Raw genomic sequence first — 144,179 nt, 5'->3', positions numbered from 1 at the left:
GAACAGAACCAAAAGGAAGAGCTATTGTTAGAGATGCTGGGTGTACCATTCCCGTACCAGCCTGGCAGTGCTCTGAGCCAACTTGGATCTGTAGCAATTTGATTGGAGGCAGATAGGGACAGAGAGAAAGAACATGAACATCCCAGACTTCTCTTAAAGACACGACAAGCCAGGATGCTTCTTTTCTAGCCAAGGGGCAATCTTAGAACAGGATCCAGAAAAGAAACCAGGCTTTGTCTTCACAAAGGTAATAAACTCAGATCTGATCTGTACCACTTCAGGTGGCAGCTAGGATCTCACAGGATGGAAGGTTCCTTTATATAAAAAGATTCTCTGCATACTAAGCATTAGGGGTCCTAGTCATGGTAGTTCCCCATAACTCACAGGCATTTGGGCGACTCTCACTGCATGTAGTTTTGCAATCAAAAGTCATTACCCATGCTATTGTTATGGAATGGGAAAAGACAGGCAAAGAAAAGATACTTGTCTTTTCCCCCTTTCCAGGGTTAGTAGAGCCAGTTTGGTATAGTGGTTAAGAGCGCAGGACTCTAATCTGGAGAGCTGGGTTTGATTCCCCACTCCTCCACTTGAAGCCAGCTGGGTGACCTTGGGTCAGTCACAGCTTCTAGGAGCTCTCTCAACCCCACCCACCTTACAGGGTGTTTTATTGTGGGGATAATGATAACATACTTTGTAAACCGCTCTGAGTGGGCATTAAGTTGTCCCAAAGGGCGGTATATAAATTGAATGTTGTTGTTGTTGTTGTTGTTGTTGTTGTTAGTAGTAGTAGTAGTAGTAGTAGTAGTAGTAGTAGTAGTAGTAGTAGTAGTAGTAACAAACTGGGGAGGTCCATCTGATTCATGTGTTAAATCCCTCCCCTCCTGAACCAAACTTCTATTATACTTTCCCTTCCCAAAAAACTACTGCAGCAGTCTGTCCACCAGTCTCCCTTTGGCTTCTCTCATTTGTGACTAGAGATGGGCACGGACAGCAATACGAACTAAAAAAAGCCAAGAACAGCCCAATCAGCTGTTCGCGAACAAGCTGTTCCTGAGGCCTCATGCTAAAGGAACTCTAAACAAACTCCTTCCTTGCTGTTTGTCAAGCCAGACAGTCTGGCACCTGCAATCAATTCCCTTGGCAATTGGAGGCAGGGACTGCCTGAACTCTGTCTGAACCCCTGCTGTTGCCCTGGAAACCCCAATCTAAGCCCAGTTTAGCTTGATAAGCAGGTCTTCCTTTCAAGTGTGGAGCTCCAAATTTGTTACAAGGAAGCAAAGAGCAGGGGTGGGGGGAGCTTCGAGCTCTGGTTTTGCTGACAGTGGAGAGGGAGAGACATTTGTTGTTGGCATTTTGAGAGAGAGACAGGGAGAGTGGATTGGAGCTTGAATTTTCTTTGTGTGTGGTGGAATAGGGATCTACCTCTTTAAGTTCCAGGGCTGCTGCCAGGCTCTGGGCCAAGCTATTATTTATTACCGGTACCTTTCCTGCTGCCTGCTCAGGAAGGGTTTCTGGGAGTGCTGCAGTAGGGATCTACCCCTTCAGGTTCCAGGGCTGCTGCCAGGCTGTGGGGCCAAGCTATTATTTATTATTAGTACATTTCCTGCTGCCTGCTCAGGTAGGGTTTCTGGGAGTGGTGTGGTAGGGATTTTGATGACTGGAGGAGAGCCTGCTGGCCCCCACGAACAACAAACAATGAACATGTTCATGAACAGGTCATGTTCATCAATGTTTGTTGTTCATGGATGGCATCAAACAACGAACACCATGGTTGTTCTTTTTTCTGTTCATGTCCATGTCTATTTGTGACTAGAAAGTAGAAAATGACAAGATGAATGAGACACATGGAGATCAAGTATAGACACAGACCCTCTGAAATTAGCTACAAATGCTCTGTTCCTAAGGATATGATCAGGAAGAAACATTTTCTGTTTCTGTTCACATGTACCATGCTTGTTGGAGTCAGAATGCCCAGCCCCTTTCTGGCTCTGGCTCTCTACGTCATGCATCCCTTCCTATTGTTTGCATCCAGTGGTGCCTTGCTGTGTGGGTGAAGGCAGTTCCTTCTTTCTGCATGCAAGACCTCAGCTGTCCAATGTGCTTATCTGCTTTTCCCATGGAAAAAAAATCTGTTTATCTTCGTTGGGTTACAAAAGAATAAATGCTAACGGAGAAGACTGACTTCTGGTTGTTCCATTTTTGTATGAGTCTGTGAGTGCCACTTGTACTGTAAACACAGGCTTTTAAAACTTATTCATGACCAAGAATAGCTTGTTTCATTCTTTTGCAAAGGCTGGCACCTCAGGAAACAAATTCCAGCATACACGACAATTTCAGTTCAGCGTGTTACTAATGAGACACATAAATGAAGGGGAGATGTTTGTTAGGCAGTTGTCTCAAAAATCAATAGTTACTGTCGGGATGTGGTAGCCTTTGAAAATCACATACTCGAAAGCTGGAATTCACTTGCTCAGAAGTAGCTACTCTTGAGTCCAGCACCCTGTACTTACAAATTGCTCATTGGTTTGCCATTTAAAATGAGTCGAGTTTCAAGAATATTTGTGTAAGGTGGCAATTCTCATCATCAATCAGACAGCTGGTTGATAGCTATCATTGGTGCATGTTCAAAACTTACTGGTTTGATAGGTATTGTAGTTTTCTTGGCCTTCCAATTCAGTTTAGAAGGCCACAAGAATACAGTTTCCATCAATCTCAGCAGGAATTCATTTTGGGCAAAAGTACAAAGATTAATTTAGAGGAAAGGTAGACTGTGGTTGGAGCCTGTTTAATCCCCTTAACTGGTTAGTTTTCTCCCAGAAAGATAAGGTTTGGGGTGTCAGAAAGGAGATTGATGGGAGATAGGCACCATCCTATGTGTGTGTACACACACATTTGCAAACATCACAAACATTAACAAATGCAGGTCAAGCATTTTTATTTGTGTTCATCAAGGATGCTTTCAAGAATGTGAATTTGTTTGGGTTGAGCACAGAGGTGTTTGCTCATTGTTAATACATGGTTGCAAATTAGCGGGTAGATAATGCGGAGGGCATCACATAGAGGGGTATTTATTATGTAGCTATCCAAATATTTCTTTCTCTTGTTCATAATGACTGCTGCAGCCCTAAACAATAGCATCCAGAGGAAGCCCAATTTGATATGAGTGTATTTATCTGCAAGATACTTTTTCCAACCGGTGGAAGCTGAGACTGTGGACTGGATTGACACTATATCCACCCTAGAGACTTGAAGAGTCTTAATGGTTATCCTATCTTCCCACGGAATCTTGAGAATTGTTATTCTGTCCAGTGGGGAAGGATTTGGAATCTCCAAGATGTGGTCTCTGTATGGGGTGGGGAGGGGAGAGAGACAGAATTTTAAAAATCTCTCTGGGCTGAATTTGTGTGCCAAAAATGTTGTTTTTCAAGTTGGCATGCCCTTCCCCAATACTTCAATAATCTTTCTGACTTTTAAAAAATATATTGTATGTATGATTGTTTCGTTATTCATAGCCTGCCTTTCTCTGAGCTTTCTCTGAGCTTTCTTCTGAGTTTCAAGGCAGGTTGATTGTGGAGAGTGCCGTCAAGTCATAGCCGACTTATGGCAACCCATAATGGGGGTTCCAAAGCAAGAGACTAACAGAGGTGGTTTCAAGTAGGAATGGGCATGAACCGAAATACGAACCAAAATTCAAGACGAACCAGGCCGGTTCATGGTTCGTGAACCAGCGGTTCATCAGATCCCATTTCTGATGAACCACCATGAACTTTAGGCTGGTTCATTTGGTTCGTTTTTCAGTTCATCACTGCGGACAGCCTGGCGCCAATCAATTAGTTTCCTAGGCAACAGAGGGTGGACTTCCTGCAGACCTTCTACTGACCCGGAAGTGACCTTCTGCTGCCCCAGAAGTGACATTTTCACGAACCAAAACGAACTGATTTGTGAACTGGGGCAGGTTTGTGAAAGTTCATGGTTTGTGAAATGTGACAAACCACGAACTGCATTCATGGCATTATATAGGGTAAAAGTGCTATATATATATATATACAAGCATGAACAATCATATAATCATATATGATTGTTCATGCTTGTATATATATAGCACTTTTGGCACTTTGAATATACAGAAATAGTATTTATTGACTGTGTGGTTAGATCCGTAACTGGGAGCTTTGTCAATTTCAGTGTGTAAGAGTACTCCCTAGTTTTTACCCTTTGTTTGAGTTATTATATAGGGTAAAACAACACAATCAAATAGCATGAGACATCCAATAAACAATAGTTTTCAAGAATGTGATGGCCTCTGGCTAATAAACATTGTTGTTGTTGCTGTTGTTGTAGTTTTCACTGGATAGCTGTGTTGGTCTGTAGGCAAAGAGCAAGATCTGGGTCCAATGGCATCTTAAAGACCAACTAGATTTCCAAGGTGTGAACTTTTGAGAGTCAAAGCCCTCTTCATCAGATACCATCTGATGAATCTGACAAAGGGAGCATTGACTCTTGAAAGCTCATACCCAGGAAAACTAGTTGGTCTTTAAAGTGTCATTGGACTCAGATCTTGCTCAGTAAACAATGCAGTCAGACGAGGATTACAAAAATAAGAAAAAATGCAAAGAAGTATGATATATCATAAACAATGTACAGACAATGGCAACTCAAAAGTTGAAGAATATGTTACCTGAAAAACTGTTCTGGGGAGGGAGGGGAGGAGCCAAGCCAGCAAGAAACGTTGACAAAGATGTTCAGCCAATCACTTCGCACTGGAGCACTTTTTGCTTCATCGGGGCAGAATTTGAATTGGGTGGATCCCAAGTGTGATGTGCTTTTGCTCACACAAGACCAGTGCCTTTTTCAATTAGCCAAAAAGCAGTCTCAGAAGAACTTCACTGCTGCAGAGGACCACCCCATAGCCGAAGGCTCACCTCCCCTTCTGCTGGTCACTGTTCCCTTCTGCCTGAATCTCAGGCAGCACGAGTGACTCCTCAGTGGTGGGCACTTCAAGGCAGTGGCGGGGGCCTCTGGCTGTAGGAGCTTCCACTGTGAGCCTTTCAATGTGGGTCCTGGGGCAGCAGCCCTGTGGCTAAGATCAATCCCGGTTGCTGTAGTTTGCAACCATTGATTTTAATGGTCTCAGACTGGAGTTTCGGGATGCTTTCAATCCCTTGGATGTGTTATTCTGCCCAAACTCCACTTCCCATTAAGCCCTTCTGGGTGCTGCTGACTATTGGATATCAGTTTCCAGGTTTTTAGCTTTTTATGCTCTTTCAGTGGGAGAAGCCATGACAATGCTACTATCAGTCTACATCAGGACAGGTAATTAGCATCAAGTTTCCTACATCTGAATTCAAATCCCATCACTCACTGTGGCCCATGGATGACTCCTTTGCTTTCAGCCTGCCTTTTGCTACCTGTAAAATGGGGATAACAGATTCTGAGTTCCTGGCCAATGCACATCTTTGCCAGACATTGCCCAACAGGTCATGTAAGCCAAAGTTACTACCGAAAGTACCTTGAGGAAAATAATCAGAGGATAGGGTTGCCAACTCTTGCTTGGAAAACTCTTGGAGATTTGGGGGGCGGTGCCTGAGGAGGGTAGAGTTTGGGGAGGAGAGGAGACTCAGTGGAGATGCGATGTCACTTTAGGACTCCCATTTCTCCTAGGCTCTATGGTATGCCATACAGCTGCCATTTCCTCCAGGGGAATGGATCTCTGTAGTTTAGAGATGAGTTGTAATTCTAGGAGAACATAGGCTTGCCAGCTCCACGTAAGGAATTTCCTGGAGACTGGGAGGGGGCTCAGGAGTTTGGGGAGGGGGGACCTCAGTGGGGTCCATCATAGAGTCCATCAGTTATAATCCCAGGAGAACTCCAGACCCCACCTTGGAGCTGGTAATCCTGTCAGTGGTTGATGAGCCTTTCTCTGCCTGCCTGCAATTTACCAAATTCCTGCCTTTTAGCAAAGCAGTTGCCAGGCTTCAGGAACTGTGTTTGCATTAACTCTGGAAAACTCTCAGCAGCAAGTTCAGAGATAAATCAACAGGAAGAAGCCTTGTTGAAATGATTTCTTTCCTTTTACGTCTGAAGCAGAGGAGCTGAATTGTATATAGCTTCAAAGATAGGGGGGAGGAGGTTGGAGAATGGGGGCAGATGGCGGATCAAGCAGGGTTGTCAACAGGCCTAGAGAAGAAGGCCCTGTCCTTTTAACAGAGTTTTTATGAGATGTTGGGGGTTTCTGCTCAGGGAAGGGTTTGTGTGGTTTCTAGGACGCTGGTGCAGCTGCTGATAAACTGCAGCAGCAATGGGGCCTCCACATGGCAAGTTTCATTGCAGTTTCCCTGCGCCAGTCCCCTTACAGCAACACCGCCCCCCCCCCAACGTTGATCATCAGGGGCTTTTGCTTTTTTAAAAAATTGGGTGCTAGGATATTGTTATACTGTTGTAACAACATGTGCAGCAGTTTCTCTGAATTCCCAGCTTTTACTTTTTAAAAAAAAGTAAGTCTTAGCCTAGGGCTCCCAGGTCCCTATACCCTCCCGGCAGGAAGTGAGAGACTGAGGACTTACCAGTGTTAGTCCTGCATGTACTCCTAGAGAGGTGTGATGACATCACTTCCGGGAAGTGATGCCATCACGCTGGCCACAGGTGTGCTCCCGTGCTTTGCGAGGGGCTAATTCTGGCCTGTTTGGAGTCAAAATTCACCTCAATGAAGCACAGACAGTGCATTGTCATCACTTCAGGAAGTGATGTTGTCATGCCCTGCCGGTGCAAGCTTTCTTGGGTTGCCTGCTGGTGGTTGGGGGGGGGGGGTTGCCACCTCCCACCAATCGCCAGTGAGTGGCAGACAGCCAGGCAAACCACAAGGAGATCGCCTGCCAACGGTGAGCAACTGGTAAGCCTATCTTAGCCCCTTCTGTTGCTGTGATGTGCCTTTGCCCTTCTATTCTTCAATGGAAAAGACATAACTTTTTTTTAAAAAAATGGAAGTCATTAGGGCTGCCAACAGGCGTGGGGCAAAAACATCTAGTTCTTTTAATAGCAGCTTAATGTACTGTTACTGACCACGTGATGTTATTTAGCTTTCTGCCATAAAAAGCTTCAGCTGCCCATTTCTGTACATGAAGCCCCTGTTAGAGGGACAGGACATTTTTCTCCAGGCTGTATGCACAGCCATCCTGACTGTCATGGTCCATCCCATCCCCCAAGTATGTGCTGCCTTTATTATATGAGCATCGGGAACTGCCTAGAGACAAACAAGAATGCCGAAGACTCCAGATTTTGAAGGGTTCAACTGCAGGTGAGGCTGGTAGTTGGGCTCAGGTACTTCCTCAGGTCTCTAAGGGGCCTTAGTGTTGCCAGTTCTCAAGGTATGACTTGAAGTTTCAAGGTTACAGCATCCTCAGTATATTCAGGGAAGGAGTAAAATCCCTCAGTCCTGTTTATTCAGGGTCAGATTAATTTATTTAACATGGTTGTTGTAAGGATAAAATTAGGGGCATGGATGTTCGTACACCACCCTCATCTTCTTGGAGGAAAAGTAAAACAAAAAATTGATAAATAGAATCAATGTGGCACACTAAGAGGTTACACCCAGCTCCCCTCTGTCTTTATCTTCAATAACAACAACAACATTCAATTTTTATACTTCCCTTCAGGACAACTTAACAGTCACTCAGAGCGGTTTACTAAGTATATTATTATTATCCCCACAACAAACACCCTGTGAGGTGGTGGGGCTGAGAGCTCCTAGAAGCTGTGACTGACCCAAGGTCACCCAGCTGGCTTCAAGTGGAGGAGTGGGGAATCAAACCTGGCTCTCCAGTTTAGAGTCCTGCCGCTCTTAACCACTACACCAAACTGGGTCTCAAAGTGTTAGGTGCCACTTCTTGGTTTTCAGGCTCCATTCCTGGATCTCAGAATCTAGGCCTCAGACAACCCTTACTCTGTAGTCTCCTTCTTCCCTTGAGCTTTGATGCAGCGACCAGCCTTCTGTTGCCCAACTCATTTCCTTCCCACTGAAAGGCTTCCGGCTGTTTTTCTTCCCCTCCCTTGATGTTTCCCATGGGGCAAATGCCATCGCTCTAAAGGGACTGCTTTGCGTGCCAAGGTGCCCCCATCCCTTTCAGGGTGGGAAAGTTTTTACAGCCCATCAGGCGAGAAGGGCAAAGAGTGGACAGTGACTGGTGGCGAGGGGAAGTTCCTGCCTTCTAATGCGTTATCACCAGCAGTACTTCCACCAATATGAAGTGGCCTGCTAATTAAAAGACAGTTTGCCCGAGAGAGGAAGAAAATAAAATGAGGAGAGGATAAACTTCCTTTGTTCTGTAAACAACCAGCTACAAAGCGGTAGAGATAGTGACCGGGAGGGAAAGGGGAGAGCAGGAATTATTCTTTCCTTAGTGTGATGCAATTGGAATGTCATTCCCTTTGTAGCTAAATAGAGAGAATCTCTTGGGGTACTGAGCTGCCCAACTCCAGGAGCATATATGATTTCCTGTTTTCTTGTTTTCCAGGAAGAATCTCAATTTTGGGGTACCTTTCCCTGATAAATGTAAAACTATATGTGATACAGGGGGTACACTAATTTAGCTGTGCCTGTGGGGCCCTCAATATGAATCACTGATGCCAATGGGGCTGATTTGGAGGATGTTAACTCTTTGCTTGTGCACCATTTTGCCTGTTGGAAATAGTTCCCTCAGGCTGCTTTTTAGCTTCAATATTGAAAAAGACAGGTACCCACATTGGGCCTGTCTTTTTCATTACTGGGGCTAAAAGCAGTGCGGGACAAATGGTGAGGAGTGTGGAAACAGTTACATGGTCCTTCTCCACCTCCATGGTTCTGACCAATATTCCCCCCTCCCCATGATTGTTTTTGCTGTTAAAACATATGTTGGTGGAGCTGATCACAGATACGTAGTTTGTTTTGACTAGGGGCATCACTGTATCTAATAATAAAGTGGCTGGACTCCATGCCAATTATGAAAGTATGAAATCCAAATTATTCAAAGACTATGCAAGAGTCTCTACATACTTCAGAAGTTCTTCCTTTAAACAGAAAAAAATATGACTCAGTAAAAGAATCCAAAGAAAAAGAAACAAACCTCAGAAAACAGCTTGATGTGTACCAAACATGCTCTAGGAAGCAAGGAACGTTGACAGCAGATGAGAGTGGGTTAAAGGAGAAAAGGGGGGAGATACCCTGATAATTTATAGAATCCCGGAGAAGGAGATTTGATGGGTGGGGATTTCCAAATTTTTCACTTTGGCAAATACTTAGAGCTTGACTCAGTGAGACCATGATGTGGGAGGAGGAAGGGCTGTTGCCTCCCCACAGCACCATTTTCATGAGTTGAAATGGGCCCCAGAGTGCAGGGATGGGAAGCGGCAGGAGGTCCCATGCCACAGCGCTGATCTGAACTGGGCTTGCAGCTGCAGTATGGCTTTGAACGCCCATAGCAAACTCGTGAACAATTTAATGTGCAGTTCTGCCCTAACACACATGTGAAATATGTTCACATGGGGAGGTGAATCGGGGGGGGGGGGGAGGAAGAGGGTTAAACCCCCTTTAGTGAGAGGGGTTTTTTTTAACCTCAATGTATTTTTGCAAACCTGAGGCATTTTTCAGGTATGTGGGAAGATATGTCTTGTCTGTTTATGGCTCCAGTCTCTGAATTTAAGTATCCTCAGATCAAGGCAGTTAGAATATAAGATCAATTAAGTCAGTACCCAACTTGTGGTTGAACTGCTGATGACCTTGTTTTTGGACAATTACGCTTTTCGAATACATCTTTAACTAAAAGAAGAAAACCCTCTTGGGTGGAAGACAGGAGATAGGAGAATAAATGAATACCATGTGAAGAAGCTAGACTCAAACCTTCAGCAGGAAGGGCAGGGCAGTCGTCTTCAATGTGAGAAGTAACGATACTGCAAAATTCATGGTGAATATGTTCAATGGGGACACACAATTGGGCAGCTACGATTGCCTGTGAGCCAGTCCTGTGATTTGTTTGCCTGTCTGGCATTCACCTTGAATGCGGTGGTGGAGGAATTTCAGTTCTTTGTTCTGCAAGGGGTTTTGCACTTTCATAGTTTTTACCCAGGGTCATAGATGATTGAGTCAGGGAATTAAATGATTGGGGAACTACAACACCCATAAGGCCGTGCAAAAATATTTGAGCATGAAATTATGATCACCAAATGGGAATACTTTTTTTTTTAAAAAAAAACAATGTTAATAATCACTGGCTGATGTTAATTTGCTCACTGGGGCATACTGCAGCAACAGGCCTGTGGTGGGGAGGAAAGGGAAAAGGGACACCCATAGGGTTGGACAAGAATTTGCACAAAACACTGTGGATTGCAGTACACTGTTTGAGCACATGAAAAGTAACCTGACTAGCAGGTTCAAACTGTTCACGAACAGCTGAATGGATTAATGAGAAATTATTCCCTCTTCAAAACCAGCAAACAGACTGTTAATCAAACCAACCAATATTCCAGCATGTCTGATGAGAACAGAAGGGTTGCAAGTGTGTTTCTGTTTTCTTGGGGGGGGGGCAGGATATGGCATGCTTACAACAGGCTGGGTGGTGTTACTCTAAATGGGGGGTCTCCTTGTGCGTAAGAACAATTAGTGTACAAGAAGTAAGAGGGGGTAACTAGCAGGATCTTCACCAATGTATACCGGGATTGTTCTCTTAGAGAGCTCTCTTTGAAAGAACAAGGTGGGTGTTCAACAGGAATGGTTTTTATTGAGGGGAAACAATAAGGCAAACACACAAAGAACGCACACAGCATACATAGCGAGCTAGCTAGAAAGGCAGTGAATAAAAGGGAAAGCAGCTTTGGAGAAGGGCAATATTTACCAGTCTAGGAGATAGAGGATGTCAGTAGGTTATAGCAGCTGAGTGGCGAACACTTTGTGGCAAGAAAAGGAAGGCTCAGACATGCTTTTGAGAGTGTGCAGGCGGATCCAAGGAACAAGCACACAGCTATGGAGACGGGCAGCCCAATTATAGGGTGGAACATACCCTAGAGCAGGATTGTGTATTATGCACAAAAACAATAGCTTGATGGCTTGTCTCAGGAGGTGAGACAATAAATTAGGAAAGGCTTGAAAAAACCTTCCTGGGTGTTACTAACAGTAAGAAGAGAGATTGATGATCCGGTGATTGTTGAATAGGAAGGGCTATCAGATTTCTTAGCCTTAATTAGGAAGGTGGATGAGGGAAGATCAGAAGGGTGTGGAGAAGATAAACTCAGTAACTCCTGGAAGGTCCCTGGAAGACCTCTTTTGTCTTAAGTTTTTGCACATCTCCGGGGTGTGGGGTAGCTAGCCAGCCTTGCCTATGACTCACATTCTAGTGATTTTCTCTTTCAGCTGGATCGGGAACTGTTTTGCCTAGCCAAGCAACGAGCCATGTGCTTGAAGCACATGAAGAGAGGGAGTTATGCTATACCCGCATTCATGAATGTCCTTGTTAGTGTAAGGGTATGGCTTGACTGCTCTTTTTTCTTTCCAAGGGGGAATTTTAGCAGATATGGCACATCAAGTCACAGTGGCATACAGGAGAAAGAACCTGCATTGGCTGCTACTTCCTCTTCTGCCCCTGAAAAACAGAGGCACCCTGTCCTTTCCTTGCATCCCTTCTCCCCACAAGTGCACTTTCCCCCATCGAAGAACTGCTGATGACAAGACGATGCCAGAAGTCTGGAAGTGTGAGGAATCCCTGTCCCGGCACTCAAGGGACTCCTCAGCTGACAGCCAGGCTCCTGTGATAGCTTTCATCTCCTGTGACATCAGTCCGACAAGGCATTCCCGATCAGTGCCAAGTTTACATTCCTCTTGATTTGCCAGCCACGATAACATCCAGTTTGCCTGCCTGCCAACTCCCTGCAGAAAGAGTCAGTGCCCCAGTAAACAACCCTTTCCTGCCCTTGGGAAACTCCCACCCACTCGCCCGTCTCCACCTGAGTTCCAAGAGGACGTAAGAAGCAAAACATCCTTATGGTAGACAAGACTTGCCGGCAGATGTCACTCAGTCCCAGCCTTAGCAATGCCTGATCTGCTCCAGAGACAAATTTCAGCCACCGTTGCTACTGTTTGCTTCCTGAGAGATGCTACATAAAAGGGAGAAATTTGACAAGTGAGGTATACCTACCACTGAATTTCCATGCAGTAAAAACACGACACTGGTTGGTACATGGTTAGGCTCTGTCTACACATTACAAGGTCCTCCTCACGTTTGTTGAGAAACAACATGAAGACTTTGCATAGGACACGTGATGGTGCTATGTGCATCCCAGACACATGCTGGCTCTTTTCTGTTTGTGACCACAGCTGGCAGGGAAAAATGGCCCTCCCCATGTGCTATTTTTTGTGTGTCTGCAAACTGTCCCACGGAGCTGCTATTGTCTCCATTATAAAAAGCATGTTACCTATGTGGCACATTTTTGCAGGCTGTGGTCACAAACAGAAAAGAGCCAGCGTGCATCTGGGAGGCACAAAATTGCCATTATATATGTGATACAAAGCCCCCATGTTGTTCCTCAATGGACTAGCAAGGGACTATACATCATTTGGTTATAACACCATAGAATCCATCTTCCAAAGCAGCCATTTTCTTAGACCTCTGTAGACTAGAGATCAGTTATAGTTCCAGGAGATCTCCAGGCCCCGCCCTGACCTGTATAGCCCAGGAGAGCCTGATCTCAGAAGCTAAGCAAGGTCAGCCCTGGTTAGTAATTGGATGGGAGACCTCCAACGAAGGTCAGGGTTGCTGCGGCAGGCAATGGCAAACCACCTCTGTTAGTCTCTTGCCTTGAAAACCCCAGCAGGGGTTGCCATAAGTCAGCTATGACTTGAGGGCATTCTCCACTCCAGGCCTCACCTGGAGTTGGGCAACCCTACCTGGTTTGGATTGAGACTGGTGCAGAAGGAGGGGGGGCTTAAGCTTCACCCCCACATTTATCCAACCTGAAATGGTCCCCATTTGCCCCATTGGGGGAAACTTACATGGGTTGATGGACTACACAAAAGTTTCACCAACAGGACAAATATTGGTTCCACTGTGCCATTCAGGAAAATGGCAGTGGGGGAAGGCTTAAGCCTTCTCTCCTTGCATACCAGTCTTAACCAAAATCGAGCCCCTGTGCATCTGAGAATTAATAGCACAGAATTCTCAGAACGTGAGTAGCAGCAGGACAGGTGGAGCCCATGAGGACTTTAGAACATGTGAATTGGCCCTCAGTGAGATGGGAAAACAGAAGGGGAAGGACTAGGGATGCCAAGTCTCTCTATCCTCCCACCGGGAGGGTTGGGACTTGGCACCTACCTTTTTGTCAGGCCAGCTGTGGGAGTTCTCCTGCACTCGGCACGGAGCCGATTCAGCCCGTTTGGGGCCCAATTTGCCCCCCCCCAAACAAAGTGCAGGGACACTCCTGTGACATTGCTGTGCTGGGTGGGAGCACGCACATGGCATGCGCTCCTGAGGTGCCTGCTGATGGAGCGAACGGCGGATGAGGGGGCAAATCCCTGGGAGTTTTCCTGCCACCAGGGGGCACCTGGGAACCCTAGGAAGGACTCTTGCATCCTCTGTCACCAGCCGTTGAACAAAGGGCCTCAGGATAGTCACAGCACCTTCAGCCAAGCAAGAACAACACTGATTGAAGATCAGCCTGACCCAAGTGGCTATAAATCCTGTCAGACCCTTTAGCCTCCATGCTCTGTCTTCTGAGCATAGGCCTGTTTTTGTTGATGGATGTAAGCTGCTTTGGAGATCATTGTATGAAAAATGGGACAAACATTTTTATTAAATGTTTATCCCATTTTTCATACGAGTGTATGAAATGGAAACTTTTTGTTTATTGTTTCCATGTAAAAAATGGACAGCTTATTTTTAGAACAGGAATATTTCTGGTTAAAAAGAAAATGCTCAGTGGGTGATGCCACCTGAAAACACTAGAAGGTTCTGTCAGTTTTGAGGACATCACTGGTGTTCCATTTGTTTCTTTGAAGTCTCTCTTAAAGGCAGTTTCACCTTCAAGGAAAATGGGCTACAATCAGCCAATTTGAAGGCATTAATGTTTGGTTTAGATCTTGCCACTCAGACTGCTGAAAAGAGGTGGCTGTCTCCATACGCACACAAATAGAGAATTGTACATCACCGTATCAGCTCTTGGGGTCATTTGTTCTGCAGAAGAACAACAAAATAGTGAAATTGGCTGAAGAGATTAAAAATAGACTCCTGGCATGAGAGGTCAATTGCCAGCGGACAGGGAGTTCTAGGAACGCCGGCCAACCAGGAAGAGATATCTTGGATGTATTTTGTTCATTTCATAAACAATCCTTTGAACCCAAAGTAAACACTTGGAGCCTGGCTGTCCTCTCTTTCCTCACACGGAGGCTTTAACGACAACTTCCCCTCCTGCAAATTCTATAGCGTGGAAGCAATTACTATCCTCTGACAGCACCCGGTATCTTCCATGATAAAGGGATGTGACCAGTTGGAACAATTACTCTGGTCCCTTTTCTGCTTGACTCTGGCATGAATGTCTAGGCATTCTCAGAGAAAAATAATGTCAGGTTCAGGGGAAGTTTTACTGGGGTTGCACAATAGGTTTGAGCAGGGCTTTTTTTCTGGGAAAAGAGGTGGTGGAACTCAGGACTGCACAATGGCATCATTTTGGGTCATCTGGAACAAGGGGGGAGTTTTTAAAAGTTTAAATCGCCCGTGACGAAAATGGTCACGTGGCTGGTGGCCCCACCTCCTGATCTCCGGACAGAGGGGAGTTTAGATTGCCCTCCGCACCGCTGGAGTAGCGTGGAGGGCAATCTAAACTCCCCTCTGTCTGGAGATCAGGGGGCGGAGCCACCGGCCATGTGACCATTTTCAAGAGGAGCTGGAACTCCGTTCCACCGCGTTCCAGCTGAAAAAAAAGTCCCTGGGTTTGAGTAGGGTTGCCAACTTCCAGGTGGAACCTGGCGTTCTCCCAGAATTACAAATGATCTCCAGACAGCACAGATAAGTTCCTCTGGAGGAAATGGCAGTTTTGGAGGGTGGACTGTATGGCACTTCATCGTGGCAGAACTCCCTCTTTGAATTCTGCCCCCTTCAAGCATCACCCCCTTGTAGTAATTTGCCAAGCTGGAGTTGGAAACTCTAGGTCTGAGCCATCCTGATACTAATGGTCTGAAGGTCCGCTACATTTAGAAAAAGTTTATTCTAATGTTTCTAAGAACAATGGCAGGATAGCCAAGGCAGGGCCCATGTGTTGTTGTCAATTGCATTACTGTAATAATCATTATTTTCTTCAATTTTCTGATCCAGATGCAATTGATGACAAGGAGACAGAAATAGGACATTTTGGCAACAACTTTTTCTCTAATCTGCAACTACAGGGCAAGTGGAAGCTAATTTTTTCTCTGTAAAAGCCCTCCTGTTGAAGATGTAAGCCAAACATGACATCTGGGGGTCCATGATTGGATTCTCAGGTGTGTATTTTAGTTGCAGAAGACAACTGTGAGAAGGGAAGGAAATGGGCTTAATTCTTTGTTCTAAAACCATTTATCTAATTGGAACCTTCTCCTGAGTTCCATTAAGACCCATATGAAAAAAAGACCAGTATCCATATGGTGCCTGTTTTTTCCCTCAGAATGGGTGCTTAAATCACCTTAGTGGGAGGAGCTGCGATTCAAGAAAAAGCTGTTGAGGCAAAGAGTTAATCCCCACCTCCCCAACACCATGGCCTCAACCCTTCTCCAAAAGAAAGCTGCCTTTTGCAGATGAAATACATATCTGGGAATCTAATCACTGATTCCCAAGTATCAAAGTGTCAAAACCGTCTTTGTTCACCGTATCTGGCAAGACTGGCAGGTGCACCCAGTACAGCAGGAAATCTTCCAGGGGTTCCAACCATCAGAAGTCCTCTGATACAATGTCATCTTGCTTGCATGGGAACCCGGTCACACAGATCTGTTGATGAACTCTAGGGTAAGAGAAAGAAGCCTTGCTTGGCTTCAGCTGAAGGCACCAAGCCTGCCATACTTTCTGGGTAAAGATGTGCTGTTTTTACAGTGAAGAAAGCAGTCAGCCCTGAGGTCACTCAATGAACTGATAGCAGACCATGAACTCCAAGAACTGTATTTCTGGCTCTCAGCTCTGTGTTCGTACCAACAAACTCTGCAGTATGTGCCATGCTCCCCATTCATCATTTACTGAATAAATCACAACATTCATTTTGTTACCCTGATTGCTGATAGCTCACAGTCATTCTCAGTTTACAGATGAAGAAACTGAGGCGAAAAGACAGTGACATGTTCAGGAATTCATGAGTGGTCCTTTACAAAGGTGTGGTTCTTAGGCTGAGGTTTTTCACATGACATACTACTTGATCCCTTTTACTAGAGGTGCCAGAGATTGAGCCTGAGACCTTCAGCAGACAAACAAGGATTTCTTCCATTGAGTGTGGCCCTCTCATGTGGAAAACTCTCTTCCTGAAAGTTTGTCCAGAACCAACTAATAATTATTTTAGTTGCTAACTAGTAATAACTTTAGTTGCCTGGGCGCTTAGATTAGCTTTTTTGTGTGTGTGGCTATTTTTACCATCAGCTTTTACCACCTTGAATTTTATCTGTAGTTGTTTTATTTAGCCAGCTCCATTGTATGGGTTTTATGCTGATTTTGCTTGTCTTTTGGATCTGATTTGGTTCTTCTTTGGCTGTTAGTTCCTTATTTTTGCAATGTTTTGGACAAGGGACCAAGAAATAACCTAAACAAAGAAAAAGAAGTAAATCTGAAACCTAGCTACCATGGGCTTCTCTGAGCCTGGGTATGGGAAAAATAAATGCACAATATGGATTATTGTTATTTTTCCCACCTGGAGCTTCAAGTAGCCTAAGTGGGGCATTTTTGAAATCAGCAGAGGAAGATAGAATTAAACACCCAATCATGGATTCCTAATGTCATGTAAATTTCGGCTCTTAAACACTATATATAGCAATATTCAATAAAACCAGATCCTATTCAATACAGATCTCAAGGTCCTGATTTTTTGTCCAGGACTCAGAGTGTAATTCTCCTGCACGATGGAAAGATGAGGAAAACTCAAGTTCAGATCCCTACTCCATTCACTGGGCACTCTTGAGCTATTTTGGGCTCAGCTACATGATATCCATGACATGAGTTGGGTCGGCGCTCTGTTCCAACTTGTTATGTTATATAAGGAAACTGACATTCCCAAGTACTGTGGGGCCAGATTTGGCTTACAGTGTGGAAGGAGAAGGGACTTCATCTTTCCCTCTTGCATCTTTTCCCCGAGTCAAAATAGCCCCAGGGCCTCTGGGAACTTTAGTTCCCTGATGTTCCAGGTGGCACAAGTTGGGTCAGGCAATCCATGACCTGACGTGCACTCATATTGTTTTGTTGAACTCGTACTCTAGCTAACCTTCACAGTATTTTCATGAGAATAAATAGGAGGAAGGAAACCATGTACACCGCTCTAAGCAGTTATCAGATTTTTAAATCATCTAATTAATAAATCTGATCATGAGCTAAAATGCCAGTTGCTGAATGAAGTGCAGAAGGAATAGGCACTGCCCCCTCCCTCAGGGAACTAACCTACTCCAAAAAAGTATTTAGTCATATAATTCATCTACCCTTTGGAGACACTGGCTCTGAAATTCTGCAGCTGTGTCCAGGAATGTAATTCGGTGCTATTACTTATAGTCATATTCAAAGAAGCCTTTGGGATTTCCATTTCCTTGCATATAAACCAGTGTGGGAACAACCTATTAAACAGAGTTAATAGCTCAGGCTCTGACCCTCAGCCAATGGTAGACTGAGCATGTGCCCCACTGGTATCCGCAATGCAACGTACCCTATTTCATGATTACAGATTCTTTCTTCTCATGAAATTCTCTGGAAAACAGGAAATCTGCATGAAATATCAAATGCCAGAGTCTCATAGGCATTTATAAGTCATTATAGGTGGAGAATGGCTTTAGGGACTGAAAGAGGCTGCTAATGGCAGGAATTAAACCCCACACAAAGGAATATGCGAGAACTTCTGTTTTGGCTCTAGCTTGTGAAACACCAGAGGGACCGCTGGCTTTTTTATCCATAGGACTCAAGATGCCATATGACTCTTCTTTGGTTTTTGCTGTGATGTATTAGGCCACTGCACTCTGACCATGTAAGCAGAAGCAGCCCAAAAATACAGCTAGTATGTGAGTACGCATAGAAACGGCTGCACTGGAATTTGTATCCCATGTTGAGATGATGAGATTTGCGCTCAGTAGGAACTGGGAGTGAAAGCAGTTATTCCCTCTTCCAGGATGATGGACAATATTTTTTTTTTAACTTTGCCAGTTCCTCAAGAATTGGATATGGTCCAGAAGAACCAATCTGTTTATCATTTGCTCTTGGGACAGGATCTTGTTTTTGTCTCTATTCTACAATGTAATTTAACATAATAATAACATAATAATAACATTCACATTATATACTGCCCTTCAGAACAACTTAATGCCACACTCAGAGCAGTTTACAAAATGTGTTATTATTATCCTTTTGACAATCACCCTCTGAGGTGGGTGGGTAAGAGAGCTCTGAGAGAGCTGTGACTGACCAAGGGTCAGCCAGCTGGCTTCAAATGGAGGAGTGGGGAATCAAACCTGGTTCTCCAGATTGGAGTCCTGCCACTCTTAACCATTATACCATACTGGCTCTCCAAACATACTATGAGAACAATCAATACGCAGGTTTACTCATAAGTAAGTCCCATTTTATTCAATGAGCCTTGCTCCCAGGGAAGTATTCTGAGGATTGCAGCCTATGTTTTGAAATGCTGGGTGCTCGGATCTTCCTTTGCAACAACACCCTGACCCCTGTCCCACCTGGGCTTCTTCTCTTCCTACCCTCACGTATGCACACCTTGGTCAACTGGACGTAGCACTTCATGCATTGGACTCAATGGACTTTGGCTCAGAAAAGCTTCTGGCACAATAAAGTCATTAGTCTTTATGGTGCCGCAAGACTCTTCATTGTTTTGGCTGCAGCACATTAATACATCTCTCCCTCCGGAATATGTAAATACAGTAAGCATATTATTTACAATTGGGCTTTTTAAAAAGAACAGAATTTGATGTAAAATGCCATTGCTGTTCCAAATAAATCAAGTATTTCTTTTTTAAATCCCCAGACCAGTAAACTCTCTATAAATAGGGAAAAAATGAGTTTGGCTTCTAATAATTCTTAATCCCCCCCAGCATTTTCCTCACCAATGGGGTATGATGATGGTTAAACACATGCTTAGAATAATGCAGGGGGAAAGCAGCATTGCGTAGGATTAGCAGCAAAGAAATGGCAGGTGGGGAAAGGGTAAAACACGCACACATAAGCACACACCTCAGTGTGCCGTCTACCAGTGTCTGGCTTGGCTTTAGCTGTAGCCCAAAGCCAACAAACCTTGCTGGAAGCTTGTGCTATTGATCATGGACTGGATATGGTAATCATTGATTTTCCTATCATTTTAAATCACATAGTGCTTCTTTTATTTTATTTAGCAAGGCTGCTATTTTTACATATAAAGCAATGGGGTGGGTCCAACCATCTTCCAAGTCACCTTCCTCAAGCCTTTCTCCAGGGGAAAATCCACTTAAGTTGGAGGAAGGGTCCAATTTATAGTGGAGGAAGGCTTCAGCCTTGAGCCACAAGGGAAAAGTGCGGTATAGGGGTGTGCACCCAAAAAAGATTCAATTCGGAATAACCCAAAACCCGAAGTGGTTTGCCTGGGTATAAGCCATTTCAGTATGCTCTGTAAAGATTCAGGAATCTTTATGGAGCACACTGAAGCTCAAAGCAACACTTTTCTTGCGGCTTGCAAGCGGCAAGAAAAGTGTTGCTTTCAACTGGATTCCCGTCTCGCTACTTTTTTCACTCAATGGGATGGGGGAGGAGGTAGTTCCCTCCTTTCCCCTCCCTTCAGGTAAAAAAGGCGACAGAGCGGAAAACTCAAAGCAGCACTTTTCTTGCCATTTGCAAACAGCAAGAAAAGTATTGTGGCGGCTGCCTGAAGCTTTCCAAAATGCTCCAAAGCTCTCGGGGAGCTTTGCTTCGGTATTTCCAAATTGGCTCAGCAATGCTGGAGCCAGTTTGGAAATACTGAATCTACCTGAATCGGGCCCAATTCGGGTTAAAAATCCAAATCAGAAACCCAAAGTGCATATCCCTAGTGGGGTATAAATATTTTAATAAAGAAATAAACTTTGCACAGTGGAGTGATAGGATATGCAGGAAGGATCCACCCCACTATTTACCTAATTCTGTTTAGCTAATGCAAAATAAACCACTCACGATTGCTACTTTGATTAAAACCTACCTACCTGAAGTTAGAGTTGCCATCAGGCCTAGATTAAAATGTCCTGTCTCTTTAACAGAGGGTTGATCTGTGGAAATGGAAAAGTTTGAGATTGTTGTAGGGTAGAGGTAAATAACACCACCTGCTGTATGCTGCAGAGCCAACTGATATTAAAGAGACATCTGGAGGGACCAGTTTAAATATTGGCAACCCTTCCTGAAGCTGCTAGGCTTTATTTAAAAAGCTGAGGTTAGGGCTCCAAAATGCATTTGTTCATTAAGGTGTATCCTGTCCCTGAGCACTCAGGATAATCTTCAAATTCTTGCAAGGGAGTGACTGACACTGAGAAGTAACGTCTAAAGAGATCTTGCTAAACATATTCCTAAATGATATGGGCATTAAAGGAGTTCTGTTAGTTTATTAATAGTATCATTTATGAACCATTCTACAATAAGCCAGCTTGGTGCAATGGCTAAAGTTTTAGACTAGGATCTGGGAGACCCAAGTTCAAATCCCCACCACGACACTTGCTGAATGAACTTGGACCAGTCATTCTCTCTCATTCTAACCTACTTCACGGGGTTGTTGGAATGGAGGAGGGAAGCCCAATATGTGCCAACCTGAGCTCCTCTGAGAAAAGGTAGGATAAAAATGTACTAAATATATAAATAGCTGATGACATGTAACAGCTGTGTTCTATTACAAGCAATCACAATTGTTGCTAAAATGCTGCTTGTTGTGTGCTTGCAAAATGCAGTGGCTTGTTTAAAGAAGCAAGGCTGTGAGAAAAGATATCTGAGACCTGTGTAACAAATAATTTTCTGGTGCCTCTGTTGCATCTATGTGCTTGTTTAGAATTTATATGCCACTTTCCCAACCTGTGTTCAAAGCAGTTTACAAAACCAAGAAAGAAACAATATAATAGCAACCATAAAAATCATACACACACACCCTAAACCCAGGGATTAACATAATACCACAGTTTAAAGAATACACTGGATGCTCCAAAAAAGTTTGTTTCTGGTGCAATCCTAGTTTTTTTCAAATTCTATTTTGAGGAGTATGGGTTATGTAGTGATGCATAGAAATAATGCCATACCTTAAAAAATAACCTTTCTTAAAAAATCTCCACATTTTTGCAGGCAGCTCTAATGAAGCTCTCCTTCCTCTCTAAAATGCAAGCTCAACTGTGGATGATTCTGTTCTGTTTTTTAAAACCAAGCATCAGTAATGATGACCATTTAACCATTTAAACAATTGCCCGTTCGCAAAAGTGTCAGACAAGGATGTATAATCTCCCTGTCTGTTCAACCTATATGCAGAACATATAAGGAAAGCAGGATTAGGTTGGTGTGAAAATTGGTGGAAGGAACATTAACAATTCGAGATATGCAGATGACACCATATTAGTGGCAGAAAATAGTGTGAGTGCTTGAAATGGCTACTGATGAAAGTTGAAGGAGAAAGCACTAAAGTAGGATTACAGCTAACATTAAGAAGACAAAAGTAATGACTACTGAGGAATTACACAATTTTAAGACTGACAATAAAGAAATTGAGATTGTTAAAGATTTTCTATTTTTTGGCTCAATCATCAACCTAAAGGGAGGCTGCAACCAAGAAATCAGATGGAAGTTCAGAATTGAAAGGGCAACCATGAAAGGAACTAGAAAAGATCCTTAAGGATAAGGAAGTGTCACCCGAGACCAAGTTCGAAACAATCCATAATTTTGCCTGTGCATAACTGGAGGATGACATTGTGTGGAAACATTTTTTAAAACATTTTAAACATTTTAAAAACACTGGAAATTCTTGGCCACTTAAAGTACTTGTGGTTTGTCTCTCTTGCCACTTAAAATATTTGTGGTGTGCCTCTGTGAAAACTGAAAAGGTAGTGTTAAATGTTCTTGTATCTTGTTTCTGAATCAGTTGATGGCTTCGCAGGAAGGGGGATCTTCAATTACCTTTCAACCTTCCTGTGCTTTGTTATCAAGATACAATTTTAGAATATCATTTTCCTTTTCTTTCCCCATAGAATGATATGCATTTGTTAATGCCCTCTTCAATATTTTTTTTACCTCTCCCTCAAAAGGGGAAACATTTCTTTGTGAACCCACTTTTAAAGTAACCAAAGATTTTTTTTTTTTTAAAGATGGATTTAAAGGGACATGGAAGAATAATATTATAAACTAGGGAGTGCTCAAAAGTACATGCACGTAAGGGGAAACCTACAAGTGGTACAGGAGTTCAAGTGAAGTAGGGAGAGATTCCTAAATTATTATTAATGTATGTTATAAGCACAAGTTATTTTGGCTTCCTTCTACTATGCTCAGCTAGTGTACTAGCTACTTTTAATCAGTTTCGAATTGCAATAGCCTCATGGCCAGGGCTTTTTTTCAGCTGGAACGCAGTGGAACAGAGTTCCGGAACCTCTTGAAAATGGTCACATGGCTGGTGGCCCCGCCCCCTGATCTCCAGACAGAGGGGAGCTTAGATTGCCCTCTGCACCGTGCGGAGGGCAATCTAAACTCCCCTCTGTCTGGAGATCAGGGGGCGGGGCCACCAGCCATGTGACCATTTTCTCCTAAGGCAACCCACTGAGTTCCACCACCTCTTTTCCCAGAAAAAAACCCTTCCGTGGCTATCTTCTTGCCAGATTTGTCCGGCTCAGTTAACTTGATAGGGAAATCGACATCCTGCAAGCAGCTCAAGTTTGTTTCAGCCCAGCACAGTTGTAAGCAGCATTACACCATTCTAAACCCATTCATGCACTTAGACAAGAGTAACTCTGAATACAGGATTGCTATGTAAATCTAGAGCACTGCTGATTCTGTGGGAAAAGCCTAAACAATTGCCCCACAAATGTTTACATCATGTAAACATTCTCCCAGACACATGCATAGATGGATCCCAGAATATCTAAAGGGCACCTGTGTCAGAAAAATTCTGAAGCAGGTTATCCCCAAAATTTCTTAGGACATCTGGTACCCAAGGGGTTAACACTACACACAGTGTGTTTTATGTGCTGATGAGGAAATATGATGACAGATCACTCCAAACAACTTCAAAGAGAGTCCAACATGGAAAATATTCTCAGGGCATGGCACACAAAATGAGGCTAATTAGTGCCAAAAACATTAAAGTGGAAGCTTAAGCCAGAGCCAAAAGCCTAGCATTTTCATTGGCTCAGAGCCCATCTGTATCAAACCACATGGCTCAGCTATCCTCTCCCATCCCTATTTACTTAGCAAACAGCCAGGGTTGATTGGAGCAAAATTTTTAAATTAACATGTTTTAAAATAACATCAAATTACTTCCAAACACTGGATCCAGCAGACCTCAAAAAGGGGACCCCGATACATTCTCCCTTCCCCACTGACAGACCTCCTGAGGACACCTGGTTTTTGGCCACTGTGTGGCACAGAGTGTTGGACTGGATGGGGCCATTGGCCTGATCCAACATGGCTTCTCTTATGTTCTTATGTTCTCATCCATAATGACTCTTGGCTACTTCAGAGATCAGTTCCTCTGGAGAAAATGGCAACTTCAAAGAGCAACTCTATGGTATACCATAGAGTGTAAGAGACTCGAAGAAACTGAAGTCTCTTCCCAGGCACCACTCCCAGGTGTTTCATTCCAGGTGTTTTCTGGAATACATGATTTCATCAGTAGGCTCAATAACATTACCTGGGACAGTTTCAGGCTGGTAAAATGGCACGGAGGAAGACTGAAGCCACACCTTTCTCCATATGCACCACAGTCCTGAACCTAACCATAGGCAGGGGATTTAAGAACAAGCCACAACTCACATGTGATTGTGTTATGTCTGTCACAGGACCCCAGGCCCAAACTGTGTATACCATATGGTGTGAAGAGCATGTGTGCATGTGCACGCACACAAAATTTGCAGGGAATTTAGAAGAATTTTTCTCTGGGAATGGGGTTTTGTAATGCATAGTTAAGTCCTGGAACGAGCTGCCAAGCTTTCTGATATGCTCCGTCACTTGTCACTCACCACATGATATGTCCCCCTTCCTTTCCCAGTGGAAATGTTTTCCACTGCTTGTTCTGGCTTGCCAGCAGCTGCGAACAGATCCTCTTCAGTCCAGCCGTGAAGAAAGTCCTTTTCATAACCAATCACTCAGAGCATCAGTGAAACTGCCTTCCTGTTTGGCGTGTGGGAGTTTCAGTGACCTCATATGAGGCTTAGAGACTCCAAGAAGGCTAGTGTGATAAACTGGACAAAATGTTCATCTGGGTGCTTCTGAACCCAGTGATAATGCCGGAGTGATATATAGTGGATGGAGTGGAGGACTGGATGCTGGACTTTTTCCTGTGGCACTGGCACCATTCACACACTCATTTATTGCCCGGACTTCATTTCTCCCAAACACTTACATTGCCCTTCCTCACTGATGTCATGACATTTTTTACTAAATGTGTTTAATTTGTACTGATTTTTAAATTTCCACCACAACTGTGGCACAATCACTCCAGGCATAGCTTTAGAGGGGGAGGGATATAACCCACTCCTTGTGGGCAGGCCTGATGTTGTCCTATGCACCAGATAGTGTGGAATTTGGTAAGATCTGGTAGCTGGCCCAAGATGCTGGAAATCTCAGACTTATTTCATACATCCATGCTCTGTTGTAGCCCTGTTCAGAAGTGAATGCACACACATCCTGCCTATACGTGAGTACATCTGTTTGTAAAGCCCTATTTACAAGTTACAGTAAATGCACAAATAATGCATGTGTATACTTGATTGTTCTTTGTATGTGTGTTGAGTAATTCTCATGTTGTAGTCAATGCATGTACAGCTGAATGTGTCATACAAACCCCACGTCTATCCAGAAACTGGTCCTCAGTTTGATTCATAAAGTGAACACAGGTCAGCTCCTTCTTACAAACATTTGTACACACAGGCAGGATGTAGGGGCATTCACATTGTAACATGAACAGAGCTTAAGAACCAAATATGAATTCACTCAACATTGACTTAAATTAATGTGGGATTTAAGTCACATGATGAGCTGTGCATATGTTGAATGTAACATAAGAAATACTCAATGGGTATATAAAGAAAAATCAAGAACATATTGTACATGAATTGTAAATGAATTCACTGTAACTTGTGAACAGGCTTGTAGGTTGTACATCTGCTAGGGATTGGAAGTGAACATTGGGTTGGCAGCCTTCCCCCACTGCGCAAATAACACCCCTCTCTATGCATATATAAGTACCTATTCTTGTAAAAGATAAAGAAATAAACTTATGATATGAATACTCAGGTTAAGGATTGTGTGTTTTGTGCAGGAGTCTAGGGCTTTTATCAAGAACAGCACCTCAGCAGGTGCAAGAAGTTCCACCTGTAGAGTGCATGACTTGAGGTAGTGTTTTTGTCTCATATGGTCTAGCGGTGTTGTCATGTGATTGGTGTAATGTTGCCTCTTACCTTCACCTGGTTGTTTAAGTCCACATTTCCCTATCACCCATCCAGTCCTCCAGTACTGTCTTTCTCAACTGAACACATAAAGATGCCTTTGAATAGCCAGACCACTGGTCTATCAAGGTCAGTCTTAGCTGGTCTGACAGACAGTGGCTTTCCAGACTCTTAGATCTTTCATATCACCTCCCACCTGATTCTTTCAAGTGAAGATGCTGGAAATTGGACATGGGACTTTGGCCTTTTTTGTATGGGTGATTTTTGCCACTTTTGGCCCCATACCTCTTTGGGTTTTCTTCTGAATTCACAATGCTTAACTCCCCCTGCAGATGTCAATGCAGCAATCCAAGGGTTCTCTTCCAAATGTTCTGCCTGCAGCAGAGAATCCTTGAAATGCTGCACTGAAATCTGAAGGGGGTGTTAAGCATATAGAATTAGGAAGAAAACCTGAAGAGGCATGGGGCTAAAATCAGCAAAAATCACCCATGCAAAAAAGGCCTTTCTACATGCAAAGAAGACACTCTATACTGAGCCATTACCCTGGTACATCCAAGTTAGACGTATTTAATAGTACTATGAAGAAATTATGAGAATGGAGTAGGGTTAATACCTTACACCATAGACATTCTGCTGTATGTGCATCTCAGTACCAGACACTTGTTGCCATTGTCAGAACACAAATGCTAATCTTGTACTATCCAGTGATTAGAGATTTTTTGACCAAAGAACTGGAATTAATGAAGTATCTAAACATGATATGAGCTTCCCATGGAGTGGACCATAAGGTGATTCTGCTTTAAAGGACAGAGTGAAAGAAATAGCAGAAGAGAGAGTTTTAAGTCTGATTACAGCAGCCTAAATTTCTACTGCCTCCCACTGGAAGGAAGTTACTCTGCTTCTTACAACAGAGCAGTTTATAATAATTGCAGATATTGCATTGCTATCGAAATTGTAGAATAATGGTTATTCAATCTGATAAATGTACTGAGAATTGTGTACATTTCGTTATGCACTGGGATACTAAATTTCAAGAATAATGTATAATGTGTCTTTTTAAAATGATATAGACAATTAACTAGGTTACTATGATGCTTTCTAGCTATTTGTCTCCCGGGTTGTGGGGGGGGGGCTCCATTACAATATCATTTTAAAAACAAGAATAATGAGATGATGTCCTCAAAAAGATGAGCCACATATCCCCCCCCACCACCACCCTGTGCTGCTCAGCTTTTTCTTTTCCTTTAAAAAAATTAAAACATGTATCATTTATTGCCTGTCTCAGTCCAGTGCTGATATTTACATGCTGCTTTCATAGAGGAATGTTTGCTTGAAACTTTTTTCTGATAAACATTGCCTCGTGTTAGTTTAGATTGCATGATCAGTCTGCAAGTCCCGTTCAACTTGTATAGTTGAATATAAACATATTATTGCACAGTCGCTGTGTTTTCATTCCTTTGAAGGAAATACACTTCAGACAAACTACTTGAAATGTCCCACTGCTTGGGGAAGAGGAAGTGTGCAACATTACATTCCCCATCTATTTGGAAATTACCGTCCTGAACCTTGCAGGAAAGGGTGGGTTAAAAATCTAATAGACCAGATCGGAAAAAACTCATTTTTTAACTGGCAAGGAATTCCCAAAGGGTTCCAACTATGGGAAGCTGAAAGTGTTACTTCCAGCATTCTAATCCCTCCAGTCCAAATTAGGATGTCAACCTTTCTTCTGGAGGAGCTCTTCTGTCTCTTATAGCTATGTAAGAAATTCAGCAGGTGAGGCTTTTTGTTGGGCATCAGCTCAGTGATGGCCAAAGAGTTCTTCTGCTGAACTTTGTACATGACGCAAGAACCCAAAGAGGAAATGCTAGCAATTTGTGTTGCCAACAACCTGGAAAAAACATGCCGTGCCTCTTTAAGAGAGGCTTAATTGGATGCGATGCTGTGGAGTCTGCCCGCTGGCTCCAAAGCTGCCCTTTCCTCCAGGGAGACTGTAGTCTGACTCTGGACATCAGTTGTGATTCTGGGGGCCCACCTGGTGAGCAGCGGTTTTATCCCATCATAACCTATATGAAGACTTTGTGAGGATAGAGCTGAGGAAGGGAGAATCAGGAAGAGTGCCCTGAGGCTGAGCTCAGGTGAGAGGAACGCTAATTATTAATATTTTTATTCTACCCATCTTCCAAGGCAGAGTCAGGACAGCATGCCTTGAAAAGGCAGGAAGGCAGGTGGAAATGTTTTTGGGTCCACAGATAAACGGTATTATCCTAATCTATCCAAATGCTATCCTAAATTACACCATTCAGAATCCACTGACGTTAGTGTGCGTAGAAGGGTATACCTACAGTTACACTGAAACAGGGCCCCTGTATGTAGGGTTGCCAGGTTGCAGCCTGTAACCATCAGGAGCATTTGGGGGTGGGGGGACTGGTATGCCAGCATCACTCTAGTGAACTGATGGCACTTCCAGTGAAAACTGGAAGTGTGATTGGTGTGTAAAACCACAGAGTTTTTGCAAATCCTAGAACGCCCCCTTCACATCATGATATTACTTTTTTCTGGCACCCCCGCCCCTGCCTCCTCACTTCTCCCAGTTTTCCTCCCAACAGCCTTTCAGGCATCAGCAGGCAATGGAGAGCCAGTATGGTATCATGATTAAAGTGTCAGACTAGAATCTGGGAGACCCAGGTTCAAATCCCCACTCTGCCATGGAAGCTTGCTGGGTGACCTTAGGCCAGTCACACACACTCAGCCTAACCTAGCTTGCAAGGTTATTGTGAGGATAAAATGGAGGAGAGGAGAATCCCACCTTGGGTTCTCATTGGGGAGAACAGTGGGGTAAAAATGAGGTAAATAAAATGAGGTAAATTAAAAAAGGGGTTTGCCAGAAGTTCTCCTGTTACCTGGCAACCCCGTGGAGTACATTTTATTCTGAACCCAAGATCCAGAGGGACACAGCAGCTGCTGAGGCTGCAATCCCCATTACCACGAGGGGAAAAAAGAATAAATTGTAGATCATGCCTGAGGGTGACACAAACTTATCTCCTTGTATCTATGTATCTATTGTCCAGATCTCTTGTGAGACCTGCTGCAGCCCATCCGAAGCAGTGTTAATGAAATACGACCAGAATGAAGAATTGCCTAAAACAACTTTGATATTAAGAGCAATGAAGGCTGCAACTCTTTTTGGAGTAAACCCCATTGGATAAAGTGGGGCTTATTTCTGAGTATACTTGCATATAATTGGTCCTTAAAACATCATGTGCACCTGTCTGCAAGCCTTGTGCAAGAGTCTTTGGGCAAGTCCAGCACCCTCACACAGTTAAATATAAGGGGATGTCTCTAAATCAAGGATCCCGAATATTTTTGAGCCCATGGGCACTTTTGAAATTCTGATGCAGGGTGGTGGGCACAACCACCAGATGGCTGCCACAGAGGTAGAGCCAACCACGAAATGTTACAGAATGCAGTTGTGCAGAACGCCAATCATCACATTTTAAGCAGAAGCTCGTTTAACAGCTTTTAATGTTTAAAAATGAACATTATTTTACATGGGTTCGTTGTTGTTGTTGTGTGCACCTTCTGTTGTTGCAGGCTTACCTTCAGTCACACATTGAAGATCCTTGTGTTACGGTGGTAGCTGCAGCTAAAGCAACTTTTTCTAAAATCTGTGCAGCCAATCAGATCTCCAGTAGCTAATCAGAAGCTCTGCTGGACAAAAGGTCCATCTGGCTGCCATTGTGCCTACTTTCTAAAAATACTCAGCAGGCACCAGGAAAGGTTTTGGTGCATGCCATGGTGCCCATGGGTATCATCTTGGGGACCCCTGCTCTAAATTATACATTCTATCACCATAAAATAGACAGAAGATGCGTGCCTTTTGCCCAGCATCCTACACAGGCATAAAGCCAAAAAACAGTCAGTTTATTGTGGTTCTATCACCTAACCAGCATGTTAAAATAAGTATGTGAACCATTCTGGAGGCTGCAGAATAAGAATGCCAAAAAAACATTCCAAGTTGGAGGTGGAGATTTATCAATATCTTATGATAGCCCTGCTCCCATCACTGAGACATTCTGAGCAGTATCCATCTTCTTACTCTTTAATCTAATGGAAACAATGGCCAAGTTGTAGACAGTGAAGTGTGGGCAGCCAAGATGAAATCACCACCAGCAGTCTTTCCAATCTGATAGGCTTCAGGCAGCCTATATTCCGGTTACTAAAAATATGAATAGGTCATGTCCTCCGGGGCAGACTGGCTGAGCCAGCCTGGGTCCATAGACAAACAGTGCTACCCTAAGCACAGCTGGGACAGCCCGAGGAGGCTCTCTTGAGATTTTTAAACCAGTCTGTTATTACATCGCAGGAACTCTGCTTCTGTTCTTGTGTGCCGCTGTTGTGGTGTGGTTCCTGGAGGGATACTTTGCGAAGCAGTGAGTAAAAGAGATTAGACAGCTGTGTGTTACTGCATTTTTCAGCACCATGCTTTATGGCAGAACGTTTCCTCTGTCAACATTACTGACTTAAACCGTTTTTGTAGTGCTGTGATTCAGCACACATGACTTTTGAACAGTAGCCTGTTGCCATTTTTATTGAAAGAGCGAAGGAGGAGGTATATGTAAAAGACAAATTGGAATAAAGTAAAATTAAACGACACCTGTATTGCCTGGATCTTTCACGTAAGGTAGCCGGCAAGTCTCCACATAGGATGTCTTGTTTACTAAATAAATATTTCTTAATTAAACACAGAAATGTATCTGGTTGTGTCTGCTGCTCCTACAGCACAACAGAAACAAATATTTTCATCTAGGCTTTGACAGATTACCTTTGGGCCAATGCAGTGTCTAAAAGAACATTTTGCTATTCACATTCAGTATGGAAATTGACCCCCTAGCTGGACTCAGGTAATATCCTAACCTAGGCTACATTAATCTTGAGGCTAGAAAAGTGTACTGTGTTAAATGTGAAACTTCCTTTGAAGATGATCTGAAAACTTTAGCTAGTGGAAAATGTTTTAGCTCATTTACTTTCTATAGTTAGCCATTATATCACAGTTAAAGTCATTGCATTGGCTGCCTATTTTTTTCTGGGTCCAATTCATGTATATCTCACCTTTCTTCTTAAAAGGGATCTAAAGCAACTTACATTGTCCTCAGGCTTCTCAATGCAGCCAACTTATTCCCGATTTTTTTTAATGGTCAACAGTTTTTAATGGTCAATCCCCAAGCATTGGAATCAATTTGAATATGGTCTGCCCTCACTTTGTATTTTAACAGTTGTGGAGTTGGTTTATTTTGTTCTGCATGTGCCTTAAATAATCAGGATTTTCAAGGGAGGGTGCTGTTGTCATTGGTGGCATCCTCTGTAGTGTCACAGCATCACTCCCTTTTTAATTCTTTGTGCATGCTTGTAGCACTATATTGATATAAGGGCTGAATTTTTTAAAAAGAGAGATCAAAAATGACCACATGGGGAAGTGTAAAAGGGGAGCAGCTCCACCACCAATACCTAGGTCCCTCCCCTTCGGTCTAAACCAGAGAAGCTGATACAGAGCCAGGAGGCTGAGGCTCCTCAGTCTCTAACCCTTTCTCTTGTGGAGATATAAGGGGAAAGGCATATATCCACAATGGAAGGAGCTAGAGACTTACTTTTTTAAAAAAATGAGGATTCAAAGTATCAGCTGCATTTAGTAGTACAATAGTAGATTGGCGTATCAACATGATTTTAAAACAATCAAAAAGAAAACCATGAGGCGGGAAAGGAAGGTGATAGGGAGGAGTTGTTTGATAATTAATTGCCAGTATTGAAAAGTGGGTTGGAGGTGGATGGGAGTGGGTGAGATAAACAAAATCAAAAATAACATTATGCATGAGGGGAAAAAAATGACTCAAAATCAGCTACTAGAAAAAGATTGGGGGAAAAGCAATCTCAAAAGAACTGGGAAGATAAATGTGGGGGGAAATGAAAACCAAAGGTAAAAAAATTATATGGAAATAGGGGATACATTGAAGCAGTATGGAGCCTGGGAGCCTGGCACCTACCTCGCTGCTGCCTGGGGACCTTGCTTCACGTGCACGTGCTCCCAGCTTGCGTGATGACATCACTTCCAGGAAGTAACATAAGGATCACTTCCAGGAAGTAACATGTGGATCAAAGGGTGGCCTAGGAGTGCTCCCGTGTTCTCCAAGGCTCACTACAGGGAACGATTCAGCATGAAACAGGCCCACTGTGGGTCGCATTTCAGCCCGAATTGGGCTATTGTGGGCTCAGGAGTGTGCTGTGCTGCCCAGAGGCATGCCACGTTGCCTGGGGAGTGCCCCAGGGAGCACGCCCCCTCACCGGCCAAGTAAGTGGGCATGGGGGGAGGGGGAGCAGGGGATCCCCCGCCTCGGGTGGGGAAATGGCACCCCTAGGCCAGAGCCGATGGAAAAAACCCATGTAGAAAAGTCTGTTCACTCCTCCATTTTGTCCTCTCAAGAAATCTGTGAGGTAGGTTATATCGATGGTGTGTGATTGGTCCAAGGTTACTCAACAAACTTCCACAGCATAGTGTGAACATGAAACCTAATAGAGCGGCAGTTTTAAAAAACATTAAAAGCAGGGCCAAAGCTAACGAGAAGCAAATAAAGAAGCAAGAAAACAAGGCCAGTTATAAAAAATAATTGATAAAGCAGCAAAACATTAGGAGGATTAAGTTACAAAGGAAAAGCAAAACAAAGAAATAACAAGTGAATAGAAAACAACAGCTTGAACAAACAAATCCATTACTATCTGGTACCAGAAATCCATATAGTAAATGACAGGCAAGTGACTAGGGCAAGGTCCCCAACATGGGGCCTGTGGGTGGCATGCACCTGCTGACACCTTTTGTGGTGCCCAGGTGTCTTTAGAAATTCAATGGAGCCAGGTGAGGGACTTGCTCAGCAGGGCTTCTGATTGGCCACTGGAGATCTGAATGGCCGGACAGAGGAAAACAATGTTGTTTTCAGTGGCAGCTGCCATCACAGTGTTGGTTTTATTCTCTCATTTCTCTTTTCCAATGTATTTTTAAAATGATCTCCCTTCTCCCCTGTACTTGAGCTTCCTTTGTGTGTATGGCTTCGCTTCCTATGAGTATGAGCGGAACTACAAGTGACAAAAGGCACGGGTTGGACACTTGTCAGCTTCCCTCAAGTTTTGATGGGAAATGTAGGCAGCTTGGCGGAATGTTGGACAAGTGACAGTTGAAAAGTCCATTGGACAGCAGTCAGAGAGCCAAGCTGCAAGACTAGGATGCCTACATTTCCCATCAGAACTTGAGGGAAGCTGACAAGTGTCCAATCTGTGCCTTTTGTCACTTGTAGTTCTGCTCTATAGCTTCTCCTCCTGTAGCAGCCATTTTGTGTTGCGCACACCACAATGTGTCAGAAGAATTCCAAAGGTGCTCACATGCTTGAAACGGTTGGGGACCCCTGGGCTTGGAGGACCACATTTCACATTTCAGATGCCACAACTGAAAAAGCCCTGCTTCTTGTACCAGCCCACCAACCATCACTTATTGCTGAAGGATAAAATAGATCCTGAGATGACAACCTCTATTGATGGGCTTGTTTTGCACTAATAAATATTTTTTTAAAAATTAAAAACCTCTACTGATGGGCAAGAATGTATGGGTCCTTCAAGTATGCAGATCTCAGACTGTTTAACACTTCCATGTTCAAAACTAGACCCTTGATTTGGAGCTGGAAGCAAATTGTAACCCAATGCACCTGTCTTGACTGGTACAATGTGTTCTCAATAGGAAACACCAGTTAACAATTGAGCTGCTGCATTTTTCATCAACTGCTTTAGCTGATGCCTGATTCCAGTTAAGACCTCCCTGGAGGAAACGGAGCTCCATGGTGGAAAGTGAAATATGACTGACAGGTTCATTAGAAGAGGCAGTTTCATCTTCTAAACACATTCAACATGCCTGGCTTACACTTCTGAGATTATTGATGCCTCTCTTCTCATCTGGCTATGGAGGTTTCCGTAACTGAAATGCCAACAGCGATACCTCAGTGACATGAAATACATCACTGTGTGATGGTGCTTGTTACATACACCCACGCTGTTGTTTGGACAAAGGGCTGTTCTTTGAAGGTCAGGCTTCAGGAAGCATTTTGCTCATAACCATTTTGTAGAATTTATCCATGCCGGACAGTTCTTTATCATCCCTGCAGGTTGTTACTTGAACAACTGTTTTGGAAAAATGCTTTCATATAGAGGAACAGTGGTTCAGGCACACATGTGAGTGATTTACACATTTATTTCTATTTTATTTTACTTCATTTACATCCTTACTTTCTTCCCAGCATGGACCCAAAGTGCCTTGCACCCTTCTTCTCTCCTCCGTTTTCACCCTCACAACAAAGCCTGTGAGGTAGGCTAGGCTAAGAATTTGTGACTGGTCCAAGGCCACCTAATGAGCTTCCATGGCAGAGTGGGGATTCCAGTCTGGTTCTTCCAGATCCTTGTCCATCACTCTAGACACAACATGACAGTTGCTCTCTATATTTGCAGTCTGTTTCTTTTGTAATACGTGCAAGTCTTGTGGCTAATGGTTTTTTTCAGAGGTGTGCTTTATGACAGCTTTACAGCAGTTTTGCATCGTTGGAAGGAACCAAGATGCACCTTTGTTTTCAGGATCAGCCAGTTGCTGATATGGAACACATACTAGAGATGGGCACGAACTGGGAAAAAAACGAACCATGTGGTTCGTCAAATTTCACAAACCATGAACTTTCACGAACCTGCCCCGATTTGCGAACTGGTTCATTTGGTTCGTGAAAACAACACATCTGGGTCAGAAAAGTAATCACTTCTGGGTCAGCAGAAAGTCACTTCCGGGCCTGAAGAAGGTCACTTCCGGGTCAGCAGAAGGTCTGCAGGAAGTCCATCCCCTGTTGCCTAGGAAATTGATTGATTGGCACCAGGCTGTCTACAGTCACAAACCAAAAAACGAACCAAACAAACCAGCCTAAAGTTCGTGGTGGTTCATCAGAAATGGGATGTGATGAACCACGGTTCTCGAACCACGAAACGGCCTGGTTCATGCTTAATTTTGGTTCGTATTTCAGTTCGTGCCCATCTCTAACACATACTCAATCAGACCAAGGTCAGTATTGTCTGCACAGACTGGGAGCAACACTCCATGGTCTCAGAAGGAGGTCTTTCACATCACTTGCTACCTGGTCCTTTTTTAAAAACTTTGAGATACTGGTGGTTGAACCTAGACATTCTACCCGCCAAGGAGATGCTCTACCATGGAATCATGTTGACTGAGCCATCTTATTAAAAGGACAGAGGAAGAGAGAGTCCCCAAAAGCAAGTTGGAACATAATAAGGATTTTTTGTAGATTGCTTCCAATCCAAATTTTCCCTAGCTCTTTTAAATAGTTTCTTGTAAAGTATCTCAGATAATGTCTGCTGTTTGCATAGTGTAAAAACACTGAAGTCAAATATCTTCTGAAACATCTCACAAAGGAATGTATATGCACTCCAATTTGGATGTTACCATGGAAGCACAGGGGAAAGAAGGGAGCTCTATTGTCATTCTCCTTTTCCTGTTTGTTTGTGACACTTGAGCAGGAACTCAGAGAGGGAGAGACTTGCCTGACACCATCCAGTGAGTCATAGCTGAGGATAAATTTAAACTCAGTTTTCCTTACCAAAGTCTACGGACAGTTTGAGTCTTGGCGTAGCCACTGTTGACAGATGTTTAGGTATCATTGGTAGCAATATGCTAACACACATCTGCACCAATTCCCCAATGTTTTCAATGCAGCGCAGAAGCATTCAAAAAATGCTTCAAATCTGCATCGATAGACAGTGAATGGTGGCTACAGGAATAGGATGTGAGGGAGATCTGGCATCAACATCTGTCTGCCCGTTGATTGCCAGGGCTGATTTGGCTAGCTGGGTGGGTGTCTCCTTCCTTCCTCACCTCTCCATATGCATCCTTTCCAAAGCTGTGTGTTTGGTGGAAGAGGATGCCATTTGATGGAAGGAGTGTACCCATTCTTCAGTCAAGGGTATATGACATCTGCACTCCCTGTATGATTATCCAAACAAGCTCAAGGTCCATTTGTGGGTACAGGACTACAGGAATACTCCTCAATAAAGCAAGAGCCCTTAGTAGTATGACCGATTCAGCTGGGGGGGGGTCACTTTCCCTAGTCAAAAGGCATTTACATGACCTGTCCGCACCTACTCAGGTAGCCGTAGGGATGACAGCTCTGGTTTGGGAAATTCCTGGAGGTTTGGAGGCAGAGCTCAGCAGGGATGAGAGGCCATAGGGTCACTCTGTGAAACTTCTTTTTTCTCCAGGGGAACTGATCTCAAGACTGGAGATTAGTTGTAATTCTGGGAGAACTCCAGGCCCCACCTGGAGAATTGTAACCCTAGGTAAAATCTGGAGAACAAGGCCCTTTATTTGGGACTTCTTGCCCACCCAGTTCCAGATTCTGTAAACAAACATGTGAAACACGAGTACACCTGCAAAGTACCTGCCTGTTATTTTCAGCAACATGTTTTTTAGTATAACAAATTGCATCCCTCAGTTCCAGTGGGCTGCACTGACATTTCAAATGTACTCAGTCAAATAATTCTAAGGCATTCAATAGCTAAGAGAGAAAGGCTAAGAGATTTTCTGGTTCCAAGCAGTAAAATAAATGGTTCCTTTAGAGACAAAAAGTGGCAGTTCTGTAGCTGGATGTTCAATGGCATTGTGAGTCATTCCATTCTACCAAGCAGATTGGGAAAATGGCAGGCTGTTGTCCCAGTCATTGACTTCTTTGTTTGCCAGGAATAGATCCAAGTCCTGGTGAGTCCTCCAGAGCAAGAGAGTCTCCAAACCCTGCCCCACCCGAGCATGTTCTCAATATGCAAAGCTGCCATATTGTAAGAACATGGGCCACATATATTTTGCATAAATGTACTTCCTCAGCACACTAGAATGAAAACCCTGAAAAATCCAGTGGTCAGTTCACATGTGCCAGAACTGTGTACACACATGCAAACTAAGTGCATGCCCTGTTCTCCCTAAGCATGGTACAGTCCTGGCAGATATGCCTGAATTTTTTTCAAAAGGTAATGCAGTGCATTACCATCATTTGAAGGAGAGGGTTTGATGTGCTTGTTAAACTGTGGAATTGAAATACTTTGAATAGGACCAGCATCAGTACCTGCTTTTGCCATGTCTTTCCATCTTTGAGAAAGAATTGAAACGGCTTCTTGCATAGGAACCGGTACATCCGTCAGATGGCTTTTTGTTGATTGGACCGCTCCTCCTCGCTGCTACACCACGTAGACCCGCCAACGGATTACTCATGGACGTACATGCTCTTGTGTAAGAGCTCCATGATGATATGAACAGTTTTCTTGCTTAAGCACCTAGCACTTTCAGTGTATGTTTGTTGTACATGTTGTACCAGCTATCAATGATTTTTGAATTGTATGGTCATAGGCTTAAGCACTTTATATGAGTTTTCACAGTCCATGTTAATGAATTGTAATGGTTTTACATTGCCAGGGTCTCCTTTCGTGCATGCTTGTTTATACAGTGAATTACATAGTGAGTATTCTTATAAATTGCTCTTTATTATTACTGTTTAATTGTAGTATATCATTGTGCTAACTCTTGGTTCTAGTTAGTTTTCACGAGGCTTCCTATTATGGCAGAAGACCTCCCAGCAAACCTGGTTGTTGCCCACCAGTGCCTGAAATGCCAGTGAGAGGAAAATGGAGGGAAATGGGGGCATGTATTGGTATCCTGATACAGGGGGCACTCTAGGATTTTGCAGATTCCAGAGCATCCCCCAGCCATCATGATTAGGGTTGCCAGGTCCAGGCTGGGAAATTCCTGGACATTTTGGGGGTGGAGCCTGGAGATGGCGGGGTTTGGGGAGGGAAAGGACCTCAGCATGGTATAACTCCATACAGTCCACCCCCAAAAGTAGCCATTTTCTCCAGGGGAACTGATCTCTGTGGCCTGGAGATCAGTTGTAATTCTGGGAGATCTCCAGCCACCACCTGGAGGCTGGCAGCAACAACAAAAGGGAAGCTCCCGGAACAACACGAGAAAAACACAAACCGGAGAGCAATGAAAATCGTAATATATATTGAATTATTTAATTAAAGTGCAAAAGTGCAAAATTGTGCAAGATTCTACACAGGATTCACTCAGTTATGCAAGGTAATTCACAGGACCAAAGAATTCTGTCACAGAAAACAATCACCAAATTCATATAAATACACAATCAAAAATGGAGAGTGCACAATCAGGGGAAAGGCAGTCCATGTGTCCAGAAATGGAATTAATAAGACAAAGCTAGCCGACGGGCATCAGCTGTTGTTCTCAATTCCCGTTTCGGTTCTTCTTCTTCCAGGGCTAGTATTCATGGGCTAATAAGTAAAATTACAGTAATAAATATTAACTACATATCCCATGTAATAATTAAGAACGATATTCAAAGGATTTGTACTCACTCCACGAATGCCATCTCTCCTCACTCCCCACGATAATTTCAAGCGCAATTTAGTCGACAGATGGTCTAATGTACAACCCGCCCCGTTATTTAAAATAGCCACCCTTGGTCACATGGTATATATATAAACCAACTCCGCAAATACTTATACATTACAGAAATACATTAAAGAGTTAGAAATCTTTACACCCGCCTAACAGCAATTCCTAGAGACCAACAAAGCTGGAGGAATACCAAAAGGGTATACTAACCCAAAAAACAGGAATAATCTATTGATTGATTTAATCCAGAAGGGCTTAAGCTATGCAGCTCAAAGATCCATTTGCTCTCAGACTGCAAAAGTTTGGTGTTGCATTCCGTATCCAACACCTCCAAAACTGAGACCACCAAGTCCCTCGGGTCATCATGATTGGACAGAAAATGTTCCACCAAAGGGGCCTCTCTAACATGATTCTTAATTCTAGACAAATGTTCCTGAATCCGAATGCGTAGTTGGCGTGCGGTACTGCCCACATAATTAAGACCGCAGCCACACTGAATGATGTAAACCACATGGGAGGACTTGCAAGTCGAAAAACTCAACGGGGGTCCTCTTCGGAGGGTTACAATACTCCCTAAATCCACCATCAAATTGCACACCGAGCAACCCCCGCATGGAAAATGTCCTTTCGGGAGGGAGCCACCGGTAGTGGGTCTGGGGTATTCAGACCTAACCAGAATATCCTTAAGATTTCTAGTTCTCCTAATGCCCGCTAACGGATACTGTTCACACCCAACAATCCCACTTACTAGATGCCAATGCTTTTTAATGATTTTATCTATGGCCCCAGTCATGGAAGTATATTCCAAGGACCATTTAATTCTTGTGTCCTCCTGCCGGCTCTTGGGTTGCAGTAATGTTTCACGTGAGGTGGACTCAGCCCGTCTCAGAGCTGATCTCCTCACTTGCCCAGGGTAGCCTCTAGCGGCAAAGCAAAGGTTCATATCCCGACTATGCTGAAGGAAATCTAGCTGATTAGTCGAGTTCCTTTTAATCCTAAAGGCCAATCCTATAGGCCAATTTTTTAGGATTTTTTTAATCCATGCGGGGGTTGCTCGGTGTGCAATTTGATGGTGGATTTAGGGAGTATTGTAACCCTCCGAAGAGGACCCCCGTTGAGTTTTTCGACTTGCAAGTCCTCCCATGTGGTTTACATCATTCAGTGTGGCTGCGGTCTTAATTATGTGGGCAGTACCGCATGCCAACTACGCATTCGGATTCAGGAACATTTGTCTAGAATTAAGAATCATGTTAGAGAGGCCCCTTTGGTGGAACATTTTCTGTCCAATCATGATGACCCGAGGGACTTGGTGGTCTCAGTTTTGGAGGTGTTGGATACGGAATGCAACACCAAACTCCTGTGAATTACCTTGCATAACTGAGTGAATCCTGTGTAGAATCTTGCACAATTTTGCACTTTTGCACTTTAATTAAATAATTCAATATATATTACGATTTTCATTGCTTTACCACCTGGAGGCTGGCAACCCTAAATGATGGCACTTCCAGTTTTCACAGGAAGTAACATGATTAGAGATGGGCACGATCCAAAAAAAAATAACGATCCAGGGGAATAGATTGCTGACACCTGAGTGTCTGAATCCCCGATCCGAGCCCGAACGCAACGATCCAAGCCTCTCCTGATCGCTGGATCATTGGCCGTGGACCATCACGATCCACCAGGTCATGATCGCGCGATCGCCATTATCATGGGTTTTTTCCTATCGTAATGCAGATCGTGCCCATCTCTAAACATGATCATTCTGGTCTGATGCTGGTATGCTTGTTTCTGCACCCCAAATGCCCCCAGAGGTTGTAGGCTGTGGCCTGGCAACCCTAGAAATGGGGGTTGCATTTGCAACCTTGAGGGCTGCTCTCTCTGGGGACACACTTTGTAGGACAGTCTGCTTCCACACATGCTTTCACTTTGTATCTTTGTTAAGAAAGAAAATATGACAAAGACATCATCAATCTCCGGTATTGTCTTGTCCAAAGGATGCTAAAAACCATGTTCCTTAGAACTTCTCTCTCCTCAGGGAAGTGGGGGATCATATCATGGTAAATATAATGCTTGACATTTCGCCTGGGGCAGGGGCTTGAGGTCAACGCACAGGGCCAAGCTAGAAGTAACGAATTACACTTGAATGGCAAGTGAACAGACTCATGTGTGTTCCTCCCTGTTCACTTGCACTCCACTTGCACTCCATTCGATCACTACATGATAGTCACTTCTAGCTTGGCCCACAGACATTTGCTGAGGACATCTGATTGAGTTCAGAATTGGATCAGGGCCCTTACTCTTACTCTCTGAATTGCAGTGCTGGCCAGCTTGATGAATTCCATTTCTCTGTGTTTTGATTGTTATTTACTAGCAGGGATTCAGAAAGAAGCATGAGTTATTCCCATGACTGCAATCCTACTTCTAATAAATATTATTAGAAACATTACTAGCCTCAGAAAGGCAGGGTGGGAGGGACAAAGAGATGGTGCCTGTTGTTTTTTTCCCCTTCCAGGTCTAATAACAGCAGGGAAGTGGGTTAGCTTCAGTCGGTGAACCCAGGCGAGGATGAAGGGTTAATTAAACTCCTTCTTCCCTCCTAGCACAATCCAAATCAGCGGGCTTTGTAGCTGCTGTTGCCCTTTCAAAAGCAGTGGGAAGATCTAATCATGAATCTTCCAGCATTTGTCACTCTAATCAAATCCCTAGACACTGAAGAATTTACTACCCTCGGTCCAATGAAAACTCTGAAAACCAATTTTAGTTCCTATGTAATCTTTCGCTTACAACTCGAGTATAGAGGCTGCAGCTGGGGTCCCCACCTTTGTGCTAACTAGGTCTCCCACTTTTGCAGGAGACCTCTTGCTCCTAGCCCCACCGTCCCTGCCACTGCTCAAGGGAGCAGCAAGTGCCAAATGCGGGGAGGAGGTACAATAGTACACCAGCATTGCCACGTGAGTTCAGCACAAACCAGGAAGTGATGTCACTACATCGATGTGACATACTAGGTAAAACCATAGAGTTTGGGGTAAGTCCTAGAACATCATGCTAATGCAGTGACATAACTTCTGGATTCGTGCCAGAAGTGATGTTGCAGTGAGGCTATGCATCATGATTCTGCACCCCCCCCCATCCCCATGTCATCAGATAATTGTCAGTGCTGAACTGGTAACCTTAGTCCCCAGTCATACATAACTTAGTTACTGTGCACGTGGTGCCTGATTTGGATTGTAGTAATGATATGCATGGAAAAGAGACTTCAACCTTCCCCTCATCACCATTTCCCCAAACTACAGTGGTCCTAGGAATGCTCCGTTTGACCTGTTGGGGAAACCCACAAGTGCACATTAGTGGGTCTCGTAGGGATCATTTTAAGTGAGAAAAACGAGCCACACTTATGATTCAAATCAGACATGCATGAGGACTGAGGAGAACCAGAAAGTCACATGTTGGAGGCTTTTCCACACCAGGGTGTTTTTCTTTTCTTTTTTGCAGCTTGGCTTTTAAGCTGCATCGTTTTTTCCCCTCCCTTAAACACAGTATCATTTGCCAGTTGTTGCTCTCCCAATTTTGCTTTGAGTTTTTCTCTTGTTTTTTTCAGACCACTTCTGTGGTAGTCTGGAAACATGTGGGGAAAGCTAAAAGAAACCAAACAGATCTGGGTGAGCAGCAAGCCTTACAGGGAGGGGAAAAAACTAATGCAGTTAAGGAGCCAAGCAGGAGCAAAAACCCTTGTGCAGAAAATCCCAGGTACCCAAGGTGGGGAACCCGGACCCAATCTGTGTACTCCGTAACATGCAACGAGGTTTCTGACGGGGAAGACATGAGTTCAGATCTCCACATAGTCTTGAAATTCACTGGAAGCCTTAGTCCAGTCACTCTTCCTCAGCCCAACCTACTTGACAGTGTTGTTGGAGGAGGAAAGAGCCACCATCTATGCTTCCCTGAGCACCTTGGAGGAAGGGCTAGCTAAAAATGTGATGGACAGATTTCCTGTTTTCAGATTGGAAAGAAAAAGGGAATAGAACCTCTGTCTATTTCACAGCACAGTACAGGGCAGTTGGCCTTTCCTTTCTTGCTAAATGAGACATGGTGACAGAAATGGAAATCCTTGGAGCCTTCTATGTATATAGAGCGGAAGATGTTGCAAGATTACTCTCCTATGATCTCTTCACGTTCGGAACATTGAGAACATACTAGTGAGTGTTGCTATGGCTTCCCAGTGAGAAGCGGTAATGTTACTTGTTATTCATGCATTCCTTGGCCTGCAGCTCTGGGAATTGCCATGGGAAGACATTTCTATTGGAAGAGGAATTAGTAGGGTGGTAACCGTACCGATAGGGAAGTGCCAGATGGGTGCCCCTGGGATCCTAAGTCCTTTTTATTCACAGCAGTGTTCCAGAATGGGTCATTTGAAGCAATCCAGTACATTACAAAGAGTACAAAACATTCAGGTCACAAGTCAGCTTTGAAGGATTGCACGTTGTACATGACAAAGAGCTGAAGGAAAGAAGCAGACTTGCCTGTGTTTTTAAGAGAGTATCAGTATTCCTTTAATACCCAGACTTGGCACAGCGAGTAGGAGCCACATTCACTGTGTGACCTAGCAAAGGTCTAAATGCAGAATGTACCATAGATGAGTATTTGGGGTGATTTTGAATTTAGTTTTAAAAGACCCTGCAGATAGTCAGATCTCAGGAGATGATGAATGGCCTGAGATGCCTTTCTGATGACTGAACATGGGCTAGAATTGGCAGGCAAGCTTCACTCTGACAACTGCAAGGTGTGCCTGCAAATTCTCAGCTGATACCTGTTGGCAGGGTACCTTTGTAGCAATCAGGACACTGAACTGATTTAAGAATAACAAAAACTTTATTAGTAGAACTTACTAAACTGGATAGGAAAGTGGAGAGGAAAATCTAGCTGCCTAGCTAGTCTGAGAGAGAGCAGAGAGTTCTAGAAGGAGAGCCAGCATTCTACAACACATCAAGGGGGGAAAGTCCTTAAGAAAGAAGGTCCTTTAAGAAAGAAGGTCCTTAAGAAAGAAAGTCCTCCCCTTACAGTCCTGTCTAACTAGAGCTTAATGTCTCCTGCTGGACATCTTCTTCTTCTTTGTATACTAGACATTGCTATATTCCAACAATACCTTCTATTGCTTTGCTTATTCAGATTTCCTCTTCCACAATAGTACCTATGATCTACTGCTTCTATACTCACAGAGTCCCATGGTATTATGCAGTCAAAGCTCTCCTGTGGCAAACTGGGAAAGAATTTATTACTTTGTTCCCAATACCATTCTGAACATTGCAGTCTTTCCCCATTTAACATCATACAGTACTTATGCTAATGAATAAGCAAGGGCCTAATGACAACATGACACTGTTTACAAGACTGCCTCCTGTCCACTGCAAGTCATGTCAAGCTGATTTGTGCTGGAAATTCCCTTTGGATGCTTGAATTCTCAGGCACGAGAAAGCCCAATTCGGATTGGAATCATGATTTATGAGTTAAGCCTCTCCTACTTGTTGCCAACCTCCATCTGGTGGCTGGAGATCTCCCAGAATTACAACTGATCCCCAGGCCACAGAGAGAAGTTCCCCTGGAGAAAATAGTTTCAGGTGGGCAGCCATGTTGGTCTGTAGTAGAAGAGCAAGTTTTGGGTCCAGTAACAAGTTAAGGACCAACTAGATTTCCAGGGTATGAGCTTTGAGAGTCATAGCTGTTGAAGGGATCTCTGACTCTCAAAAGCTCATATCCTGGAAATGTAATTGATCTTTAAGGTGCTTCTGGACTTGAATCCTGGAAAAAGGTTTGGAAGGTGGAATCTATGGCATTATACCTATTTGAGGTCCCTCCCCTACTCAAACCCCGCTCTTTCCATGCTCTACTCCTAAAATCCAACCTGGAGCTGGCAATCCTACTCCTACCCCATCCCTATAGTTTTCCTGACCTGGAACAGCCTGGGGCAGGTGGAGCCTTTATTTCTTCCATTGTGGCAACTTACATGTAGTTCATCAGTTTCCCCAGTGGGTAAATAACACTTCTCCTCCAACCATTTCACATGAGGAAAATTGGGAGGTGGGGGAGCTTAAAACTCTCTCTCCCCACATACTTTGGTCCTGATGCTTTACCAATAGGACCAAATTACACAATATGTTTTTTAACAAATTGGGCCCAGCTTCTCAAGACTTAACTTCCTTTCTCTGCAGCCACACAGCAGCTGCAATGGATGTCATTTAAAAAATCTGAGGGGTTTAAAATGTTAATAGTAAACTTGTAAGTAAGTTACTGTTACGTGAATGTAAAAGTAAGACTTGAATTGGACTATGTGCTTGATGATCTTTAATAAAAATAATTTTAAAAAGTCTAAGGGGAAAAGATTTGGCCCAGGACCATGCCGTAGGGGAGGGAAGAGCTCCTGCCTTTCCCCTGCACCAAAACAGCTATGAAGGTTAGTTATTTACCCACTTCCTCCAGCATCATTTCAACTCAGGAAAACAGCATAGGGAGGAAGGCAGGAGCCCCTCCTCTTCTTTTACTGTGGTACTGAGCTGAACTCCCCCCCTGCAGTCTTTTTAAATGATGGCCCCTGCAGCTGCTGTGTGACTTCAGGGAAGGCAAGTCTGGTTCCTGGGACCTGACTCGTTGAAAACGTATTGTGTAGTTTGGCCCTCGGGCACAGGGCCATAATTTATAAACCAGAACTTCTTGTGGTGTCTGAATGCGACTTTTCGTGAATAAGACTTTTCTTATTGTTTCCCCCACATTCTCATTAACTGATTGAGAATACATATTTGAAAAGCATTTCAAATGCACAACAAAGGGAAAAACAACTGTATTAATAGGCTCATTTATCCTGTTATCCAGAGCTACTGCATATATTGCACACAGAGAACTCGATCTAATCTGTGTGTGTTTGAGACCCCTGTCCTTAACGGTTTGGTTTTGATGTGCCGACACATCTATCGGTTAAAAGCAGAACAGCCTTCGGGAGGAACCCTTGCAAAGCCAGCCGAGAATTCTCATCCTGTTCCAACAATTCACTCAATGATTCCTCCTGACATATTTACAGGGTCACTCTTGAGAACAATGGCATCATAAAACAGCCAGACAACTAGCTCTGCAAAAGGCCAACCAGGCGTGGGTCCCATGTTTAGATATTTTGGGAGCTCTCATTCTTCTGCTGTCACTCTGTATGCATAGAGCTGCAGCCTGCCTCTTTCTGTCAGATATAACTGGAAAGGCAAACTTTCTTATCTATTTGATTTTTATCCCACTCTTCCTCCAATAAGTCTCAGGCAACTTCCCATAGATCCATCCACTCTTTATTCTCACAAAAAACCCTGTGAGGTAGGACAGGCTAAGAGGCAGTGACTTCTCCAAAGTCACACAGTGAAGGCTCAGAAAACATAATGCTGAAAGTTCCCTGAACAGAGCTCCCAAAATTTCTTTTACACTAAAAGTCATGTGAGCAGGGCCCCAATTGACTGGGACCATAGCAGGGCCATATTAACCCATGGAGGGCCCCAGGTTTTCAGGTATTTTGGGTCCCCTCCAGCATTTCAATCTTTTATCTCTACAGCTGACAGCCTGACCCTGGTACAGTAGGTACTAGACCGCAGTACATAGCCCTATATACACACTCCCACCTTTTATTACTCTCACCTGGATATTGGAATAGGGATATGGACAAAAAAAAGGAACTGGTAAGCAATATGGAATTAAAGTAATGTGTGTGTGTGTGTATAGTATACTTTTTAAAAACGTAAAGGTAGTCTGTCCCCTGTGTAAGCACCAAGTTGTTACTGACCCATGGGAGGACATCGCATCACGACGTTTTCTTGGCAGACTTTTTGTTACAAGGTGGTTTGCCTTTGCCTTCCCCAGTCATCTACACCTTACCCCCAGGAAACTGGGTACTCATTTTACCAACCTTGGAAGGATGGAAGGCTGAGTCAACCTTGAGCCGGCTACCTGAACCTGGCTTCCACCAGGATCGAACTCAGGTTGTACTCATAAGCAGAGCTTTGGCTGCAGTACTGCAGCTTACCACTCTGTGCCACAAGGCTCTTATAGTATACTTATGAGAATATATATATATATGGATATATATGTACACGTATTGCTATGGAGCAGAGTGCAAAGTGCCTTTAACCATTGGAGTCCTAGGGCACAGGTAACAGTGCTTCTGCAAAAAAAAATTGATGATTCTCTAGTCAGCCTTATGAATAATATGGCCCTGGCCTGAACCACAGTTTAAAGGATTGGAGCGCCTTTCCTATGAAGAATGGCTAAAGAGTCTTGGACTGTTCAGTTTACAGACAGCTAAGGGGAGACATGATAGAGATCTATAAAATTATGCATGAGGAAAGTGGTTAGAGAGAACTTTTTCTCCCTCTCCAGTAATATTAGTATTTGGGGTATCCAATGAAGTTGACAGGTGATAGATACAAAAGGAAACACTTCTGTACTCAATGAGTAACTAAACTGTAGAATTCACTGGCTGTGGATGTAGTGATAGCCAAGAGCACAGATGGCTTTAAAGGGGGTACATGGAGGACAGATTCATGTCAGAAAACGCCACATTAGTGGCAGAAAATAGTGAAGACTTGAAACAACTATTGATGAAGTTTAAAGGAGAAAGTGCCAAAGCAGGATTACAGCTGAACATCAAGAAGACAAAAGTAATGACTACTAAAGCATTACACAATTTTAAGGTTGACAATGAGGAAACTGAAATTGTTAAAGATTTTCTATTCCTTGGCTCAATCAACAGGCAAAAGGGAGATGGCAACCAATTTGAGACTTGGAAGAAAAGGAGCAAAATTGATTCATTTGAAATGTGGTGCTGGAGGAGAGTTTTGCCCATACCGTGGACAGCCAAAAAGACAAATAAGTGGGTACTAGATCAAATCAAGCCTGAATTCTTCCTCAAAGCTAAAATGACAAAACTGAGGCTATCTTATTTAGTTGCATAATGAAAACACTCACTGGAAAAGTCAATAATGCTAGGAAAGATGAAAGTAGTAAAGTAGTAGTAGGAAAACAGTATAGTAGGAGAAGAGGAAGACCCGAGATGGCTTGACTCAACAAAGGAAGGCACTTTCTCCAGCTTGAAAGATCTGAGCAAGGCTGGTAATGAATAACGATAGGACGTTTTAGAGGTCTTTCATTCAAAGGGCTGCCATAAGTCAGAAATGACTTGATGGCACATCACACACACAGCCTCTGAGTGCCAGGGCTTAGGAGCCAGCATCAGGGAAGACCTTGGCTGCTGTGCCATGTTTGTTGGCCCTCCAGGGCAACTGGTTGGCTACTGTATGAAACAGATTGCTGGACTAGATACCCCTCTGGTCTGATCCAACAGGGCTCTTCTTATGTTCTTATAGTCTGACTCGGTTTATGATGGCTTCATGTTGTGACTTTTTTGTCACTGTTTGAGGGATTATGATGTTTTTAAATAGTCATTAACAATTATAATTAATAATTACAATGAGAAAAAGACTGGGCTGGCATCAAAAGTCAGTACTGTAGGACATGGGCTAAGGCTTATAGAGAAGTCCCACAACAGACAACTGCTAACCAAGGGGAGGAGAGCGCTGTGAGTAATGTTCACTCCAGATACATGCAGTTGACAGGCTCCTGATACGCATGGGTGGAATGTCTGAAGAGGCATCTCCACATATTCATTGCATTTCTGCACATTTATCTGCAGAAAAGCGTACTGATATACAAGTGTGGGCTGAGCTGTGTGCTTTTGAATTCTGACAGATTTCTGTTCATGTAGAAAGAGCTGTAGATGCATAGGTTGTGGGTTGAGTTGAGCTTGCTACAATGACTTATAGGCATTTATTCTACCTCTGCTTATTACACTTGCTCTCTCTCTCTCTCTCTCTCTCTCTCTCTCTCTCTCTCTCTCTCTCATACACACACACACACACACACACACCTCTGACGCCTCCAGCTAGTTGGTTAGCATTACCTTATCTAACTGCCTCAAAAAATATAGAGGGCTTCTCGGGTGTGAGATCATCTCCCTCTACTGGAACCCATCGACTATCCTGGACCGTTAACTGGCAATCCACCTCACAAAAGGATGGTCAGCCAGCAGTCATAACAAACCTCTCGCAACGTTTGATCAAGATAATGTGCTTTTTAAAGTGCTATATAAATACTGAGTATTATTATTGTTAATAATAATATTATTGTATTAGGAGAATTCCAAAAGCCATGTTATTCTTGATCTGCATTCCCTCCTTCTTAACTGAAGACCCATTTCCCCCTCTGTGTTTGTTTGTTTTCCCTTCCTTCCTCCAAGGAGCCTGAGGCAATGTCCATCGTTCTTCCCCTGTCTTGTTTCTTATCCTCACAACAAGGCAGGTTAGGCAGAGAGCGAGTGACCCTGCATTACCCAGTGGACTTCATGGCTGGTGTGTATGTGTGCCTCTGTGAGGTGGGAATGAACACCCATCACATTGATGTTAGCATTCCTGTTTGGACTTGGCTTCTGTGTTTCAGTTGGGCTGGTGAGATGGGGATGTAGGAAAGCTTAGAGCTTAATGGGACACAGGGGTCAAACAGGAGGTGAGAAAACAGCCAGTGCTTGAATGGTTGGAGTGTTGAACTTGGATGGGAAGAGCAGGGTTCAAATCCCCACTCTGCTATGCTGGAGGGCAAACAGGGCAAACTTTCAGGTACCCATATTAGTACTCGTATGTTTCTCTCATGGGGTAAAAAGTCGTTCCACAGAGTCATTCCATGTAGGGAAAATGGTATAGGCAAAGCCTTAACTTCCCCTCCCCTTGTGATCCCAATACAAATTCTCCTTCCCCCGGTGTGTCTGCTATTTAAAGCAGGGGGAGCAGTGTCAGGTTTGGTTTGCCCTGACCATGGGTGACCATGAGCCAGTCACTATGTCTCTCAGCCCTAACCTACTTCATGGAGTCACTGAGATAAAATGAAGATGGTGGAACCTGCCCCCAAGGCTAGTTGAGGGGTTTCATAAGGACTTTGCATCACATATGTGAGATGGTGGTTCTGTGCCTCCCACACAGGCTTGCCAACTCTGGCTGGAGACCTGGGGGTGGCACCTGGGGATGGCAGAGAGGAGGAAGGGGAGAGAGCTGTAATGCTCTTGAGGACACCACCCAAAGGTGCCATTTCCTCCCAGGAAACTGATCTGTTTAATCTGGAGAGCAGTTGTAATTCCAGGAGAATGTGTGGTCCGCCCTGGAAGTTGGCAACCCCTCTCTCATGTGTGTACAGGTGTTAGTCTGAGCACAAGTGCGACACTTTGGGAGATGAGAGCTCAGCTTTCTCTCCCTGCTCCATGCACCATTTTTTACATCTTGAAACAGTGCTACAAAGCTGCTATTTGCTCTGGTGGGAAATTTGTGTGGCCATACACTCTATCTGTCTGTCTGTCTATCTGTCTGTCCATCCATCTAATCATATTTACATCCCGCCCTCCCTGCAAACGGGCTCAGAGCAGCTCACAACAATAAAATACAAGGTTACCAACTTAAAACAACATAAAATACAGAAAATCAATCACAATAATCCAAAATTCAGGCATCATTAACAGATACAAAGACTACTATAAAAAGCTACAGGCACAGCTATGATACAGTGCTCAAGACAGTAGGGAGTGGGGCGTGGCCCGGCAGAACATCTCCATCATGCAGGCCTTGTGGAACTGCAACAAATCCCACAGGGCCATTGGGAATGCATTCAACCAGTCCAGAGCCAGAGCCAAAAAGTCCCTGGCCCTGATCGAGGCCAAACAAATACCCCTCGGCCAGGGATCACCAGTAGCTGCTTGACTGCAGAGCACCGGGTCCTGCGGGGGACATAACGGGACATAATAGGAGCAACTTCCCAAGTCTGTTTCAGGATTCCAAGCCCCTTCTCCCTGCATGCTGCAGTTATGCTCATAAGAACAGTTTTCCCGGAGAGGCAGTGTTACTTCTGTTTGCTCATAGGGCTTACAGCAGCACCAATTTCTTCTAAATAAAAATGTTCAGAATCAGGTCTGTGTGTTTCTGGGAGGCACAGAATTCTCATCACATCTCTGCTGTGGCAGCCAGAAGAACTTTGCTTCTTCCAGATTCCTCCTTGGAAGAAAGGCAGGGGAACATGGGGTAGAAAGATAGGGGTTAGGTTCTGGGTGGGAGTGGGGCTGTGTGCTGTAAAGGGACTAGAAGACCAGGAAGCTTGCATGGCAAGGGGCCCAAAGGGGTGGACAACAGGGTATCCAAAAGGCATGAGTTTGTTGAGGGAAACCGTTGGAGGGAAGATGAGAACAGGGCCGAAGGGTCTGTTTTAGAAATGGTATGCCAGGGATTTTACTAGTGGAGAAAGGAGATTAGATACTGTGGAAAGGAATGTGAATCCATTGTGAAAAAAAAATCCTGCTTATCATGTGTGTAAAATAAGGCAGAACAATGAAAGAAGTTAGAAAATTATATTTGGCAGAATGCTCTGCAAAGCAAACAAGCTTGATTCACATAGGAGTCAGGCACTCAATATCTCTTCATCTGTTTAGGTCGACTTTGTTACCAAAACCCAAAAGAAAATCACAAGTTTGTTATTAACAGTGTTCCTTTGCTATGCAGCATTTGGACCATAGCCAAATCTCTTTCTTTCTTTCTTTCTTTCTTTCTTTCTTTCTTTCTTTCTTTCTTTCTTTCTTTCTTTCTTTCTTTCTTTCTTTCTTTCCTCCCCTCCCCTTTTGCAGCATTATGTTGCAAAACCAAACCCCTCCGGTGGCAGATTTCATGAAGCTGTCCATCACAACTCAGTCAGCCCTACACCACACATCACACGAGAGTGACGTCATCATTGCTAGAGTCATACGATTGCCATATGGTATTGCATTGATGCCACCCTTTCCTCTTTGTGCGACTAGACATTTTTGATTTACAGAAAAGGTCCTGTTTCCTACACTCTTGCTTCTGTCTCTGTTCTCTTGGATAATCCTCAGGCAAAGCCTGTTTCGTCAGCTGATTAACTTTGTGGGAAAATATGCACAGCGTTCCCTGTTTATTAATATTTATAAACAGAGATATTTTGGACCCTCAAATATTATGAAGGCTGCAATCCTATGCACACTTATTTGACAGTAAGTCTCGCTGAAATCTACACAGCATGCTTCCAAGCAAATACACTAAAGATTGAGCTGCATGAGGTTACAGTGGGATTTTTTTAATGTTCAATATGGCATGCCAACCCAATAACACTGAAGCTCATTTGGACATACGTTGCAACATGTCACAGATGGAAATGGTACCACTTGTGGACTAGGACATCAATAGTGCAGTTCTAAGCAGAGTTACACCCTTCTAAACCCATTGACTTCAATGGAATTAGAAAGGTGCAACTCTGATTAGAATTTCATTATTGCTGTTTCAAAAGGCAGTTACAGGAAGGATGGAGGTGGGGGGCAATGTACTGAGATGTGTGTGCATGTACACATAACTCATGAAGCTGCCTTCTACTGAATCAGATAATTGGACTCTCAAGATCAATATTGTTGCAAGGACCTCTTACCTGTGGACTGCACGACTTGTGGTGTTGGATTGCCAACAGCCTGGAGAAAAATGTCCTACTCTTTTATTAGAGGCTTGTGTATAAAGTTTTGTCAAGTCACAACTGATTTATGGCAAACCAACAAGGGGCTTTCAAGGCAAATGAGAAGCAGAGGTGGTTTGCCATTGCCTTCCTCTGCAGAATCTTCCTTGGTGGTCTCCCATCTAAGTACTGACCCTGCTTAGCTTCCAAAATCTGACAAGATCGGGCTATACCATGCCGCTTTCCTTCCCTTATCAGAGGTTTAATGGGAAGGTATTTACCAGGTGATTGTATATACCTTTATGTCATGAAAATGCTTTACCTGTCCATTTCCACTAGTTAAGCTTCTTGTTAAAGGAGCAAGCCATTTCCACCCCACATTGTTGGCAGCTCTATGTAGACTGTATGTAGTGGAACTATTCGCCCCAAAATTGTCCGGGGAAGGCATTTGCTATGAAAGCAGAGATATCCCTCCATCCTGATCTTTTATTATTTTGACACCTAATTCAGTGTTGCAATTCCATATGAGCTGTACAGCAGATGTGTGCTTAAGTCATGGTAAGTGCAAGCCCAAGTAGAGTTACACAGTGCTAAGTCCATTGAAGTCAGTGGGTTTTGAAGTATGTAACTCTATTTAGGATTGCACTGATTGCTCCCTTACTCAGAATTGGCACTCTCTAGGTGGACTCTCCCCTTTGGCTTTTTGCCACTTGGTCTTTTCCTCTACGGTTTGTGAACAGTTGTGTAGTCCTCTGATTGGCTGGCAGCCCAACTTGCTAGCAATTCCTACAGCTGTGTCCCTTCAGTGCAAGGGCCTATATGGAAATCACAACTATAACAACTATACATGCAGACATTCTTTTTAAAAAAAGAACACACGCTGTTCTGTAGCCAGAGCCAAAGGAATGGCTCTGATTCAAGGCTTCAGTACACTTCCTAAACACTTGTACGTGGTTGAATGTCTCAATTTCCCCACGATTTGCTGTCAGAACTTGTAGTTCATTTTGATGACTGATGGTGGACCAGTGGACAGGTGTAATAAACTGCTTGTTGGGCCAGAAGAACAGAAGCCTTCATTCATCTTGTCTAAAGGAATGCATGCCTTGCAGAGTAGATCTACTTAGGAGGACCATAACTCTCTGGAAGTTTGGGACAGCTTGTCAAGCCTTGTGCTCTAAAACAAAAGCCAAATACTTTTTATTAGGACCAAAATAACACAAAACATTGTACACAGGGTTGCCAACTCTGGCTTGGAAAATTCCTGGAGATTTGGATGGGGAGCCTGGGGGAGATGGAGTTTGGAGAAGGGCATCATTGGGAATGTAATGCCATGGCATTGAGCCCGTCCACTGAAGTTGCCGTTTCCACCAGGAGTCCTGATTTCTGTAGTCTGGAGAGCCGTTGCAATTCCAGGAGAACCACAGGCCCTTTTGGAGATTGTTGGTAACCCTAATTGTGCCAGCTTAATCTAAGTTCATCACCCATCCATTAAGGGGGGGGGTGATGAGAAAGATACGTTTCAGTTTCTGATCTCAAGGCGTTTTTTTTAGGCATCCTGAGTAGAACGCCTGGCGAACTTGAATGCATTAGGTGGATCTGGTTATTAAGTTAGCCTTTGGGGAAGGAGAAATTAAAATGGCAGCCTCCCCCCGGAAATATAAAGGCCAGGTATTGCTCACATGACTTTCCAGCACAAAAATGGATCTCCGAAGCCCCTTAAAAGGCTGAGAAGAAACCTTGATCTTAATATTTTGGTTAATCCTAATCAAAGGTATTATGTAGCATTTGGTTTTGGAGATTTTGGGGGGGGAGAGCTGTACAACCAGGGCTTTTTTTCAGGGGGAACGCGGGGGAACAGAGTTCCAGAACCTCTTGAAAATGATCACATGGCTGGTGGCTCCGCCCCCTGATCTCCAGACAGAGGGGGGTTTAGATTGTCTTATGCGCCACCGAGCAGCACGGAGGGCAATCTAAACTCCCCTCTGTCTGGAGATCAGGGGGCGGGGCCACCAGCCATGTGATCATTTTCTCCGAGGGCAAACCACTGAGTTCCACCACCTCTTTTCCCAGAAAAAAAAGCCCTGGGTACAACTAATTGCAATCTTTTATACATTAAATCTTGTTTTAATGAGTTTGAAGAGGTAGCTCCTTTGGTGCGCCTTGTCCAGTCATCGCCCCCGTTGGCCTCCTCTGTCTCACAGAGGTTTTTTTAAAGCAAAATGGAGTTGGAAGCCATGTGAGCTGCACTGGCTTTTAGGAGAAAGGGAGGAATTAAAACATGAGAGGCAGAGCTTGCAAGGGCAAGTATAGTAAGTTCTAACCAATAGACTCAGAAAGTTCACTTTTCTGTGAAGTTCTAATGATCATCCTGCAATATTTTATCACAGTGGTCTAGAAAGGAAGGAAAAGTTTTCCCACCTTAAATCCATGATAACTTTCTGCATTTCAATTAGGATTTAAAACTCATCACAAAGGAAAGAAATGACAAACACTCCTCTTCAAAAATCCTATTGTATTTCTCTGCTCCTACTGTAAGTGCTTCTAGAATGGCTGTTTATCTCTATTAGAAACTGGCATTCCCTGAGACACATTTTGTCAGAAGGGAACTAATTAGAACATCCCGTTGTAGTGAATTTCATTGTTCCCATTCTTCCACATTTATTTTGTCTACATTTATTTATCTACTTATATTAAAACAGTTATTCCTCGCCTTTCCCTCTGTTGATGCATGTATGTAGAAATACTTAAAAATAGATTATATAGACACCATCTGTGCTTAAAATGAGCCAAACTCATTGTGCAACTTGAGATCCACAATTAAGATTATATGTTTTGTCTTTAAAACTTAAAGCAGCACTGGGTAATACAGAAGTGGAACAGGGCCTCAGAGCTAGGGAGGTGTTATCCCTCCCCCATCATTTTCCTGATACAAAGTACCTCATTGTAGTTATTTGCCCCGCTGTAAAGAAGAAATACACATACACCCCAAGGGGCAATTGCTGTCCTTATTCAACACATCCACGGCAGCCAGCTTCTACAGTTCAGCTGTTCTCCAGTTCATGACCCTTGTTCTATATAGATGTCCAAGGAGTCTAGATTTCATTTTCACACCTTCTTCCAAGAATGGACCGCGTCCCTCAGAATGAACATCTGCCTCTATTTTTTCCTCCTGATTTACACTATACTGAGCTTCAAGACGGAGGTTGTTTTCTTGGATGCTGTTTCAGGACTGGATGGGCTCTCTTGCCTAGGAGCACTCATTGAACTGTAACAGGGGCTGAAGAACAATTGGGTAGCCATTTTACTTTGCTGAACTTTACCATTCTTGTTCTTAACCCTGCCGTGACAGAAACTTTTTGAGAAAAACTAGTCAAGTGCAGACTCCAGGATTTTGGCGGTTCTCAAACAAGACATACACACACTAATTTAACTGCAAAGAAAAAGCATGCAAGATTTCTTTTCAATTGCCACTTAATTTTTTCAGGCCCGGTTCACAAATGCCAAAGAATGAGCGTGGAATGAGATGGCAGAGCCCTGAGTTGGAAGAATGGACTTCAGACTGCAGGTGGTGAATTGCAGTTTGGACTCTTCCTTTCCATCGATGACTTCATGCTGGTAGCAGAGCAGCAGGGAGAAAGAATCTACCTCCTCTCTTTACTTGTGCTAGCTTTCTAGTTGCAGGGAAATTTTGCTTAGGGGGAACACTCCAAAATATGACCCTTCATCCACACTCTGAAGTAGTACATTGTAGTGGCATCAGACTACGATATGGGAGACTCGGATTCAAATCCCCACTCTGCCACCGATGCTCACTGGGTGGCCTCAGGCTTGTCAGTTTCTGTCAGCCTAACCTACTTCACAGGGCCGTTGTTGTGAGGAGATACCGGAGGAGGGGAGAACAGTGTTGTAAAGCACTCTTGGGGAGAAAAGCAGGGTCCAAGTATCTAAAATATCGCCTCAGGTCTCTGCCACCTCATTCCTCTTCTTGTGTGAGTCAGGCCACAGGTGCCTTATGCAAAACAGACATGTTGGAATGAATGGTGGGCATTTTTGCTGGTCTGGGAGCCTTGCTGAGCCAGCCTCTAAATCCCATGTTTTTAAAAGACTCTCCAAAGCTTGGGGGCTGAATTTTTATTAAAGGCCTCTTGCTTTCCTCCTTACTTGAAAAAATATATATACATGAACGCATATGCATGCATGCATGCTTGCAAATAATACTTTTCAAAAACACTTGACATTGGACAGTGTTTCCGACTGCACTATGTGAAGATTTTATATCTTGAAAACTGGAAGACTAAAAAGATACTATTGGGCTGATATGCTAAGAGCAGCACTCTTTCAGGTTAGAGGTTCCTCTTTTTGTGGTCCCTCATTTTAATATAAACTTCAGCTACAAAGTTAAAAGACGTGATTAGAAATTCAACTATATCGGCAGGACGTTGTAAAACTTTTCCATTAACATAGATCTCATTGGCTTACAATTTAGTGTGTCAGATTAAGATCTGGATGTGAAGCGCCTTGAATCCTTGAAAGCATTTTGCAGATGCAAAGTAATTTTTTTTCATTTCATCTTTTTCTAATGGAAGGACTAAGAGAAGATGAGAGGGCCTATGGATGAAAGCTCTCGAGAGTGACGGGAAGGGAAATGTATGTGGGAAAAGAGGGTAGAGGAAGAAAGCGTGTGAGCAACAATAATGGAAATAGCTTCAGAGTGTTGTTGTGCAGTAGATAGTGTTGGTGTGAACCTGGGGAGACTTGGGTTCAAATTCCTGCTCAACCACAAAGTGGATTTTTGGTCAGAGTCATCTGAGCCTGCGTTGTACAGTGGTTAGAGTGTCAGCCTAGGATCTGGGAGACCCAGGTTCGAAACCCCATTCTGCCATGGAAGCTTGCTGGGTGACCTTTGGTCAGTCTCTCTCTCTCAACCTAACCTACCTCACAGGGTTGTCATTGTGGCAATACAATACAAGGAGGAGAATGATGTTGCAACCTGCGGAGAGAAAAGGGGGGTATAAATCAATATATTTCTCCCCCTAACCTGCCTAATGGGGAAGGAAACGTTGGTGCTGCCCAAGTCTCTTTGGAGGAAGGGTAGGATAGAAATATAATTACTAAATACTTTTTGCAGGGGGCTGGTTATTAATAGGGAACTCTGATTCTGGAAAGTTCACACCCTGGAAATCTAGTTGGTCTCTGCTGATCTCCAACCTTGATCTTCCTTTGAAATGTTGCTATCCCATTCTCGGCCTCCGGGGGGCGCTTCATTCATTTACCCTAGCCGCCGTGGCTCTCCCCTGGGTGGCCAGAAAGAAGCCCTTTCACACAGGTGCGGGGATCTGCTTATTTGCTGACATGTCCACTTCCATTGGTGGGGAAGCACAAGCAGAGGATGGGAACGGGAAGAAAGGGATGCGGGGAAGGACCTTGAAACCAAAGGCGAGCTACGCAGAAATGAGTAAGAGCAAGCCGTCTCGCACCCCAGCAAGGCAAACCCTGGGGGTGTGACGATTAATGGAGGAACGGGCAGATCAGAGACTTTTGGAAGAGGAAGGAGACAGTTCAGAATATCAATCTGTTTCATCTGTCCTCTCCACCCTCCCCCACCAGCTGAGACAGTGTCAAGCAGGATCGACATTCGCAGCAGAACTAAGAGGTAAAGTCCTGCCTCCTGAGATAAGCGGGGGAGGGGGACTTCTCCCTGCTAAAAGAAATCCAGCAGAGCAGGGAGAAAGGCTTTGCTAGACCTTATCTGCCCTGCTAGTTTTCTGCTTACAGGGATTTACGAAAACATGACCTCAACCCAAAATCATACCCCCTACTGCTGAGTGACATGCTGCAGCCTGTTCTAAACTCTTCGGTATTCTACTACATGGTTTTTGCTACAAGTGTAGAAGATCCATCAGATTGCTTTGGAGCGACATAAGAAGAGTCTTGACAGATCAGACAAATGGTCCACCTACCGCCGCCCCCCCCCCCCCCGCATCCTCTTGCTCGCAGTTGATAACCAGATGTCCTGAAACGTCCATAGCCTGACACTGTTCGCCCTCCCCCCCCCCCCGCCCTGATATTCAGTCCTGTACTGCCTCCCGGGTTTCAATTTAGCCACCATGACTAATAGCTTCTGATAGATATATTGTCTATGAATTTGTTTAATCCCTATGCATTATGTGAATAAGTATTTCCTTCTGTCCGCTCTGACTAATCTACTGTATAGCATGGGGTAGTGGTTAAAGCCTCAAACTAAGGTCTGGGAGACCCAGGTTCAAATCCCCAATGCCCACTGAAGCTCAGACCAATCACATACTCTTTGCCTTTCCTACTCTGCAGGAGTGTTGTGAGGATAAAATAGTGGGAGAATGTGGTAAGCCAATTTGGGTCCCCGTTGGTGAGACCACAGGAGCGCAAATGAGCAAAGCAAACTTTGCCTGCCCTAGAGTTCCACTTTTGGAAGAGGAAGAAAAAGTTTTCTCTAGCCACTTCCTCTTTATTTGCACCATTTTTATAAGAGATATGACAGGGAAAAAGATTTTTGGAAGCTGGAAGGTATGGCACTCATAAAACGGCTTGAAAAGAACTGGAGATAAAGCAATAGTTGAAAAAGAGCCGCGAGGAGGAAATTGCGGGCTCCAGTCTTGGCTCTACCACAAACACACCCGGTTGCTTTTAGGCAACTGCTTAGCCTCTCTCAGTAAGCCGATCAACCTATCCTCCCCTCTTCCACTGCTATATAATAATACCGGCCAACCTTACAGGGTTATTGTGAGTGTCTTAACTAGATAATATATGCGAAGCACCCTGAATATTCTATAAGTTGTTCAATAAACGGGAAAAGATCTCAGAAGAGCAACTTCTCTGCTCTGCCAGTTTTCTCCTTTTAGTGACGACATCTCGGTCCCACGGGCAAGTTCTCTCCTTTTTCGGTCCAGGAGCACCTTAAAGACCAACTAGATTTCTAGGGTATGAGCTTTCGAGAGAGCTCGTACTTCTGAATGTATTTGTAGAAGGCAGCGTTGACTTTCGAAAGCTCATACGCTGCAAATCTAGTTGGTCTTTAAGGTGTTCCTAGACCCGAATCTTGCAGTCCAACGCCGCTAGCCGCGATCCTTTTTCAGTGCCATTCCGTAGCGCAGCGTATAGGCTCCGCGGGGAAAACTTTTCGTCGACAGCCGAAGATCCCAGTGGGAAAATTAAATGGGAAAAATTCTCTTTAGGACTTACAGTGCCAACCTCCAGTTGGTGGCTGGAGAGCTCCCAGAAATACAACTGATCTTTCCCTGGAGGAAAGAGCTGCTTTGGAAGGTGGCTTTTGTGACATTATAACCCACTATGGTCCCTCCCAAGCCCCACCCTCTGCAGCCTCCACCCCCCAAATCTCTAGGAATTTCCCAGCCTGGAGCTGGCAACCCAAGCAGGAGTGGAGTTGCAAGGTTGGGAGGGGGTAGCGCAAAGGTAGCAGGGAAGGGCTGAAAAGAACCCCAATGGGCTCCAGGGTCTCCTTCTCCAGCCCGGTCCCTTAAGAAGAGGGCGGGGATTCCGGAGGGCGACGCCCGGGCGTGTGCCGCCTGGCTCCCTGCGCCTTTAAGGGCTCCTCCTCTTCGCAATGCCCACCGAAGGGGAGGGCACGGCCCCTGCCGGAGCGTCTCTAGCCTTTGCAGGAGCATGGGCCGGGCTGGCGAGCCGGGAGCGGCCCCGCGTCCGCCGCGCATGGAGCACTCGCTCGCCGCGCCAGCATTGCCTCCCTCGGACTGAAGCCGTCCGTCGAGGAGCGCCTGCGAGAGAGAGCGAGAGACAGAGGCGCGCCGAAGCCCGTGGCCTCCCCTCCCCGCCGCTCGCCGGGCTGCGATGGCTCCTCCGTGGCCGCCCAACGGGACCGGCTGGGGGCCTCCCGCTCCGTCGAGCAACGGCAGCAGCAACTGCTCGGGGCCCCCCGGCAGCGTCAGCGCGCAGTGGGCGCTGGGGGCGGCCTTCAGCCTGGCCGTGCTGGCGACGGTGGGGGGCAACCTGCTGGTCATCGTGGCCATCGCCAGGACGCCGCGCCTGCAGACCATGACCAACCTCTTCATCACGTCGCTGGCCTGCGCCGACCTCGTCATGGGCCTGCTGGTGGTGCCCCCGGGCGCCACGTTGGTGATGAGCGGCCGCTGGCTTTACGGCACCACCGTGTGCGAGCTGTGGACCTCCCTGGACGTGCTGTGCGTGACGGCCAGCATCGAGACCTTGTGTGCCATTGCCGTGGACCGCTACTTGGCCATCACGGCGCCCCTCCAGTATGAGGCGTTGGTCACCAAGGGCCGGGCCCGGAGCGTGGTGTGCCTGGTGTGGGCCATCTCAGCTTTCGTCTCCTTCCTGCCCATCATGAACCACTGGTGGCGCGACGGGGCGGACGAGGAGGCTGTCCGCTGCTACGAGGATCCCTACTGCTGTGACTTCGTCACCAACATGCCCTACGCCATCCTCTCGTCCATCATCTCCTTCTATGTGCCCCTGGTGGTAATGATCTTTGTCTATGCCCGGGTGTTTGCCGTGGCCACCAGACAGCTCCAGCTCATCGAGAAGGACAAGGGCAGGTTCCTCCAAGACACTGCCAAGGGCTCTCGACGCAGGAGACCCTCCCGGCTGCTGTTGGCCATCAAGGAGCACAAAGCCCTCAAGACCTTGGGCATCATCATGGGCATCTTCACCCTCTGCTGGTTGCCCTTCTTCGTGGCCAACATCATCAAGGTCTTTGCCAGGCCCCTGGTCCCTGACCAGCTCTTCCTTTTCTTCAACTGGCTCGGATATGTCAATTCAGCCTTCAACCCTATCATCTATTGCCGCAGCCCTGACTTCAGGTGCGCGTTCAAGAAACTTCTGTGTTGCCTTCGGAGTGCTGATCGCCGCCTCCATGTTGTCTCCAAGGACCTGCGCAGGTGCCCCTGTGCCTTCAGCCCCCGGGGACTGTTGGAGAAGGAGAGCAAGCCTGCAATGGGGGCTGGCGAGGAGGAAGAGGAGGACGGGGGTTCCAGCAGCAACAGCAGCCGCTGCAGCAGCAGGACTGCGGAAAACAATCTCTTGTGTTCCCTTGGCAATGGGCACCACTGCTCACAGAGGCCTCTTGGGGATGCCCAGCTTCAAGGCACCCAGATCACATTGTGCCCACAGTTGGAAGAGTAGGTGCTTTGGCTGGGGGGAGTTGGCTAATGAGTAGACAAAGATGCAGGGGGACTTAAAGTACTGGGTTGGATCCAACCAGCTTTTCTGCTGATGAAAAAGAAAGGAAGCATTCTATTTTATTTATTTATTTATTTATTTATTTATTTATTTATTTATTTATTTATTTATTTACATCCCTCCTTTCTCCCCAATGGGTGACGCCAAAGCAACTTACACCATTCTCTCCATTCATCCCTGCAACAACCCTGTGAGGTAGGTTAGGCTGAGAGGGTGTGACTGGCCCAAGGTCACCTTCCAAACTTCCATGGCAGGGTGGGGATTTGGACCCAAGTCTCTGACCACTACGCAACACTGTCATCTTCTTTGTCCACCCAAAAGGACTGGGCTGAGACTCATGTAACCTCATCTTTGTGGGCTGGAGGCTGTAATCTGGAGGGGAATTGGGTAGAATTGAATGGACAAGCTGGCTGGATCTTTCCCACTGTTTTTCCTAAGTGTCATCCATCAGTATCTGGTATAAAAGGCGAGTTCCATCCTGGGTTGGGATGGCCTCACAGTATGGGACTGATGGTTTGCAGGGAACATAATGATAGCCTTACCAGTTTCCAGACTTCATCCATCTTCTGCACCAGTTGAACAAATCCTGTTTTCTTTTGCAGCCAGTAATTCTTTCTTCTCCCCCCCCCAAATCTGCAGTTTACGTTTTGTATCTTTGTTTCGCTTTGTATCTTTGTTTCTCTTTATCTCCCGTAAGATGCCCTGTTTTCAGAAATGCTCAGCTTGTTGACTTCTAAAACTAGTTTCCCAAAGTTTAGGACCCCCCAGTGCTCCCAGCCCGTGGGTTCCATCTCGCTATCAGTGGAAACGCTACCACTGGACCAGCATGGCAGGAGACTGGATGGAGAATGGGAAGTGAATCCTGAATTTGGGGCACTGATCCTGCTTCACCGGCTCTTAGTGCAAAGCATCTGTAATTTAAGTAATTATCGGGGAAAGCATCGCCCCTCTTGGTGCATGTGGCAGTGGTAGAGCTGTGCTGAATTAAAAGAGAGATGGTCTCTGCTTAGAGTGTTTTCAGTTGGCATAAGACAGCAAAGATTGAGGTGGGGAGTTGGGGGAAGAGCAGGAACAACACAGGAGGAGCCAGGGTGGTGCCAGCGCAGCTAAGGGGAGAGAAGGTTGGATTAAATGAACTGATTCCTTCTTGATTTGATCTTGATTATTTATTTATTCTTCCAACTATTTAGCTGCTTTTTAAAAGCCCCAGTTCCCATACTATTTTGAAAAAAATTAAGAAGCATCTACAAATTGGAATGCAAAACAAAAATCATAGTGGGGCAAAACTGAGGGGCCAGTGACATAGGATAGGCAGATGCGTGTACCACTTTAAAAAAAATAAGAAAAATAGCTTAGGAGAGTGGAGAATGTTTGGAGTAGAAAAGCGGCATTGGGTGAGTCTGTGCCACTTGCACAAGTTTCCCTCTCCCCAACACCCTGGGATTCCAAATGGATGTTTGCAAGGACCAAGGGAGAACTGGAGTCTTATTCACCAACAGACTAACTCAGCATTCTGACTTCTTAAGTAAAAGATGCAACATAGGGATAGTAGGGGGGTTACTGCCCCTTTAACTGCATTACGTAAACCCTCTCAGCCCATGGATTTTGGACTGTGTTCTGCTCTTGAGTATTAGAGGGCATGAACTCTGAAGTGTCACTCTGAGCTAATGATCATGCTGTATACTGATTTAGATGGTGCTGTCCACTAATTTATCTTGGGAAAATAAAGGTCTGGGTACTTGTGTCTTAAGATGCCATAAGGTATCTGAAGTCAAGAAGAAGCAGTTGCGTTCCCTCCCGCAGTTGAGGAAGAGAATCCATGGCAGCTGCCAGTCTTGGTCTTTATACGTTTCCTTGTCAGAAATGGAGCTTGTGCACAAAGGCAGCATCCCCGGGCACTTCCAGCAGGAGCAAAGCGACCTGTGACTTTGCTTCTCCATGGGGCAAAAGTCCCTCCGCTTAAGCCAATGGCAAGTTGCCTGGCAACTTTTGCTCATTCCTACACAGGATTCTGAAGAGGACTTCTGACTTCCTCTGCTGTACTTTTTGTACCCCATGGGAATGTTGTTGGAATGGAATCCATTAGGGAAGAGGAATCAAGTGTGTCTCGTAGTCTAGGCTGATTTGTTATTTATAGACCCGTTTAATCCCAAACCTATTGAAGTTTAATGTGCAGAAATACTTGTGCGATAATTTATAATACTTTTCTAAAGATAAAGATTGCAGCTATTAGGGCTGCAGTTTTCGGGGGGGGGAGTGTAGAAGGGGGGGAACCTGTTATATTCCTCCTACACGGAAGGATAAAAAATTATTTTTGGCAGGAAAATGGTGCAAAGAGGACAAGTGTAAAACTCTCCCCCCTCGTTTTGTGTGTGTGTAAAGTGCTGCCAAATCGCAGCTGACTTATGATGACCATGTGGAGTTTTCAAGGCAAGAGGTCAGAGGCGGTTTGCCATTGCCTGCCTCTGTGTAGCGACCCGGGACTTTCTTGCTGGTCTCCCATCCAAGTACTCTCCAGGGCTGATCCTGCTTAGCTTCCAAGATATCTCCCTCATTTCCCTGTGGAAATTACAGACAAAGGGGGGAAATCTTCTGAAGTGAGATTGACACATTATATGCAATTCTGTTCTTACTAAATGTGAGACATTAAAACGCGGAGAGGTTGACATTTCTGTTTCCGAGGAAGACCTTACTTATATCTGCAAATGTCCACCATGCTGACTTTCCCTCTTCACATCTTTACACCTGTCAATCAGTTCAGAACATTCCACCCCCCCCATAAAACCCTAACAGATTAAATCCTGCCTGTCCATAAATGAATCTGCTCCTTGCTGTTTTCTACGTCCACTTCAGGCTAGGAAAGACTCTACCCTTCTGTGTCCTTTATACTTATCTTTTTCATCTGTCCTTGCCCCATCCTTGATTTCTCCTTCCAAGATTGGTTTTCATCTTACCCTTCAAGGAGCATCTGTGGCTGTCCGTTCCATTCCCTGCACTTCTCTTTTCTGTTCCTGTACACTTCCTCCAGTGGGGAAAACAGCGGTTCACCAGGATAATTTCAGATCAGGAAAATAGTACCAGGGGAAAGCTTATTCCCTCTCATACCAGAGTTCTAATCAGGATCATGCGTCCGCTGGCTTGATTTTTAAAGGAAAAGAGACTGCAGAACTATTCATGGAATTCTCAGGGTCTTGAATAGCAGAGTTCTCTCCTGAATCTCCTTCGCATCACCTCCTCATTTTCAGATCTGCCCTTTCCCCATTCCTGTTATCTTTCTTTCAGTCCCCTGATTTCTTCTCCCGGAACTTTATCTTATAATTGTGTAAAATGCCCTTGTATTGTGTACAGTGCCTACTGCAGTGCTGGTGCTGAATTGTGGGACAGCAGTGAGTTCTTTCTGGAATTTTGTCATATGAAGATTTTTGTTTTGTTTTTTTGAAATAGAAGCCCCCCCACATTTCCCTTCCTGTAGATTTTAGCCATGGTTAATATGAACGTAGTTTGTCTTCTTGTGGGATGTGCCCTTCAGCTGGCCTCAGCTGGTATGCAGGGCTGCAGCATCATTTCTGAAAGCCTGCTGCACACTTGTGCTGCGCATGATACAAGCATGGAGAGTGGCCATGGCTGAGCAGTAGATCCTCTGCTTTGCACGCAGAACGTCCCAGGTGCAATCCCCAGCAACTCCAAGTAAAAAGATCAGGTGGTAGGTGGTGTGAAAGACCTCTGCCTGAGACCGCGGAAAGCAACTACCAGTCTGAATAGACAATACTGCCTTGATGGACCAGTGGGCCGGATTCAGTACAAGGCAGCTACATACATACATAAGGGCCCTATGCATATATGATCCCACTCTGTACAATCCCATGAAAGTTCAGTTTCTATTTTGTATCTGCAGTGGTATAAATTTGAAATTGCATGGTAATGGGCTCGCAATCTGGACTGGATCCTGCTAGACCTCTGGGTCCTCCTGGCAAGGTGTAACCATTTCTCTTTCTTTCTTGGACCGTTCTGGTAGATCAGGCATAATGATTGGGGATTGGGGAAAATTTCTGGGGTAGGTTATAGATCCCAAAGCAGAACAAACTACCAAGCCAAGATTATTTTATAAAATACGGGGGCACTACTGATTCAACCCCACCCTACCCTCCCTTCTGGATGGGATTTAGCTAGATGATCATGTGGCCCCTATGCTATGCTGTCTAGGCCAAGTTTTATCTTGAAGTCCCAGTGGCATCTTAAAAAGTTATATATGTATATATTCTGACTCATGAAAAGGTATGCTGGAAGAGATGTTTAAAATGCCACTGGACTTTTGTTTAATTTTGCCAGGAAAATCTAACCCGGCCATCCCTCTGGAAATTTCATCCTTCCTGTCCTCCAAGGAGCCTCGGGCAGCATAGAGAGGTCTCATATCCTCGCCAGCTTACCCTCACAAACCAGTCATCCATAATCAGCACAGGGGCGACTTGGGCTTTGTCCAAGGAAGCTTCCCTTGCTGGAGCTGATACAATGATTCTTCCCATTTCTACCAGCTCTGTTTTGCCTTCTAGTAGTTGACAACATATAGAGGAGGCTTTGTTGTAGAAAGGGATTTCCACAAGACCATTGAGCTGCTGCTGATTCACACTTTATGCATATGTGTTTGTTCACCTGTTTCCCAGTCAACATGCTGACACCATGAAAGTGAGTCAGAAGTGAGAGAGCCCTGATCTTCATGAGAGCCCTGATCTTCAGGGTGTTTGTTTTTTGTAATTGCTAAATAGCTACAGTGATGAAATTGGGTGTTTAACTGTTTCTTGACTGCATGGTTCTTCTTCTTCTTTATCATGTCATTTATAGTCCGCCTTTCTCACTGAGACTCAAGGAGGATTACACGGTGTGAGATTAGTACAATCAGTTTCAAGGACATTTTCATTAACAATGCCATAGGGTAAATAAACACAATTTTACAAAGACATAGCATTAGTAAGAATCCAGTACAGAGTTGAAGAATTGCTGAAACAGAACATAAGCAATTCTAGGGCTGACATTTGACCACGTGAAAGCACAGATAGCTCGGGCTGCTGCTTATCTCATTGAGGGAAATATGCAGTGTTCTCCCCAATAAAACGAAGAGTTGCCCGTAATTTGAGGTTGAGAAAATGGGGGAGGGTTTAAACCCCACTCTCTCTACACTATAGCCTTAATTCTTAGCAATGACACTAGCTAGGGTATCCGGCCTCTAGATGGTGGTTGGAGATCTCCAGTAACTGCAACCAATTTCAAAGCTACAGAGATCAATTTCCATGGAGAAAATGGTTGTCTTAGAGAAGAACCACAAGTGACAAAAGGCACAGGTTGGACACTTGTCAGCTTCCCTCAAGTTTTGATGGGAAATGTAGGCAGCTTGGCGGAATGTTGGACAAGTGACTGTTGAAAAGTCCATTGGACAGCAGTCACAGAGCCAAGCTGCAAGACCAAGATGCCTATATTTCCCATCAAAACTTGAGAGAAGCTGACAAGTGTCCAATCTGTGCCTTTTGTCACTTGTGGTTCTGCTCTTAGACATTCACAGATTCTCCAGTACTTGGTCTGTTTTACCCTATCACCGATTTAACGCACGCAGACATCCTCCCTGGAAGGAGTCCAGGGCAGCATAAATGCCCTCCCCTCCTATTGTGAAGTTGCCTTTAATTTTGTTTCATTTGTGTCTCTGGTTTACCCGATACTGATCTTTTGCACTTTCCCTTCACTTACATACATTTCCACCATTAAGGGTTTTCATTTGGATTGTTCTTTATTTAGTACATAATTAATCTCATCCTTCCTCCAAGGAGCTCAAGATGGCATACATCTCCCCACTCCATTTTATTTTCACAACAACCTTGTTGGTTAGGCTGAAAGTGTGTGGTTGTCCCCGGATCTCCCAATAAGCTTCATATCAGAGTGGAGATTTGAACCTGGGCCTACCTTGCCCCACACTCAGACCGCTATGCAGTGCCGGCTGTCAGTGATGCATTTCTGTTTTCCCTCTACCACCAAGTTTAAATCAGTTTGCTAGGGAAAGGTAGGCATTTTCAGATGGGACCATGAAATTACCAGGTTTTTCCTTTGCTAAAAAAAGAACGAGCAGCTAGAATTAAATGGTACCTAGATGGTCATGGAGAGTGCCATCAAGTCATAGCTGACTCATGGCGATCCCGCTGGGGTTTGCAAAGCAAGAGACTAACAGGGGTGGTTTGCCATTGCCTGGCTCTGCAGTGTTGGTCTTTTTTGGAGGTCTCCCATGCTTAGCTTCTGAGGTCTGATGAGAATCAGGCTCAGGTCAGAGTGGTGCCTAGGTGAAGGAGCTGAAATATATTAGCCTTCTTTTAAGAACAATGGATAGGACAGTAAGCAGGAAGAAAGACTGGGTAAGATCAGTTGCCCAAACGCTTATCTCACAAGAATCAAGCTTTTGTGCAAAAGTCAATGTGGTGTAATGTTTAGGTTTTCAGACTAGGACCTGGGAGATCCAGGTTAAAAACACCACTCTATTCTGAAACTTACTGGGTCAGTCACACTCTCTTGGCCTAACCTACCTCACAGGGTTGTTGGGGGGATAAAATGGAGGTGAGAATGATGTACACTTTCCTGGAGCTTCTTGGAGAAAGGGTGGGATAAAAAGTACTAAATAAAATAAACAACATTTCCTGTATGAACAGTAACAGATCCCAAGCATTGTTAAGGGCCAAGCCTCCTCCTTTGGTGGATATCAATGAACCAGTCCAGCTATTTGAGCCACACCCTTTCAAGGGGTCCATTTCAGCTGCTCTGCATTACTTCAGAAGGCTTTTTGCTGTGAGCAGAGGAAATGTGGCAATGGCTGATTAAATCGAAGCTGAAAAAGAAAGAGACCACCCATCTTTGCAGAACAGCAGTCTGTTCTGATCAGATGTAACTCCATGGCTTTGAGGGAAAAAATCTCTTATGTTAAGAGTTTGGGATGCTCCAGTGAAAAAGATCAGTGGAAACCTGACTGGTCTTTTCTTTTTTTAAAGATTTCCTATCAGAGAAATAAAGGAAGGCCCTGGAATCTGATGGAAGGAAGGAGCAATGAGAAGAATGTGAGTATCCTTTTGAAACTCTGATAATTCTCATGAAAGATATAAACCATCTGATAGAACAAATTGCTAAGAATTCAAGCTGAGGAACTGATTGTCGGTAAGGATTAGCACTGGAATTTGTTTTCAGTGCCAGACTTCAGCCTTGGGGCACATGAAGTAAAAACAGAAAAAGGTACCTCTGTGAATGTGTAGAGTACACTGAATATCTACAGCGAGCAGGTACATACCTGGAATTGGCGGGCAGGGTTTGTTTCTATTTGTTTATATAGTCCCTACACCAAGGACATTGCAGAGTCTATGAAAGGGACAGGCTGAAGCAAGAGGCAGCGATAAGCAAGAGGAGAAGTACATTCATTCCCATTATTTATTTTTAAATAATATATCCTGCACTCATCGTACTGGTTCAAATATAACACAAAAAGATGGCTCATGGTTAGTTTGTGAAACTAGGATTTGGCTGGCAGACCATCATTCTAATCCTTTACTAGTTGCCTTTCCTAGTTCATCACCTTTGCCCTGCCTCCCCTGCCAAAAACGGCTATTGTGACAAGGGCTGCACTGGGAAACAATCCAGGATGAAGCGAGGATGTCCGTGTTCACACGTCATGTGAAAGAGCAGTTAAGACTAACTGTGGTTAATTTAAGATGGGTAGCCGTATTAGTCTGTCTGTAGCAGTGGAAGAGGAGTGGGTTGTGACTCAAGAAAGCTGATCTCTTGCTCTTTTCTGTGATTAATTTGTTGGTGTATATATTTATACCCAATTGCGGGGGGGATGGGGACCCAAAGCAGTTTATAACATGGTTCTCCTCCCTTTCACCACAACAATAATTATGTGAGGTAGATTAGACCAAGATACTGTGTTTGGCCCAAAGTCACCATGCTAGCTTCCGTGGCAGAGCAGGGATTTGAACTGAGATCTCCCAGATTCTAGTACAACAGCACTCTTAATGACTAGGCCACACTGTTATGTCAAACCCATGGTTTTAGAGTCTGATTTGACATACCCTAACTAACCATCATTAGTGGAGTGGCCATAGAAAAACTGTAAAAATCTACAGTTGTGGTGCCACCCCAGAAAAGACTCTGTCTATGGTGCTCACCCACTTTATTTCTGAAGGTGGGACTACACAAATTAAAGTCTCTGAGGCCGAACTTCATTGAAGTGCAGGCTTCTGTGGAAGCAAGAAATGACCCATGTGGGAAAGGTGGGTTTTGAGGAGGGAATTTTGAAGGAGGCATTACACAGTTGTTCTGGGAGGTTATTTCAGTCAAAAAGAAGGTAGCAGAGGAGAAACGGCAGAATCTTTGCAGGAAGCAGGATATTTTTGGATGGCTGAAGGTGATGAACCAGGGGTATGGTCGAGATAGAACAGCAAGACAGCAATCCTAAGCAGATCTACTTCTAAGAAAGTGTCCTTAGGATTGCAGTACAAGAGATGTAGTAAGGAGCTGTAAATGCCCAGCAGGATCAAGCCGTGGACCTTTTTAAAAAGATTACAAATTCAACTGTGGGTTGTTTTAGAAACATGGGCACAGAGTTCTATATGACTCCTGTATCCTCAACCCAGCTCAGAGAATATCATGTCCATTTTCAAATGGGAAGGCTGAGGGCCCATGGCTTTTCTTCCAGCTCTAGGCCCAGAATAGCGTGCAGTAGATTTGGGGGAAGCATCCGAAGGGCTATCTGTGGCTGAGCACATGGGAAGAATTTGATCTTAAATGCTTATCTTGGTAACGTTGCTCGCTCTCTCAGGAGCCAGATGCCATATATGGTGTTTGGAAGGAAGAAAAGCCCAGCCTTTGAAGGGCAAGTTTTTGCAGCACTGAGGACTCTTGGTCTGTCCGGTTCTTTGCCTGCACTTCACTGTTTTCTACAGGGTAGCCCATCCGGGCATATGAGTTCTCCCAACAGGGCACATAGCAGCTTGCTGGGGAAAATTCAGGTCAGGAGAACAGTATGGGGGAGGGGGTTTAATCCCCCCTCCCTTGTACAATGGTCCCAATTGAAATCATGCCCACATGCCTCAGAGAATTCACTTCTGAGCATCTGCTGGGACAGGGGTGTCTGTGGCTGTGGGTACAACACTGAGTTATACTATAACATGGTTAAGCCTTCTGATACGATGTTGAAAGTTGCACATATGAGCTCCCCAAAGTTATTTCCCCCCCTTTTAAAAAATAAGCACATGAGACCCAGATTAAGATCTGAACTGTGATGTTTGGGGCAGTGGGTTGCCGTCACTGCCATTTTCCTGACTTGAAATAGCCCCATAGTTTGACCCATTGCAGTGAACATACAGGCCCTTGTAGAGCTCCTGAAAACGGCCTGCATGTTTGCCTCAAAGGGGAAAATATAGCTCCAGGGGGGCATTTCAGGACTGGAAAAGCTTTTTTTTTAAAAAAAACCCTTGTACTATGGTTCCAATTCAAGTCAGATCTGCACATGTCTGCAAAATCAAAAACTGAACACTTTGGTGTCTATTCACATAACCTTCACCCTCCTTTGTAAACTGGCCTGAAAAGGCTTTAATAATAATAATGATAATGATAATGATGATGATGATGATGATGATGATGATGATGATGATGATGATGATGATAATAATAATAATAATAATAATAATAATAATAGCCCTTATATACCATTCTTCTAGACAGATCAGTGCCTCACCCAGAGCAGTGAGCAAGTTAGTGTTATTATTATCCCCACAATGCTGCTGGGGAGCTGGTGCTGAGAGGAATGGCTTACCCAAGGCCTCCTGCTGAGCTTATGGCAGTAGTGGGATTCAAACCAGTAGAGTGCTGATTTGCAGCCGAACCACTTAACTTCTGTGCTACAGCAGCTTTAGTAGGTCCTTAACTGATGCTTTTCCTAGTGTTTGTTCTCTCAGGATATCCCTCTCTGATCTGTTTGTCTCCCCACAGATGACAAGATAAACAGTAGTGTTTTGCCTTTATGGATAAGAAAGCAGTGGTTGACAGGGAGGAATAAGCAGAAAGAGGAAGGCTTGAGCAGCCCTCCTGTCATATGCATCCATTCTTGATTGCAGCATCTGAGGGCCAAGCTACAAGTGACGAATGACACTTGAACGGCAAGTGTATTTCTCCCTGTTCACTTGCCCTCCACTCAATCCACTTGCCATTCAAGTGTCATTCATCACTTGTAGCTTGGCCCTGAGTCCATTTTTCAGTCTTAATCAACTAAAAAGTCTGCACAGCAGCTGAGGTGAATGCCTTTTCAAAAATAAAGAGCCCAAATGTACTTGAAAAACTACTGTGGGGGCGGGGAGGGCTTCCTCTCTCAAGCCATTCTCCTGTGTGGATATTGTATTTGGGGGGAATTATTTCCCCATTTTGCTCTTCCATATGGAGTATTCTGTGTACACAAGGCAGCAGAAATGGGGAAATAATTCCCTATGGTACTGTTTCGGCATGGGAAAATGGCCCATGGGAAAGGCAGGAGTCTGTCCTGAACTCATGGTAGTGTTCTGACACTATTTGGCCTTTCCTTTAATTTTAAAAAGCCATTCCCCATAACTGCTGCACAGCTGCTGAGAAACCACACTGAGGGCCAAGCTACACATGACGAATGACACTTGAACGGCAAGTGGATTGAGTGGAGGGCAAGTGAACAGGGAGAAATACACTTGCCGTTCAAGTGTCATTCGTCATGTGTAGCTTGGCCCTGAGTTTGGGAAGCTTGGAGCCAACTTGTTAAAAACCTGGACGGAGAGAGTCCAGCCATAAGGCTTCCTGGTGAGGCAAGGTCATGGCTGAGGTAAAACAGAACCAGGGGTTTCCTAACCCATTGCTCTGTCTGTTGACCATGATGCTAACACTGGGTTTTGGAGGAGCGTGATACTCCTGCGTGCTTCACAGGTAGCCCAGTGCCTTGCCTGGCACTTGCTGAAGGGAAGTATGAAGGAGACTGCGCTTGCTTTTCTTGGCTGCTCATCTTGGATTATTAAGGGGTGGGAGGAATAGTTTGTTTTCCACTGTAGGAAAAGCCACTTAAGAGTTTCGAAGAGCTAGTTATGCAATACATTCACACACTTGCTTATTGATTCCTCCCGCTGTGTTTGTTTGCCTTTCAATGAAAGGTAAGCCTGGGCTGGTTGGTGGCTGATGGGCTAAATGGCTCTGTTGGATTAAGGCCTGCTGGCTTTGATGGAAGTTGTCACAGAACCAAATGTCTACTTCCTTTTCAGCGTACTTTTCTTCTTTCTTCTCAGGGCTGCAGCAACGATCTACCTTAAGAGGCTGCTCCTTTTCCTTCCTCCGATGGCTTCCTCCAAATAATGACCCCCCCCTCCCCCCAGATTTAACATCAGAGTTAACTGCATTGACTCCTGGGAAGGAATTCTCCTGTTATAGAGAGGGAATACCAAACTGAGATTGACTGTCCTTCCTTACAAGGTATGAAGGTGCTAATACCTTACTCTAAAGATGGCAGCTTGAGTTGAAGAATTGCCACTTCACGTCCCAGAGTCATCTACATTTATTTATCATTTACGTAACACCAGCTGGGTGTTAGGCACTGTACGGGTCATAGACACAATTCTGTTCCTGACTCTTGGGATGCTCAGATCTACTGCCAGTTATGATGTGACATTCAACTTGCACCTTGGTTGGTATTTGAGTGGTAAAGTACATGCTCTTTGCTGATAATTCAGTGGTAAGGCATTTGAATGAATGCATACTGGACGAGAATGGATGTATACCATTTTTGAAGCTGACTCAGGTATTTTGAAATGCCTTTGTTTCCTTTTGAATGACAGCCGAAAGGAAGCTGTAACTGTTTAACAGTTGCTGGAGGCTGTTCTTTAATGGAGCCGTACCAATGCACACCCTTCAGTGGCAAGGTGGATTTTTGCTGTGGTTTCATTTTGGTAGTGACTGTAAAGGGTCCAGTGCAACTTCCATCCTTCTCAGGATGAAAGCCGACAGCATGTGTGAGATGGGTTACATATGCCCAGAAATACTTCCTGTACTGCTGATTGATGCTTTAAACATGTAGGCAGCACTGTCAGAAAAAAGGGGAAGTTCTCTGTCTTACATAGGTTCATTATTGCTTGTGAGGAGGGGGCATGCCTCAGAAAGGCAGAAATTCAACATATGCAAGCATTCATGTCACCATGTCTCTGTGATTGGGAATTTCTATCATGTAATTACTAAAGCTGGCTTACCTGGATAGCCTGGTAAGCCTGATCTTGTAAGATCTCAGAAGCTAAGCAGGGTCGGCATTGGTTAGTAATTGGGTGGGAGACCTCCCAGTGAGACCAGGGTTGCAGATACAGGCAATGGCAAACCACCTCTGTTAGTCTCTTGCCTTGAAAACCCCATTAAGTCAGCTATGAATTGACAGAGCTTTCCACCACCAATTGCTAAAGCCAGGGGGGGAACCAGTATGGCAGCCCTGTCTGCAAAGAGTTTTTGTGTCACAAGCCTCCTTGTGGACTGGATCATGAGCTGTTGATACCACAGCTTCCTTGGTCTAGTGGTGATCAGTGCTGTGGTTGCATGATTGAAGGGGGAGGGACAGATGCACCCCAGATCAACTCATACAAGCCTCTTCAAAAAGAACACTGCACTGAGTCACTGTCTCTGCCAAATAGATCACCTATTGATCAGTTATCTGATAAAGCACGAAGGACAGAGCTGGTGATTCCTACATGGAGAACAGGACATTTTAACAGATGCAGCTTGCCATGCTGGAAGGTTGGAGGGGTGGAGTGCACCCATCAAAATCCCCTCCTCTGCAAACTCTTTGCTGGAGTCCTCTCCTTGGTTTCCGGTCACCCTGTCACAGGATCGCTGTAGAAAAACAAAGTCGAGGAGTGACGAAGACTCATTAGGGGACCAAGGACTTTGTGATATGCATTAAAGAACTATTTATAGAATGATCATTTGTGAGACATTTTTGAAAGTGCAGCCTTTTCTCTCTTATTCACAGAAGGCTCCCTCTATGGCTGAACCTAGTCTCAGCCAGTTACTTTTGCTCTTCCTGTCCAAGACCGTGGGAGAGGGGTGTCACTGTTAGGCCAGACCTACGGGGGAGACCCCTTGATAAACTCTCTCTCCTCGCTCCAGTCCTGCTCCTCAGCAGGCAAGGAAGCTAGAAAGAATTGGCATGGCTTGGCTTGAACGTTTGGTTTGTAGTGGAGGTGAAGGACAGCAGATAACTTCCTGCTGGCTTTCTAAACTTGTAGTCCATGCCACAGGTCTACACCTATACTTGTTATCATTTGTCTTCTAAGGAAAGCAATAGGGAATTTCAAAATTACTTTGTGCATCAGTTGGTATAAATAAGGGTGCCGGAGAAGAGGGCTGCTCCAAGTACAGAGCAAGGAACAAACAAAGAGTGGTGCAGTGGGAAAAGTATTCCAATATACTGACCCCTATGCATTTCACTGACGATTCTTCAAGAACGTATGTATAATAATATCAGATGGTTTCCACAGCATCAGTTCTCTATGCCCCAACACATAGGGACAGTATATTTGAATAGAACTACTTTTTCCACTGCACCACTGTTTTTGGTATACGTAAAGGGCCAGAAGGAATGTTTATGAAGTGAGACGCAGCATTGGGTATGTTTGGCTAATTCATGTCATCAGTACAAATCAGGAGGATCAAAAATCCTCTCCAGATAATGGCTTTGCCACAGTCTGAATTTTAAAAAACTGAAAATGTGACATACCTTTATTCCCAAAACCAGCCTGTTTGAAATAGTAATTATTTTACTGCAGGCATTAATTCCACAGCAGTTAAGCAATCTGAAATGCAGTGTTCATTCAGTTGGAAATGCAGAGATTGCTGCTCATAAATGGCATGAAATTGCCTTGATTTCCACTCCAGTAAAATGAATCCAGACAAGTAAAAATGAATACGGCTCACAGATACCGCACTCTGCATTTCAAAACTGTAACAACTTGGATATTCAAATTCGATCTGTCAAAATATTTAGCCCCTTGACTTCCAGTCCAGGGAAAGAGAGAAAATCTTCTGTTTAATCCCCAAAACAGCTATCAAGAAAAGAGTTCATATAGGAATTATCTACCTCAGAAGCCAGGCTTTGGCACTCAGTCAAGGCAAAGCTTCATATCCAATTTTTCTTCCCTTTTTAATGTTTATATTTTATTCATTTGTGGGAATGTTTCACCAGGATATAGGACTGGTGAACCTGGGCTATTGTCCCTTTAAGAACCAATTTGCCAGGGAATGTTTAGCTCCAGGTCACCATTCACGACTCCAATGAGGCTGGGTTTTTGTATAGCCAGCCAGTAACCTGACAAGGAAGCTCTCTGTAAGCTTTGCTAAAATGAATGGGAGATTGACAGCGCGATGCAGGGTTGTTCGCTCAGAAGTATGTTTTTCTGTGCTGAATGGGCTTACTTCTAGGTATGCCGGTGTGCCTTGGATTGTAGACTTGAAAGCACTTCAGTATTCTGGAATATCTCTCCTTTGTTGTGTGGTTCACCTGTGAGACCTCCTAGGTGTATCGTGGCCCTTTGTTTTCTGCAGTAATGATTCAGAACACCAAGCCTACAATTCATACACGTCAAGCAGGTATAATGTTCAATACTTCCTTCAGGCCATCATTGAGTTCCATAAATATCAAGCCTGGAAATTGTTTCAGATCTTTAGTTAAACTCTTGGATCTGACTCCTCTCCCATTACACAATGGCCTTTTTTGCACGGCTAATTTTTGCCGCTTTTGGCCCCATGCCTCTTCAGGTTTTCTTCTGAATTCCATGGGCTGAACTCCCCCTTCAGATCTGAATGCAGCATTTCAAGGGTTCTCTTGAAGCACAAGTAGAAAATTCAGAAGATAAACCTTGAAATGCTGTATTGAAATCTGAAGGGGATGTTAAATGTCCAGAATTCGGAAGAAAACCCTAAGAGGTGGCAAAAATTGCCCATCCAAAAAAGGCCGGTGTCTGGGGTGCTTGCAATCTAAAGCCTGCGAGATACCTGAAGAGCGGAATGCTTTTGAGCATATGCAGGGGATTTTTTCCCTCCTTTGAAGCTGGTCAGTCACCATGCTTCTATGTGCATGGGGTGGGGTGAGTCAAATCTAGGCAAGCTGATAAGCGAAAACTTCTCTCTTGAAATGGTTTGAGGTACCAGGGAAGTTTGCAGACACATTCCATTTATTACACTGCCCAACTCTCTCTCCTGCTTGCTTGAGGCTTTTGCATGTGCTGTGGTAGACTGGGAAATAAATTAGACAAGGGCATGGGAGTGGAAGTGGGGCAGGCTGCCATGTGTTCTCTGGTTACTGCAGAATATTTAAAGGGACCACTACGTATTGTGATCTGACAAGCCTGAGCCTTTGAAATTTCTTTGCTGCAAATGGGTTAATTGGGTCCAGCATGACCCTAAGGGTGTTTGGGTTTTGCAGTCTTTGTTAAAATCTTCGATCAGATTTTGGTATCAGGAGTCTGCACCTTTTCCAGCTGTGTAAAATGCTGGAATTTCAATATGTTTTGGATGCACCCTGCAGCGTTTGGGCCTGACAGCTGCCAACGTTGAAGGGGTTTGTCTGGTGTCAAACATATGTTGGCAAAGCATCCAAACTAGTGATCTCAGGACTTCTTCAGTGACTGTTAGGGTTGTCAACAACCCTGAAGGGAAATGTCCTGTTCCTTTATTAGGGGTTGAATGTGTAGGGAAGGGCAGCTGAAACTGTTCATGGTATGGAGGTAAACAACATCATCTGGTAAATAGCAAACTATTAGGCTGTTATTAAAAGGACAGATGGCTTTTGTGCCAGCCCTGTTGGCAACCCTAGTGATTGTACAAATATAAGCTGGAATCTTTCATGTGCATCTCTGATGGACTTTGCAGTAAGGAAGGATGCAGAACTGCAATGCTCCAGGACCCTGAGGAGATCTTTATGGGTTTCTTCGTCTGCATTTTACTGGAGAAGAAGAGTGTAAATTGACGCTCCTATGAGAAGTCATGTCTGGGGCTTGTCTTCACATGCGAGTATTATTTCAGCATGAGAGTGCTTCCTGTGACAAGTGCAACATCTCACAATGGTAGCAATGGTAACAGCGGTCCTGTTTGGAATTCCTTGCTCCTCACTTCTAAGATACTGTCTTCTCGTTATTGTCCTCTTGTTTCTGATTATCTTGTACAGAGGCATTTGGGGATTGTAAACAGATGTGCTTTGGTTGTTGTTTTTCTTTCTCCTGTGATGTGAAATACCCCCTTCAAAGAAGGCTTGAATGGTCAATGGATGTAAATAAAAATATCTAAGAACATCTCCTGTGTTCTGAAATCCTTTCTCTAAAGTCTCACCATGGACTATTTCAAATTTTACTTATGGAAGGTCCACTGGAGACTCTGGATGCGATAAAAGAAGGAAGTGTGTGAGATACTTTCCTTCAAGGAGAGATGGAACAGCTTTGAAGGGTTTTTGAGTTTTTTTTACCGAGATGTTTTGGCCAGAGAGACCACGTGCGTTCAAAGTTCTTCTTTGCACCTCAAACCAGTCTGAAGATCATTGCAGAGTGAGTCTATATAGGTATAGGAAATACATCTCATTAAAATGCATGGGATTTACACCCAGTGGGGTGGATTCAGCCATGCTGCACAGAAGAGTTTATTTCCTTCTCATATTCCACCATTTTCCCCCAGTGAGGACCCAAAGCAGCTTGCATTGTTCTCCTTTCCTTCATCTTATCCTCACAACAACCCTGTGAAGTAAGTTAGGTAAAGGTAAGCCCCTGTGCAAGCACCGAGTCATTACTGACCCATGGGGGGACGTCACATCACGACGTTTTCTTGGCAGACTTTTGTTACAGAGTGGTTTGCCGTTGCCTTCCCCAGTCATCTACACTTTACCCCCAGGAAACTGGGTACTCATTTTACCAACCTTGGAAGGATGGAAGGCTGAGTCAACCTTGAGCCGGCTACCTGAACCCGGCTTCCGCTAGGATCGAACTCAGGTTGAGAGCAGAGCTTGGGCGGCAGTACTGCAGCTTACCACTCTGCACCACGGGGCTCTTGTGAAGTAAGTTAGGCTGCATATATAACTGGCCCCAGGTCCCCTGACAAGCTTCCATGGCAGAGGATTGAGTTGAACTTGGATCTCCCAGTTCCTAGTCTAACCACTGGGCACACTGTGCTCCTTCAACTTTAGTGGCTCTTTCTTTGGAGGGAAGGGTCTTTAAGCTGCCCAAAGCCTCCATATTTTGCTGAGTAGAGTGTCTGGGTCCACCCCAGGTGCATCGGATTCTTATGTTGTCTTGGCAATGCGGGAGTCATACCAGGACTACTCCTTCCTAATCCTGATGGATTAAGATCTGAATCTGGACTAAATGGATAGGAGTGCTGTAACATCCATTTCCTGCCTTTTTCAGGCTTCCAACATAATGAGAGGGGCCCAGTCCTTCCAGGTTACTTAACATAGTCATTCCAGCTATGTTCATCTGTTCCAGCATACAAAATAGCCCTGTTTACCTGTTCCAGTGAACACACATACAATGTTTGTAAGAAAGAGCCAGTGCATGTTCACTTTACATATGCAACCGTGTACTAGCACATGAATAAATGTTGGGTTTAGATCACATATTGAGCTGTGCATGCACTGAATGTATCATCAGTTGCATGTACAAAGAAAACTTGTGTACACTGCACACAAGTTATATGTGCATTCACTGAAGCTTGTGAACAGAGCTAGTCGCGTAATACCACAAGGATTAACAAGATCTTATTCCAGCATCATCTTTTGTGTCCTAGAGACCATTTAAGCACCACCTCCCTCCCCAGAGATATTCATCTCCCAGTTCATTATTCTTCAGCCAACGGTGGAAGATTTTTTCTATTCCATCTGACATAATCTCACCGATCCTCCTTTTTTATTTTAATGGCTGGCTTTACACATACACAGTTTTAAAAGGTTGGTTTTTAATGTCTTTTTAATTGCTCGCTGCTTTGGTGGCCCTAATTGGGTGGAATGCAGGGCTTTTTTCTGGGAAAAGAGGTGGTGGAACTCAGTGGGTTGCCTTAGGAGAAAATGGTCACATGGCTGGTGGCCCCGTCCCCTGATCTCCAGACAGAGGGGAGTTTAGATTGCCCTCTGCGCCACTCCAGCGGCGTGGAGGGCAATCTAAACTCCCCTCTGTCTGCAGATCAGGGGGCGGGGCCGCCAGCCATGTGACCATTTTCAAGAGGTTCCGGAACTCCATTCCACCACGTTCCAGCTGAAAAAAAGCCCTGGTGGAATGGTGGGATACAAATGTCTTTGGATGCTGTGAGTGAATCCACCGGGAACAAGTATTAAATAGCCACATGCCGGTCTCCCCCTTTAGATCACAGCCTCACTCCATCCTTACATTCTGCTAAAAATTACTGACAGTAGAGGGGAAAGTTTTACCCTAAGTGTGCAAGGGTTTCAAAGTTAGGGTGACCGAAGTGTCCCAGCCACAGTTGTGGAGGCAAAGAAGTCTTCCCCATGAAGCAGGTTATCTCTTCTTAGGTTGAAATACTAGGGGTTGCTGACTAAAAACAAACAGTCCTGTCCCTTTAAAGGCATGCTGTTTACTAGGTGATGTTACAGCCATTCCATGAAAAGTTTCAGCTGCACACTTTAAAACTCTACTTTTCTCCAGAGCTGCTGGCAACCGTAAACCTCAGGAGCATTTTCAAGCACTCCCTTACTCCAGTCATTGCTCATTACCACCATTCCCATTTATGTTTACTTTAAACGTGACCACACCCCCTCCAGCTGGTGCAGGAGAAGATTGATGCACTTCCTTTACCTCAGGTAATGCCCCATACTACTCTGTGAGTAGAGCTGAATAAAACCCCATCCTACTATATAAAAGGCAAGCCATATTGGCGACAACTCACTTTTTATCCTCGCACAGGCACACTCTGGCCTTCAGGCCGCTTTGAAGCTCTCACTTGCTGCCAGGAGGGCGGTGCTCAGGCTGTCGATTTGCCAGGCCCCCTCATGACAGCAAGTGGGCGCTTCGCAGTGGCCCACAGGCCAGAGTGAAAGGCTGCTGAGGGGAAGAAAAACAGAACACAAATTAATCTCCACACAGGCACATTGCCCGGAGGGGGCCCGCCGAATCAATGGCCTAAGTGCTCCTCCCCATGCCTCACCTGAGGGTCGCTGACGAGAAGGCAGAAGCCCCAGCGGCACAGGACACCTGTCCGCACTTGTCTGGGAGGGGTCTCCCCTGGATCGTGTGGAGCTTATTCTCCCTTCCCTAAAGAAGCCTGGCTGCCATCCCGAAGGCAGTTTCCTCGGAGTAAGCTCTACTGATTATGTTTCATGAAAAATAAAAAAAAATGCCCAACAAGAGTTTTCTAGAGCCCGTTGTATTTTTTCACACAGCAGGCTTCGTTGCTAGTCATGTCATAACTGGAGAGTCAGATATCATGTGCAATCTTCCCTTCTGCTTTACTGGCCTCTCCACCTCCTCATTCTGTCATTGACAAGCTGCCAGTCTCTGCTGAAATTGTCGTGATTAGGGAATAATAATCATTAAGTGCCATCCTTGCAGCTACTTAATGGCATTTTCAAGACAAGAGATGACCAGCGGTGGTTTCCTTCCTCTATATAGCAATCCTTGGTGGACTCCCATCCAAATAAGGATGGGAGACCTTGGGTAAAAGTGTTTTAAAAATCCTATCTCAGCTGTCTAGAGCTCTACAGAAAAAGAGATTGAACAGAAGACTAAACATCTGGTTCAAAGTGATACAAACTTTGCGGGAAGCTTGAAATGCAATTTTAAATTCACCTTCCTGCGTGCTTATTGGTTAATTTTTAAAAAAGTGATACAGCAAGCACAGTTGAACCGGCCCCGTCTTTCCCGTAAGCACACTGGAGAAGCCTTCAGCCTCCTTTGCAGGAGAACTATCTCCGGCTGCCATCTGGTGGATTCTAGTATTCCTGCATGAAAAACTGGAGAAGTGAGCTGCATACATTCGTCTTGCCTTAACTGTATTCTCTGGAGCACATGCACATACCATGAGTCCGTGACATCAACGAATTCATTATATGCTAAAAGAGCAGCAGACATTAGCACAAATGAAGCCTATCATTGCTGTCCCTTGCAAACAAATCTGAGATTGGCTCACGTCTATGGAGAAGCAAACGAGGAATTCTGATGGCCAGAAGGGAAATCTCAGTGGCATGCCCAGTACAGAAGCATAGAAACCTAGAGCCTCAGAGGCGTGATCTGGGGGAGCCCAGTGACGCCTGGTGTGGGCTTTCGGGGACCACAGTTCTCTTTGTCAGATGCAACTGGCAGGGAGAGCTGTGGTTACCGAAGGCTTATACTACATAGGAATTGGATACCTTCACTGCTACAAACTGACTGCACACCAAAAGGAGATGTTTACATTTACAAGCAAAGGAATGTTTTGATTGCCTCTATGCTAACTGCATTCTGTCTTCTTGTGATTTATGCTCCCCTCCTTCCCTCTCTTTCCCCCTCCTCTTCTGTATCTGCCCAGTTTTGATCAGGCATCTGATGAAGAGAACTTGATTCTCGAAAGCTTATGCTATAATAAAATTGGTTAGTCTTAAAGGTGCTACTGGACTCTTTTTGATTTTGCTACTACAGACTAACACGGCTAACTCCTCTGGATCTATCTCCCCAATAGTGACCATGAATGGCTTGTGACATTGTCCCCTGCCCCACCATTTTATCCTCACAACAACCATGTTAGGTAGTGAGAGAGAGTGACTGGCCCCAGATCCTCTAGTGAGCTTCCATGGATAGGAAGGTTCAAACCTGAGTCTCCCAGATCTTAGTCCGACTCTCTAACCAGTGCCACACCAGCTCTATTTGTGAGAAAAAAGCAAAAAGGTCAGTGGCACCCTTACAGATGGTTAGCCTTTAAGGTGCCATTGAACTTCTGTTTTATTTTGATGCAGCAGCCTAACATGGCTACCCCTTTGGCAATCATCTATTTGTGAGACACAGGGGAAACCATACAAGCAGAAGTCGACCCAGCTACCTACTCTAAAGTAAAACCTGGCCTTCTAATGGTCTGTCAAGGGGTTCAAAGGCAGCAGGGTACCTGACAGGCTACCTAGCAAACCTCTTACCTTTTCAATTTCCCAATAACATTAATAACATTCGATTTGCATAACATCCTTCAGGACAACTTAATGCCCACTCAAGTGTATTATCCTCACAACAATCACCCTGTGAGGTGGGTTGGGGCTGAGAGAGCTCTGAGAGATATGTGACTGACCCAAGGGTCACCCAGCTGGCTTCAAGCGGAGGAGTGGGGAATCAAACCTGGCTCTCCAGATTAGAGTCCTGCCACTCTGAACTGCTACATCAAACTGAATCTTTAATGCAAATGACACGGGCTGCCTTCATTTAGAGTCTGGCTACTTTACACTGATCCCTTCCATCTATTTTTGTTGATTTAATACATTTTTATCCCACCCTTCCAGTTTACATGAGCCCCCCCTTCTCACAACAACCCTGTGAGGTAGCTGCGCCTAAAAGAAAGTGACTGGCCCAAGGCTACCCAGCAAACTCAGCAGCAACCATCTATTCACTTGGTGTGCAACTACAGAGAGGCAGGCTCAAAGCTTTTTAAATCACCTGTGTGAATTTTCTAGAGTTATATTAATCCTGTGCCTACTTACTTGGGAGTAAGTCCCAGAGAACTCAGTAGGGCTGACGCCTGAGTAAATGTGCTTTGTATCAGCCTGTAAAAATCCCAGATGGAATGCACTCCTCCTGCTGTGTGTGGCAGAGGGTCATGTGGAATAGGAAGTCGAGGAAATCCATTTTTTAAGTATCAGTTTGTGCTGTAGATTTTATATCAAACCCAATTTAAATGTCACATATGGAAAAACCCTTTAAGGAAAGTGAGGCTGGGAGGTTGGATCCAGGTTTTACAAAGGATATAGGGCAGTGACTCAAAGCTGCTTTGGAGGAGTTTTTCCTCTTTTGCAGTGATCGTCATAGTAGCTGGGTAAGCAGACTTAAATGATGATGCTCTTGAGTCTGGTTGCGTGATTGACTGTTTAGCGGAATGGTGTAGGGAAGAGAGCAAGAGCGAGATCTGTGCTTGGACTTACTATATTTTAAAAAAAAGTATCTTCAGGCTAAATGATTCTGTTGCTGTTGTTGTAAGCACTATATTAGAATGTTGCTGCCCTGTGTGCCCATCGTGAAAATAAGGCTACCCATAGATAAGGTAGGGATCTTTGCCTGCTTGGAAGGTTCCTTGCGTGCATTAAAAAACACAACTTTGCAAAAATTAACCAGAAGAAAAATGTCATGTCCCTCTAACAAATAGAGGCTTAATGTGTGGCAATGGGCAGGTGAAGCTTTTCATAGCACGATCAGGGCAGGGTGTTTTTTTTCATCATGCTGTTGCTAACCCTATCTGTAGTTTAGAGATGCCCAGATCAAGGGTTTTTCTAGAGGGTATGTTTCGGCACAGGCATGCACTAGTATTAAAGTGCTCCGTGTGGTCACAGGACAGCTGAAGGGAACTGCTACTTTTAAAAAAAGGAGAACTCAAATGAGCTCAGAACAACGTTGCAAGGGGAGGAAAGGCTTCTGCCCCCCCCCATGCCATTTTCTTGCATGAAAATTGTATTAGGGGAGTTATTTCATAGATCCACGTGGAGCATCTGTGCACAGATTTTCCATGTGGAGCAACAAAGTTGTCAAAATACTGTCCCCCCCCTCCAAAAAAACCCCATACATACTGTTTTTGCCCAGGAAAATGGCTTGGGGAAGGCAGGAACACTTCCTCCACTTGGGGTGTCATTCTGAGCATGTCTGAACACTCTGGAGTGGTGACATACAATTAAAAAAAACAAATAAAGCAAATGTTTTGCGCAGACTTTGGTTGTGCAAAGGATGAAAGGCATATGCTGCGTTTTCTGAATGACTATGCAGAAAAGTCTTCAATTGATTTCATTGTTGGGGTTGAGTAATTTCCAGGTTTTATTATCTGATGGACATACATTTTTTTCTTTGTGCATTGTATTTATGTACTACTTTCCCACACAAATATGTGCATTAAAAAAACCTCCAAAATAATAAAAGGTGTGAGGAGGGATCATCAGCTGTTGCTAGGTCTAGGCACAACAGACGGGTGCCTGGCTGTTGCTGTCACTCCATTTGAAGGTGTCCTCTTTCTAAACAAAGGCAATAAAAATGACATGCACAAAAATGCTAGCAATGCTGTTTAAAAATGCGTTGAGGTATGAGCTTTCATGAGCTTTCATCAATTCTTCAGATACAGCTAGACTCACGAAAGCTTATACCCTACCACAAATTTTATTAGTCATATAGGTATGATTGGACTCTTGCTCCTTTCTACTGCTACAGACAGACTAACATGGCTTGAAAAATGTGTTGGTAACTCTTAAAATGAAAGAGAGCTGTTTTTCTGTGAAAGTTTTTGGTCAACAAGACAGAGTTCACAGAGGACCCCAGACCCGGCCAGTAACCTTTCTCATAATCATGTTATCCACTCTTCCCACATGTGTTGTTCCTGCCCAGATTGCTTCCTGGCATGTGTGTAGAAGGAGCTTCAGCTTTCCACATGCTATGAGTCTCCAAACAGAAACCGTTTGCGATTGTTCAGGATAATAGTGCAAGAGCAGGGGAAAGCTGAAGTACCTGCTGAACGTATGCTATGGTCTACTCTGAAGTGGCAACAGCATGCTTGGGAAGAGAGGAGAACACACAAGTCAAATCTGGGGTCTGGGTTCTCCCCCCTTGTACCCTGTAAACTCCAACTTGCAGAAGTCATCCCTGACCTGCTTTCTTTGCCTCTCTCTGTCCTAGAGCCATCCTCAGATTGCTGCCAAGCAGAATGAGTGCCATATTCTCTACATCAAGTACACTTCCTTTGGAAGAGAAACCCATGGTAGTCCTTTGGGGTAAGGATGCGCCAGTTAGAGTGCTGGGCTAACTGAAACCTGGGTTCATGTTCTCACTCAGCTGTGAGTTTCGCTTGGCCCAGAGACTCTTACTCATCCTAACCTACTTCCCAAGGTTGTTGTGAGGATAAAATAAAAGAGGCGAGAACCAAGTATACGAACTTTACAGAAGAAGAAGGGAGGGGGATAAAAATGTTAAAGAAAAAGGTCAAGCTTGGTGCTTCTGGGCTTCCTTAAAGATATTTGGGATGAGGTGAAGTCTTTTACAATCTGTGAAATTTCTGGCATGTTATGTTAGTGGGTTTTCAGATCTAGAATATCCCTTACAAACCACAGTTGATCACTTTTAAACTGGAATGTTACATCAGTATTTTTTTAATGTCTCCACAGGCTGTGAACTGAACAGCGGTACCAGGAGGTGTGTAGTGAAGGTGGAAGACAATTTACTGGAACACATTGTGTTTTTGAAATCAGTAAGTTTGTGTGATAATATTCCTTAATACAAACAGGAGTCTCTTGATCCTGCATGACTTGTTAAGCAATTGTCTAAGGCCCCGAGAGCCCTTTGTGAGGTAATGATGGAGGAACAGAAACATGTTTATACAGTGAGACATTTGGAGCCAGGTTAAAGTGTATGTGCCTATTATTTCCCATTCACATAAAAAAGCATGCATGGGTGTGTTCATGTTTAATTTTAACATTCATAGGAGCATCAGGGAGCTACTTTTCCTACACACCATAGTCTCAGGTCCTTTCATATTGTCCAGCTCAATTCTGATGCTGTAAAGATTCCAGGCCTAACTATATTTTACCAGGTCCTCATTCCACCTCCCACTCTCCCCCACCCCTTGGTAATGTCTGCCCAGGTCCTGTTAGTTGGGGTGCATCACTTTAAAATTGAGATGTTGCATTGGTATCATTGGTTGCAATATACAAGAAGTTGAGTTGTTTAAACCTATTATAAACTATTCATTCTTGGTCATGGTCAGCTATTGGCAACAGCTGTAGAACAGAAAGAGGGAGAGGGGGTTGGGTCAGAACTGGCTCAAGGTATTTTTGTCATCCTGAATGGCTTGCTGCCCAGTGCCTCCCCCTGTCTCCCACAGGAGCTAGATGGACCCCAGTAGTACTCACAGTGCTACGGAGTTTGGCTCAAGGGTGGTGTAGGGTTGGGAAATTTCTGGAGCTTTGGGAGTGGAGCTTAGGGAAGGGATGGAAGAGACCTCAGTGGAATATAATGCAGCCCAAATCAGCAATTTTCTCCAGCGGAGCTGATCTCTGTTGTCTGGAAATCAGTTGTAATTCCAGCAGTTCTCCAGGCACCACATAGAGGTGGGCACCCTTGACTGGTGGCAGAGCAGGTTCAGGAGTATGTAGGCCAGGCCTGTTACCTCCACCTGCACCTGCTCAGGAGTTTGGCTTGGATCAAGGAAGCAAGGGTGGGCAACTGGGCATAGGTCCTCCTGTGCTAGTGGTGCCTGGAAGCAAGACCGGCCTCTGCTGTTTGGTGGCTCTGTCTTCATTGTAACACCCCAAGTGGTTGCTTGGGTGGAGAACCAGCCCTTTATTTCGCACTATGTTGTTTCCACCCCCTCGAATGTATTTGGATTAACTTGCAAATATGAAATGCACTTATTTTATTCTCTGTTGTGCTCCTGCAGGTGTCTCTGGGAGAGGAAGCAGAAGATGAGCTGCACGTGGTGGCAGTTGAGTCCAAAAACATGACCAGTGTCTACAAACCTGTGCCCATTGCATCACTGAGGCTCTCTGTCTTACCAATGGTAACTCCATGGGACAGTGAACGTGCCCTGAAGGCTACAGTTAACCTTTTCTTCTTTGAAGGAACAAAGAAAAGTCTTCTTTACGTATATACAGTTTTTATGTATGCAAAACAACTGGCCACCATGTCACACTTAAAGTGGATTTGGCTCAAAGGGGGCACCTTCTAGCTCTTTCTTTGTCTCCCATCCCATTGGTGGCTGGTTTCTTTCTTCCTATATTCAGCAGGCACTTGATAGAACCCTATAGATCATACTCCTGCCACTGCTTCTGTTGCCACATCTTCCTCAGTCCCCAAATGCAATTTGGAGAGAGCTGAATCTCTTTCTTTCTCCATTGCTTTCATTGAATATTGGCATCTTATAGGGTTGCCAACCTCCATGTGAGGCTTAGTATCTCCAGAATTATAACTGATCTCCAGACTACAGAGATCAGCCCCCCTGGAGAAAATGACTGCTTTTGAGGGTGTACTTTATGTCATTATACCTCTCTAAGGTCCCTGCCCTTCTCCAGGAATTTCCCAACATGGAGTTGGCAACCATATCTTCTTTACTAACTTCTGTGGCTCATAAATCAAGTTGTTATGGTAAATCTAGGGAGGATGATCAAAAAAGAGGATGAGAAACCCCCCCCCTTTCCTGGACACAATTTGCAGATGCTAATTTACATTCATAGATGCAAATTTAGACACAGTTACTATAATTTAAATAGAAATACCGCTCCTTGTGGTGTCCTAGGGTGCAGGTACTGTGATGTCACTTCCAGTTGCTCACCAAGAAGAGTGTTGCTCCTTCCCTCCATCTCCCCCAAAAGCTGGGGGCTGGAAACCCTATTCTTGTCAGAGCAGAGTCTCATCTTCTGGCTTATCAGCTTTAATTCACCCCAAGCAACTTGATTGGCTCTGGGCATCCAGTGGTTCCTCAGAAATTGAGCCTCAGCTGTTTCTACTAGATCTACTTGGAGATCTGTTGTAAATCTGGTAGAACTCCAGACCCTACCTAGAGCTCCAGCAGGCCATGGGAGATGAGACAGTCCTGTCTCACTGTTAGAAATCCCCTTTATCAGAAGAAATTACTGCTAGGTCCAACCCTTTAACTGGAGGAACATGACCTGGGAAAAGACTGCTTCTGAAGTTTCCCTACAACTAGGCAATACTACCTAGTGTGGTTTCCATAAATTCTTTACGGAATGTATGATCTAAAATTAATCTTCAGTTTTGCTAATATAATGATTACTAACTTCCTCCCTCTGCTCACACCCTCTTAACGGTGATTTACTCCTGGTTTTTTATATCTGTTTTTTATATCTTCAGTTAGAGACTGCCATTCTTAGAAAGCCAAAGGTATAATCTGATACCAGCTTCACCCAGCACAGCTTTATTGTAGTCTGCAGGGAATTCTATACTGGATACAGATAAGAGACATTAAGATCAGTGTCTGGAAAATCTTTAAAAAAATCTCCAACCTGGACAAGAGTTCTGTGGAACTTGAAAGCATGCACGTTGTTTGGTGCAAAGGCATTTAATGGCTTTGGCTTTTGCTGGGAACCACCAACACGGATAGCCACAACCTCTATTTAGATTGTCCATTGGCCCCTGTAATGGCCCAACCCAAGATTTACAGTAGCATGCCACTCCAATTGAATGATCACCATTCAGGAGGTAATCACAGGTTTGCCTAAACCAAAATCCCCATTTGAGAATGGTCCTTCCAGATGCTAAATATGTATTAGAGCCATCAGCCAAGCCACTTCTAGGTAAAGGTGCAAGCACTGAGTCATTACTGACCCATGGGGGACGTCGCATCACGACTTTTTTTGGCAGACTTTTTACGGGGTGGTTTGCCATTGCCTTCCCCAGTCATCTACATTTTACCCCCAGGAAACTGGGTACTCATTTTACCAACCTTGGAAGGATGGAAGGCTGAGTCAACCTTGAGCTGGCTACCTGAACCGGGTTTCCGCCAGGATCGAACTCAGGTTGTGAGCAGAGCTTGGACTGCAGTACTGCAGCTTACCACTCTGCACCACTCTTATAAATAAATATATATTAGAGCCATCAGCCAAGCCACATCTAAGATCTTCCTTTTGACTAATTTAGCTAGCGCTGTTATGTGTAGTAATCATTCTTTCTTTGGTACAGAATGTTTAGAAAAAGTGCATATTTTAAAATCTATGTCTCTCTCCCCCCGCCCCCATTCAACAGGTCAGCCTGGGCAACTTTGAATTCACTCCTCCTGTTGCCTTTGTGTTAAAGTCTGGAACTGGGCCAGTCTACCTTGTTGGTCAGCACTTGATCTGTGAGTGAAAACCAATGTTATTAACCTGTATGAATGGCTAGTGAGACCAGAAAGTTCAAGATAGATGTTCTCTGTAAGTAGGTTCATAAACTCAGCTTTCGCATGAAGTCCACAGATTTTGATATGCGTGCTGCTGCCTGCCATGCATGCCAGGGGCACAGCCACATCATCAAGTTGCACACTTAGGATTTTCACGGTTGCCTGTTGATGCTACGGAACAGTTAGTCCCTCTCTGATGTGTTCCTCCTGGGCAATTGTTTTACCATTGGATATGACTGTGTATGAGAAAGATCTTTGACCTCTTCTGAACTAAAAATAGGTTTTTGTCGGAAAACTTTGCTTTCCAAAAATAAACACACATGCCCAGAAGAAACGTTTATTTCAAAAATAAACACACACACCTTGAATCCTCCCAATATTTTACAGCTGTTGCCATTTTAACATTTCTATGTGAATATATTTTGACTACCCAAAGCCCCCAAAGTCACAAAACATATACCAAAAGACATCTTGATAACTGCAGATATGCCTGTTTTTTGCATTAGGTCTTCACCTCTGCCTTTATAGCCATTATGACATCATATCCTGTTCAACCTTCTGTTCTTCTTCCACCCACCATCTAACAGGCATAGAACGCTGTTACATAACCGGCCAGGCTTACCTAGTCACAGAAGAAAAGCCCTTTCTTACCTGTGCAACTGGTTTAGCTTTTGCCAGTGGCCCCCTGTCCTTTTGGTGATAAGGAGAGGGATGCTCTTCAGAACAGCTCCATTTGGGTGGTTGTTTTTTTATTTAGTGCTGCCTTGTCACTCTCTTTTCCAAGTGGAAGGTAATTCTGATTACGAGTCGCCAGGATATGATACCCAGACGGATGATACCCAATCAGATGATACCCAGACGGATGACACCCAGGCAGCTGTAGAGACACAGGTGGATGATACCCAGACCAATGGAGAAGATACCCAGAAGAATGTAGACTATAGCGGGAGCAATGCTGGGACTGAGGACTATCCCGGTGGCACACCGGAAGCAGTAAGTGTGTGTTTTTCTTATACAGTTACATTCTGTATTTCTTAAGGGAGATGCAGGATTCTGTAAGGAGAGGAAGATTAGTAATGGATCCAGATCATCCTAAGCAATTTGAACTGCTGAGTCTCCTGCCTGTTGGGGTCCTACCCAGACTTCTCTTGAAGTGCTCTAAATTTTATCACAACTTAGGAAAGAGTGGGAGGCAAATTTTACAAGCTTACCCTGACCTGGAAAGCCCAAGCAAGCCAGATATCAGAAGCTAAACAGGGTTGGCACTGGTTAGTACTTGGATGGCAGACCTCCAAAGAAGACCAGGGTTGCAGAGGCAGGCAATGGCAAATCACCTCTGTTAGTTTCTTGCTTTGGAAACCCTAGCAGGGGTTACCATAAGTCAGCTGTGACTTGACAGTACTGTAGTTTCTTATATCTTTACCTTAACAGTCTGGGCCTCTCATACTCAAGCGACCGCCTCTCCGCATATGAGCCGGGATGGACTTTAAGAGCCTCATGACAAGGTTTGTTCTCTTTTCCCTCCTTAAAGGAGTTGAGATACGTAACTCCCAGGACAAGAATGTTTTCAATGGAGGCCGCTGGAAAGTGGCAAATCTGGTCCTGCTGATAGAAAACGTGCCAGCTGGTAACCTTCATACAGTTCCGTGGTAACATTAATCCTAACATGTTGGTACCTGTGTTGGGTAGCAGCTCTGAGGTCCTAAGGCCACACTGGGATTTAACCATAGTGGTTGTTCGTTGTCCCCTGATGAGGGTTGTGAACTTGCTTGGGAAAGTCCTGGAGATTTGTGGGTGGAACTTGCAGAGAACTGAATGTCTGGAAGGGAGGGAGCTCAGGGGGGATGTCATTCTATAAACTTCCCCCTTCCAAAACTGCCGTTGCCTTCAGAGGAACTGATCTTTGTAGCCTGGAGAACAGTTGTTGTTCTAAGGGTACACCAGGCCTCACCTGTATGTCAGCAACCCTACCTCTGCTTTTGTTTGATATGGTCTGAGGGAGCATGTAAAGAGGCCTTTTTGGTGGTAGCTCACTTCCTTTGGAATCTTTGGCCAGAGACAGTGAAGCCAGCCCCTTTACTTCCCTCCCTGCATTTAGGAGAGGTTCTCTTCTGACATAGTTTTAAGTGTCACTGCAACTTAATTTTTTTAATGTTCTTATATGTTTGGGTAGATTTTAAGCATCATGTGCTTGTGGAGCTGGAGCACAAAGAAACATCATTCTGAAACTAAAGATGTATAAGGACTGAGCTGCATATTACATTTTACACACAATTGCCATGAAGGCTTGCAGCCGTATGGATACATTGAATACTTGCACATGCACATGTAGCCCTCCTGATGGGGCAAATCACACCCGGGGGCCATTTTGCATCAGGAAATGGCCTAAGGAGACATCAGGAGCCCCTTCTCCCCCCCCCCCCACTGCAGGCTTGACCAGAATTAAGCCCCTATGGCACTTCTAAATTGAATTACTATGAGGAACTCACAGCTGGTGTTCTGCCAAAAGTCCTCACTAGGACCATGTGTTAAACATAATATGTAGTTTGGACACAAGCCAGTTTGGTGTAGTGGTTAAGAGTGCCGGGACTCTAATCTGAAGAAGTGGGTTTGATTCCCCACTCCTCCACTTGAAGCCAGTGACATCATCATGCGGGTCAAAGGGCGGCCCAGGACTGCTCCCACACTCGGTAAGGAGGGTGAATTGCGCCCCCCATGGTGCATGAGAGCGCACCATGGTGGGGGTGAGGGAGTATGCCACGCCACCAGGGGGGTGCCCTGGGGAGCGTGCCCCCACCCCCCATTGGCTAGGTAACTGGGGGCAGGAGGGAGGAGGTGGGAGCAGGGGATCCCCTACCCTGGGTGGGGGAATGACAAGCCTACCCTCAGCCTCACCCACCTCACAGGGTGATTGTTGTAGGGATAATAATGATATACTTTGTAATCTACTCTGAGCAGGCGTTAAGTTGTCCTGAAGGGTGGTATATAAATCGAATGCTGTTGCTGTTGTTGTTAAGTTTATGACCAGAAAAAGAGAGAAATGTCCTTTTATGTATCTGTAGTACAAAAAGACACGGATCTAGGGTTACCAGACTCCAGGTGGGGCCTGAGTTCTCTTGGAATTCCACCTGATTTCTGGACTACAGAGATCAGTTCCTTGGAGAAATGGCAGCTTCGGAGGGCAGACTCTATGGCATCATATCCTTGCTGAGCTCCCCACCCCCTCCCAAACTCTGTCCTCCCCAGGCACCACCACCAAATTTCCCAGAACTTCCCAAAATGGAGTTGATAAGTCTACATGGAAAACTTTTAGAGAATGGATCGGTGATTCCTTCCCATACTTAAACAATGGCACATAAATGAATGGCTTGAACTCTCAGTGTCTGAGAACAGATTTTTGTTCTGAGTATATGAAGTTTAGCTCAATTGCCCATCCCACTTTCTAATTCTGGGTGCCCCAAATCAGGCTGCTGGAGGTGGTGATGATGACCACAAACTTTGTTAGCTTTAAAAGGCAGCTCAGCCAATTCTTGTAAGAAACATTTACCAGCAATTATGGCTGGCTGTGTGAAACTTTCATGCTCAGAAGCAGTGTGCCAGCTGCTGGGAGGAAGGGTTGCCAACCCTAGGTTTGGAGATTGTTTTCCCCTCTAAGAAAGTCCCAGAGATTTGGGCATGGAGCATGGGAAGGATGGAATTTGAGGAGGGTGGGAGCTCAGTTGGGTATAATGCTATAGAGTCTCAGTCCACTCTTTGAAGCTGCCATTTTCTCCAGGAGTACTGATCTCCATAGTCTGGAGTTCAGTAGTTCAGTTGTAATTCTGGGAGATCTCTCGGTCGCGCTGCAAGGTTGGAAAACCTAAGGGGAGGGGCAATAGCAGAGGAAGGCTATTTTGCCTCCATGAACTGTGGGCTTCCCAAAAGCATCTGGAGGGGGGGCACTATGGGAAATGGGATCAACAAGGATCCTCTTGTATTATGTATTCGAGCAATTTGATCCTCTGTGAAACAGAAGGCAAAGAGTTAGTGTGGTGTAGTGGGTTGGACCAGGCTGATCCAGAATCAAATTATTGATCTTCTGCCATGAATCTTGGGTGAGCTTGAGCTAGTTGCTCTGTTTAACCTGCCTTGCAGGGTTGATGTGAAGATAAAATAAAGGATGGGCAAACCACATATGTTGACCTGAGGTCCTTGGAACAAGGGCAGGGAAGGAATGTGATGACTTCTCCCAGCAGTGCAGAGCAAGAGTTATCTATGTAGAGTCTTTCTCTGCAGCAACAGAGCAGCCACAAGGCAGTCCCCCCCACACACTTTTCAGACCCCATAGCTACCATTCCTCCCCATGCCACCAGAGGGCATTTTCCTGGTTTTTTAAAAAAAAATGGCAATTACTGGATTGCTATAGTATAGTGTAATAATCTAGCGTCACAATCTGCTAATTCATCTGAGTCGCCAGCTTCCATTAAAAACATAAGTCTCTAGCCCTTTTTGCAAGAGATCCCTGCAACAAAAAGGACTAGAGGCTTACATTTTTTTAAAAAAAGAAAGAGCAGTATTCAGAGGAGCCAATAGATTATTAAAATGCTGTAGTGATACAGCAAATACTGGGTTTTTTTTAAAGCCTGAAAAAAAACCTCCTGTGATGAGTTAATGGCAGTCACAGAGAGCTAAGGCAAAGGAAATAGTGCTGATGTGCATAGGACTTTAAGAAAACATGCGCCTTCCTGTCCATAAGATGTGTGTCGGGGTCCATGTGGCAGCCTCCCTAACAACTTTTTGGGTTTTTTTTTGTTTTTAAATAGAAGTTTTTATTTTTAGAAAAAGATAGGCTATGACAATAGAAAGTGCATAATAAAGCTCATACAGGCAGTAGTTGAAATTAATTTGAGATTTATACTAACTTATATAAATAGTAAATTTGAAATTAATTTGTAACTTAAACAAGCACTACATTTAAAATTGAGTTAAACATAAAAATATAATAAAAAGAATTTTAATAACAGAACTTAGTTGTGTGATCCTTGGTTACTTATACAAAATTTAATATCAGCTATTTTACTAATCATTCCCTGTATTTCATCCTTTTATCTTTATACTAGCGATGGGCACGAACCAAAATATGAATCAAAATTAAGCACGAACCAGGCTAGTTCATGGTTTGCGAACCATAGTTCATCAGATCCCATTTCTGATGAACTGCCATGAACTTTCAGGCTGGTTCGTTTGGTTTGTTTTCTGGTTCGTCACTGCAGACAGCCTGGTGCCAATCAATCAGTTTCCTAGGCAACATGGGATGGACTTCCTGCAGACCTTCTGCTGACCCGGAAGTGACCTTCTGCTGGCCCGGAAGTAAAGATTTTCTGACCTGGATGTGATGGTTTCACCAGCCAAACAAATTGGTTCACAAACCAGGGGCAGGTTTGTGAAAGTTCATGGTTTGTGGTTCGTGAAATTTGATGAACCATGAACCACATGGTTCGGTTTTTTTCCGGTTCGTGCCCATCTCTACTAATTATTAGTTCTACTAATTATTAGTTCTAATTATTAGTTCTACTAATATTAGTTCTGGCCTATCCTATAACATAATTGTCTTAGCGGGTTTCAGACGACTCACATTTATCCTAGTGCACCTGCACGGGCGCACCAGGATAAAAAGTGTGCTGTGAAACACCGCCTCCGGAGGGCGCCGCTGGTGGCGGACGGCTAGGTGAGCCTGGAGGAGGAGGGCGGCGCAGGACAAGCGGCACGCTTGCAAGCCCTGGTGGAGCCCAGGCGATGGGGCAGGGTCAAAGTGCCCGCTGCTCCTGAGCCCCGCCGGAGCCAAGGTGCACCTCTCTCAGTGAAGCCGGGGTGACGGCGAAATGCCCACCGCCCCTGAGCCCTGCCGGAGCCGAGGTGTGCCTCTCTCAGTGGAGTCAGTCGGGCCCGCTGATGGCACACAGCATGGCTCCAAGGTGTTGGGGGCGTGGGGAGCTGCCCTATCCCCTGACAATACACCGGCCCACTGTGCTTGGTCTAGCAAGCAACTAGGTAGGACACTTGTGTCCAGGGCCAACATGCGTAGAAGGGGGAGCAAGCCCACACTGTTCACTCCTACATGTGTTTGCTGCATGTAGGCACAGCACCTATACATATAGGAGGAGTTTGTATGTGCACAAATGCTATCCCTGTGACCAGGAATGACTGAAACCCTCACATGCCCAGCATGTATGCACTATGTGTGCCTGGGCAGACATGGGCAAGGAGTAGGGCCGGAGCACTAGGTTCTGTTTCTCTTCTATGGATCTTCTCGACCCAATATTCTGATATGCAACAGGGCAAAAAAAAAACCCTATTCCGTGGCATGTCACTTGTCTGAATCTGTCAAAAGTTGATGGTTGCTGTAAAACATTTGGATGCCCAAAGCTGATGTTGATTGCCAACTCACCAAATGATTGGATTTTTATCTATCCCTCACTTTTATCCATAACAGGGACCCAAAGAAGTTTACACCCCCATTCTCCTCTCCTCCACTTTGGCCGATTCCGCACGGCTTACCTGCAGAGTACTGCAGAGTGCTTTATTTGTCACAGGAGAGTAATATTTTCAACCCAGCCGTTGCAAATTGAGAATGGCTAGCTTGTGCCACCTTTCAGTTTGAGAATAAAATAGATGTCCTTCTCCCTTTCAGGCAATGGAACCGAGCCACCATTGATGCCCAGTTTCCTGATCTGAGTGCATATTGTGTGGAGGACGTCTTCCAAACCTTCAATGGTCCCATGTGCTGCTGATGGACAATTAAACTTTTCTTATAGAAAACTGCTGGATTATTTGTTGCTTCTGTTATGCCTCTCTCCTAGCTTGGGAAGTTAGCAAGGCATTTTCTTTATTTTTTTAACTCATTTGATATGCGGAGAGGCCATGGCTCAATGGGCAGAGCTTACTCTTTGCGTGCAGAAGGTCCTAGGTTGAATCCCTAGCATCTCCAACAAAAGGATGCAAATCAGCCCTTTTGTCCCTGGGAATTGGCCCTGGAGAAAACTCTGGCCCTAGAGAAAATATAACATGCAGACAGGTCCACTGTCAGATAGATGTAATAAAAAGAAATGGTGTTAGCAGTGGGATAGCAGAGTTGATGGCCGCTGGAGAAACTCTGTGAATGTGTGGCTGTGGTCCTGTGGCAGCCACAAACCTGAAGATGGGAATGCCTTTTGATTTACATTTCAGGAGCAGAGACCACCTGCTATCAGTCCACTACCCTTCTTTTGCCATTGGCCAATTCCATGTAAGTTACCTGCACCAAGATCAATGTTGTTGGAAAGTGAGTTTTTTCCTATTTTTCCACAGCATCATGGTATATTTGTGTACCTCCCAGAGTTTCCCCAGTTTTTCTTCAATCTTTCTCAAACCTGTTTTGTTGTGAAGTTTTGAAATGATAGCACAAAAGCCTTGAATGGCTGCCATGTGTGTGTGTTGGGGGGGCGGTAAGTGCTGGCAGGGAAATCAAGGGAAAGGAGGTGCTCCAAGCTTCCCTAAGTTAAGGACCACCATAACTGGAGAAGTGGCAGCAAAATGATGTGCCCAATCTGTCCAGGGACGATTAAGATGAATGGAAGTGAGTAGAGGGGATAGAAGAACACACAGTACGGCACCCTTGGACAACACCTTTACTTCAACCAGCTTCTGCTATGGCATGATAGAGATAGCTTTGAGTAGATGTTGCACTCATGCACTGGTATTGCCTGCATAGTACATTGCAAGCATAGTGGCTCTGTTCATGCAAGATGCTGCACACATGTAAAGTCACACCAGTAAGTTGTCATCTGCCAGCATCATGTTTAAGTCATCAGCATGTGTGAAGGCAAACACACATGGTATCCTTGGCAACCACTGTCTTGGCATTCCATAAGCATAGTTCTGTCTGCAGGCCCTTCTGGAGAACTTGGAGTGGACATTTAGCCATCCCTCCTTGGCAGAAGAAGACCTCTGTCAAAGTCTCTGAAGGCAGGCTGGACTATGGGGACACTCTCTGTCTTCCTGGATGTCCCCTTGGCTAAAAGGGCTGACATCCCCCTAGACTTCTACAGAGAAGATCCACATCCCCAAAAGGTGTTGCTTGGCCATGCAGGTATGGCTGCTTCAGACAAGGATTTAAATGATCCCTGGCAAGGCTGTAAACTGGTACATTATCTCCCAGCATCTTCATAAGGAGTAAATAAATGCCCAGTCAGGAGATGAAGCTGTAGAGATGAGGTACTTGGCAAAAAAGCTGGGTTTGTTTAGAAGCTTCTTATTGGCACCTTCCTTAAATTCACCATTAACCCCTGCCATGTTCACTGTCATTACTAAAAGTCACAGGTTTTTTTTCCTCTTCATCCTACCCTCTTTCTAAGGAAGTTGGGGAACACATCATTCTCTCTTCCTCTGTATTATCCTCAGCATAACCCTATGAAGTAGGTTAGGCTGAACGACAGTCACCAGCCCAGGTTCATCCAATGAGCTAAATGGCTATTTAGGGATTTGAACCTGGGTGTCTCCTGTCACATTCTGACATTCTAAGCACTACACCATGCTGGCACTTTTCACACACAGTAAACATTTACATACGGTAAAGGTGTTCGTGCTGTTGGAAAATCCACTCTAAAAGACAAAATCATGGCTGGACAGAGGTGGGCAGAACAGGTGGGTGTCATGTCATAATTTATTTAAAAACTTAGCTAGAATGAATTATTGTCTAGGTACAGGGGTGCATTTGCCTGCCTGTTCCGAAGCTACAGCCCTGGCTACAAAGGTAATGGGTTCCAAAGAGACCCAAAGTCAGGGCTTTGCTTACTCTGTGTGGAAATTGATCCATCATAATTTCATACCATGTTGGTTTATTAATGTGCCAAGAATTCTTTGACTTGTATATATTAACAAGAAGAAAATTTGCTTATTTTGCACAGCTGATTTCTGCTACTAAAGAGCACTACAGTCTTCTCTGTTTTATAGCATAGAAATTTGTTTTTTAATATACTGAAATGTTTCGCAACTACTCAGAATTCACTGGAATTTTTCATTTTGCAATACCACTTCGGTGTGGTTTGTTTTGCCTCCTTTCCTTTTGTACTTTCTCTTTTCTAAAAGGCACACACACATATGAAAATCAATAATATTATAGATAATGGGAATTAGGACAGTGAAAGAGGAAGCCCTGAGGTTGTTTCATTACAGGGATAAGAAATATTTACTTATAAGTTAAAGTCATTGCTCTGCAAGGCACTATTTGGCACCTGGTCCTGATCACATTGAAGATGGGCATGAACTGAAATATGAACCAAAGTTCATCATGAACCAAGCCGGTTCATAGTTTGTGACCTGGCAGTGCGTCAGAGTCCGTTTCTGACAAACCGTGACAATCTTTAGGCCAATTCATTTGGATTGTTTTTCGGTTTGTCACTAGAGGAGTGCACCCCCTCAGGTTTCCCGCTTTGGGTTTACTGAAGCTCAGATCAGCACTTTTCTTGCCATTTGCAAACAGCAAGAAAAGTGTTGCTGCTTTCAAACGCCTGCTGCTTTTTTCAGCTGAAGGGAGGGAGGAGGAGTTTGAAAGCAGCTTTTTTTTCAGCTGAGGGGGGATCCCCCTCCTCTCAGCTGAAAAGGCATCTGAAAGCAGCTTTTTTCAGCTGAGGGGTGGGAGATCCCCTCTCTCAGCTGAAAAAAGCTGCTTTCAAATGCCCGGTGCTTTTTTCCGCTGAGGGGAGGGGAAGGATTTGAAAGTAGCTTTTTCAGCTGAGAGGAGGGGCAGAGGGGGCATGCAAGAAAAGTGGAGGTTCCTCCTCGCCCTCCCCTCAGCTGAAAAAGCTGCCAGTGTTTGAAAGCAGCTTTTTTCAGCTGATGGGAGCTGCTTTCAAATGCCAACAGACTTTTTCAGCTGATGGGGAATCTCCCTCTTATCAGCTGAAAAGTGGTTGGCATTTGAAAGCTACCCTTTTCTTGACTCTTACAAGCGGCAAGAAAAGGGTTGCTTTCAAACTTCCTGTCCTTTTTTCATTGATGGGAGGGGGAGGAGGGGTTTCCTCGTCCCCCTCCCATCGGGTGAAAAAAGCAGTGGGGCAGGATGTTTGAAACTTTTCTTTCTCTTTGCAGATACAAACATCTAGAAAGTGCTGAGGCTGCACTGAAGTGTCGAACCACAAACCTAACAAGCCAGTTTGTGAACTGGGCAAATTCATGGTGGTTCATGCCCATCTCCAAGAACTGAACACTATTTACAGCCAGAATTAGGACTGGCATGAGATTTCTTTGTGCCGGTTTCTCCTGTTTTCAGGGTTTTTTATTTCAAAATTTCTTTCCTGACTTTCAATTAAATATTTCAAAGGCAGAAGCCCATAATCCATCAACACATAACACAATGAAATTAAAAGGCAAACTGAATGACTCAAACAGCAGCACTAAAAATAGCAACCAACATGACATCAAAATAGTCAAATAAAGCAGGCACAACAATGAGTTATCAGCCTGAGCAGAGAAACCAGTTTTCACATGATGCTTAACATTCAACAATGTGGGGCCATGTGCAGATGGATGGGAATATTCCATTACATAAAAACAGCTCCTGGAAACATTAGCCGAAGATCTATCCAGGACCCTACATGGACCTACCAATAAGCATCCTGATCTGCAGGAAACACACAAGTGCTTACTGCACGGGGAGGGAAGGTAAGTGTTTTTTCCCATTTGGTATACTGTGTTAAATGCACTGTGGGTGTCTTTATTTACACTGCTCTTGATACAGCATGGTGCAGTTTTTAGAGTGTAGGATTAGGATCTGGGAAACACAGATTCAAGTTAACACTGTTCCACAAAAATTCACTGGTGACCTTGGACAAGTCTCTGAGCGTAACTGACCTCACAGCACTGCTGTTGTGAGGGTAAAACAGAGGAATGGAGGGCAATGTTGTAAGCTGCATTGGTTCCCAATTGGGAGAAAAGTGGATCAATAAACAGCTGCTCCTGTGTTCTCTAAGAACATAAAATAAGCCATGCTGAATTAGACCATCTAGTTCAGCATCCTGTTTCCAAGAGTGATTAGTTAGACATCACAGTGACATGCACTAGCAGGGACTAATGGAAACAGTTTTCACTTGCTAACTGTTCCCCACCATCTGACAACCAGAAGTGTCATGTGTCTGAAACTGGAGACCTAATTCCACTTTCATAACTAGTTAGTAACAGATCTAGCCTCTGTAAATCTGTCCACCTTCCTTTTAAATCCATCAAAGCCAGTGACCATACCTACATCTTGTGCAATGAGTTCCACAAAAGCCTCCATCAGTCCAGGAATGTCATTACAACACAAGACTGTCCATGTTTTTATTTGTAGCATGTGGTAGGTATGTCTGGGGTCAGCTCTTGTCCATCTTCCACAGGTTGCCAAACTGATGCTGGCGAAGTTTGGATCCCACCTGTGGTGCAACGTGTTTTGCTCCAGATCTCTCAGGATCCAACACTGAACCATGAATACCTCCCAGAGCTTGGGATTTACGAGTACACTAGAGCAGCCACTGAGCTGGCGATTGGCAAGGACAGCCGTGCTCTCTTAGAGAACAGGGTATGAGAGTGAAGTATTGGATTCACATCACACAAAGACAACAGGAAGACTTACTTTATTGGAGACTAAAATATAATGTTATAAGTAGAAGTAGGGAACAACAACTACTGACAAACAACCAGGCCTGGAGTACACTGCTGACTGAAGCCACCAAGCTAGAACTGCTAGGCCAAGGCTAACTATTGGTGAGAGTGCTGGGGGTAGGGACGTGGTGGGGGCATCATTGTGGACATGATGACATCATTTCTGGGGGGAAACCCAGAAATGGCATGAGTAGCTCTAGGAATCGCCAGAAACGCTATGGTAAAACTATGGTAAAACTGTACAGTTTTCGGCAATTCCTAAAGCTACCTGCCATAACTTCCAGGTTTTCCCCATAAATAATATCATCATGCCTGCACCGCTACCAGTTTTTTTTTTAAATTTCCTCTATGGTAGTGGGCAACAGGAGCTTGGGGTGGGGGAATGGCATCACTGCAGAGTACCGAAATAGAAAGTATGCCTTAAAGATACAGTACACCAGGGCTCATTTTGAGGGGGAACACACAGGAACGCAGTTCCGGCAGTTCCCCAAAGAGGTCACATGTCAAGTGGCCCAGCCCACCTGATTCTTGGCCATTTGGGGCCCGTTTCAGCCTGGATTGGGGCCAAAATGGCCCTGATTGGGCCTCTGATGGGTGGTGGATCACTCTTCCACTCAGCAGCGGCCTGATCCTGACCATTTTTTGCCTCTTTTCGGACATTTTCAGCCCCTTTTTGCCATTTTGGGCCCAATTTCGGCCCTGAATGGCCAGGATTGGGTCCAAAACAGCCAAGATAGGTGTTGTCAGGGGATGTGGCATACACAAATCCCCTGCTAATGCTAATAACACACTTCCAGTGATGGCAAGGGGCGTGGCATATGCTAATGAGTTATGCTAATGAGTTCCTCCAGCTCTTTTTCTACGAAATGACCCCTACAGTACACTATTTATAGAACTGCTCCACATGCCACATTGAGTTCTGTGGATGAAGGCTACCATCTTCCAAGCAACATGAACAGGGCAAGCTCCAGGTTTTTAGGGTCCTCCAATAAGATGGTTCCATATTAGTCCCATCACCTACCTCCCCTTCTCACCCACCTCCTCCTCTCTCTTGTCCTCCCACCCCAAAAGACAATCACAATGCCCAAGCAATCACAAGGCCCCAAAGGATGTGATTGAACCAGGCCCTACCTGTCCTTGCCCTCCTGCACTCACTGACCCCATGTGACTGAGGGAGCAGCAGTGGAGCCTAGGAGTAGCTGCCACAGTGTTTGCTTATCCTAGAGTGAGGATGGTGCTGGCAGTCGTTCTCAACTTCCAGAGTGGCTGTGGCTCCAGTGGTAGTATGTGGCTACCACTAGCATCAACAAGATAGGAAATAGGAAAATGGGATGGAAATAGAATAAATAAGGAGATGACTTCTAGGGGGTAACGACTATGGCTTTTCTTTCCTTTCTCAACAGGCCGGGGGGGTTCATACAGTCGGTGGGACAGGTGCTCTTTGGATTGGAGCTGAATTTCTGTGCCGCTGGTACAACCCCAGGTTCTTGAATCTATCTACTGTCTACATTGCCAAGCCACAACTGGGTAATTTTGAAAAAAAGAATTTATATACACAATTAATAGGCATGGTTGCTTTATAAGGTACAAGAAGACAGGTCTCTCTTCCAAGGTCTTGTATTTCTTGTATAATTTTCGACTATCATAAACTGCTTTGATCTATGCTGGAGTGTCAGGATATGCATTTATAAAGGAATAAATATGTTCTTGCTTGTCAATGCTAGGGCTTCCTTGTTACTAGCTCTCTGCTAGGATTAAGTTTATTTTACTAGGTTGAAAGTACTTGGCTTTGCTTTTTGATGCAAATTGCTTTGTAGTTTGTTTGATGGAAACAAAAGGGTGCAATGAAGATGAGGACACACTACATAAACACAGAGCAGAAATACACAATACAAGATATGCGAGTTCACTCACGTCTTACTTTTTGTATGGTCCTATGTTAGTGTCTTCCATCTTCTGAGTGGTGTAGGGGTATGCAGATTTTATGAGGTCTGTTTGTGTGTGTTAACCTCTGCAAGTTTACACTATTGCCACCATTGAGCTGTGAGGAAAGAGTGTCAATTCTACTCTGTTTCCACATGTCTCCCCTAGCATTTCCTTATTTTACCATCAGCAACAGGTAGATGTTGCTGTTTCTCTCTTTATAGGGGAGAAGTCATATATCTTTTTAGCACTGGAATGGAAAGCATCCTCAGATATTTCTTTATGATAATAGTTATTTTCCCTGTTGGCCATTCCCTAAAAGCTTGTTGCAGTGCCAGTGTTACCTGAAGGTTTCCCTACTTGTAATCTGTGCTGTGAGTGGAATTCTAAGATGCGTAATAAAACACAAAGAGGCCATTTATTTAGACGCTTTAAATGACTACACCAACCCTTTTGTTGTTCTGGCAGGTGACTGCATCTGAACCCTCCTGCTTTAAGATCACTGACAAGATTTTTCTGACCTGTGAAAGGGGACCACCAGCCAAATTGGACTGTTTGTTTCTCTGTCATGTAATTGACTGGATCTTGCATATGTTTTGGTAGTTCTGAGACCTTTCCCATGAGGCAAAAGTATGTTTAATTACTGAGCGAGGATGGGGGGGAAGAATCTTTTATATGGTCAATACTTTCAGGGTTTTTTTACATTTGCTTTCATATTTTTTATATAAATATATAACAAAAACTCGAGACCCAAATACTGACACACACACAGAGGACCATGATGAGCGTTGCCGTTCTGCAATACTTCACCAGCTTTTCTGTCTTTCCAGACAGTCTCGGGTGTATATTTCAAGTTGCTGGCTTTAAAGACATTCGTCCTTATCATTGTTGGAACCCAGTCAAATTGACCATTGACGTAGAAGAGTTTTTGCAAACGCTGCAGGTACAGTTGTCAGGTCTGGCGAACTGCTATATAATGTCAGGTCAAAGGTCCATGTGGGCCGATGTGGTGCACTGAAACCGAGTAGTGACCTCCCTGGACTGTTTGAAGCTTGGGTGCAAGAATATTAAAACAGTTGACACAGATTGATAAAATAAAAATGATGTGGAGAAAGAATCCCCCCCCCCCGCCCCTTCATTACATTCCATGAAACTAACTGGAAGAAAATTCAAAATGGGCAAAAGTAAAGTACCTTTTCATAAAACATGTAGGGTAATTAACTTATGAAATTTGCTACAATAAAAGTGTGTTTAACTGAATGCATGCATAAATCCCCACAGATTAGTAGAACTGCTTGCACAGGGCTCTGTCTGCATGTTCATGGAGCCTGCATTTTGTACAGTTTCCAGAGATATGGACAGAGCCTGCAAACATACAGCTGTACACAAGTATCATTGGCTATTACATTTTTTAGCCCATCTTTCTTCCAAAGAGCTCAGGGCAGCATGCATGGTTCTCCTCTTCGTTGTGTCATCGCAGCAATCCTGTTATTGGACATATCTATTAGTTATTATAATAAAGTTGCACAGTTAGAAAAACATGGGTTCACATGCAGCAAGCACACATTAGGCAAGTATATTGCAAAAACCCACAAAACTTTCATTGAGGTAGGTTGACATCTATTGCACTAGAACGGAGATAGAAGTTATAATCTAAAGAATACTTTTCCATGTCACAAATGGCTAACTAATCTAGGTTCACATGTGTGGATGTTTGCTTGCCTAGCTGGCATGGTCTTACAGAAGTGACCCACAGGGGTCTCTTGCCTGTAACAAGACTGTGAGAAGAAAGAGAAACAACATAAAGACACAGGAAGAGAAGGGAGAATCAGAGAGAAGCTCCCATCCTAGACAAAAGGAGGTATCCTATTTAATAAGAAGGTAACACTGACATACTTTCTGGTTCTAGTGCAAAGAGAAATATAGTGCCCTCCAGTGTCCAAGCATGGAAAGTCACCTTTATTCCAACACCTGTGAAGTAGCTTAGGCTGAGGGGAAAGTGAATGGCCCACAGTACTAACTCCCAAGACCACACAGGCTCTACGCACACATTGAGCAGAACACAGGGAGGTTGGGGGCACACATACCAGTAGGATCTCCATTATACATTCACAACAACTTACATACATACAACACATGGGAGATCATCTCTCAACTTATTCTTCATCACAGGATTGTGGTGAGTCTGAAATGCCACCCTGAACTCAAGGAAGGAAGATTTGGGAAGGAAGGACTCTGAGAACATCCACAACCAGTTGAAGGACACACAAAGAATGTAATAGAGAGACAGCTGGCCATGTCCTTTGTCCCAAGCATCTTAAAAGCAGAGGTGTGGGATTCTTTGCAACACTTTGCTAACAGCCATTGTTACTGAAAGGCCGTAAATTAGTCTTGGGCCTCCCTAGTTTTGTTTCGCCCATGTTCTTAGGGTCACTCTAAATGTTACTTCCTGAACAAGTTCACCACAGAGCCAACCTGGGTTTGTGCAGACACACAGCAGCTCTGAGGAATGGCTTGCATTTAAAAAGAAGAACCCCGCAGGGCTTGGAAAGCTGCCTCCAGGGGAGGGAGAACTCCTGCCTTTCTCTCAAGCTTTTTTCTCCCTTGCAAAAAGAGTGTGTGTGTGGGGGGGGGGCAGTTTTCCCATTTCTGCTACTGCACGTGCACACAATAACTCCCTGTGGAGTAGACAAAATGGGAAACTCTCCCCCCTTCCCCAGCAGCAGCTTTCCAAGCCCATCTGGACTCTCCTTTTTAATGCAAGCTATTCCCCAGAGCTGCTGTGTGTCGGCGCCAGCCCAGGTTGGCTCTGCGGTGAACTCGTGAAGGAAGTAGCATTTAGAGAGACCCTTAGAGTTACCAGCTCCAGGGTGGGTAATTTTTGGAGATTTGGGAAGGGTGAAGCCTGCAGATGTGGAGGGAAGGGGCCTCAGTGGGATATAATGCCATAGATTCTACCCTCCAAAATAGCCATTTTCTCCAGGGGAACTGATCTCTGCCATCTGGAGACCAGTTGTAATTCTAGAAGATCTTCAGACATCACTTGGAGACTGGCAACCCTATAGCATATAAGGTGATTTCAGAATTGTTGGTTGGCTTTCAGAATGCACCAGTAGGCTCTATTGTCTTCCTTCATGCGCCAGAAGAAATTGGCCTGAAGGCCCAAGAATGGAAAGCAGTTGCAACAACGATGGAGGTAAGTCTAGGGAATAGCCAGACAGGAAAGCTGTTCAATGAATGAAGCTAGTTGTTAAGAGGTGGGGTTTGGGCCCTCGGACTCCACCCACCCAAGATTCCACACTTTACTCCGTGGAACCCCAGCAACCCCAGATGGTCTCCACCCAAATACCAGACCCTGGGGAGAGGGGTCCCCTGGTAGTCATATTACAAATGATGTTTGCACAGATCCAGAGGAGTTAGCCATGTTAGTCTGTAGTAGCAAAATCGAAAAGAGTCCAGTAGCACCATCTGTCGAAGAGAACTGTGATTCTCGAAAGCTTATGCTACAGTGATGTTTGCACACACACTCCTGGCACCAACATGATGTCATTACTTCTGGAAGTGATGTCATTGTGCCAGGCCACACAGGCACTAGTGCTTGAGTCTTTCAGCAGCAGGGCTGCCTAGCTGGGGGCTGATGGTGGGGAGCCAGCCTGGCCAGTCCAGCTCTCTTGGGGCCACCCTTTGACAGGAAGTGGAGAGGCGGGGGTGCTGTGGGCATGGCCTGCACATGGTGCCAGCCCCTGGGCCAAGTCCCACCTGTTCCACGGAGGTGAGTGGGCTGACTTCCTGCACGCTGCACTGCTCCCCCACCCTTTCCCGCCTTTCCCTCCCCTCCCCCTCTTCTTCTCCCTCCCCTCCCGCAGCCAGGTGTCTGGTTTGTTCAGACAGTTCAAGAAAATTCCGGACTGTCCATGTGAAAACCTGGCAACCCTACTCAGAGTTGAGAGGAGAAGGAGCTGGCACATGTGCCCTCTTCCTGCTTTCTGGCCTTCCTCCTTGCAGCTTTAGGAGCAAAGATTCAGCACCTCCTCACCTGCCTGTTTCATCCCACTTTCAAAGGTTCATCTCTCCCAGGATTTGGCAGCTTTCCCCAGCCCCATCCTGAATGCAGGCTTCACAAGCATGCCTTTCCTCAGGCATAGTGAGCCCCAGCCTCTTTCTGAGATGCTGAGCTCTTAAAGGTTTCACCCTCCATGCCTGGCTGTGCCTGCGTCTTCATGGCTACTGCTAAGTTGGAGGAGCCATTAGATGAGGAGACAGAGATAAACACTAGCTTGTCTCATGCAGTGCATCTGTATATTCAGGCCATGTCTGTGCAGCCATTAAAAAACTCTTGTCATGTATGGGACTGAAAAAGAACCTTTTTTTCTGTTCATTTTTTTCCCCTGCTGTGGTTTGTTGCCCAGTAACTTTGCTCTGTAGTTTCAGGCAAGTAGCCATGATGGTCTACAGTAGAACAGCAAGAGGCAGGTCCAACAGCACCTTAAAGACCAACTAGATTTCCAGGGTATACGATTCCAAGAGTCAAAGCTCCCTTCTTCAGATATGTTTAGAAGTGAAAGTATGTAGAATTTTATCCAGCCAGAAGGTGGGAAGGGTAGAGTTTGGTTTGTGAAAAGCAAAAAAAAAAAGATCATTTGTAGTGAGAAAAGAATCAATCCGATGTCCCTATTAAGTCCTGGGGGGTCCACTGTTCTGAATTTGCAATAATTTGCTCGATAGGCACATTTCAGAGCCGTCCTTGCTCTCCACTCAAAGAAGACAGTGGCCTGGATTGGGCTAGTCTGTGAGAGTCTGTGTGGTCAAGGTAGCCTTTTGGTTAGTTCTCAGCTCCATAAATCTTTTAAAAAAGATTTAAGTTATTAAAACGAACAGGCTACATGTCATTGATGTGACAGATTTAAATTCAGTGTTAGCTGAAAGCCATTGCTAGTCATTGCAGAACAGCATTCGTAAAAGGAATTCACAGAAGAACTCAGACAATACGTAGATATGGCATCCATTAGCCAACCAACCAGAATACGGAAACCTTCATAGATACAGGGAAAGTGTATTACAGTAAATTGAAATGAAGTCACAGCAATAGATGCATGTACCTGTTATTTCCCCAATAGCTTAAACTGGAGGAAAGCTCCCTATATTGGAGGAAGTTTTCAAGCTTTGCTGAGCAGATTGGTAGGATGCAGGGCACTGAAACCAGTTTAGATGCACTAAAAACAAATAATGTCATGCCTTAGTGATAGTGTAGCCAGGTCTCCTGCTGTAGCAGGAGACATCCTGTAGCCCTGGATGTTTGCTACTGCTTGGTAGAGTGGCAGCAGCAGGTGCGGGGAAGGGGATAGGGATTGCAGCCATCTTGCAACATCTCTTCCAACACGAACCCAGAAGTGACATAATCATGTTGGTGTGAAGTCTTCTTGTTGGTGCAATGCTCTAGGACTCCTCTTATACTCTATAGTTTTACTGTAGAGTTTTGGTGGAATCCTAGCTAGTTTCACTGTTGTGATGATGTAACTTCCAGATTTGTGCCTGAAATAATGCTGTGGCATAGCAGTTAAGTGGCTGGGTTGCAAATCAGCACTCTGTTCTGACTACCATTACTACCATAAGTGGCCAAGTGGCCAAGGTGGCCTTGGGTAAGCTGCTCCTCTCAGCCCCAGGTCCCCAGCTGTATTGTGGGGATAATAATAACACTGACTTTGTGCACCGCTCTTAGTTTGGCACTAATCTGTCCAGAAGGGTGGTATATAAGCACACTGTAATTGTTATTTATTGTTGTTGAAATAATGTCATGGCATTACTACGATGCCTTTGCATGTTCTTGCCCCCTAAACCTCCCACTAATTGCAAGCACTTAGCTGGCACTCCCACTTAGGGAGGACCTGTTACTTGCACCCTACCTTGTGAGAATTAATACTGGAATAAAGGCTTGGATCCCATGCAGGATTTCCACAGGCAAAAGGGGGGGATTGGGATGAGCCCTCCCTCCGACTACAAACATCTGACTCTTCCCTCATGCTGCTCCTGGAGGTCTCCTTATCCCCCATGGTAGGGGGAGAATTTTGGGATGCAGCTGGAGAGGGAAGGTGAGAACATTCCTCTCCATGGGCAGAAATCCCTTCTATGCCTGAAAATTTCCAGGGAATTTAAGCCAAAATCTTGTTAGTCTTTACGACGCCACGAGATGCTTGTTTGTTTTCACTAGAGGAGACGGACATGGCTGCCCTTCTATAATTGGTATTTTATGAAATTGTTTCCTATTTCTTGTGTACACCACTTTATGAAACAAAAGTCTAAACGCAGTCTGTGCATTTTCTAAGTAAATGAACAAAACTCTGCAGAACCTACCCTGCTTGCGGCCCAATTACAATTAGCAACTTCTGTGGCCTCCCAACCTCTCACCATTCAAAAGCTGCCAATGCCAGTTTCTCCCTCTGTGAATGAATTGCCCGTTCAGGAATTGTCTACCCTCCTTAAAAGAACACTCTGGTTCTTTTGTTTAATTCCTTTCAACATACAGGCAACTCTTTAGAGAAAAATGTAGCCAGAGCCTCTTTCTCAATAACCAGACAGCCATATACCCAAGGATATGTCTGTTTCCTTCTTCTTCTTGTTTCCTCAGAAAAAACAGCTCTTTCCCTTTTTCAACATTGAAAGTCAGGGCCTGGCCTCTGGAAATCTGGACAAAGATGCCTGGGCATTGCGGTACTTTGTGGGGAAAGGCTTTGAACTTCTGTGTGCCCAGTCTTTTTCCAAAATGTTTGGCTTATATGGTGAGTCTCTAAATTCACAGACCAGCTACCTTTCAGGAAACTGTATTTGAAAGGAGTTTGACTTTCTGGGTAGCTAAACTTGAAGGACTGTTCATTTCACATTTCGCTTTCGCACCCTTCATTCTGTTGCATCTCCTAGGTCAGATTTTAGATCATAAATTTGTCTTCTTAGTACTGGATTAAGGATTTGTGGGAGGGAGGCTGTGAAAAATGCACAATCCTTCACACACATGCACACTCATAGTTGCATATACACACATCCTTCCTTCTTTTTGGGGAAAGGAACAGAATGTGATACTTCTTCTAGCCCCATCATTATTAATGGAACTTGAAAGAAAGAGCCATGTCCATCTCTTTCTCTGGGTAAACCCCTTCCTCCCGATGGAAATGAGAAAGGGCCCAGAGACTCTTGTAAAGTAACGTTTTCATGCTTTGACTTTCATACTTAAAATTGCCACCTCTAATTAACTAGTGGAACAACTATAGCCAGGATGTAACACTGACATTTGTGAGATGTGCATGAGCAACACGTTGACTGCATCCAGACATAACAATAAACTGTGGCTTGCTCAAACATCAGTTAACTGTAGTGTCTGAATGCAGATGATGAAAAAAAAATCTGTCTTTTTTATTGGCTGGGGTCACCAATAGGCTGGGAGAAAAATGTCCTGTGCCGTTAATAGAGGTTTAATGTGTGGAAATGGGTAGCTGAAGTTTGCATCACCTGTCAAATAACAGCTCGTTAAGCCTCTATTAAAGGAACAGCACAGTTTCCCCCCTGGCAATTGGCAACCTAATTATTGGTACCAAACTTGAATTTCAAGCTGGAGTTTGTAGCCGTTTTGTTGAATATAGTCGGTAGTAATTGTGGTTTGTGGTGATGTTTGAATTCACAAACCTTGGTTTGCTGAGCAGCACCATCTGTTTGCAGTAGAGTAAGGATGCTGTCCCTGGGAGGTAGGAGGTAGTCAAGAAGGAAATCATAAATCATGGTTCATGCATAAACCAGGACTTGTGTTGCACAAACCTCTTGTATTGCACAAATTGTAATTTATTGTGATGCTTCAGTGCACCCCCAGACAGTTTATAAGCCTATTATGTTCTAAGATCAGGGAATATGGATTCACCCAAATCTTTCATTCTCCATCTCAAGAAGTGTCCTTGTCCCTTCTTTGACTTCTCTGTAAGTTGCATGGCTAGGAATAAGAGCTGCCTCAGGCTTTGTCTATAAATGCAGCAAAATGATCAGAATGAGATGGTAAAGTCTCGAGGTAGTAGAGTGGCCTGTACCACTTTAGGTTGCAGGTGGGACATGAAATTTTTGAATGTTCTCTTGCATTAAAAAATCTTCCTTCATACAACAGTGATACCTACCACAGAAACCTTGGTCATTTCCACACGTTCCAGCATAGTGCTAAACTCATGAAACAAGAGCATCTTCCTGGCACAATTTCTGACATCACCGCTCCACGATCCCGTTTTCATGGCATGATGACATCAGAAATTGTGCCAGGAAGACACCCTCATTGCGTGAGTTTAGTGCTATGCTGGGATGTATGGAAATGACCCTTGTCTTGTCTGTTTCTACTTGCAGGGCATTTTTTAACACAAGAAAGTGTTTCAAAACTGATCCCCATCTATAGCAAGGGGCTTTCATAGCAAATGAGAAGCAGGGGTGGTTTGCTGGAGCAAACCTCTACAGAGTCTTCCTTGGTGGTTGGTCATCCAAGTACTGACCCTGTTTAGCTTCCAATATCTGATGAGATCAGGCTACACCATTCTCTCTCCCCCACTCTACTCTATCACCCTCAAAATCTCCCAGCATTTGTAAAGGCAGTGGTGGCTGGCAACCCTAACTGGAAGTCAGAGTTTCACCTATGGTTAAAATAATTAATTAGGTTGCAAGATCAAGATGGGTAGCCATGTTAGTTTGTCTGTAGCAGTAGAAAAGAGCAAGAGTCCAGTAGCATCTATAAGACTAACAAAATTTGTGGTAGGGTATGAACCTTCGTGAGCCACCATCTGAAGAAGTGAGCTGTGGCTCATGATAGCTCATACCCTACCACAAATTTTGTTAGTCTTATAGGTGCTACTGGACTCTTGCTCTTTCCTATTGCAATTAGGTTGCAAGTAGCTGTATTGGTCCAATGCAAACTCCAAAAGCAAAAGCCATGTAATGCCTTTTATTAAAACCAACCAATATAACACAACTCATTGTGCAAGTTTTTGAATTCTCCAGAATTCTTCCATCAAGATGTATGTTTTTTAAAAGGTCAGTTTAATAGTGGGTATATGAGGTTTCTGAATACATCCTAATATGAAAATTTGCAATTGTTCAAAATATACCTTAGCAACCACAATGCTAGGCACTGCATGATGCCTTAGTGTTCATACTAAGGCATCACGCTAACTTTCCTAGGTACTAATGACACACACCCATCCACTGCTCAGAAAATTTACTTTAATGATACTGCTCATGCAGCCTATTCGGCTCTGAGCCGTGCCACACTAGAATTGGAATTAAAAGGAAAAGTTTTTAATAATGCTCAGAAACTTAACGATTACAGACCTTGGAAAAGGAACTGAAACCTGCAGAAAGACTCTTTGAACAACTCCAACTTTTCACCAAGACATTTCCCCCCTCAAAAGCTAAGACAGGAACAGGGACTATCCCATGTAAGGAGAGGATGTATTTACATGTGCTTGTGTCAGGGGGGCCTTCTGTCTCTGTGGCTTCTCCTGCTCAGAGCCATTGCAAGAGTTGGATTGGAAACGAATAATTGCACAACTTGGTTATACATAACTGAGCTAACTGAACAATGCTAGAGAAGGCCCTTGCCAGCTCAAAGGAGATTTCCATGCCTACACAGAAACACTAGAGGTCCCTGCAGACAAAGAGAAAAGTATTCAGAAATTAGAAAAAGGGATTCAACTAGTTTATTTCCCACTTCTTTGACAGGAAGAAATCCCAGGCTTTCCCTTATATCACCAGTCCCTACCGCCTTGGTGCTCCTAATGACTTTCTCCTCTCTTTAATTGGGCACTCCTTGCTTTTATTTGAAACTCAACATTTACCATGCTCAATTCAAGGTATTGGTTATAACATATTGGTTATTACTAGAGATGGGCACGAACAGCAATACGAGCTAAAAAAAGCCATGAACAGCCCAATCAGCTGTTCACAAATAAGCTGTTTGTGAGGCCCCATTCTAAATGAACAGGTGGTCATTGCAAGCCTAGTTCCTCCTTGCTGTTCATCAAGCCAGACAATCTGGCACCTGCAATCAATTCCTTTGGCAACCAGAGGCAGGGACTGCCTGAACTTTGTCTGAACTCCTGCTGTTGCCCTGGAAACCCCAATCGAAGCCCAATTTAGCTTGATAGGCAGGTCTTCCTTTCAAGTGTGAAGCTCCAAATTTGTTACAAGGAAGCAAAGAGCAGGAGGGAGGGGGGCTCCCAGCTCTGGTTTTGCAGACAGTGAGGGAGAGACAGTTGCTGTTGGCATTTTGAGAGAGGGACAGGGAGAGCACATTGGAGCTTGAATTTTTTTTGTGTGTGGTGGGATAGGGATCTACCTCTTCAAACTCCAGGGCTGCTGCCAGGCTCTGAGCCAAGCTATTATTTATTACTGGTACTTTTCCTGCTGCCTGTTCAGGTAAGGTTTCTGGGAGTGGTATGGTAGGGATCTTGATGGCTGGAGGAGAACCTGATGGCCCCCATGAACAACAAACGTGTTTGTGAACAGGTCATGTCATCAACGTTTGTTGTTCGTTGTTCGTGGATGGCAATGAACAATGAACACTATGTTCGGTTTTTTTCTGTTTGTGCCCATGTCTAGTTATTACATACAGCCTTGTCCCAACATACCTATGAGACCACCTCCTTCCCTATGTCCCTCCACGGCAGCTTTACTCATCTGAACAGGGTCTCTTGGGCAAAATCAACAGCAGCCTGTACACGGGCTTTCTCTGTGGTGGCCCCTACCCTTTGGAATGGCCTGCTTAAGGAGGTCAGGAGAGCCCCCATCCTCCTGGCTTTCCGCAAACAATGCAAATCCGAATTATTTAAAAAGGCTTTTTTCTCAGATAGGAGGGTGGTATTGTAGGGAAGGGGTGTCAGATGTTTCGCCAATGAATTAGGAACCATAGACTTCATCATTACGTTGCCTTACATGTTATCTGTTGCTTTAAATATGTACTCCTATATACTACCTGTGCTTCATGTTGTTTCATGTCCATCCTAGAATTGATTATGTTCTGTTTCAGCAATTCCCAACCCCATATTGGATCCTTGCTAATACTATATCTTTGTAAACTTGTATTCATTTATCCTACGACATTGTTTATGGAAATGTTCTTGACACTGTATGGAAATGCCTGCCCTTGTCCTTGCTACTGATTGTACTAATCTCACACTATGTAATCCGCCTTGAGTCTCAGTGAGAAAGGTGGACTATAAATTACATAAACAAAATAAAAATAAAATAAAAATTAGTTTGAAATATTCTTCTTGTTCTCTCAAGGAAAATGTTTCTAAGAGCAATTAACCCTGCCCTGCCCCAGTGCCTCTGCCCCAATATGAAGCAACTCCTCTTGTGGCTGTTCATAAGGACACCAAGAGATCTTAGATACTTATCACAGACTCCGTCAGCTCCAAAATGGAGCAAATAACTCCCACCTGGGGCAATTTTGGATTGAGAAAATACTATGGGGAGAGGCAGGAGCCCCTCCTCCATTCACACTATGCTCTTGAGCCAAATCAGGCCCCTGAAGTCCTTTAGAAAGCTGTTCTCCACAGCTGCTGTGTGGAAAGTGAGTCCAGACCTGTCTTATTAAAAATAGAGAAACCACATCTCCCACCATAGCAGGAGACCTCTTGCCCTACCTCAGCCCCCCACTGCTGCTCAGTACAGCAGTGGGAGGAATTGGATGATGTAACCAGAAGTGATAGCATGTGTCACCAGGAATTTTATAGCCCCCCCCCCAACCAAATCCTCTATGGTAAAACTATAAAGTTTTTGGTGGGGTGTTAGGTCAACAGCACAATTGCAGCATTACCCGATTGCTATTTCTTATCTTATCTGTCCTTGGTTCTATCTCTGAAAGGAACATCTTTCTTCCTTTCCCACACATCTCTTTCATAGGCTTCTCATTCATGTCCATTCCTTTGGTCTATGTAACATTTAGTACAGGCGCCCCGTTGTTGCTTCTGGCAACCTTGTGGGCTTTAAGCGGAGAATATTTCTCTGGGTTCCATGGGAGAAAAGTGCTCTCCCTTCCCTAGGCATGTGCTTATAGTTACATTCAGTACCCCTACCTCTGCTTTGTGGTTTTCTCTCTCAGCCTTGAAAAGTTTTGCTAATCTAGCTAGCTTTCATTGCAACATTTTGCATAGGCAGTTTCACAAAGGAGTTTCTGTATCAAGTAAGGAACAGGTGTCAAGGAACAAGCAGGTGCTTATTAAGTGCAATCTACCTGGTAGCAAGCTTCACAGTACTTTGATCTTACTTCTCACAGTGATCTTTTGTTTCAAGTCTCATTTTCTTGCAAGTTGAGCTACAAATACTACATTAACTCCTGACAATAGTAAAAGTGCATAACAGTGATAGAAGGTACATAAGGTACATAAAATCTTTCATTAAATCCAGGTTGCTAGAGTGTCCTTGGTGACACATGACATCTCTTCTCATTGCATGACCAGAAATGATGTTGCTGTGTTGCATGATGACACATGATGAAGCACAGTGCTCTGACTCACCTCCTAGACGCTCCTGTGGGTTGCTGGCACTTGGCTGGCAACCCTATTAAAAACCATGTAGTCTGGCTTTCAAGAATCTTTTCTCTTCTTAATTAGCCTTTGCTACAGGGCATGGACAGGAATCGTATTGTATACATAATTTGTTGGTGCAGAATATTTCAGAAAATAAGAGGGTACGTTTAAGTGTACACGTGTACTACAAACTATGTTCCATTTTGCTCCTTCATGCAGATGAGATGGTGGGGAATCTTATTGTGGTGACCAAAAACAACCAGACGCTGATCAGAATCCACTCCCAGTTGGGCAGGCAAATATCTACGACATGGGAGAACCCCTCTAGCTTGGGGGCCCGGGTCGTTGCAATGGTGCTGAATAGCCCTGCCTTGCTGTATGAGTGGTAAGGAAGAAAACAGGTAACTTAGTAGTCAAAGTTGATATTTGCTGAGATCATTGTGGAGCCACCCCCTTGCCAACATTAAATCATTGCTCCACTTAATAGCAGTGGCCAAGGACTTATCACTGGTGGAATGAAACAAGGCTACCAAATACAAGGTAAAGATGTGTACCTACCAAGGTGCAAACCTAACCTATTCAGCAAAATATTTCTTTACAAATTAAAAAGAAGAAGAAAAATCATCTCCACCTCAAATGGCCTGATAAGGACTGTTCCAGAGGGATAGCTGTATTAGGACCGAGCATGCTTTCTGCCCTCCAGGAGACTTATAATGTTGATGGCAGTTTAGGTCAGTTGAAGGGAGAGAAAGGAGGAGAAAGTGGCCCTTTTGTCCCTAACTAGGTTTGACAGACAGTGGCTGGTAATCAGCAGGAGTCTGGGGATGGGGATGGGACATGGAGGGGTGCTGTCGGGTGATAGCATTATGTCTCTATGGAGGAAACCCAGAAGTGATTACACATCTCTCTAGGAATCACTGGAAACTCTGTGGTAAAACCATACAGTTTCTGGCGATTCCTAGAACGGCATGATGTCACTTCTCCAGAAGTAATATCACATCTTCGCACAATGGCAATTTAAATTTTTTCCCTTCCTCCAGCCACTGGAGTTCCAGTGGGCAAAAGGAACTGGTGACAGGAGCTCTGCCTCCCCTAGTGAACAAATGGCAAGCCTATACCTAACACACAGTATCATTCATGGAGGATATGAGGCACACATTTCCCTTTTCCCCAAACTCATACAGCCAAGGAAAAAGGAAATATCTTCATCCTATATTTTACTGTTTATTTATTTAAAACATTGTTATCTCTCTCCAAAAGGACCTAGCGCAATATGAAAGTTGAAGTTAGAGGTCATGACTATGATGGCCCATTCCTACATATGAGCCATTTTTGGTTGCTGCAGCCATCAAGCAACGGACATGCACGTGCAAACCAGACTAGGATTCTTAAGCAAAAGGCAATGACTTCTGAGTAGAACTAAACCTTTCCTAGCACCTTAAGAAATTAGGGCTGCTTCCACATGGAGGGTTTTCTCTGCTTTAGCCTTCAAAATGGAGCAGTTGAGGGGGCAGTATCCATACAGTGTTGTGCTCCAAATATCCTTTCCCCATCCTCAGGACACTCTTTCCCAAACCTGTTCTTCTCTGATCTTTTGGGGAAGAGTGCAGTTATCACCAGGGCTTTTTTTCAGGGGGAACACAGGGGAACGGAGTTCTGGCACCTCTTGAAAATACTCAGCAATAGTGCTTGAAAATAATATGATTTCAAAGAATCCCGTATGTTTCTTCATCATTTCCCTCTTGAGAGTTCCGCCACCTCTTTTCCCAGAAAAAAGAAACCTGGTTATCACACCGTCTCAACAGATGAATGCTCGTTTTCAAAGGTCCTGTCCAAATTAGCACCATTTTCCTTCTAGTAGCCCCTCTTGGCCACCATTTCCCCCACTATGCCATCGGAGGGCTTTTTGTGGGCTTTTTAAAAAATTGGGAATTGCTACAGAGCTATAACACTATAGCAGTCTAACAATTCACAACTTTCAAAGCCCTTAAAAAGCATTCAGTGGAGCGGCAAAGGAAAAAATGTAAGGTAATGGTAGGTGATGGGTGGTGAGTGGTGGAGACACGTGTGCAGAAAACTCCTGCAGGGAAGCTCCAGAAGCCGGTTTGTATCCACAGTGGCAATGAACGCAAAACAGAGAATCCTGGCCCTCCATCAGGAAGTGACCTTCCACCAAAAGCTTTGCCAAGCATCTAATCCAGTGTAGTATAGTGGTTAGTGTGTTGGGCTAGGATCTGGGAGACTCAGTTTCAAGTCACCACTTTGACATGGGAGCTTGCTGGGTGACCTTGGGCCAGACACACACCCAGCCTAATCGTTACAGGACTGTTGTGAGGATAAAATAGAGAAGGGGGGGGGAGTTTTGTAAGCCACTTTGGATTTCCATTGGGCAGAAAGGCAGGGTACAAATGAAGAAAATAAATAACTATATAAGAAAAGCTGAGTGTTTAGGCCATTAGGGGAAATGTTAGGAGCTCCAGAGCAGAAATTTTAACAGCGACTCTTCTACAACTCTGTTATCCTTAGGAAACTGAGTCTCCGGATGCTAGTAGAGAGGATTATGCTGATCAGGGAGAAGCTGAAAGAGAAGCTGCGGATCCTTGGGACACCTGGCTCCTGGGAGCATCTCACAGCTCAGTCAGGAATCTGTAGCTTCATTGGGCTCCGCCGTATGTATCCAATAAGGGCCACTCTGTTGCTAAGGCTGTATCTAGGCAATGTCCCTCCCAAGTGCTGGGGTCCAAACCTGGCTGTCATAATCCTCTTTCAGCATCTTCTGTGCCATAATGAAGTGTGATCTAAAACCAGTCAAAGGGCTGCTTTGGATTCCCTGTTCTGCACTTACCTGAAAATAACCCCCTTCATCTTATCACATCAAATGCTCCTTTGAAATCGCTCTGAAAGAAGGGATTCCAATCATTGCATGTATTCAAAGGTGGAGGGAGAGGTTGGAACATGGGCTCTGAACGGCTTATGCCAACCCCAGGGCCGTTTTCCACAAGGATGAGAGAACATTCTTGCTATCAAATCTGTCTCGACGCATGAAAATGAAACATCGGGAAGGAAAGCAAGTATGCATCTGTTTGGGAGAGAAGGAAAGTGTTGATCCAGCTTACAGAAATGATTCTGGAGTTTGTATGTTTTTCATCTGAGGAATCAGTGGGGCATAGTGAAAGTGAAGTCTTGGATTAGGCAGGCCTGAATTCGAATCCCTGTTCAGCTTGCTAGGTGACCTTGGGCCCATCACTGTCTCTGAAAGGCTAACCTTACCACAAAATTATTGTGAGTTTAGTATGGGAAATACAACTCCTTGGGAAACAGACAGCATTAAAAAAATCTAATTCAGTCTTATATATGCAGTGCTACAGTTTCATGCATTTTAAGTCAGATAGGTGTTACAGTGGTTTTATGGCACAGCACTGCTTTATTCATTTATTCTGTCATAGCCTGCCCTGTGCACATTTAAAAGCAATGTGAATATTGATTCTTCTGGTTGAAAATACAGCAAGAAAATATCATTGCTCTACGGTATATTCTCTGTCTATAGACCCTGGCTCTAAACTAACCCCTACTCTAAACCAACATCCCCACTCTACTCATATTGTATAGTAGAGTTGAACCCTGAAAAAAGACTTGCTACACACTGTAGCAAATCTTCATAAGGCTTCCCCAAAGGTCAAACTAGGGGCCATATAGGAGGCAGCAGTTTACCCAGGACAAGTCCTGGAAAATTATCTTTGGTAAATATGGTTTTGATCTTAGCTGGTCGTACAGTGAGCTGAATGAATAAAGTTCCTCATATCCTCCCAGCTTCCCAGGTGGAGTTCCTAGTGAAGCACAAACACATCTACCTCTTTGAAAACAAGCAGATCAACATCTGCAGCATTAGCTCAAAGAATCTGGACTACGTTGCACAGAGCATCCATGAGGCAGTATTAGCCACCTCTTCTGAGGACTAGAACCAGGTCTTGGAGGATCTTGACTGCAGATGAGCTAAGAAGACCAGTGGACCCAGGCAATGTGTTTTGACAGACTTGCAACTATAATAAACTGTGTTTTGGAAATCCTGCGTGTTTGGCTGCTTGAAAGGTACTGACTTTTCCTGCCTCCTTTTCCTCCAGTTCCAAAGAGGCCAGTGTCAAGGATGCACAACCGAAGATGCAAAAATGTGTATTTTTTCTTCAGCATCCTGTTTTTGCTAGTTGCTGTCGGAGTGAGTTTTGCATCAGCTTTCAGATGCTGTGACTATACTTGCCTGATTTGCCTCTAGAGACTTACATTCATCACTGATTTCCGTGGGCATGATCCTAAATACTTTTATTTTCTTGATGCTATAAACTGAGTTTGTTTTTTCACCCGGCGCTAAAAGCCCTACCTTTTTTCTTACATTTCCTTTATTTAGGATTATCAGATAGCCAGAACAGGATGATTGCAAAAGGGTAGCTGTGTTAGCATCTCTCTATACAAGATGCCTCGGCGCATGTTCATCAAGTGCAGGGAAATGCAATTTTAGCCAGGAAGCGTAGTTTTAAAAGACAGAGCCAGCAGAGATCACTCCTCAGAGGGTTTGTTAATTTCATCTTCCCCTCCCAAAAGGCTCGTCAGTTTCACCTCTCCAGTCTAAAACTGTGTGGAATCACAACCAGAGGGCAACGAGGAATGGAAATAGGCTGGAGCTGCCTTCCAGAGCCGGGCTTGGACCTGGAGAGGTTATAATGGGTTGAAGTTTCCCTTCTGGCATTTCACAGCCCTTCACAAAGCTCCAGTATATAGCAATGTCTTTGTCCTGCCGCTGGCTGTGTCTTTTTAAACTACCCTTCCTGGATAACATTGCATCTACCGACATGTGTTCTTCATGTGTCAGATGTCTCGTGTAGAGAGACTCTGTAGCAAAATAAATCAAAGCTTCAGTGGCACCTTAAAGTATAATGACATTTATTTCAATATGAGTCAGAACCAAACTGTGACTTATGAAAATTGGTATTGAATTAATTTTTAAGGTGCCACTGGACTTTTATTTTGCAGAAAAAATATGGCTTGGCTTGCTTCTGTTCCTTTAACAGTGCCATCCTAAGAACACTTTTCTGGGAGTAAACCTCATTGAATAGATCTGAGTAGAATCCTAAACAGACCTGCTTAGGATTGCTCTCTAAGAGAGGTTTGCTACTCAAAAGTCAGACAGTGGGAGCTTTTCTAACCCTAACCCTAACCACTTACGAATGCCAGCAAGTGAAACTAACTTGGCTAGAGTATACATTCAGTTTGTAAATGGCCATCTTCTGCATCCTACCTCACATTAGCAACATTCACACACACACTAAAATACTGCAAGAAAGGGCCAGTGATGCTTGTATGAGAATGTTCTAAAACAGTTTTTTTTAAAGATTTGCATGTGATTATCTACTGGTCCCATATTTATTGAAGAGACATATAGGAATCATTATTAGCAACTGGGCCATGATTTCTTTACAGATTCCAAGAAGATAGGACCTGGCCCTGAAGAGTTTCCAATCTAAACTTTGCCCAAGAGGGACAATAGAGACATTGATAAACAAGCAGAAGAATGGACGTTCATGTCAATTACATGGGCTTAGTTTCAGTAGGGGATGAGGATCCATGAGTCCCAGATGTGATGACTTTGGAAGTGGGAGGTAAAAGAAGTAAGATAGCATCATGCTGAGACTTTCCAGGTAAAGGGCAGCAAGGGAGAAATGGTAGAATCAATGGAATCCATGGAGATATCAGCATCAATGGAGATATCAGGAGTCTTTCCAGGGTATGAAAGTGAGGGACTGGGTAATGGAAGAATGAAGGCCTCAGAGAGGGGATAAGAAGCAAGTACAGGGTGATGCACAATCAAAATTACAAAAGAGGTCAATAATTTTGCAAGAGAGATAAAGAGCTCTCGTATTGGCTTGACATTTCTACGTTGGCTGTGCCAGGGTGTAAATTAAAGCCAGCATAGACCAGTTGGGGTTATCCCCTAGACACAATTTGATATGTTTGATCGGTGATATTAGCATTGGCTGGCAGCCAACACTGGGACTGAAAAGCCAGGAGACTTCATAGACAGTCTGGCAATAACAATGATGACAACTGGGCTGGAACGTTTGATCCCTCACCGGTTTATCCAAGAATCTAGGAGTACATGAGCCCAAGAAAGTTATTGCAATTGAGAAAGTTAATCCAAACAGATAAGAAGTTAGAACATAATACTCTGGACATTACTGTGGTTGAAAATAAGATGATTATGACAATGATGATTTATGCTATCCTGTTGACTTCAGGCAGCTTTACATCAGTGTTGCAGCACTGCTTTCAGGAAATGGACAGATGATGCTTTTAGCCAATGGACCTAGGAACTATTGGGTTCCAAACACCATCTGGAATAAAGTAAGTGTTTTGTTAACTTGATTGCACCAGCCTATATTCTGTCTTGGATTTTCCAGATGGCTCTTGTAAATAAATAGTTCCTAGAGATGTATCAGGTTGTGTTTGCTGTTCTCACAACACCAGCCCCCATTCTGGGCCAGTCAAGCTCTACCCATTACCCATCTGATAAATGGAGAAAAGAAGGCAGTAAAATAGCCAACTTTTCCCTGTCAGGGACTCTGCTCCTTTAACAACTGAGTGCTCGGTAAACATTCTCATTACCATCTTTTTACTAGCGTTGCTTTATTGATCTTAATGAATGTTTACTTCCTCCTACAGAAAGTCAAAAAGTCTACTATTGCTCTTTGAGATCAGTTTGACATCTACATACACTATTTGACTTGGAGATATCCTAGGGCATCTTTTATCTTTGTTAATGATTTTAATGCACACCCTGGCAATGCCCTAGAAGTCTTTCATTCTGTATCTCCGGGAATATCAGTGGAGGAAACAAGCCATTATAATTATCCTTAAAGATCATCTAAGGATAATACGACCAACCTATTTGGCAAATTAATGGCCATATTTGTAGACAGGAGAAAATGGATGTTTTAAAAGGCTTTTAGGAGAGAATAGTCTACAGAGAGTTCACCTGTTTGAACAATTTTGGAGTAAATATAATAGACTAGAAACAGAGCCCGTTGTGAGAAAAAAATTGTGCGCTCTAGAAAACTGATTTAGCAGGACCCTGCTGTGGGGCCTTGGGAGGGCAGTGCTGCCATGCTGGGCTTCTCTGCTGCCTCCATGGCCCGCATCGGGCAGCTCCAAAAGCTGGAAGTGCTGCTGGGGACGGCAAGGGCCCTGGAGTGCTCCTGCAACCCACAGCTGATGGATTCATCCCTGAGCCAGCTGCAGAGCGGGGAGCACTGTGGGGGGGGGGGGGATCAAGAGCCCTGGCGTGCTCCTGCACCTTGTGGCTGGCTGCAGAGGCAGGGAGCACTACTGGCGGGGGGTGGCAATGGCCCTGGTGTGTGTTCCTAGGCCCCACAGCTGCCTGGCAATGCTATGGGCAGTAGACCTGGCCTCTAGGAGTGCAAAGGCCAGGTGTACCCAGCCAGTAGAGCCATGGCAGGTACACCTGGCTTCTGTGGGTCCAGAGGCCAGGTCTACCAGCCCAGCAGCCAAGGACAGAAAAGGTATACCTGGTCTCTGAGGGAAAAAGCCAGGAGGGGGGAGGAAAAGGAGGCAAGTGGCTGGGGCGCTTCAGCGCCCACCGGGCTGGTGGAAAGGTGGGGGAGGGGAAGAGGAGGAGGCTGGACGCGGCGCTTCAGCACCCATTGTGCTGGTGGAAAGGCCAGGAGCGTGGGAGGGGAGGAGGCAGGTGCCCTGGCAAGTTCACAAGCCCAGCAGTGGCCGTTCTGGCTTCCATGGGCGGCAGCAGATGGAAGCAACTCTCCGCTTATCCCTGCTAGGAGAGCACTATCATGCCTGTGCACTGGGATAACCGGTGAGTCATCGGAAACCCACTTACTGAATTATGTTATGGGACCATTTTCTTATTTCTGCTGATTTGATTGATTTGCTAAACTACCTTGAAGTGGGGAAGACTCTTCCCACTGATTATATGCCCTTACTTCTATTAATTGTGGTGGAGAGTGCCCTCAAATCATAGCTGACTTATGGCAACCCCTGGTGGGGTTTTCATAGCAAGAAACTGAAAGAAGTGGTTTGCCACTACCTGCCTTTGCAACTGTGGTCTTCATTGGAGGTCTCCCATCTAATTATTATTTTTAAAAAAATTATTTTTATTAATTTTTCATAAACAAACATATTAAACAGTGAATGTAGTAAAAATAACAGATTATTAATTTTGTGATAGTACAACATTAGTGATCAGTTCCTATTGATAGATTAGTTATACTAGCAGTATAACGATTGCTTAGTTTTTCAAAAGATACTAGAAGCCAGATTAAATAACTGAGTAATACAGTTAGCAACAGTGCAACATTTAGTAGGGCTTATAAATTTGTGACTATCTCTAGTCCTATGAAAAAGGAATTTCTACATTCTTACAAAAACCCTTAAAAAAGAAATCTATCTATCTATAAAATAACTGAAAATTTTACCCCCTACCCACCACCCATCTAAAAGGCTATATATTATTAAAAACGATATGTTTATACCTCCCTCCCCCCTTTTCACCCCACAAAAACTATTGAACTCAAATTAACAACACATTGCAAGTGATTTACATACCAAATGCTAAACCTAGAAATATGATATATGTACAGCCTCTGAGAGACCCTATGGGAAGTACCCTCCTTTGGGTCTGTTGAACAAAAGTACAACGTCAAGGGGCTGTCATTGTTGGGAGCAAGAGAAAACTGGCTCCCCCCACCCCCAAAAAACCTCAATACTGCTGGTTAGCACAAACTGCTTGTTACATTTTAAACTATGATTTCTAAGTTTTGATTGTTCCCCCTTCCCCACTTATACAGCTTTTAAGGAAAGAAAAAAAATTCAGTGTTTCTTGACTTTGGAATGCTTTCCATTTTGTGGCTCAGTTGTTTCTAACTGGAATTTTGCTTCCTTTATGAGGAGCAGGTGGTTGAATGAGTTTTCTTTTTTCTGCAGATTTTGATATGTCAGTTGAGGTAATGTCCAGTTTCTGCAGTAAAGCTTGTCCTGATTCATGGTCTGATGCATAAAGACATTTGTCTTTAAATTGGACGCAAAGTGTAGAGTATTTGATCCATTTATATTTTATTTTTGCTGCACGTAATGCTTTGGTAGTCAGTCTGAGGTCTCTTCTCTTGTTTAATATCTCCTTGGGAAGATCTGTAAAAATCTGGATTTGGGCTTCATTACAGTTAAGCATTTTTTGCTCTCTTGCAGTCTCCAGAATTCTTTTTCTTGTTTCCCAATCTGGGAACGTAGCTGTAATATCCCTTGGAGTTCTCCTGTTTGCTTTTAGGGGTCCCACACGGTAAGCTTTGGAAATTACTGGACTGCTTTTGTTTGGCTGCAAAAAACTGGCTAGCCATTTAGCTAGGAATGAAGATAGATTTAGTTTTGATGTAAATTCCTCATTCACCCCCCTAAATTTAAGATTCTGCTGGCGCACTATTAATTCCAGGCTTATAATTCTTTCATGCATCTCTTCTTTCTCTTGTTGCATAGTGCATATTTCAGATTGCAAAGAGTTAGAAATATCTAGTGCATTATCAGTCTTTTGAATAACATCATTCATTTTTGCTTGAAGGTCAGCTATCTGATTAGAGAGTAGCTTTATAAGATCTGTCATTTTATTTAAGATATTAAGTTCCATGCTTGCAAACAAAATTGCTAGATCAGAGTCAGGACGGGTATTCATTAGAGCTCCTACCTCATTTCCCATCAGCTGCATTTTGCTTGTGTTGCTTGCTTTGCTTGCAATTGCTTGCTCAGCCTGGGTTGGAGGGAAAAAGTCCTTCAGATGCTTTGCAACTGTGCCATTTTGCTTCTTAGTCTTCTCATTGTGCTTCCCCATGTCTGGGGGTGATTTTCATTAAGTTAAGATGTGGATTTTAGAGGAATTTGGAGCAGGGTGGGACAGAGCTCAGCTCTCAGGCATCCATCTTCTCAGATGTCGATGCCACGCCCCCTCCCATCTAATTATTAACAAAGGCCAACTCTACTTAGCTTCTGAAATCTGATGAGATCAAGCTCACCTCAGCTATCCAGGTCAAGACACTTCTATTAATAAATTTGCCTAATAATCTCTATACCCAAAACAGTCATTTGATGCCCATTAGTCAAGATCATAACAAATTGGGACCAAAACAAATTGAGAAAGAAAACTACTTTTGTGTAGAACTCTGATATTCTCAGATAAATGTTGCGATCTTGTGTGCAAGACAATTGTTACAAGCTAGATCAAATTTATTCTCACTTTGCTGCCTGCTTATTTAAACTTTTACAGACGGCCGTGAAATTCACAAAAAATAGCTAGTTCAGCTTTGAGTGTAGGTGTCTTTTTAAAAGCCTGTTATCAGGCACTTATGAACTATAAACGTGCTAGCTCTTCAACTACCTTACAAGGTTTTCCTTTCTGGAAAAAGGCATCTAGACAAGCTATACGCAGGACTAAAGAAGAAGCTTGCCTTAATAATTGGCAAAAGCTGGTCAGAGTGGCTAAAATAATAGAAATCTGGATGAATTTTGGAAGTTGGTTAGTTCCGTTTTACATCTTAAGAGTCTGTTTTTATTCCATATTCCTTTGCATATCTGGAAGCAACATTTTGTTAATATTTTGCTAGCTCTTGCAATAACTACAATTATCAGAGTAATTGAAATCTAGTTGAACTACCATAGTAGTCCCCTGTTCGATCATTCAATATTAGTTTTCTAATTTCTCAAAAGCAGAATGAGAATGCCCCTAATGCAGATCTAATTTTCTCTGAACCTTTTAAAGCCAGTACCTCTTGGCGGAAAGATATTTTGGCAATTGTTTTTACCCAACTAAATGTGACAGGAGTCATGCCATCTGTCTGGAGACATGCTATCATAAACGTTTATAAGAGGGTGGACATCGAGGACCTGTCCAATTACAGACCAATTAGCCTTCTATCAGCGGTTGGGAAACTTTATGCTGTCTCTTTACTATCAATTTGTGGAGTGGCTGGGAATGAATAAAATCCTGGGGTGGGAACAAGCTAGTTTTAGACAAGGGGCTGGCACAGAAGACCATCTTTTGACACTACAGTTCTCAATCAACCAAGAGCTGCTGCCTTCATGGATTAGAAGACGGCTTTCGATCCTGTGCTCCATGCAAGATTGTAGCATCAGTTTAAGTCCACATCTATTGAAAAGAGACTTTTGACTTTGATTAAGATTCTGTATTCTAACCCCACTGCACAAGTCTGCTATGGGCTAGACAACTTTCCAACTTCATTTCCCTAAAGCAGGGAGTTGGCCCCTTTATTGTTTAATTTGTATATTAATGAGTTCTGCTGTTTACATCCAGAATTGCTCATCTCCATCTATTGCTAATGTGAAAGTTCCTGTTTTACTTTTTGCTGATGATGCAGTTCTTCTATCAAAAACAACTTCAGGACTGTCCCCTCTGATAAAGGCTTTTGTCTTTTACTATCTAGAAGAAAGCCTGATAGTTAACAATCCAAAAATCTAAGGATGTTGCCTTTGGTAATATATCTCCACACCGTTAAGTGGTAAATTCATGGCAACAACATTGAGGAGATCCCCTATTTTAAATATGTAGGGGTTTGGTTTGATTAACTTGGTCAGTGCAAGATGCTTCTGTTAAAAGATTGGCTACAGCAGCAACAAATATCATCTGTCTTTTTAAAATTCATCTAGGGCTCAATATATTCCAGCCATCATTAAACTCTTCAATGCCAAGGTGGCCGAGTAAAGTTTTTATGGGGTGCATATTTGTATTGATAAATAGGGGAATCCTTGGATTCAATTCTTCTTAAATTCCTGTGTTCCCTCTCTGGAGTTCTGAATTGTGTAGTGGGGGTGACCCTCCAAGTTAAATTGGGACAATCACTCCTTGAAGCTTGGGCTTGGGTGAAGAATTTTTCTCTTAAAGTTAAAATTATACACTTTGATATCCAAGAGGACTACTCTGGCTTGATTAGAGAGGTCTCTTTTGTTTCACCTTGGAAGCTATGAAAATGATGAAGAACAGTTTATTTAAGTATGATTCTAACAGCACAACTTGTAGAACACGACGTGTTTGCTCTACTCAGTTTGCTAATATTCTTCCATCTGGTCAGCTTCCTGCCCATATTTGACTGTTCCTCAGAATAGGTATGCCTTTATGTTGGTGTAAATAAATGTATTACCATCTAGAGTTTGGCAAGGGAGGCATTGTAGAGTACCATATTCTGGCAGAGTATGTGAATGTGGTGCAGGTAGTGTGGACACTCTATATCATATGACTTTTGAATGCAGCTATTTTTATGAGGCTAAAAATCTTTGAATCTTTCCTTTGTTCCAAAATACAGATCATTGGGAAACATTTCCTCTTTTATTATAAGATCACTAGAAACAGAGCCCATTGTGCAAATAAATACAATGGGCTCTAGAAAGCTGGGGAGGGCTGGGGGGGGAGGTGGTTAGGAAAGGCTGGCAGGTGGGGGGCAAGGGGGGTCTGGGGAGAGATGAAAAGCAGGAGGGGTCTGGGGAGGGATGGCAGGTAGGGAGACAATGGGGTTTGGGGAGAGTGGAGGGGTCTGGGGAGGGATGGCAGGTAGGGAGGCAATGGGGGTTTGGGGAGGGTGTTGAGGCAGAAGGGGTCTGGGGAGTATTGGCAGGTAGGGAGGCAACAGGGGTTTGGGGAGGGCTGAGAAGCAGGTGGGGTGCGGGGAGGGATGGCAGGTAAGGAGGCAATAGGGGTTTAGGGAAGGTGGAGATGCAGGAGGGGTCTGGGGAGGGATGGCAGGTAGGGAGGCAATAGGGGTTTAGGGAGGATGGAGATGCAGGAGGGGTCTGGGGAGGGATGGCAGGTCGGAAGGGCAATGGGGGTTTGGGGAGGGTGGAAAGGCAGGAGGGGTTTGGGGAGGGATGGCAGGTAGGAAGGGCAAGACGGGGTTAGGGAGGGTGGGGAAGCAGGAGGGATCTGGGAAGGGATGGCAGGTAGGAAGGGCAAGGGGGTTTGGGGAGGGTGGGGAAGCAGGAGGGGCCTGGGGAGGGATGGCAGGTAGGAAGGGCAAAGGGGGTTTGGGGAGGATGGAGAAGCAGGAGGGGTCTGGGGAGAGATGGCAGGTAGGGAGGCAATGGGGGTTGGGGAGGGTGGAAAGGCAGGAAGGGTGTGGGGAGGCCTGGAAGGCGGTGTGTGGATCCATGTTGGGAGGGCAGAGCGGGTTCGCTCTTCCCTCCACATCCCCGGCTCCAGTGGGCCTCGCAGGGCAATGGGCGCATTGCTCATGCCCCATCACCCTGTCCCTGCTGAGAGCGCCGCAGCACAGCGCGTCTCCTAGGTCGGTGGGCGTTTCACCCGCCGAGAGCGCCGCGGCACGGCTCGGCAGGGCTCCGAGGGCGACGGGCGTTTCGCTTGCCCCGTCTCCGCCCACAGCGCGGCTCTGCAGGGCTCCGGGAGTTTTGCCTGCCCGTGCCCCGCCGAGAGCGCCGCGGCGCGGTTCGGCAGTGCTCCGAGGCCTACGAGCGTTTTGCCTCCGCCCAGCCCCTGGCGAGAGCGGCGCGGTGCGGCACGGTGGGGCTCCAAGTGGGCCGGGCGCTTCTCCTGCCCGGGCCCCGCCAAGAGTGGCGCGGCGTGGCTCGGCAGGGCTCGGAGGGCGATAGGCATTTTGCTTGCCCAGGCCCCGTCGAGAGCGGCACGGCGCGACGCTGCGTGGTGGAGCTCCGAGGGGGACGGGCGCTTCGCTGTCGCCCGGGCTCCACCGGGCTTGAGCGCGTCGCTCTTCCTGAGCCGCCCTCTTCCTCCAGCTGGGCTACCTAGCCCGCGCCCTCCATTGGCGGCCTTCCCCGGCGCCCTTTTATGCTGGTGGGCCCCGTGGGAGGCGCACCAATGTGAGTCGTCGGATAGATGCTAAGGGAATTATATAGTAGGATAGTAGACCCATCACTCTTTCAGTTGTGAAATTTTATGGGCTTGTTGTGATTGCTTTTTGGGGCCAATTAAATGTGATGTAGTTTTTTATATTTTAGTAATCTGAAGCAATATGAAAGAGAAAGAGGGAGGGGGGAGAGAGAGTATCCCTATGCAGAGCAAAGCTGCGCCGGTTTGCATTTCTGCCTGCCACACTCAAAGCATCTTTCAAAATTAAAAGTGAAGGTGCCCTGTAAATTGGGGTGAGTCTTTTGTTACTAAGATGAAAGTTCCCAAGGTGTTGAGATTTGTATTCCTGCCTTATGCAGCTAGCCTACTGGGCTAGCTTTGTTTGACAGGGTCTGAGAACCCCCACTACTAAACAAAGTAGTCTGGCATAGGGATGACTGATTTTCAAGCAGGTCTGTGCAAGCCCCATCAAATTTTTCTGAATGACTCTGTGCAGCTTCTGTGCAAAATATTCTTTTCCTTTTGCTCCTGGTGCTCAGTAATTGGCTCTTGCAGACTAATTGGTTTTTCAGTTGTAGTGACAGGCATCCAAACTCTTCTCCAAAATTGGAAGCATCCCTTTTTACAGTGTTTTTTTAAGCACTAACCAGCTTGTTTAAAAGCCAGCAGCAGTCCAACATGTCAGCTTCTGGACTGAATCTTGGAATAGACAGTGATATTACAAATAACAAGATCCAGTACAGTGTAATGGTTAAGGTGTTGGACTAGGATCTGAGAGGTCCAGATTCAAATGCTCCTCTCTGTTATGGAAGCTCTCTGGGTGACCTTGGGCCAGTCGTTCTCTCAGCCTGCCTGATGGAGTTGTTGTGAAGATAAAACGGAGGAGGAGGGGGTTCTCATTGGAGAGAGAGAGGCAGGGAATGAATGAACGAACGAACAAATCTCCCACCAGTTGCCAAGGCAGACCTGGCAACTCCTATTGATTCCACACACGTTGGATAATGCACTTCCAATCCTCTTTATAGATCATTTGGAATGGATTTTTTTGTGTGCGGAACAAAAAATCGACCTCAAACGATTGATAAAGTGCATTGAAAGTGCATTATCCAACGTGTGCGGAATCACTGCCTGTCTCCTTGGGATGTGCTAGAGGTTTTGAGCCACTGACGGTCTGCTGTAGTTAAATGGACGAGAGTGAACAAATTGAAACTGATCCCTGACAAGACTGAGATAATGCTGATTTGGAAGACTAAATTCTTGAAGGGCACTGTTACCCACTTAGGGTTCAACTGACCCTTGCTCACTTGATCAACAGCCTAGGGGATATACGGAACCCAGCATTACTGTTGGAGAGGTAAATTAATGCAGCTGCAAAAAACCCTTTCTTCCTATTTAGTTTAGCCCAGAAGATGGTCTCCTACCTTGACATGGCTGATCTGGCCCCATGGATCCATGCTACAGTAACATTGAGAATGGATGACTGTAATTTGCTTTATATAGGTCTTCCCTCAAAATCAATAAACTCCAGTGAGTGCAGAATGCTTCAGCTCAGCTATTATCATGAGCTAGGCAGAGCATGCATATTACACTCACTCTGCAGTCATCACTGCCCATTAATTACCAGGTTCAATTCAAGATACTGACCACCACATACAAGACTTTTCATGGCCTTAGACCTTCATATCTACGGGACCACCTTTCTCCCTATGCTCCCTGTTAGGGGACATTTTTAAATAGTACTCTGCTTCCAATTTATAAGTCCCCTACTACCACTAACTCATATATATTTCAAGACACCAAACACAGTGATTACAGAGGAAAACTGGGTTTGTTTCTTACATGGAATAACCCCAGACACTGCCTCCATTAGGAGGAGACGTGTAACATTGGAGGGCCTTATATACCCCTCAGTACTGATTGTTTACAGAATAATTGCTATTTGTTTACAGAATAAAAGATCAGAGGTTAGGATGAAATGCTGTCGAAATGATGCATGCACCTTGTCGAAATGACGCAGAATGACACATTTACCCAGAGAACATGACATCTGACAAGTTTGAATGATAAATGAATTATACAAACATTTAAGAAGCTGGAGCCATAAGAGAGAAGCTCTCTTGGGAAAGGAATGCAATCAAGGTTACTTGATTGTATTCCTTTCTTACTTTATTTAATTAGAATAACAAAAACAAAAAATGTTTACACATTATCACATTACAGTGATTTGTCTCATTTACTGGAGAGACAAGTATCTCAGAAGAAGGAATGTGACACTTAGAGCAAGACTTTATTACTTGTTTACAGATTTCTGTGTGCTGGTAGCTAGAATGTAAGCTCAGAACAAGATTTTATAAAATGGGGCCTAAAAATTCTCTAACACTCCTCCCACCCATGACAACTTTGCCCTCTTGAGCGGTGCCTTCTGCAAGTGCCACCCTGCAAATGGGCAACATTAACAGCTGCCTGTACATGTGCATTCTATTCCACATCCTATGGAATGGCCTATGTGAGGAGGTCAGGAAGGCTCCCACTATTTTGGCTTTCTGCAACTATGTAAACCAGAACTGTTCAGGAGGACATTTTTATAAAGGAATAGGGCTGCATTATAACAGAATGACTCCAGAAAACATTTCAATAGAGGGAAAGGGACTGTAGGCTATATTACAAATTGCATTATATGTTCTTGTATGTTTTTGTCCTGCTGTCACTGTATTGTAATTCTGCTTACATTGTTTCTTGCATTAACATGTCCTGTTTAATACGTCTTGTTTCAGATTTCTGCAATCCTAATCGTACTATGTTGTTTATTAGATGTCTCCTCATCCTATTGATTGTGTTGATTGTATCATCTGCCTTGAGTCTCAGGGAGAAAGTCAGACTATAAACAAGTCAGATAAATACATGCACCCCACCCCAAGCTCCTTGGAGGAAAGACAAAATATAAATACAGTAGACAGATAGATCTTAACAGGGGGAGAATAGGCTGTCCATGGAGCCCTATTCACGTTGCAGTGAACACGTGTACAATCTAGTCTTGTTCACAAATTATGTGAATACATGTGCAATCTGTGTACAGTGTACACTTGATTTTTTTGTACACACATTGAATAATTCTCATGTTACATTCAAATGAGTATATAATTGAAACAGGGCTGCCATGTTCCCACTGGTGGTGGGTGATCCCTTGCTGCTAGTGGGCACTTACTGCCACCACTCAGTTGGACAGTGGGAGGAAAATGGTGGCAAAAGATGGGGGGGTGACAGGCAGTGTTCTGATGTGCCCAGTTTTGCCCAAATGCTAGAGCATTGCTGGTGATGCACTGACATCCCTTCTGGGCATACACCAGTGACATCAGCCTTTTACCAACACCATTATGTGACTGGTGAGGTTCCACCACCACCACCACCACCATGTAAGCCTCCTTCTGGTTGCCAGACTTGGCCAGGCCAAGGCCACTTGATTTTTTTGTACACACATTGAATAATTCTCATGTTACATTCAAATGAGTATATAATTGAAACAGGGCTGCCATGTTCCCACTGGTGGTGGGTGATCCCTTGCTGCTAGTGGGCACTTACTGCCACCACTCAGTTGGACAGTGGGAGGAAAATGGTGGCAAAAGATGGGGGGGGTGACAGGCAGTGTTCTGATGTGCCCAGTTTTGCCCAAATGCTAGAGCATTGCTGGTGATGCACTGACATCCCTTCTGGGCATACACCAGTGACATCAGCCTTTTACCAACACCATTATGTGACTGGTGAGGTTCCACCACCACCACCACCACCATGTAAGCCTCCTTCTGGTTGCCAGACTTGGCCAGGCAACTCTAGCTTGAAACTGTACACAATATAGATCACTGCCACTCATTTCAGTGGTCACGGCCCCTGGTTTCATTTGTAAAGTGAAAACACATTCTTTCTTACAAATAGATGTACACATGTACATACAGGGTGTATCTGCATTCACTGTAACATGTGAAGAGGGCTTGGGAGAACTAGCAACCTGGCCATCAAATTATTAGCTGAGGCCTCTTGGGGCCTTTAGCCATAAAACAAATTTCCCCCCACATTAGCATGTTCTGTTGGTTTTCCTGTCTAATAACTGTACAGAATTGAAAATAATTGATTTAATTAGCAAAACCACACGGGGTGGAAGTTTTACCTCTTCTCCCCACCCCTTCATGGTCCCAAGGGTTGCCAACTGCCTGGAGAGAAAAAATAGCCTGTCCCTTTGATAGAAGATTAATGGCATGTTATTAGAGCCCCGTGGTGCAAAGTGGTAAGCTGCAGTACCCGGCGGAAGCCAGGTTCAGGTAGCTGGCTCAAATTAACTCAGCCTTCCATCTTTCCGAGGTTGGTAAAATGAGTACCCAGTTTCCTGGGGGTAAAGTGTAGATGACTGGGGAAGGCAATGGCAAACCACCCCGTAAAAAGTCTGCCAAGAAAACGTCGTGGTGCAACGTCCCGCCATGGGTCAGTAATGACTTGGTGCTTGCTTTACCTACTTACCAAGTAATGCTATTTACTTCCATGCCATAAAGTTTCAAATTCTCATTTTCACACATTAAGGCTCTATTAGGGACATTAAGGACAGGACATTTTTCTCTCAGGCTGCTGGTGATTCTGCTTGTATCAGGGGCACACAACGTTAAATTTTCACCTTCAAAATGCTGGGAAGATGCCATTTCCCTGCTGATAATACTATAGCAACCACATGCTTTTCTTCTTCACCAGGGGAAAACGTATGGATAGTCATAATTTTTCCCGGTGAGGGAAAAACATCTGAAGACAGTGGAAATTTTGGGTTGGAAATGGTTAAATACTCTGCCTCTCCTATCACTTGTGTCCCTCTGAAAATTGCAGCCCACTTGGCTACAATCTGTTTAAAAGAGGCTTGGGAAAATCATCAAGGAACTTCTCATAATGTGTAATTAAGTCCTCGGATGTTTAATATATTTACCTGAGGCAATCTCCCGCCTTCTAACCGCTCTCTCTAGCTGGTGTGTTTATATCGTCAAAGACATATTTCTCTGACAAAACAAAGTCTCTTGACTTTCATTTCTGTCATCCAGGGAAAATGATCTTGTGAACAATAAGAGGGTTGTTATATCTTGTTATCCACCTCTGCTCTCTGAAGTCCAGAATTCTCTGCAAGTACACCGTGACCTGAGGCAAAGAACAAGGAGAGATTTTTTGTCCTTGAAGATGAACCTTATTGACTAGAAATAAATCTCTGATTGTGTAACCATTGATTGTGTAACCAAGCCCAAAGAGTGTTCTTTCATATAGTACAGACAAAGAAGCAAGCTTCCTTAACAAATATAAAGAGAAATTTAAATATACTTTTCCTTTTTCATTTATAAAACAAATATGAAAAACTGTTAATGAGATAGAGCCATTGCATACCTAACAAAGTCTAAAACTTTGAGTAGATTCCCTTCCTCTTCCCCACCCCCCTCATTAGCTCTTCAGCATCTATTTAATGATTTTTTAAATCCGTCCCTTCACTCAGGATGCTTGCAGCAGCATATATGGTTCTTCTTTCCTCCTTATATCCTAACAACAGCCCTGTGAGGTAGTTTGGGCAAAGAAAAAATGAAGGGCCCTGGCACGGTCACCCAGTGAACTTCATAGCAGCGAAAGGGTTTGAACCCAGACTTCCCAGGCTCCCAGAGCTTAGCACAATAAACTGCTACACAACACTGGCTGTCTTGGACTTCCTTATAGTTTTCATCATACTGTATATTCCCCTCCCCATACCTCTTTTAGTATTCATTTCATTCCTTGTAACCTTTCTGCTTGGTATTTTGTTTGGCTCCAAAGACAGACGCTATCAGTCTAACAGTAAATTAGATAAAATGTCTAATTAGCATATTTTATTCATATTGTCATAAACTGCAATTATTCATAATTTGTAATCATGCACAAAATTGAATTTTTATAGAGGGCAGAAAACACAGCTTCATCACATGGGTGTTATTAGAGATGGCAAAGATATAGTGATGCTGTTTCCACACGGCCAAAGCCTCCGGAAGATCGCATGAAACTCATGGAATGGAACATCTTCCTAGTGCAATTTCCTGGCATGATCCTGTTTAATGGCGTGATTTCTGATGTCATTGCGCCATTAAAGGGGATTGTGCCGGGAAATTGTGCTAGAAAGACACTTCATTCTATGAGTTTCGTGTGATCTTATGGATGCGTGTGAAAACGGCTGCCTTAAATATAGAAAAACAGTCGTTTTCGGTGTCAGACCAGTGTCAGACTTAAAATTGTTCCGTCCACTTTGACTGGCAGCAGATTTCTGGTGTCTCAGACAGAGAACATGGACACAAACACATTTAGAGAGAGAAAATATTTCCCCCTTTGGTTCATTTTCTTTTTTTGAAAAAAAATTCTTCCTTCCCAACGGCAATTTTGTAGTTTTCAAAGTAATTAGGATGAAATCTTCAGGAAATGTATCCTTGGAACCCTGCCTTCCAAAATTCAATTTCTTAGAGATTAGCTTTCTGTTTTAAGGCCAAGAATACAATCCATGTAATATCTTTTAATAAACTCAACCCGAAAACTTGCAACAGTGTGCAAACTTTTGAGTCCGCCAGAACTCTTCACACGCCAGGTGTTACAAAATAAAAAAGGAAAAAAGCAGATTTTTTCAAGTTATGAGGACCTTGTCATACCAACATATGGTGGATCTTCCAGAAGGCAAGGAAGAATCAGATTTCAGTTGCTGCAGGGCTAGGACAAAAGGTTATAAATCAATTAAACTCCACAGCAATAGGTTCCTACAATATCCCTTATTTTCTTCTAGGGCATTGGGTGGATTGGTTTCTATGGAGTCATCATGACAAGGTCTTAAAATCATAGCTTGAAAATCTGCATTTCTCATCCTTTTTTATTTTCTAATTTTGTATGTCCTGGAGAACTTAAAAGCTTGCACACTATTATGTGTCATTGGGCTGGTGCTAATAAAAGGGATTACATGAATTGTTTTCTTGGCTTCTTGGATTTTACTTTTGGACCAACATGGCTGTAAACTTCTCTGTTTTATAGGCAATTACTGATGCGTTTCTATCCCCTCACCTGAATATCCTAGGCAAGCCCAATCTTGTCAGATCTCTGAAGCTAAGCAGGGATGGCCTTGGCTAGTAATTGGATGGGAGACCACCAATGAAGACCAATGTTGAGGAGGCAAGCGATGGAAAAACCACCTCCATTAGTCTCTTGCCTTGAAAATCTCACCAGGGGTCACCATAAATCAGCTATGACTTGATGGTACTCTCCATCACCCCCACCTACACCAAGAATGTAGGTACGGGGCATAAATCATATATCTAATTCTAAAGCATGGCTCCAACATGCAGTTTCTAAAAATCCACACCAAGGGCCAGCCAGAATCTAGGGTAGAAAAATCTGATTTTTTTTTTAAAGGAAGAGATTGAAAACCTGAAGAAGTCATGGGGAAGGGAGGGGGACACACCAGGTGGCATTTTGGATAGCAACCCAAAATGGAGGCTGACACCAGGAGGTATGGGCGGGGAAGCAGAAGGGGCGAGCGGAGGGAGGGAAAGGAACTTGTGGGAGGTACAAGGAGGAAGGAGCAGGTAGCAGGTGCAATCAGAGCCTTGGCTTTTTCTGTTTAACTACTCCACTCTCTTCCCCACGTCTACTCTTCCCCCCCCCCCAAGTGACTGGCTCACTTGCTTGAAATGGAGCAAGACACTCAAGATTTCACAACCGGATAAATATCTTGCTCACACACCAGTGGATTTCTCATTTTAGTGCCCTTTTTCAGAGTACAAAAGAACCTATACAGACCACTATCACAGCACCTTGCTTTTCAAATGAGAACATTGGAACTTGGCCAGTGGTCTCTCCAAGCCAAATAACTAACATAATAAAATGTCTGAAACGGGGCAAAGCACCCGGACCGGATTTTATCCCTCCTGAATTGTTCCTAATGAACCCTGATTGGTGGAGGGCTTGTTTAGCTCCCATCTTTTCATCAATAAATAGTTCAAGCTCCATGCCGTCTGACTAGAAGCATTCAATTATAATCCCAATTTATAAGAAAGGTAATAGGTCCAACCCTCATAACTATCGTCCTATAAGTCTACTTTCTATTCCAGGGAAAATCTTTGTGGCACAACTTCTTGATAGGTTAACGGATTGGATGGATCAAGAAGCAGTACTCTACCCTGAACAAACAGGCTTCCGTACAATAGCCTCGACTATGGATCATTGTTTGGTTTTACACCATCTAGCAAGCAAATATTTGGCACCCCCTGGCGGTAAACTCGATGCGGCCTTCATGGATTTGAAGACCGCATTTGATTCTATTAATCGTTGTAGATTGTGGCGTAAATTGTCAGAATCTACAATAGATAAATACTTTTATATTTAATTATGAACTTATATACTGACACTTCCGCCCAAATTAGGTACAACTGGCAGGGTCAAATAACTCCAAGTTTTCAAACTGATAAAGGTGTGAAGCAAGGTTGTTTGCTGGCCATTAGGATTTTTAATGCTAAGGTTATCCCACAGACACTTTATGGGTGTGGAGTGTGGATTGAAGGTGTTTCCGACAACCTTGACACCACTCTACACACATTTTTGAGGGAGATAGCGGCAGTCCCGAGATGCATAGCAGGTACTGCACTTAGGGTGGAATTCGCCCAACCCTCAATTGAGAAGAGAGCATGGATTACAGCCTTTAAGTTGTTCTTGAATAAGGAAATTTACAAGGACAATTTGGGGAAAGTAGGTTTTGCACATTTGATCTTGCAGGATACCTATAAGAGTAGCCAAACTAATTTAATTAACCAGAAACTAAAAATTCTGGATATTGATATAACATCTTTACAGACAAATGAGGCCCTAAGAGTTATAAAATTAAAACTAAAGGATATCGATTACAGCAGTACTCTCCAGAGAGCCAGACGTACATGTTCGGGCTTATCCCTGGGACTTTCACCCCCAGAGGCTATTCCATCTTATTGCTATTCTTTAAAGATTCCAGCTCAACGCAGAACCTTCACATTGGCTAGACTTAACTCTTTCCCCTCTAAAGTGCTTTCTGGTCGTTTCTCTGGACTCCCTTATTCTGAACGAGTTTGTGACTGTGGACAAGGAAAGTTAGAGACCTTGAATCATATAATGGTTTTTTGCCCTAAGTGGAGTAAGGAAAGAGAGAGATTTATTATTCCTATTATGTTAAAAGAAAAGCTTCCCTTCCTTCCTTGGGCAATCTCAGTGTTATTGTCTGATAACTTTCCTGACAATCAAACCTCTGCTATAGTGGCTTCCTTTTTAGCCACGGTGATAAAGAAACAAGATTTTCATGAGTTTAGATAGTTTAAAGTGATAATGACGAGTTATGCCTATGTGAATTGGGTATGTTCAAGTGTACAGTTCATATTTTGTTGGTGTTTGTATGGCTTATGGCTTCGGCCAGAAAAGCAATAAACATATTATTATTATAATATTTTTCTCGCTAATGCTGCTGTGCAGGCAGGCCAGCACCACAGAAGGGGGATATGGAGGCAAATGCCACAATTTGCCCCCCATCCCAGAGTACTCTTCCCTGTCATTTTAATATTGCAACCACTGCAAACAGTATCAATAAGACACCACAGAGAGAAAGGGGTGGGGAGGGAAACAAGAACAGGCACAGACCAGGGCACCACCACTGCAGCTGAGCAGAGCGATCATACAAAATATTCTTGTGCTGCATCAAACCATTTCACTACATTGTCTCCAGGATCTCAAGCACAGAAAGATCTCTTTCTCTTCATGCTTGCTTCCTGAGTGTTTTTTTTAAACTTAAGATGGCACCTGAGCAATCACCTGCGATTTTATGCATGCCAAGTGTGTGCTTTGCCTCTAAGCAACAACCTCTCCCTATAAATGTTCCATCTTTACATCTGTCCCTTTACAATGCTTGCAATGGGGAAGGCAAGCAGTTTGTAGTACAGATTCCTTCTCTCTGTGATTTTACCCTGATGCAATGTTTGTCCCCGTATGCTACAGCCTTAGGAGCCAGAAATTATGCACCACAGTATTGCACCACAGGAGATGTGGTGTTTTTTTTTTTGAAAGTTTTTTTAATTTTCAATATCTAACATACAAAACTACAATAACAGTAACTACAAAAGACTACAATAGCACAAGGGAAGGGAAAGAAGGGAGAAAAAAGAGAAGGGAAAGGAGGGGTGGAAAAAAGGGGAAGGTAACCTACAAACACTAAACACTACACTTCAATGCTTTCCCTTCATACTGCCATAATAAAAAAAATAGCTTTATAAAGTAGTGATGGAGTGGTTGATCATACAAAATACAAATTACAATTCAAATTAAATCTTTTCCCCTCCCCTGGGCCTCGGGCGCAATTCTCTCTGAGCAGCTACAGCCGCAGCGCTCGTTTCCTCCCCCCTCCCTTCAGGCTTCGGATCCTCTTCTTTTTGCTTGGTGTCTGGCCCAAATTCTGGATTTTTATCCACAAAATCCCTTAGCTGATCTTCCGAATTAATCTTGTAAGCTTGATCTTTGTAACTAAACCCGATTCCTTCCAGGAGTAGCCATTTGTACTTTATGTCCCGTTCCCTCAAAAGAGCTGCCAACTTCTTGTACTTAAATCTTCTCTTCCGAACTAAAAATGGAACATCCTTCAATATCTTGACTTTATTTCCCAGAAAGTCTAACTCCGCATTGTATGAATGATATAGGATACTGTCCCGGACCCTCCTGGATGAAAACTCAATAACAATCTCACGAGGCAACTGCTGCTTCATTGCATATTTTGAGGATGCCCGACGGACTCCCAAAATGGCGCTTTTCACTTCTTCTTTAGTTGCCCTCGCAGGTGTCGCTAAAAGTTCCGAGGCGAGATCCCACAAATCCTCATTTTCCTCCTCTTTAACATTCTGGAGACGCAAAATAGTCTGTGTTCGCTCCACTTGCAGTCCGATCAGCTGGTTTTCCACCAGCTTTAATTCCCTGTTCGTTGCTCTCATAAGTGACGCACTTTCCCGGGCAGACTTCTCTGCCCCCCCCCGCTGCTTCTTTAATGGCTTTCACATCGCTCTCAACTAAGCCCACCCTTTGATCTGTTTCATTCAGCTTGTCAACAAAGGGTTTTATGGCTTCCATGACCGATCTTTTGACCAGTTCCTCGAGCGTCTCGCCCCTCTGCAAGGCAGCCGTAACTGACTTGCCAAGAGCAGGACTCTGCTTTTTCGCTGCCATTTTAGGGGGGGGGGACCGCCAATCTTCCGAGACTCTGCGAGGGGGGAAAAATCCGAGTCTTCTCACCTTCAGACCCCACCACTCCTCACATGCGCTTGTAGTAACAGAAGGGATTCGCTTACTTGCAGGCTTTCGCCTAATCCTGTTCCTTGCCGTTTTTCATGGCCCGGCAGCACACTGGGTGCCGCGCTCGTCTGCTGGCCTCCATAGGGACAAACGGGCAATTTACCCCCTGCCTCGATCTGTCAGAGGGCTCTTCCTGCCGCGCCCCGGACTCAGACTCCCTCCCTGAGAGTCTGGGGGCTAACCTTTGCAGATCAGCCGCCCGGCCAGGCGGCTCGGCCGCTTCTTCTCGGACCTGCCGAGAGGAGCGTCCGACATGGCTGCGAAAACGAAACCGAATCCAGGAGATGTGGTGTTAATGATGAGAGTTTAGAGCTTGGGTATGGGAAGCCTAGATTCAAATCCCTGGTCATACACAGTTATTTGGCATCAAGTCTTTTGACTATGTGGTGATGGCACTTTGGTTATGATGACTACAGCCGGGACATCACATTCTGTTTTGAAAAGATGCTTAATGAGGGGAAGGAACAAGATATGTTCTCATAATCCATTGGCCTGGGCCCATCATAGTCCATTAGCAGCAGGGGTAATTGTAAGAAGATTGGAGAGTAGTTTTGGATGAAAGACAAAAGATGGTTGTTAATGCAATGCAAATTAATTATAACACCCATTACGTCTGCAATTAGAGGAATTAATACACAGATCCACATCTGCACACAAAGAGTCTCCCACTCTCCCATAAGTAGATTATAGAGCACATGCTTTTTTGTTTGTAGAAAAGGAAAAAGGCATCCACATTGACCAAGTGCTATGATGAGAATAATGGGACTTGCAGATACTAACGCTATTTGGGATAGGGAATTAGGTGATGTTGAGTGGAAAGGGTTGATGTAACAAGAGAGGGCAACTTTCTCTGTTTCCTCTGAGCAGCCGTGATCACTTCATACCTATCAGGCAGCCTGGAAGGTTGCATCCAGCCAGCTTTCTCAAATGATTGATGTTGGTGCTCTAACCTCATGCCATGGGACAAAGTGCTACCATGGTACTCTGGATACACACACAGCTTCAGTATGTGTGAATGCATAACCGTCAAAAATCCATCATGCAGTTCATCTTGGAAATATGTGTGTTGCCCTAATCACACAAAATGGTGACCATGCATGTCAGAAGGATTGTGGGTAGTGCATGCCCACATCACGTGTGCCAAAGTTGTGCACCACAGTCAAACATCTGAAAATTATTCTTCTAATGACTCTGATGGACAGTAGGCTGAGAGAAATCCAATGGCTCAGTAGTAAAGCATCAGTTTGGGATGCAGAAAGTCCCAGGTTCAATCCCCAACATCTCCAAGTATATGGATCAAGTAGTAGGTGATATGAAAGACCTCTGCCTGAGATCCTGGAGAGCTGGGGCTAGTCTAAATAGATAATACTGACCTTGATGGATCAATGGTCATAAGGCAGCTTCATATGAATCTAGCAACACAGTTCTTTATTTTTAAAAGCATGCCTCAGGCACATTCTGTCAGTTTTATCTAATCAATGAAGGAATTTTGTTAATGCAACCTAAGTCTGAAACTACCAACCTCTCACTTTTTAAGATCTGTGAATACTGAAAGTAAGCTTTAAGAAGATTATTGTGCTTAGTGCTTGTGAAGTATTCTGTTCTACAATCACAGTTTACTTCAGCTTTATTTTTCCTGCCTACCTATATAGCAACCCTGCCTGCTTAATAAACCCACTGTTTTCTTTTGAACTTTACTCATCTTCTAGTGCCATTTCATTTACAGAAGACATGGGCTCTTGCTTTTCTCCTACCAAATATTTTGGCTGGGATATAAGACATAAATACACAAGCTTTAAGTGTGGGGCAAAGAGAACTTTAAATAACACTCAGAGACCTGCTACCAGAGGCTACCCAGCCACAGCAATCAATCTTGACAGTTTTGAAGAGAAAATCTGCCTCACAGTGGGGGGGGGATGAATGGGGCTTATATCATATCATCTTTCAACTGTTCCTTTTAAAACTGGTAGAATACAATGCTAAAATTCTTTTGACACCAGTTCTGCCACTTTTGCTAGTATAGACTGACTTTTTAAATTCTGAAAAACAGGCTGTTTGGGAGCAAGATTAATATGGCGCACAGAGAACATATTTGATTTGTAATGTTTAAGCATTAATTTTGTAAATCATGAGGGGGGATGGAAGGAGCAAACATTTTCCAACATTCTTTAATCAGATTGCTAGCTGCTGCCCCCTGGAGAAGCAGGCAGATCATGCTGTGTGCCTATTGCCTTGCTACAAAGTGCTATTTTCTCAACCAAATTAATCTCAAATAAGCATACCTCTTTGGAGAGTCTGTTAAAGCCCTCATTATCATGCTAAGGTGAGAGGCCATCAACTTCATCCGAGTTCTCCTTGATGTAATTTTCTATAACATGATTTCCTGGCTATTTTTGTGACAGGAAATCAAGAACTGAAGAGCCTTCGACAATACAGCTTAACTTCAATTTGCTCTTCCAAAGATGTTAAGTCGTTAATTGTGAATAACTCTCTTCATTGTTGTTTTACTATCAATGGCTTTTTCCCGGTCATTTGATGTTGTTTATTCTGTGCTCTATTAGCTACTGCCTTGCATTAGCCACCAACTGTTAAGATAAGGAAATGAAATAGTTGAATTTAGGTAATGAATTGATGGAAGCGGGGGAAGTGATGGAATTGTGATGACTCTACGTCAATTGTCTTCTCTAGAAAATTGTACTCTGGAGTTAACAGCACCAACTTGTACAAAACAGGTTAATTCAGAGTCACAACATCCTTTTCCAACCTCTTGCAAAACATCACAGGTGTATTCAATGCAATGTTGCAAATTATTACATGTCATGCAGATTAAAGCCTCTTCCACTGAGAGCTGTACCTGAGAAGTATACTTTTGAGTGTTTTACAGGCGTTTATATATGTCATTTATTTTGTTGCTTTAGGAGATTTATATGCCCCGCCCCCTCCAGCTGCCGTGACAGAATCTAAGAATATAAAGGGTTGGATCCAACCAACTTTTCTGTTGGTGAAAAAGGGAGGCTATGCAGGGCATCATGGGAATGGCATGGACAAAAGCCATGTTGTTATTAATTATTAACTTCATTTATAGCCTGTCTTTCTCAAAGAGATGCAAGACAAAATATGAAAAGCAATTCCATCAGAAAGCAAAATAGCTCTGCTAAGCAATACAGTAGGAGAGGATTACAAATGCAAACACAAAATGGTCCAAGGCAACAAAAATTGCCTAAAGCATGATGTGCCATAATGAAGAAAGGGGGGACAAAGGAAGAAGTTCAAGACGCTTCAGTAAAACAGAAGATGTTACATACAGTCAACACTGCAATAGACAACAATACTGTCCCTTATAGGAGCAATCTCTGTCCTGAGCTGTTTCATTATAGTACACTGCTAATCCCATGGGGGGAAAGCCCTTCTGAACATTTGTGTTCTGCACCCTCTGTGAAATGGCAGATGGGGGGCTTTCTGACCACCTCAGGCAGGCCATTCCACAAGGTGGAAGCCACCAAGGGGAGTGTGTATGGAAAACAGATTCTTGCCCTGATATGCCTGATGAATATGCATTGATGGCTAAATTAA

At 44.2% G+C, this 144,179-nt stretch overlaps 3 protein-coding genes across 3 annotated transcripts; all 3 read left to right on the top strand.

Annotated features, from left to right (window-relative positions):
* Nucleotides 1-59,750: 59,750 nt before the first annotated feature.
* On the top strand, nt 59,751-72,552 carry ADRB3 (adrenoceptor beta 3). Its single transcript, XM_054998276.1, has 3 exons — nt 59,751-61,057; nt 68,138-68,203; nt 72,437-72,552. The coding sequence occupies exons 1-2, from the start codon at nt 59,751-59,753 to the stop codon at nt 68,175-68,177; spliced, it is 1,347 nt and encodes a 448-aa protein (XP_054854251.1). The 3' UTR covers nt 68,178-68,203; nt 72,437-72,552.
* LOC129342352 (nucleoplasmin-like) lies at nt 72,551-95,996 on the top strand (the record flags this gene model as incomplete). The annotated part of the gene is made up of 7 exons (XM_054998059.1): nt 72,551-72,620; nt 85,489-85,571; nt 86,760-86,879; nt 89,081-89,174; nt 89,998-90,206; nt 90,645-90,718; nt 95,884-95,996. Coding segments are annotated over 6 exons (618 nt in total), but the record flags the coding sequence as incomplete, so codon positions are not given.
* A 1,212-nt stretch (nt 95,997-97,208) lies between these two features.
* GOT1L1 (glutamic-oxaloacetic transaminase 1 like 1) lies at nt 97,209-119,295 on the top strand. The gene is made up of 9 exons (XM_054998281.1): nt 97,209-97,320; nt 100,604-100,785; nt 102,272-102,395; nt 103,622-103,734; nt 105,895-105,987; nt 109,417-109,567; nt 115,556-115,721; nt 117,863-118,005; nt 119,147-119,295. The coding sequence occupies exons 1-9, from the start codon at nt 97,209-97,211 to the stop codon at nt 119,293-119,295; spliced, it is 1,233 nt and encodes a 410-aa protein (XP_054854256.1).
* The last annotated feature ends 24,884 nt before the right edge of the window (nt 119,296-144,179 follow it).

Source organism: Eublepharis macularius, chromosome 14 (genome assembly GCF_028583425.1).
Source record: "Eublepharis macularius isolate TG4126 chromosome 14, MPM_Emac_v1.0, whole genome shotgun sequence".
NCBI lineage: Eukaryota > Metazoa > Chordata > Lepidosauria > Squamata > Eublepharidae > Eublepharis > Eublepharis macularius.
The sequence above is the reverse complement of the archived record's forward strand: the minus strand, read 5'-3'. Positions and strand labels throughout refer to the sequence as shown.

What these genes read in the sequence shown, in the direction of transcription:
- ADRB3 (XM_054998276.1), top strand. Translation starts at nt 59,751, where the DNA reads ATGGCTCCTCCGTGGCCGCCCAACGGGACCGGCTGGGGGCCTCCCGCT. An exon ending in TTGTGCCCACAGTTGGAAGA is followed by an intron (nt 61,058 to 68,137) that starts GTAGGTGCTTTG and finishes CTTTTTTTAAAG; the next exon opens with ATTTCCTATCAGAGAAATAA.
- GOT1L1 (XM_054998281.1), top strand. Translation starts at nt 97,209, where the DNA reads ATGGGGACACTCTCTGTCTTCCTGGATGTCCCCTTGGCTAAAAGGGCT. An exon ending in GTGCTCTCTTAGAGAACAGG is followed by an intron (nt 100,786 to 102,271) that starts GTATGAGAGTGA and finishes CTTTCTCAACAG; the next exon opens with GCCGGGGGGGTTCATACAGT. An exon ending in AGTTTTTGCAAACGCTGCAG is followed by an intron (nt 103,735 to 105,894) that starts GTACAGTTGTCA and finishes GTTGGCTTTCAG; the next exon opens with AATGCACCAGTAGGCTCTAT.